A 144,179-nucleotide genomic window follows, 5' to 3' on the forward strand; every position below is an offset into this window, starting at 1 on the left:
GTGGCTCGGCTTCCAGGTAAGTGTTGAGTGGACATGTGTGTGTTTCTGATCTTAGAAGTAAAGCTTTCACCATTGAGTATGTTAGTATACTATAGGTTTTTTCATATGTAGTTTTTAATACGTTGAGATGTGTTTCCTCTAAACCTACTTTGAGAGAATGCATGTTGTACTTTGTCGTGTGCGTTTTCTGCATCCATTGAGACGATCATATCTTTTTATCTTTCATTAATGTGATATAGTACATTGATTTGCAAATTTTGAATCTCCATGGATTAAATCCTACTTGACTGGGGTAAATGATTTTTTTTAATGCATGATTTAGTGTGGTAATATTTTGTTGAATTTTGCATCTATATTCATCAGAGAGATTGGTGTGTCAACTTTTGCCTCGTAACTGAAGGAGCAGCCTTTTGGTCTGGTTGAGTGTACCATGATCACATGTATTTTACATCACAAATGTTCCAGCTATTGATTAAACCTCCACACTGTGGCCTGAGTATACATTCATTGCCTAAACCACTTTTTGCCAAAATTTAAGTGTACATGAAGACGTGCTGGACTTTGAGATACCTAAAAGAATTCCTTTAAATTGTAAGCCATGTGTACACAATAGATGGGAGGAGTGTATGTTAGTTTCCTATCAGTCCTGTAACCAAGCTGCCACGAATTTAGTGGCAGGGCTAACATCAGCTTTAAGGCAGAATCTATTTCTTGCTTTTCCAGCTTCTGGTGGCTGCCAGCATTCCCTGGTTTGTGGCCACGTCACTCTACTCTCTCCCTGTAGTCACATAATCTTCTGTCTGCAATTTCCCTCTTACAAACACACTTGGGATTACATTTGGGGTTTACTCAGATAATCCAGCATAATCCTCCCATGTCAAGATCATTAACAATCATATCTACCAAGTTCATTTTTGCTATATAAATTAACATTCACCGATTCCATGGATCAAGATGTGGGTATATTTTGGGGGACCATTATTCAGTCACAGTGTGTTAAGGCTTGAAAATAGATCAAGTTAAAGTTCTATCACTTTATTCACAAATCAGTTTTAAAGAGGACTGAGGTTAGGATTAATTACTCCCCCCCTCCTTGTATGTTATTTTCTTATATATACAAATAGCAGAGCCCAGTGTACCCAGAACAGGCTTAAGTAATTATTACTTTTATACTCAGAAGTTTCCTGGTTTGCTTAAATCATATGGTCCTCCTATTTATAAACAGCCTTGAGTTCCCAGAGATCTGAAAGTTCTACCAGAATTGTTTTAAAACCAAAGTTTTTACTGTTGTTTTGGGATGTATTCCTATTTATACCTCAGTTACTAGACAGATAACGTCAGGCATCCTTTCTGAAAGACTAGAGTGGTTGCAAACTGTGACCAAAACTTGGTGAAACCAGTTCGAAGATCATGTTAGACACAAGGCTCAGGTCTGGTTGGCAGACTTCTAGGCTGCCATGCAAGCATAGGTAAGGGCAGGTATAGGTAGGAATAAAGAAAGCTGGCTCTGGTAGCCCTTCTTAGAGCTTTGTTTCTCCAATAGGAAGGACAGATGTTCTCAGGAACCTCCACAATTCACACCAAAAATTTAATTTGCTTCATATACTAATGAGACCTATTTTCAGTTATTTTAAGCCCATAAGAGAATGATTATGGTTTTACTCAATACTATGATAAACGAATAAAGTACCTATCTTTTTATTTAAAGGACAGATAGAAAAGCTTGAATGTAATATTTATTTGGTGAATTTACATGTGAGGTCATTTACAAAAGAAAAGATACAGACAAATGCAGCTTTCAGTGCAGTTTCAAATTTTTCAGAACAAGCAATAGTCCATGAGGATTTGGAATGATAGTATTGAATGGCACATGCTTCAGTTTCCTTCGTGTCTTTTTCTACCCAACCCCAAAGGGTAGGAAGGGAGAAGAGTAGAAGAAAATACCAGTGTTAATATAAATATAGCCATGCAAATAAAAACTTTAAGTCCGAGGTTATTCAGATATGTAGAACATTTCTGTATTCAGGGATCATGATAATTGGTACATAGTTTAAGAACTAAAATGCACAGCTCTCAAACTTTCCATTATCCAGGCCATCTTCAATTATGTTAAACTGTCCCCACTAGAGGCCTCCTCAGTGTCTTCCAGACTGACTTTGGAAGGGGTCATTTCTCATAGTTTCTAAAAAAGTAGCACTTGTAGACAGAATCTTTTTGACTTCATTAGGATAAAGCACCCTCTTACAGAGGGATACAGTGCTCCTTTACTCCCAAAAATGTAAACTAATTAGAATTCATTTCCAGAGTGTAACCAAAGGCTTGCTTGCTTTTTTATTATACTCAGACTTAAATAAACCTCTCCCAACTCCGAATATCTCAAAACGAGACACTTTAAGAACACAACCTCTCTCCCACCAGGAAAATCCAGCATATAAACAAAAGGATGGTCTAGAAAAGTGACAATTGTAAAACAAAAACAAATTTTTTTTTTTTTTTTTTTTCAGTAAGAAGGTGAAGTAAAGATAAAACTGTCAGTGTCCCTAGTAAAGATCTAGGCATGGGCAGTCAGGCACTAGAGAGCAAGGTTAGCTCCAAACTAAAAAGCATTCCACATTTCTTCAGCACTTCTGAAAATACTGGCTTAAAATTCTTTAAGCACACATAGCCATAGTTAAAACACTAAACTTACCGAAGTACTATGCTTCTGACTCCAAAACATATCCTTTTGGAACCTTTAGCCACATTTCTGCACTACACATTTTAAGCTAATTAAACACTCCCATGTATAACACTTCATCTTTATACACACAACCAACCTGAATTTTCTTTCAAAAGTACACTATTAAATAGTGTGCCTAATATAAAAAATAGCCACAGGCAATTAAAACCCATTTCTATTTCATCTTACCTCTTGCCTGGTTCACTCACCCATTAATTTTCAGTCTTCCAGCATATATACCAGAATATTTGGTTCTGTGTGATTTACTGTATGAAAGCCAGTTGCTATAGACTTTAGGAACAATGTACATTATCCATTGGAGTTGAATGGGGTCAAAAGGCTTAAGTTGCCACTGAATCTAACAATTCTGCAGAATCAGAGGCATTGTGCATGCTGACAGTGGTTTAAAGGGTCTCAGTTTTGCTGCCTTCAAAACAAAATCCCCATTTAAGCTTTGTTTCCTTAAATAAACTAAAAGGGATTAACTGAATCAAAGAAACTTGTTTTACAGCACTTACTATATGAATTTAAAAACCAACATGCTGTAAAATATATTATGCGCGTGCACACGCGCGCACACACACACACACACACACACAAATCATCCAGAACATAACCATCGCCCCCCATCCCCCGCCTCAAAAAAAAAAAAAAAAAAAGCCAAATCAACAAATCAAAGTTTTTATTTGCATGGCTAATTATCATCTGTACTCTTTGCAGCTTTCATATCCCTTTAACAGGTTCTAAGCTTTTGTTGCACAGGGAATAAAAGCTGCAACACTGCAAACTTCCTTCAACAGCCACTCCCACAACACCTAGACATGAAACCTGTAATGAATGACAACAGCACAAACAGAAATACTAAGTTCCACCATTCAACACAGTTCATGACAGTGTCTTTAGGGTTCAGTTGAAAAGGGAGTAAACTTCTAAAAAGAGGGTCATTCTCTTTCCCCCTATTTTATAATGTTGGTGGTTTTAATCCGTATTTCTTTGCAACTTCTGTCTGGGCATGAGCAGCATCACACAGTGAGTACAGATGAGCCATCTCCATCTCCGATTTGGCCAGGTTAATAGCTTTGTTGAACATGTCAATGGCTTTCTCCATGTTTCCTCTAAAAGAACAAAATTTTAAATGTTTCACATCCTATAGGAATTTTAAAGAATACAGTGAAGTTTCTGACCACTAAGGTTCAACTATGATCCTAATAAATTCTTTGCTCCTTTATAAGAAACAAAATAGTGCCTAGCACAAAGAAAGCACTCAATGTTAGCTACTATTATAAATACTATGTGCTTACATTATACCTCTGTAGTCTCTGTTTACAGATAAGAACAGTGAGACTAGAGAAATTAAATGACTTACTCAAAATTATAATCCCGTCTGGCCCCTAAATTCATTGTGTTTCTGTACTAAATCATAAGGCTCCTTTAGAAAGCAGTGACATGGGGCGGTTGAGTGTCCAGCTTCAGCTCACATCATGATCTCGCAGTTCGTGAGTTCGAGCCCCACGTAGGGCTCGCTGCTGTCAGCCTGTCAGTGCTAAACCTGCTTCAGATCCTGTCCCCCTCACCCTGCCCTTCCCCTGTTTGCATTCTCCCCCCACCCCCCAAAGATAGATTAAAAAAAAAAAAAAAAACAGTGATGTAACCTCAGAGAACATTAATAGTATCCAGGGGCCTTACCTTCACATGTGTGTGAACTCACCTTTCCCCTCATCTCCTACCACCACACTCCCACCCCATGTCCCTCCCCTCCAACCACAGGTTCCCCCAAGTCCCTTGGCTGTGCTCCTACCTACACATAATGCTCAAATTTTCCTTTCTAACGCATATGCTTGACTTAAACAATTTCTTAAAGTGTGACTTTTAAATTGAAAAAGTAATGAAACAAGGCAAATCAAAGTTGTATACTTTTAAGGGAAGCTTGCTTCAAAAGGCATGACATATTAATAAGACTTAGTGGATATTGACAATAACATATCTGTAATGAGAAGAATGAAGATAAATATCTATGGCGCTGCCTTAAATTTTCTAACATACTGTAGGAGTTACCTTTGCACTTCAATAGTTCCCATGGTTTCATATGCAAAATCACATTTATTGTCAATTTCAATAGCCTTGCTGATGAGCTCCAAACCTCTATCCAGATCTTGCTTCCACTGAAGCTGAAGTAAACTGCAAATGCAACAAGGCAGTCAGATGGGACGATGGCACAGTATCATTAGGATAAGTACGTGACTCAATTTCCGACCTCAATGAATTTACAAGGAAAACCCAACTAAAACAGTACATAATCAGCATTAATTCCCCCCCCCCCTCAATTTTATATTGGTTTTATAGTCCAAATTCCTTATTATGAAAAAAGTGTCCAAAGGTCTAGGCTCTATTACGGACTTACCTTGCATGGCCTAATTTTTTATTTTGTATAATTTAAGGTTTTTTCTTAATGATAATTCAAGTACACAAGGACTGAAAAAACTTATTTTGATACAGGTAATATCTGACAGGATGTTCAGAACTGAAATCTTTATGCTAGTACATTTATTACTGTGTAAGAATGAAATGTAAGTGCAATTTCAAAAATTAATAAAGCATCCACAGCATTAGGAAATTTGTCAGTTAACTCACTGACACTCTCTATCACAGTCCCCCACTTCCTTTCTTAAGGACTAGAAGAAATCCATCTTATTACTATGCAGGAAATACAGTTTCTTACAGAAACAAAGAGAACCACAAATATACATACCCTTTATGAACATATGTTGTGGCATTATCTGGTTCCAAATCAATACATTTATCATACATATCATCAGCTTTACCAAACTGTTGTTGATCTGTTAATGCCTATATGAGGAGATACTTCAGTTATATTAAGGTAACTGTCAACCTAAACAATTAAAAGTATATTGTTTACTAATTATTAAAATTTACTTAATTTATCCATTCATTACCAAATTCTGTTTTGGGGATATAAACTTATTTAAAAATGTTACATCTTAGTATTTTTTTTTTTTTTTTTTTACAAAGCATTGTTATAAATATGAAATATTAACTTTTCTTTCTTTTTGGCAAGTGGTTAGTGATATTACAATAACAGATGATCTGGTACATCGTAGAGAAAATCCCACTCTTGGTGCCAGTTCTTTTTTTTTTTTTTTTTAATGTTCATTTATGTATTTTTAAAACAGAGAACAGGGGAGGAGCAGAGAGAGGGAAACAGAGAATCCCAAGCAGGCTCCATACTGTCAGCACAGACCCCGACACTGGGCTTGATCTCATGGACTCTGAGATCATGACCTGAGCCGAGATCAACAGCTGGGTACTCAACTAACCGAGCCACTCGTTTGGAAGAATAAATTCAATTAGGTGTTAACTGTTACCAAAGTGATTCCTTAAAAATGACTGATAAAAGAAAAAAAAAAAAAGCAGCTACAGTCAACTATTTTAGGGCAAATCCCATGGCAGAAATGGAAAGCTTGGTTACATGGATACCAGTTCACACTGAAACTATGGAGAGCTGGCTAGCATCTGAGCTCAAGCTTGAGAGTTAAAAAAGTTACACTATGTAACCACATCTATTTGTGTATAAAGTAACATATATATTATATGTGAAGTAAAAAGCAGAGGAGGGGTCAAAGGATACTTATTTTAGTGCAAACAGACTAGTAATGTTAGGGCTGATAAGAAGATAGCCCGAGTAAGCCACAGCTGTTCTGAAGATGGCATAGAGGAGACAGGGCAATGTGCAATTAGGAAAACTCTGAAGACCTGTACCTAGTATCTGTGCTAAAAAAATCCTTTTGAATTTCATTTCCGTGATGAGGACAGGGTGGTACTGTCGTCTTCTGGTTTGTTCCTAATCAAACCTAATCAAACCCAAGTGTACCTTTCAATAAAAATGTCATACAATTATAATGTGTGTTTGTCCTATTTTAACTTATATAATACATTTTATAAAATTTTATCTTGTACATGCTTTCACAATACTGTGCGTAATCAGCAATGTTTCATCATCCTGTCTAGAAATTCTAAGGAGAGATAAGATCATTTCAAACTCAATTCATTTTATTTAAAAAAAAAGGTTTTTAAATGTTATTTTTGAGAGAGAGACAATGAGCGAGTGCTAGTGGGGGAGGGGTAGAGAGACAAGGAGGGAGAGAATCCCAAGCAGGCTCCATGCTATCAGTGCAGAGCAGGATGCAGGGCTCAGACCCCATGAGATCATAAAGTGAGCTGAAACCATAAGTCGGTCACTCAACCAACTGAGCCACCAGGTGCTCCTACTCTTTTTTTTTTTTTAAATGTTTACTTTTCAGAGAGAGAGAGCACAAGCAAGCAGGGAAGGAGCAAAGAGAGGGGGAGACAGAGAATCTCAAGCAGGCTCTGCTCTGTCAGCACAGAACCCAATGTGGGGCTCAAACTCATAAACCTGTGAGATCATGACCTGGGCTGAGATCAAGAGTTTGACGCTTAACTGACTGAGCCACCCAGGCATTCCTCACACTCTATTTAAAGAATTTCTGGGTTGTACTTCATATCCTGAATCTCAATTCCTAACAATGCAGTGATATTAGGACTTTTAAAGAACAGAGCTAACACGAGTCCATCTTGTCATAATCCCACTCACAAAAAAAAAAAAAAAAAAAAAAAAAAAAAAAAGTTATGGCCTGTGGCACTTACAACTTGACTAAAGGTAGCATGAAAGACAATAAAAACAAAAACAACCTTCAGAAAGGTTTGGAGGTAGGAATCTACCATAGATGGTCATTAAAAAAAAAAAAAAAAAGTTTATTTTTGAGACAAAGATTGCACGAGCGAGCAGAGGAGGGACAGAGAGAGAGGGAGGGAGAGAGAATCCCAAGCAGATTCCACGCTCAGGGCATACCCTGACATGGGGCTCGATCTCACAACAGTGAGATCATGACATGAGCTGAAATCAAGAGTCAGACACACAACTGAATGAGCCACCCAGGCACCCCCACAGATGGTCATTTTTAAATGTTTCCTATTTCTGTGATGTTTGGGTCAGGGGGAAAACATTTATTTGGAATAAAAAAGAGTAAGAAGATATTATACAGCGTATTGAGATGTCTGGTTTATGAATATACCAAAAGCAAATTTCAACTTAAAGACTAAGAAAGAAAACAGCCATTCCAAGATCATTTAGGAAAAAGTCTAACTGTGGCTATAAGAAGCTAACCATTTTCATTTAAATGGATGACTGAAAATTGGTAAGTTCTCAGAGACTTCAGACTACAATTAAAAAGTGAAAAAAATTCAAATATACATCCCACTTTCCACACCTTCAATCCTAAAGCAAGGAAAGCTCAGGACTTGGCAAACCATAGAGAAATTAAAATAAGCTGTTACAGCCTATCTAACCATTTAAAAGAACAATGATCAAAGAGAAAGAAAAACCTTTCCTTGGACATTCTTCTCACCAATTGCACAGGGTAAATTTTCCTAAAGGAATTAATTTTGCGAACCCAATCCAAATGAACACTTGAGGGAAATGCTCTACTTCAGACTCCCCATGTTAGGAGTTTAGGGCCAGGGTTTTCAAACTGTATTAACATAAGAGCCACTCCTGAGGTGATTCAAGACCATTTTGGTGCCAGGAAAATCAAAACAGGAACAAAGCTATTTGTATTCATAGAAGCTGCAACCAGGGAAGCACAGTTTTCTGATTTCCATATGGAATTCAGCGTATGAATACAGTTCTTTAAAAGGACTGGTAATTGGGGGTACCTGGTTGGCTGGCTCAGTCAGTGGAGCATGTAACTCTCCATCTAGGGGTTCTGGGCACCTGGGTGGCTCAGTAGGCTAAGTGTCCGACTTCAGCTCAGGTCATTATCTCACAGTTCATGAGTTTAAGCCGTGTCGGGCTCTGGGCTGACTGCTCTGAGCTCAGAGTCTACAGCCTGCTTTGGATTATGTGTCTCCCTTTCTCTCTCTCTTTCTCTCAAAAAATAAACATACATACATAAAATCTTAAAAGAAAAAAGAAAAAAAAAAAAAAAAAAAGGACTGCCCACTAAAAAAATATGAAAAATCACATTTACCTGAGCATACAGTGCATAGCCTTCAGCACACCTTGGGAATTTCTTTATAACCTCTTCAAAACCTTTCATAGCTGCTTGGATTTGTGAAGAATTGTTTCCTGTATATGCCTGGCGATACTGTGGAAATAAAAGAGGCCTGTCAAATCAAGAACTCAAAAACTCATGGAATTTAACATATTACAAAAGTCACACAAAAATCACATAATTATTTCCAGAAAAGCAGGTGATTTGCTAACCTAATTTGCTGCATCTAAAAGGGTTGCAAGAAACTATCTCTGGATATATCTCCATTTGCTATGTACAACTATGACTTCATTGCCATTATACAATCTCAAGATGTTTAATAATCTAGAAGAAGGCATACTAACGTGTAAGTTACCATTGCATATAAATGAGGGCTTTTAGAAGTCCAGTATGCTCTCCATTTTGTAAATGGTGGCTTCTAAATATAATTTATTATCACCTTACTACAGGTGTTATAAAGCTTCATCTAGTAACATTTTTCATCCATAATATAAATGTGCTTGTGACCCAATTTCTTTAAGAAAAACTCTTTTAGGACTCAGACTATAAGGGCTAACTGGAAGTACCTCATTTCACTAGAAATGGACTTATTTTACCTGATTTTTAGCGTCATGTTTCTGAGTATTAACAGCTTTACAAAGGCGAGATGAGAAAGCAGTTATGTGGTATGACTGAAGAGTACTTCCTCAAAATGCTTTTGTTTTTTGTGCTAGTTTATGGTAGAAAAGTAAGAAGAACGGTGCTGTTTAGGGGAGGATGAAATCAGGGACAAACACCTATCAAGATAAACTCAAAACATCCAGAGAAATATAGGAGCAAAACCTCAATTAGCAACTATACTTCCATTTCCCTAAACCAACAGTTTTTCTCTTGTAGTCTTCCTTTGGCAGAAAAATAGGTGACGGTTTTGTAGACAATGAAACACTTATTTTTGTTAACAATGGGAAATAAAAATGATGTTTAGGAAAATACAAAAGAAAGTAGAACCCACCAATGCAAAACATTTCTGAGCTTGTGCCAGGGCTGACTCAGGTCTTAATCTAATACATTCATCGAAATCTGCCACTGCTTCCTCAACTTGATCAAGCAATATTTTCAGCTAAGGAAGAAAAAAAAAACAATTATCTATACAGTGTCTCTTACCACAATTTAGCATAATGCTAAGCATGTAGTATTCAATACAAAATTACTTTCTAGAAATCATGAACTAGAAAATCCTATCATTTAAAGGAAAGATTGTAAAAACTAGTGTCCAGTTTTTTCAAAAACACTAAATACTATTAAACCCACCATTTTTGTACTGCAGTTTTGGTCACTCTTAAGCAAGAAACCTGTTCTCCTAGAAGACTAAAACATCCCTACTTTCAAATTTCAAACATATCAGACAAGAGTAATTATCTTTCAAATTAATCTTAAGACACTAACAGTAAGGATCAAAATGTCAAGAATTTTAAGAGATTATCTTAACATCTCTTAACAGCCTTCAGATAGAAGTATTAGGTAAAATTTTCCTACACTAGAAAGAACTTCAGCTTTTCTGTTGTATGGAAATGTAGCCTATACATTCCACCCTAATGTAGTCCAAGAAGCCATCCATGTTAAACGGGTTATAAAGACCTGTTTTCCCCAGATAAGGCTGGAATTGGAAATGATTTCCTTCACTATGTATTTTTGCTAAAAAACAAATTTTTACTAAAAAACCAAATACTATAAAACTCCATTCAGAAGAGATTTTTTTTGTATAGTTTAGGACGCTATTTCCTTACAGCAAGCCCACAGAAATCATCCTGTTGATTCTAGCATTAACCTAAAATATTCAATAAATGCTTTTAATGTTTTACTCACTGAAAACCTAAAAGCCAGAAATACGTGAAAAACAAACTCGAACCAGCAAGCCAGTAATTGTAACCTTCTGTTTCTTTTTTTATAAAGGACAAATATTCAAGACAGGACTACATAAACGCCCACCCAGACTGTGAAATACTTTGATACTTTGTTCACGCTATCAGAAGTGACACAAGAAAACTTTTGACAACCTTCTCAAAACTAGTATCCTATTCCTTAATACAAAGGTCAGAACTCTTGATAAGAAAAGTACCTGTCCTCGGTGGTGATAAACGTCTGCATTCTGAGGATCAATGTCAGCAGCCATGTTAAAATCCTGAGTAGACAGCAAAGGCTGCTGTTGTTGCATGTACATGCTGCCTCTTTTGATGAGAGCATTTGCGCGAAGCTACATAACCAAAATGAGAAAAGAAAAGGTTCACTGTTACTGTTTATTCCAATTTAGTTTTTCTAAAGTAACAGCTTTATTCAAGTATAACTCATACACCATAAAGCTCATCCTTTAAAAGTATACAAGTCTTTTTTTTTTTCTTTTGAGAGCGAGAGAACACCACATTTTGACATTTTGAGTGAATTTTTGTACAGGGTGTATGATAAGCATTGTTACCACTTGCCATTACAACAAAAAGTTATGGTCATGAAGGAAGAAATAGGTTTCTTCTCCAAAAAAAAAATTTTTGAGGTAAAAGTACATGTAAATTTTCTTTCGATGAAGTAAGAACACCCCCACAATTTTAACAAAAACAGAACATATTTGTGATCACTAGGAAATAAAAATAAAGATCATATTATTAGTGTATCTTCAATTTGAAAACCTCATTTTAAAAGGAACTTTTTTTTTTTTAAATATAATTTATTGTCAAATTGGCTAACATACAGTGTGTAAAGCGTGCTCTTGGTTTTTGGGGTACATTCCCGTGGTTCATCGTTTATACACAACACCCAGTGCTCATCCCAACAAGTGTCCTCCTCAATGCCCATCACCCATTTTCCCCTCTCCCCCACCCTCCCATCCACCCTCAGTTTGTTCTCTGTATTTAAGAGTCTCTTATGGTTTGCCTCCTTCCCTCTCTGTAACTATTTTTTTCCCCTTCCCTTCCCCCATGGTCTTCTGTTAAGTTTCTCAAGATCCACATATGAGTGAAAACATAGTATCTTTTTCTGATTGACTTATTTCACTCAGCATAATACCTTCCAGTTCCATCCATGTTGCTGCAAATGGCATGATTTCATTCTTGCTCATTGCCAAGTAGTATTCCATTGTATATACAAACCACATCTTCTTTATCCATTCATCAGTTGATGGACATTTAGGCCCTTTCCATAATTTGGCTATTGTTCAAAGCACTGCTATAAACATTGGGGTACATGTGCCCCTATGAATCAGCACTCCTGTATTCCCTGGGTAAATTCCTAGTAGTGCTATTGCTGGGTCGTAGGGTAGTTCTAAAAGGAACTTTTAATAATACTTAGTTGTAATTATTTTTGTTTATAAGAAGTTAAGATAGTTTGTTAAAAATTCAGGCCTTGAAAATAACTTTTATATTACACAAAATACATGAATGAATTATCTGGAGGTGAAAAAAGACAGAATTCACTTAATTCACTGAGCAAACAGGCCGAACAAATGTAACAAACTAGTAAGAAATTTTAGTTAATTGGTAGCTAAGCTTTGTCTTGTTAACACTGAGTAGAAGACTCATATAATTCAACAGGTCCCCCTAAATCTTAATTATGAAAATAATTATGTACACATAAGAATACCTGGAAGATAAAAAGCTGTTCCAACTATGCAACTACAAAAACTTTTGGTATATTTCAATATATCTCTATATCATATTTTTAGAACCTATTTTTTAATTCATGTAACAAAAATCTTTCAGATTAAATGTGTTTATTTTATTGAATGCATTTTATAATCTTGTATTCCCTATTGTATTTTTATTTACAGTATTACCTATAGCACTGCTATATCACCCTTACCCCTATCCAAATATAGTCTAATACAGTAAGCAGTGGCTATCACGGGAAGCTCAAGTTACCAGATGCCATAGAAAAAAGAAAAAAAAAATCCTTTCCTAGCTAAAGATAAACATCACTCATATTTATGTTTCAGTTTCACCATACTGACCCAATCATCATTAGGGGTAGTTCCTTCCAAAATAAAAACAGCCTTTTGGAGAACAGAAACTAAAATTTGAAAATTTGGGAAAACCTGTCTCTTTTTTTAATCAAGTTTTACACACACACACACATTTTTAAATGTACCTTCACATTAGCTTCTTTCAAACTGATGACCTTATCTAAATCTGGTTTGGCCGCATTGGCATTGCCAATAAGCAGGTAGAAGGTGGCTCGTAGTAATAATGCTTCCGCCATGTATTTGCCTTGAGCATCTATTTCTTTTGAGCATTCACTTATGATTTTATCGTAATTTTCTTCTTCCATATACTGTTTGGCCCTTAGATATCCAGAACTGAAAATAAAAATGAACATAGGAAATTATTTACTAAGAAAGGATCAAATGCTGAAACTTGCAACATCTCGTATGCTAGAGTTAATCAACTATCTACTTCCCCTTAACATTCCAGTATGGGACTGGAATAGGGTGGTGTGGTGGTGGAGGAATAACTGATTAGGATTTCTGATTCGGACTGGGATTTTTCTCGATGTCTTGGAGACTAGGAAAAAAAGGTAAACAGCAGAGTCAACAGCAGAAACCGAGGGTTACTGCACAGGCTTTGACATTTATATATGTTAAAGGATGAGCTAATGACTGACTGATCTGCATCATTGATAAGGATCCAGTCTTATTCACCTTCACACCTGTGGCATACTGATGTCACTCAACAGTTATTTTATGCCTAACAGAAAGAACAGAGAATTAGGAGATAATTAAGTTTAGGTCACATAAGCCAAGGGAAGAGACGTGACCTGATCTCTGCTTGGTAGAGAACACTCTGGCTATGTTGTAGAAAATGCACTGTCAAGGAGCAATACTGGAGGCAGAGAATTATCTGAAGGACTCTCACCCAGAAGTTGTGTTGTTTACAAAACAGACCTAGAATGAATAGGTGGAAATACCAAAGAAGCAAATTTAAGGGAAGATTCTTCTATTAAGTAGGACTTTAAAAAAAAATCACCGTTCCCTAAATTTTTAAAATACAGCGACATCAGTATTCTTCTAAGATGACTAGCTGACCTTTAAGGGGTCTTACAAATATAATCTCTGTAAGTTAAAATACATTTCTCATTTCCTTCATTATATATCCTGAGTAGAGAAAACTGGCAAGTAACTTATCAGTCAAAATCTTACAACTCTGCTAACTTATCCTATAATTACATGGTAATATTCCCTGCACTCTAACTTCACTGCAATTTTTCTAGCAAGGAATTTTCCCTAACCCGTAGAGGAAATTATTGGCATGGTCTTCAACATTTACTTCTGTACTACAATTTTCTGAAAAGACTGTGTATCAACTACAATTATACATGGTATCCTCCCTTAAAAGGTGGCCAACATTGGTTGAAAAATTAGGGACATACAAATCAAAAGCAATGTTTCCTCAAACTTTCCAATATGCCATGGACACAAAATTATGCTCTGCTACTGGAACAAATATTCCCTTTTCTTCCCAACTCATTAAAAAATGTCATGTTGGTAATAATATTATACCTTCTCTTAGAAAGGAGTGCTAACCTTAACAGCAAAACACAATACTGATAAATATAAATGGATGAGCAGACTAGGTGACTTCTATACATACATGACTTGATCCTCAGTTGTAAACACAGCATCTTGTACTTTGGTTTCAGTTTTCTACAGAAACAGACACAAGAAGCCCAAAGAATGGCTAGGCAAGCAGGAAAAACTTGGAAGAAAGTCACTCTATGGGGCACTCCTAAGCATCTCACAGTTATAAATTATAAACTTCCCTGCACTAAAACATCTGTATGTTGAGCTACATGATAATTTTCAAGTTAGTACCCCTATTCAAATACAGTCAACTGTTCGACTCACTGGGAATCCTCTTGAGAGTATCATGTGGTACTACGTAGATACTACAGTTGATAAACTTACTTTTCTTTAACTTCTGAGGCCTCTCCTTCCTTGTCTTTATCTTCATCAGACTTCTCTCCTTTAAGCATGGGCTGAGAAATTATATCATCCGTGAAAGAACTGAAGTAAGATTTGATAAACTGTGGAGATGGCATCAGAGGTTCACGATTCTGAAATTCAATCACATTTAAATATTTCAAAATGAGAAAACACCGACCAAAGAAGCAGGTACATTTGTACAATACTGAGAATGACTGCTGTAAAAACTAGGATCTCATTCTCAAATAACTGAAGAATATCAGACTGCAAACCACAGGACAAGAGACAGTGGAACTGGTAAAGCTACTCATCCCAGTTGTTCAAAGGAGGTTTTAAATGACACCTCTCCTCTCCAAACATGTAAAATATCCAGACCTCCTAGGACTACATGTTAAAGTCCAAGAAAGTGAAATCCCAAACACAGGAGGCAAATAACTGCCGAGTTAAAAATTATTTCCTGGGGCACCTGGCTGGCTCAGCTGGCAGAGCATGCAACTCTTGGGGGTGGTAAGTTTGAGCCCCATCTTGGGTATAGACATTACTTAAAAATAAATTTTTTAAAAACGTAATAAAAAATAAAAATTATCTCCTTCTGGTCTCTGTTCTAGATCAGCATCTTAATTAATCACTCAAGACCACATCTTACACAGGTGCTATAATGTTTAAGTCCATTTACCATGGGCTCTCATCTGACCTCCAGCTGTACTGCATCTGAAGATCTCCATTACAGTAAATGCCACTGAAAGTCTGAATGAAATCACATTTCTTGTTTTAATTACTTTTTGGCATGGCAACGTGATTCATCATTATAGAATTATTTCCTTTTAGTCCAATTAGGATAAAATCTTCAAGAGGGTACAGGGAATAACATAACCGTAGGGCCCTTATATTTTGGATCCTTTATCTTACAAATCTAACCCAAAGATTTTTAAGTTGAAATACGGTATTTTAAATTGTATGCATAATAAATACCATTCCTGTTTTTTTGGTAGATTCAATGCCTTTGTATTTGAAGAAGGACAAAAAGGAATTTGGCTTTTTTCTTTATTAAGTTTATTTATTCTGAGAGAGCGAGTGAGAGAGAGAGAGAGAGAAGACAGAGCAAGCACAAGCAGGGGAGGGCAGAGAGAGGGAGAGAATCCTAAGCAGGCTCAATCCCACTAACTATGAGATCATGACCTGAACTGAAAGCAGGAGTTGGAGGCTTAACCTATGGAGCCACCCCAGCACCCCAAGGGAATTTGGCTTTGTAAGTAAATTATCTAATCTAGAATAGATAAGATTGGGAAAGAAGACAAAGGAAATCTTAGGGAAAGCCCTATTTTTATGGGAGAAATTCAATGTCTTCATTTAGGATTATACAGGTTAATACTGTAAATCAATTGGTCACCCATCAAATGACAAGTATGCTTAATTTCAGTATTTCACTAACGATTGTATAGGAATATATAGTGGCAATCATTTGCCACTTTAAATAGCAGTTGCTGAAGACAGACTAAATCATTACTGTCTTTTAGTTTACTATTTCAGCTTGGAAAAGGTATCTTCCTGCCTTCCACACAGAATTACACATTTAAAATAAATACAATGCAAGTGATGGACTTAAGTAACAAAGGAATAAGATACAAGTTCCAGCTGTGCCACTAATTAGCCATGTGACCCTGCACATGTCACTTTCAGTTTTCTTATCTGTAAAATGGCAACAAATATACTTGCCTTATTTTTCTCATAGGGCTGTTGTAGAAAGAAAAACAATAACATGAAAAGTATTTTGTGATTTACAAAGGTAGCATATGAACAGTGGAGAGGCTCCTGGCTGTCTCAGTCACAAGAGCATACGACTCTTGATCTCGGGGTTGTGAGTTCAAGCTCCATAATGGGTGTAAAGATTACTTAAATAAAAACTTCAAAGAAAATATAAGTGGAAACTAATTTGGAACCTACGTAAATGTGGGTTATCACGTATTTTCTGAGCACCCTGAAGACCAACCAATATAATCACTCCACAATAACATTATAAGTATACACAAGGAAATTAGGCTCCCTCAAGGTTGCGAGACTATTAAATGATATTTTACAGTGCTGTGAGGAATCCCAGTTCTAGGAAATGCTCAAGGAGAAAAACACAGTTTAAAGAGACCAAGAACAACTACAGCTATACTCCTCTCCAAGATTCACAACATATCCTAGCACATGAAAGTCCTGCAGTGAAGAAACCCATTTTAACTGTTTAACTCAGCTAATATTTAGGGGTGTAAAATTTAAAAAACACACAGCTTATTAAAATCAACTTAAGGGAAACATTATTCTTAAAGAAAAAAGGAACAATTGCCTTGATATTACTGAAGTTTAGCAGAAATTTTCCAGTGATAGATATTTCGTGATGCCTGTGGTAATCCCATGACACTACTTCTATCCCTCATGACACTTCCCCATATCATGCCTTTTATACTTATTAATGGTCTCTCTCACTAAACTGTAATTCTGTAAGGGCAAGGACCATTTATTTCTAAAATGGCCACCATGGAGTTTTGTTCAATAAGGCTTCTTGAATTAAATTATCTGTTACAGACTGCTTAAAACCAATGCCAATTTATACAGTATATGCTTAAAAATATACCTTTAATGATATAGACAGGGCCTGGCAAATTGTTTCTATAAAAGACCAGGTAGTAAGTATTTTAGGCTTTACAGGCCATACAGTCCCTGTCACAACCACCTCACTCTGCTGTTTTACCTTAAAAGCAGCCAAAAATGATGGCTGAGTGCTGTGTTCCAATAAAATTTTATAGAAACAGGTGGCAGACTGGATGCGGTCCATAGGCTTTGTTTGGCAACGTCTAATACAGATGAATTCTTTCAGTATTCTCCACATACAATATTGCATATAGCTTACATTCTTCTTTTAAAAAGATAAGCCACAAAAGCCCAATATTACAGGACAAGAAGTGTAACACAGATCTAATTTCAGTTGTTACCACTGCCATCATGCCCAAGTTCAAGCAGTGTAAATTAAAATGACTCTTCACAATGTATATCCCCTCTATTAACCAACTTAGATTTACCTTATATTTTTCTTTGGCTTTCTCTTTTCCAAGAAGTTTAAGAACTTTATCAGCTAACAGCATGCTTTGTTGATTTTGGAACCCTTCTAGTATACACACAGCAGTGACATCTAGAGATGATGGAAAAAACAAAAGTATAAAATTATTGCAAAGATGATTAGCATCAAATGGGCACCATGTACCACCGAAAGCCAAACCAAATTGATGGCCTGATGTAGCTATCAATTTCATTTCCAATAATTTGCTTCTCAACACTTTAGTTTTATATACTCTATAACTCAAACTCGAAACTCAGAAATTCATTCCACTTCTCTGGTTATTCACTTTTCTCACCTGTGAAATCCAAGGAACTATCCTGTATGGTTTGTGATGTTTCTTACCACCCTCACATTCTACATAGTAAATAAATGAAGAATCCAGGAAGATTCCCTTGTGCCCAGCACCTAAAGGCCTTATCAATGTAATGTGGCTTTCTCATGTCTGATTCTTTTTATAGCCCTCACAAGTTATTCCTTGTGTCCAAAGCCATCTTGCCAGGGAGCTCTCAATTAAATCTGCTTCAAAATACCATTTTCATCTGGTTATGCCACAGCTCAAGATAAAGTGGTTTGAAATTTAAAAGATCAGTGGTTCCTGAACCTCTCAACCTTTTAGAGTATTCAAGCATTGGCTGTTCCCACTCTTTCTGAATTCAATTTCTCAGAATTCCAAATCTTTGCTCCTCCAAACAAGTCAATCTGTTCATATGTTCCCCGGATAACCTGGCTAATGCCAAAGTCGATGTCTTTTTCCCATCTCAGTCTACCTATCTAAAATCCACTTAATCAGCTTTCTGCCAATTATTAACTGGTAATAACTTCAAGGGCTGGCTCAAAACTCAGAATTCTCTTTTTCCAAAGCAACAGTCCTTCTACCCATCACCAAAATACACACCACCACAAAACCTCAAATTTTTCTAAAATGTTCTCTAAACCACTTCACTTGGTAATCCAGACTTTTAAAAATAAAACGGATTTTTCCTTTTAAATAATGTTATTTTAAAAAGTAATTAAGGCTAAATCTGATTATTGATGCTTTTAAAGCAGATTTAGCTTGTAGAAATCACTTTGGTTTAGCTCCACATCACCCACAAAAATGTACTTTAAAATAAGCCAGTAGCCTATATTCTAATTGGAGTTTTAGAAGCAGATATGGCCAATTAGAGGCTGCAGAATATTTACTTACAGAATTTACTCAGAATGGCAAATTCACCTGATGCTTTGTACCAAATACATAATTTCCAATTGGGTATAAAATAATGTTTGAAAATACCAAGCACAAAAATACAAATGTTTTCTTTAATGACTCATCTTAAAATTATTTCATGTTTATATAGGACATTAACTGAAAATATGTAGAATCTTAGCAACACTATCACTTACTAAAACCTCTTTTCTGATTTCTTTATCATGGAATTACACTGATGCTCATTAATTGCCAAGTTAAAAATGTATGGTACATAAACTTCAAATCTTAATACTAATTTAGTCCCATAATTGAGAACAGAAACAATACTCAAGTATCAGAAATCTCAATTTAAATTAGAAAACAAATTCTCAGTTGGGGAAGAATCTAACTTTTAAATACAAGTGATTTCTCTACTTCATATAAACTTACCAATGACTACAAAGCCTTATATAATTTTCATATGTAAACACAAAAATACCCTCACCTTCTAAACATTCCTTCTTATTGTCTAGCTTCTCGTGGGCTTTTGCACGTCTAAAGAGAGCTTTCACATATTTGGGATTAAGTTCAACAGCCTTTGTACAATCTTGTGCCACCTCTTTCCATTTTTGCTGTAATTGAAAGTATTAAAAAAAGTCACACTAAAGGAATCGCTGTTCAACAGAAATTACTTTTCGAAACTTAACAGGCTGAGTGTTAAGTCTCACAACACACAAAAATATTCCCAGTACATAAAAAGAGTTAAGATCCACAATATATTACAACAGCTCTATAAATACCTGTAAATAAAGAAAAGCAACCTGATTTTCAAAAACAGGCAAAGGACATACTTAGGCCATCTTTCTACCACCAAATCTACAAACCTACCTGCATCTCTGTGCTCCTATCATCTCCTTCCCTCCTGTTAAAACTGAGGAAGCACCCCTCTTCATCAAAGGCCAATCCTCCACTTGTGAGCTGGATCCATACTCTCTCCACTTCAAAGACTTTACTTTGTTAGCTATTTCACCTCTATATCAATCTACATCTCTACTGAATCATTCCCATGAGCATATAAAAAAAAAGAAAACGAAAAAAAACCACTTACTCTAGTTATTTTCCATCTTTTAAAAACCCTCCTTTGAGTCCATAATTCCCTGCAGCTACTACCCCATTTCTTGGTTCCTCTTTATTGCCAAACCTCCAAAGAACTGCTGCTCTAATTGATTTCTACCTACTTCACTGGCTGCTCCTTCTCAATTTCCTTTGCTAAATTCTTCCCCTCCACCTGAGTCCTCAAGGTCTCATCTCTTCTCTCACCCTAGGTGACCACATCTAACATCCTGGCATTATATAAAATAGAAAATTAGATGACTCCCAAAAGAGACATTTCTCAATTCAACTTCTACGTAGCTGTCTCACTCCTTCCCCATTCCACTATTATTTACATTCCTGCTTTTCTTCACCCTTCATATCCAATATAACAGCAACTTGTTGGTCTCAGCTTACTTCATGTTTCACATAGGCTACCTCAGCAACATCCTTACTTGGTGTCCCCGTCTCCACTCTTGCCTCCCTACAATATATTCTTGACAGAACATTTAAAGCAATTTTAGAGGATGTCCCTGCCTTACTTAAAACCCTTAAATATTTGCCATTACACTCAGAATCAAATCCAAACTCCTTACTGCTGTAGACTTTGTCTCATCTGCCCTCTGCTGCCTCTCCAATTGCATCTCTCTATACTCCAGGATCCTTTATAATTCTTTAATCACACCAAACTCTTTCCTGCCTCAGAGCAATTATACACACCGTTTCCTCTATTTGTAACACTGTCTCCTCTACTGTTTTATGCACCAATCCCATCGCCAGTCATTTTTTTATTACTGAATCATGTTAATTATTTAAAGCATTTGTGAAAATGTCATTTAAATAGTTCATTGTTTAGCTATTCTTGAGTTCTATGCATAACGGTTTGCTTTTATAGACCCAGCTTGTACCATAGCAACCTTCCGTATAGGAAGATAGTCAATAATATTTGGTTGAACAAAAAAATGCGGAGACTACAAATGCCCAATAACCACAGAAAAGAATAGTGAACTTCAGCAACATTTCTAAAAGTGCAAATTAAAACAATGAGAGAAAAAAATGGCAAATAAGATTGATAATATAGTCAGCGAGAGTAATGGAAAACAAGCATGCTCATATTGTTGGGAGTAGGTGCTGATGCTATCTCTTTAGATTTCCATTTCTAGAATTTTATCCTCCCGAAAGTATGCAAAAAAATACTTAACGAAAATATTTACTCAAATACTGAATGCAATAGGTAAAACAGGAAACAACCCAAATGTTCATCACTAGATGTTCTCCAGTATACAAACATGTAACAGCTACTACATATACCATTTCAGAAAGAATAAAACAAATCTGCATGTGCTAAGAAAAGCTGCACAAGATATAGTGGCAATTAAAGAATGTCACAAACAATACTGTGTAATAAGTTTGGTCTCCCCGCACGCTACTATTAATATTTATGGAAACAAAAAATTGAAAAAAATAGCCTCAAACTGTTGAGAAGGATGGGGTTACCAGAAACTGTAGTTTCCTGTATTGTCTAATTTTATAGAACCTGATATATATAACTTTAGATTATATTTTTAACCAGCAAAACTCAAATCTGTTCTTAAAAAAGTTATGTAATTAAAAGATATGAAAACAAAAAGCCTGTAATTTCAAAACTTCAAAAAACTTATTAGGTTTGAGTGGTACTAACTGAAACATTATGCAAATAAAGAAAACAAAAAGAACAGGAAAAAAAAAAAAAAACAAAAACCCTAAGATACATACCAACTGTTCAAAGGCAGCAGCTCTGTTTTGATAAAATGTGGAAAGGTCAGCATTCTTCTCTATAGGGCACAAACTGATCGCCTCAGTATAGCACTGAATAGCTTGTTCATATTTTCCTGCTTTAAAATATTTGTTGCCTTTGTTCTTGGCTGCCTGCGCTCTATCAAGAGAGTTCTGAAATGAGAAGAAAGAACACTTATCAATACTCAGGAATAGATTAAGATCAGAGACTAAACAGTGATAAACTGACAGAAGAAAAATGGGTATGTAGAATAGCTGTTTACAATGTAAGTCACTTCATATAAATATCTTCATGGGATAAAGTCTTAGTAGTAGGATTGCTAAGCCAAAGGTTTATGTATTTTTAATTTCAAAAAAACTGCTGTAGTACTTTATATTTAAAATCCACTTTCCTGCCATTCCTGCCAGCAAGAGTTGTGATAGCTAATTTTTGCCAATCTAATGGGTTATCAGTCAGAAGTGACTACCAGTTAGGATGCATTTGACAATGTCTGGAGAAATTTCTGATTGTCACAACTGCAGGGGGTAGGTTTGGGTAGCTGCTACTGTTACCTAGTGGGTAGATATCAGGGATGCTGTTGACATTCTGCAATGCACAGGACAGCCCCCCAACACAAAGAATTATCAAATCCAAAATGTCAATAGTGCCAAGTTCATTGAAAAACCATGGTATAAAGTAATACTCCAATATTATTTTGATTTACATTTTCCTCTATTAATGAATCTGAAAATCTTCTCATGTTTATTGGCCACGAGGCTTTTTTATTCTGAAAACCACTTATTCATGTGTGTTGCTATTTTTCTATTGGGCTGTTTGTCAATAGTATAGAATAGATACTAGACACACTTTGTCATCTTCATTATAATTGTTATCCCAAATCTGTTGTTTGCTCATCAATAAATTTTCTGTACTCTTGTCTTAGTCTCAGAGTCTTCCTAGAGGACCCAACTTACATACTGTGTACAATAAGAAGAGTTCGTAGGTAGTACCCACTGAGGACAGTTGTGAATACTTCAGTCAACATTTGGGAAGCATTCTGGAGACAATTCCAGTTATCCGGGTTCTAGCTGCTAAGTCCAAGAGCTTTGTGGCATATCTTTACCCAAAACTTATTGTCAGCATCATCCAACTTTATTTTTTAATTTTTTTATGTTTATTTTTAAGAGAGAGAGACAGAGCGCAAGTGGGGGAGGGGCAGAGAGAGAGAGAGAGAGAGAGACAGAAAGAGGGAGGGAGGGAGGGAGGGAGGGAGGGAGACACAGAATCCGAAGCAGGCTCCAGGTTCTGAGCTGCCAGCACAGAGCCCGACATGGGGTTCGAACCCACAAACCGTAAGATCATGACTTGAACTGAAGTCGACACTCAACCGACTGAGCCACCAGGCACCCCAGCATCATCCAACTTTAACAAATATGTGATTATGAAAGAATACATAATGTCTGCAACAGGTAAGCACTGACAAAACAAAAGCAGAAGTAGTTGCCCTCACAAATAACTTACAGGAGTCGTGAAAGCCAAGTTGCTTATGGACCAGGGCATCTCACTCCTAAACAGAAAAGTGAAACACCAACCTTTTTTTGAACGTGCTCTTTTTCCCCCCTTACTCTTGCTTCATTTTTCTTTGCTGCTTTCCCCCCACTATTTACCTTTTGTTTCCCTTCTCCTTTAATCCAAGTACTACTCTAATTATTTTTTAAAAGTATAGTGTGCAAAGATTTGTCAGAAACTCCATTTATCTAAGTTCAGAATATTAAACAGCTAGTTTAAGCCAGCTAGTGTCAATAAGGAACGTATTTTAAAACTAGGATGTAGGAGACCCAAATAAACCACAAATAAATTAAAAGATGAATATAAAATCTTCCGTTTGTCAAAAGCCTCAATCATCTTCCAAACGCTTTGACAGTGAAAATCTTTAGCACAAAATATCCATCATAGACAATCAGGAATCTCGTATATAGCTATAGACTATAGGAGGGTAACTATCAAGTTATTGCTGGAAAAGTGCATTAGAAGCAGCCCCTACAGTCCTCCCACTCCATTGAGAGGAGAAGTGAGCCTGGACTAGGGCTGTCATCCAGAAGGAGCGAGGATCCCCTACACCCAAGAGGTAAGTGATAGGCATACCTTGGCTGTCTTACAAGAGACCAAACTGCTGAGAACTGCTACCATAGAAAAAAATTTAATACCCTAAGAGAGAGGCACCCAACTCAAATAGAAAAACTAGTATTTGAGAAAACAGGATAAACCAGGCAAACTGAAACTTTAACATCAGAGGAATAAGAGGCTATCACAGTCATTTTAAAAGGAGTCTGCTTTGAAAGAATACTAATTAGACATCTTGAAAATTAAAAAGGATTATTATAATCAACTCAACAGACGGTCTGGGATTGGGGCGCCTGGGTGGCTCAGTCGGTTAAGCATATGACGTTGGCTCAGGTCATGATCTCACATTTCATAGGTTTGAGCCCCACATTGGGCTCTGTGCTGACCGCTTGGACTCTGGAGCCTGCTTCAGATTCCGTGCCTTCCCTTCTCTGTGCCCCACCCCTGCTTGAGATATCTCTCCCTCTCCCTCTCTCTCCCTCCCTGTCTCTCTCTCAAAAATAAACATTAAAAGAAAAACTCAGTTTCTGCTGAGATCATCTTAATAGACAGTCTGGGACTATATATTAGAATGGGCATAACTGAGGAGCAAATTAACAAGTAGAAGATAGAGCCAAGGAAATCTGTCAGAATGCAATGAAAATAGAGGACAGGAAGATGAGACATTTGGAGGAAAACCTAAATGACATGGAATATAAATTCAGATGTTCCAACATCTACCTATCTGGAATTTAGAAGGAAAGGCACAGAATGGTGTGTTGAAGGAAATATTAGAAAAATTCCTGGAAGGGCCCCCGGCTGGCCCAGTCAGCAGAGCATGCAACTCTTGATCAGGGTTGTGAGTTCAAGCCCCACATTGAGTGTGAGCCCTAATTAAAAAAAAAGAAAAAAAGAAAAGAAAAGAAAAGAAAAATTCCTGGAGCTGAAATAACACACATTTTTAGACACATCATGGTGAAATTTGCCAACAAAAATCCTAAAAGTTTTTAGGTAGAAAAAACAGACTATCCACAAAGGAAAAAGAACCAAAGTGGTATTAGAATATCACCAACGTGGGGTACTAAAAAACAATGAAGTAACAACTTTAAAGTTCTGAAGAAAGATTATCTCCAATTTAGAATCTTATACCTAGCCAAACTAGTTTTTAAGGTTGACTGCAAGAACAGAAATAGAGGTAGTATAACTTCCTTATCACTAAAAATAGACCCAAAAGTAGGGCAAATTATCAATACAAGTAGAAAGGGGAGGATAAAGGAAAAAACAAAACAGGTTACATATGGCACGAATCATTAAACAGGTTAATAACAACATAGGTTAAATGTCAATAGGTTAAATCTCCATATTAAAAAATTTTCAAACTATGCTATCAGGCATAACCTAAAACAAAGTGACAGGTCAAAAAGACTATAAAAGTTAGAGAAGGCAAACACTAAGAAAAATAAGGCAGTATCAGACCAAAAAAGCATTAAAAAGCCTCAGATGGAACACAAAAGGACAGTTTTACTGATAAAAGGTTCAATTTGCCAAGAACACATCATAATCAGGAATCTTTATGGGCCAATAAAACTTCAAAATAAGGAAAGTTACTTTGATACTAAATATCAAGATAAACATTCTTCCAATTTTTGGCAAAACGTTTACAATGTTTCTAACTCATTTAGGACATGGCAAATACACATCCTTAAACACTAGGGACTGTTTATGTAGAAAATAATGTGGCATATTAAAAGCATGTGAGAATGAGAAGTATATTTGACTACAGACCTACTGAAGACTGTTTTTAAAAGTTTATTTATTTATTTTGAGAGAGAGAAAGGGGGGAGGGGCAGAGAGAGAGGGAGAGAGAGAATTCCAAGCAGACCCTGCACTATCAGTGCAAAGCCCAATGAGGGACTAGATCCCATGATCCCACCAACTGTGAGATCATGACCTGAGCTGAAATCAAGAGTCAGATGCTCAACCGACTGAGCCACCCAGGTGCCCCAGTATTTTTTTTTTTTTAACTTTTTTATTTTTTTAGAGAGAGAGAGAGAGCAAGCGAGAGCATGAGCTGGGGAGAGGGGCAGAGAGAGAGAGGGAGAATCTTACACAGGCGCATGGAGCCTGGTTCGACCCTGGGATCATGACCTGAGCTGAAATCAGAAGTCGGACACTCAACTGACTAAGCCACCCAGGTGCCCTTATTCAGTATTTTTAATAAAGATTTACAGATTAGATAAAAACATCTTCTGGACAGAGTAATGACCTTGTCTCCGCAGAAACAGGTAATGAACTCCTTCCTGTCTACTAGAAGTTTAAGGCCAAATAATATCATACAGAATACAAGAAGAGGCAGTTATAGCAAGGGCTGACAAGTTAAAAGAACAGACATATCTGGAGAGATGAGTACACAAGGCTTTCCTTTCTCTACTTAGAGGATGGATACTTATTTTTATCCAGCAAAGTCTAAATCAACTTAAAACCAACCAAGTGAATCTTTCAATTAGCTATTTTCCTCCATTAGTCGTTTTATATAATAGCTCCTTTTAAAAGTTATTAAAAATTCTTTAACTCCAGGGCACATGGCTGGCTCAGTTAGTAGAGCATGCGACTCTTGATCTTGGCGTTGTTGAGTTCAAGCCTCATGTTGGGCCTGAAAAGTCTTAAAAAAAAAAAAAAAAAAAGTCTTTTAACTCCTAAGGCCAAAATTAGAATCTGATTAACTTCTTTCTATTATACTGTAAAAAAAAACAATGGTTTGAATGACACTGTGTGGAAAAGGATCAAATTACATAGGCAAATCACCAAGTGCAAATTTTCTTCAGTTGCTTCCATTTCCACTCCAGAAAGCAAACCAAACCACATTTCTGGAGAGCACAACCTTGGTTAACATCCCTATCACCCCACGCCCACTGTCTGCCTCATTACTTTCTGTCCAACTATTTCCCTTCCTTAATAAAAATACAGACGGAGGGCGTGGGTGGGTTATACGTCTGACTTCAGCTCAGGTCATGATCTCGCAGCTTGAGTTCAAGCCCTGCACAGGGGCTCTGTACTGACAGCCCAGGGCCTGGAGCCTGCTTCAGATTCTTAGTCTCCCTCTCTCTCTCTGCTCCTCCCCCGCTTGTGCTCTCTTTCTCTCTCAAAAATAAACATTAAAATATTTTTTTAATAAAAAAAATAAAAATGCAGAGAAAGAATGGCATTACAGCAAGGACAGTACAGAAAAACTAATCATTTTGGCCCACTGATGAAATGTAGGACAAAAAGCTGGTTAACACAATGCCAGCCTTCCCCTACATCAGGAACTAGACCTTATTTTCACAAGCTTTGAGGCCAAAAGCAGGCAGAAATTAAAATAAATGCACTGGACAAAAAAGTTTGCATTAGAGAACACATGACTAACAATTCCTTATGAGGGATTTTAATTCCATCCTACAAGAATCCTTCACACTGCTTTTCAGTAATCCCCACCTGCCGCCACCAGTCTACATTCTTGAGTTATAATAAGAACTTTCATAATTAAAGATTGGAGTTAGAAAACAAGCTCAAAGACAATTTTGAAAGCATATTTGATAAATGAGATGCAGACATACTGATCTAAAACATAATGGGAACATCCTGAAATGCCAGTTTATTTCATACGGTTTGTTTGCATATCTATAAGTACTCAGGTGGATTAAAAGTCATTTAAAAACCATTTATGTTTAAAAGACATTTAAAAGCCATTTATGTTACTGGAAATCACTTTTGGTTTGGGTAGTCGTTTTCAGGTTCTGAACATTCCATAATATTTTACACTGAAGTTATGTGAAAATGCAGCTCTCTCTGCATTTATTACAACAAATTATTTTCTAATTGCTCTGAAAATTCTTTTTAACAAGTAAATTGTATCATTCCTTGCTCAAAACCTTCCAGTAACTTCCCACCACCAAGACCTACACACAAGACTCCAAACTTTCGTTACTCCACTTCAGCCACATACTCAATTTTCATACATGAGTGTGAATTCAAACTTCATCAATACTGGTTAGAATACAGAAGAACTATGAAAAAGATGTTGACATCTGCCTAGTATGTCACATAAAGTATGATTTAAAATGGTCTACTAGAAAACTTAGGTTTTTTCCCCCATGCATGATTTGGGTAAGTTCCATCTCTTTCATAATGAATAACTGTTCAGCAGAGTTAACTCCATGATTCCATGTGATTCTGCTAAATGAATTCAATAAATATTTGAAGCCAAATCTCACAAGGAATCCTGAAGTTAATGCATTAAGCAAAAAGGGCACCTGGGTGGCTCAGTCCCTTAAGCACTGGACTTGGCTCAGGTCACAATCTTGTGGTTCTTCGAGCCCCACATCGGGCTCTCTGCTGTCAGCACAGAGCCTGCTTCAGATCCTCTGTCTCCCTCTCTCTGCCCCTCCCCTGCTCACTGTGTCTCTCTGAAAAATAAATAAACATTTAAAAAAATCAACTGTCAAAATTACTTTTGACAAATCTTTAGCAGAGCACCACAATGGAGATGCATGGTAGGTGCTATTACTATCCTCATTTTACATAAAGAGCAACTGAAGGCCAGACAGTCAGAGTAACTTGCTCAAGGCAGGATTCAAACTCTAGCAATTCCACTCCAGGTTGCCTAAACTTTACTTCTGTACTGCATGGATTGTCATCCACATTTTATGAAGATTATTATTACAGTCACATCCAGATTCACACTCTGGAACTGAAACAAAACAGATTCAGATATCCTATCTTGCTAACTACTAACTTTAGGGCAAAAGGTCTTTAAATGAAAAGACAAAGAGAGTCATCAGCACAATCAGATCTTTTTCTTTCTTTATGCCAAGGAAATATAACTGAATTCATTTTAATAAAAAGCACATTTGATGTGACTCCACAATCAACAGGATAGTCTTTACCCTGAAGGAACACTAGAGGCAGGTCAAGAAACAAGTAGACTGGCAGCTTCTCTAAAGAATCACCACTGATTAAAAAATCGGAAACCCCTATTCACATCGGGAAAATGTGATTAGGTAATTAGTAAACTGTGTAACTAATAACTAGAAAATTATTAGAACCAAAGTAGCAACTACATATAAATATACACACATATATCCAAAAGTATTTGGGTAAGACACAAGAATTAAAAACAAGTAACTCAGGTAATAAATCTAAAAGGAAACAATGAAAAACACAGTAAATATGTAGGTCTCCTCTCCATAAGCACTGTGCTAGAACTTGTCAAACAAGAGGCAAAACCTACAAATCTACCCTGTACCTTTTGCAGAGGCTAATCTACTCTGGAAAAACAAACAAGTAACATTTAAAGACCAAAGGAACAGATATTAAGGTATAATGCCAGGAAATTTAGTAGAATACAAAGTTGAAAAAAAAGTAATGGAGATTTGATAGTCAGTGAAGGTTACTTACAGGAATGTGCTCTGGAACAAAAATGACTAATAAAGAACAGCCAGGAAAATACTCCAAGGAGGAAAAACCACACACACACACACACACACACACACACACACACACACACACAATTCAGACCAGAAAGGGTCCTTTAAAACAAGTCCTGCAATGGTAACATTGACTACATTATAGAAAGCTTTCAATGATAGACATTTGGCAATAAGGAGTCACTGTAAATGCTCAGCAAATATTTACAAAATATTATTCTGATAATCACGTATAGTTACTGTGAAAGGAAATGAACTGGAATCAGGTAATCTATGTGTAAGAAAATAAAATGGGTATCACCCTAATACACATTTACATATATCAAAATATAGACAAAGTGGTTTAACACTGTTTCTTTTCAATGGCTTCATTCTCTTAAATTTACCAAATTCCAAAAGCATATTTAAAAATTCGAATCCCAGCTTAACAGAAGTAGCAATCAACTGTGGAAAACTTATAGCATGAGAAAGTCTTTTAAAAATACTTTTATCAACCAAATATTACTTTTATATGAATAAAACCTATTATATGAATAATACCTGAGATAATAAGTCCTTTCCTGTATTGTATCCCAATATTTCAAAAATCTACAACCAACCCCACCCACTGAATCATAATACAGAACACTCTTTACCTAAGAATTCATTTGTAAGAATGCAGCTTCTGCAGGATTATGGTTGTAGTTCATACAAAATCAAGTGATTTATAAAAAGAATGTCTAAGTAAGGTTTAAGACTGTTATACCAAGTTCTAGGTTGATTGGTGGAATAAAAATGAAAAGCTGAATTCTGAAAAAATATTCAACTTGTGGAGATGTGGACATACACACACACACACACACACATACACACACACACGTCAAAGAATGAAGCTTCATTGGTACACTGACTCAACACCTGCTTTGTACAAGGCATTTATTAGGTTCTGAGAATAGTGAGATAGAGCCAGTCCCAGCCTTCACATAGTCAAGAGTATAGTAGGAAAGATATAAATAAGCAACTCTAGTACCATGTGGTAAGTGCTAAGGAAGGGAAAAGTTCAGTGTTATGTAATCACATAACCTATGCCCAGGTAAAGGGTTCAGAAAAGGTTAAATGATCTACATGTTGTGACTTGAAGGATGAGAAGGTAGAGTATTGGGCAGTGTTCACAGAATATCCAAAGCCAAGAAATAAGAGGAAATGTCAAGAGATAAAGTTGAAGAGGTAAACAGGATCAAGATCATGGAGGATCTTAAATGACGATGAGTTTGAACTTTATCTGTTGGGCAATGAACAGAACACCACTTAATGATTTTAAGCACATAACTGTCAGGATTTTATTCTGGTAGTGACAAATGGATTCAAGGAAGACAATGAGAGTAGCAGTTATTCAGTTGAGAAATAATGGCCGTGTGAATGTAGCAGTCAGGCTTAAAACTCTTCTGGATGTTTTTCTGGATTAGATGTGGAGAATATGCCAATAGTTAAAAGTTAAGGATGATATCCAAGTCTCTGGCTTAGGAAAGTAGTCTGATGAGGCACATTAGTTGGTATTCTCAAGAAAAACAGGAAGGAGTCTGGATGTGAAATACCTGTAAGGTAATGAAGTGAGAATTCCCCCTTAAATTTGGGCCTCTTGAGAGGTGTAGGCTATACACAAGAAATTAGGAAGCTATCAGTATACGTGATAAGTTCCTGCACAGCAAGCAAGTATCCAGTGAAGGTGTGGAAAGTAAGAGAATGCTTATGATAGAACCATGAAGGTCACCAAAAGGAAGAGGTAGAGAAAAGAGCCTGGAAAGGAGACCAAGAACAATCAGCAAGGGAGGTATCAGGAATTTTTTAAAAGGCAAAGGAAATCAGAATACAAGATGTCAGAAGCCACAGGAAAAGTTATGAAATTAAGAGAAGACAATGTAAAATACTGCCAAGGATCAAGTTAAGATAAAGACTGAAAGGTGTTCACTGTACTTGTTACATAGAAATGTCACTGGTGACCCTGATTTTTCTTTAAAGTTTATTTATTTTGAGAGTGAACAAGTGGGGGAGGAGCAGAGAGAGGGAGAGAGAGAATCCCAAGCAGACTCCGTGCTGTCAGCACAGAGCCTGATGTGGGGCTTGATCCCATAAACCATGAGATGACGACCTGAGCCAATACTAAGAGTCAGATGCTTAACTGAGCCACCCAGGTGACCCAGTGACCCTGATTTTTAAAAAAAAAATGACTAGAAACAAATCATTTGAGGGGAGAGAATTACTTCATTTCAAAGATGACTGAAAACACCAGGTCACTCAGTCTTTGCTCTCCTAATTAAAATGCTTAAGTACATTTCTCCTTTCCCATTCTAGAGGGCTGACTTAGATTAGTGGTTTCTAACCATTTCATGTGGGATAACTACTGTGCAACATTAAAAAAGCTTGAACACCAGAATAACTGTATTTTTTTTATCAGATTAAAAAACAACAGGATAGAACGCTACTATAGCCAATCAAAGTTTTAAATAAATGCACCTTTCAAAAAATCCTGTTTGAAAAAAAGAAATACCTAAGACATCTGTGCAGCCAGAATACCATACTTGGTATATATGTGGGTGTGGTAGTCCCTTGTGATACCTCAGACACTCAGAGATTGAGAAGCCATATGGATAAGATGATCTTCAAAGAATCTTTCCAACTTTGGAAATCTGTAATTCTTCAAGTCTTTTTAAAAACATTACTGAAGCAAAATAGCACCTTGTGGTAGGTTTTCCAGTGCCCCCAAATGGAACATGATTTAATACTTGAAGTATTTCAATGTCAGATGCTATCAACTGTAATTAGATGCCTTTCTTTAGTGAAATCCTAAAATCCCCATTAATTAAACAGAAATATGAATTTCTGCTTTTACTTTCCGGTGTTTATTCCAGAAAAAAAGATAACTGGATACAGTCTACATTGTACACAAAAATCTCAAGCCAGCCAGTTTTATTAGTTCATTTTACATTAAGGCAAACATAGGCCAACAGACAAAAAGCAATGATTTTCTGTTTTATTCACTGAACCTTGAACAGACAGTATTTGTCCATTCCTTCATTCCCTTAAAAATTATAGCTATTGCTCAGGTGGAGAAAGAACAGAGCATCAGGATTCTGCCAGTTTTTCCTCAGTTGAAACAAATGACTTCCTTATTTACAAAACCCACTAAGGTTGCCAACTGAAAGGTGCTATTCAAATATAAAGCAATTTCTCCAACCACAGATAATAAATAAATTATAACTAGTGGTCAGTTATATTTAGATAAATCTAATAATAATTCTAAGGACCAGACTATAAAAAAGACAAAAAATAGTCTTCCAGTATTTATTGGTCCATCAGTAAAAACACAAATTTCCTTTACAAAAATGGAAAAGACATTCCTACTGTTGCTTTAGTGAAGAATCATTTAGTAATTCAAAGCAAGAATATAAGCCCACAAATTCCACAAGGTGAACAACCATATGTGTGTTTTGCTCAGTTTTATTTAAGGTCAAAAATAATAAATCATTTTAGAGCAGTTCAAGTTACACAAAGAAGTCAATCTTAAAATCTAATTTTTAGCAGCAGTGAATTAATAAAAAATTATTCTGATAAAATGACAAAACACTCCAAAAATTTAAAAATCATCACCCTGTTATCCCAGGCAATGCTGGAAAACTAAAAATGGACTCAAGAAAATCTAAAATCTGTAAGACAATTTGCTAAATTCTATACCAATGGTGTACTAAATTCAAACACCAAATGAGTGAGACAGGGAAGTTTTGTTTTTTTTTTTTTTTTTTTTTTTCAACGTTTTTTATTTATTTTTGGCACAGAGAGAGACAGAGCATGAACGGGGGAGGGGCAGAGAGAGAGGGAGACACAGAATCGGAAACAGGCTCCAGGCTCTGAGCCATCAGCCCAGAGCCTGACGCGGGGCTCGAACTCACGGACCGCGAGATCGTGACCTGGCTGAAGTCGGACGCTTAGCTGACTGCGCCACCCAGGCGCCCCATGGGAAGTTTTTGAAACTACAAAAAAATGTCAAAAAGTTTCATGTGTAAGAATTATTTTTTTTTAGTGATTATAGAACTAAAAGCTTTTATATATTTCTCATTCATTCATTATTCTTCCGTGATTAAAGTTAAACTAACAAATGAAATAAAAATGACCAGAGAATTTCAGATTTGTCATTAGCATTCAGAATCACCAATTTTCAGGGCTGGAAAAAATGAGACTGAAAGAGAGTATTTTAATTCTCTTATTGTATGGGATGACACTAAGATCAGAGTGATCAAATGACTTTCCCAAGGTAACTATGCTGGAGAGCCCACCATAAAGTGCACATTTCCTAGTTCTCCAGTCCATAGGTTCTTCCAGCTTACTACACTGCATTTTTCTACATTAAAAAAAAAAAAAAAAAAAAAAAAAAAAAAGCTGGGGTGAGGGGGCAATGTTTTACTCTGCCATTGCAAAGACTGTCTCTGGCTCTCTTCATGGCCTAGCACAATGTCTGACATATATTAGGCATGAAGTTATGGTAGTTCACTCCCACATAAAACTTCCCTTAAAGCTTATTTGACTACTTAGCAAAACCATGTCTTTAACCTGAATAATGTAAGGTGGAAATGACTTGCAAATGTATTTAACTGGGAGTTTTTTGATCAAAGGTTTCAATGAACTCTGAGTTACTCTGGAATTACCACTGTACAATCCGAGAGGCAGATAAAATCCTCCACCCCACCCTATCCCAGTATTGTTAAATGTAGCCAGGTCAATTGCCCACAGCTGTCAGATACCAAAAGGATTTAACAGTCTGTTCAACAAAACCATACAAAGTAGTTCAGCAGATACTCTGATGCATGGCCTGACATCAAAGAACCTTTATCACGCAGCCCAGGCTTGGTCTGGTAATTTTTCAGGTAAAATTTAAAAACGAATTTAAGATGCTTCTACCCAGAAAGTTTAAAAACTCATTCCCATAGATAAAAAAGCAAATGCTACTCAACACCATTTCGCTTTGCCAACCAACAGTCACTGTATTTACCCATCCCATACCCTGAGACTTCAAATAACGGGGTGGCTCATTATTAAAGGTTATTATCTATCAAATTCTAGGCCTTGGAAATCACAATTCCTATCAACCACAATGTACTAATCGTTCAGGGAATTTGGCTTCCTTCACTAGTTAAACACAATCATCACATTTGCAAATATCCCCCGTACCCAAAACACCAGAGATAAATGCTGTGTCACTCAGAAAAACACAAAAAACAAAAAACCCCACATATGTATTTTTCTGAAACTAAAAGGAAACTGTCAAAGAAGGCCGCTAACCTGTGCCCTCGGGCTATTCCAATCCCTACAAAAGCATCCAGAAATGTGCGTCCCTAAACTCATGTGCTTCCAGGCAGCTTTCGTCTGACGGGAAGCCCCCTGACCTGCACAATTCGTCAAGAAAAGGCTGCACCCGCTGGGTTCCACCTCCACGGCCCAGGGCTACTTCTCACCATTTCCAGGTGAGCACCGGAGCCGTCGGGATGTCCGCTGCCCGGGGCCGGACTGGCCCTACCCTCCGGGGTCTTCCGCTCGCTGTTGCGCTTTAAGCCGCCGGCGTCTCCTCGGCCCCCAGCCTCCCGGCGCCGCCGCTGCCTGCTCCACAGGTACATGGCACCTGCACCTAGCAGCAGGGGAGCCCCGACTGCCAGCGCCAGCTGCCATCGCGGCAGGCCCCCAGTGCCGGGGCCTGCAGTCGCACCGCCGCCGCCCACCCCACTCCCGGAGCTGGGCGCAGCCGCTGCGACCACCGCCGCCTCCACAGGCTTAGAGGCGGCCATGACTGAGTGTCCTCCGCCACCGCCTCACTGCTCGTCGCGGGCGCCTCAGTCACCAGGTAGCGTGCGAAGGAAGACCAGAAGGAGGGAAGGGAGGCAATGAGCGAGCGAGCACGCTGGGAAGCAAGAGCGGACGACAGAAAAGGGCCAGAGGTCACCGGAAGCCCAGGGCATGCCGGGCCAGACCCTACCGTCCTTCTCCTCCCGTCTTAACCGTAGGCGGGAACGGAAATAGGGGAGAATTACTTCCGGGTTAGGGGGAACAGGGCGTCGTAAGTGGCTCCTTCTCTTTCTTTAAGCCCCCTCACTGTTTGTGACACTAGCTTCTGGAGTCTTCGGCCTCCAGTGGTAGCCAGTGTCGTCCTCTCCGTCTTCAGAGGGTCCTCTTATCTTGAGAAGCGGAGGAGGGGCGCATATAAGTCGGATCTACAGTGCGCAGGCGGTCAGTGGAGGATTTGCAGCAGCCCTACGAATGGGCGGGAGTGGCTGAAGAGTTGTGAATGTTATTGGCTGGCAGGAGCGGTGGGCGGGGCGTAGCCCAAATAGCCCAATTTATTGGTAGAATTTGGGCCTCGTTTTCCCGTTTCAGCCACGTAGGCGCTTCTTAGATTCTCAGGTCCTGTAGCTTGGTTTTCTGTCTTCATGTCTGTGAAGCCAGTGGATTAGAAGGACTTGTAAAGGTGTGTTAAAGAAGAGCTCAAAGCCATAGGTAGCCTGTTGTGTCACTGATTCTTTTATGTCTACTATGGCCAGATTTTAGTTTGGAGGCATTTAGATTGGGGGCAGATAGCAGAAATCAGACTTGGGGGAAACGGGTAAATCTAAATTTGCTTCGGCCAAAACGGTTTGAGTCCCTATGGTTCACCGTCTGCACCAGTACGAAAGCGATGATGATGTACGGGAACTGAGTGGGTAGAAATGCGAAGACCCAGAGTTCCCACCTACTAGCGGCTTTCCAGTACATATTTGTGCCTTTTGCTGGATTTCTCCTGACACACCAGCCCACATCGCGATCCCTGGAGCACCCGCGCCCTCTGCAGTGCTTTGATCCGCCCGCTGTCTTGGGTGTTTTGCACTAGCTGTCTCAGATTTCTTGCTTCATTCCTAAACCGAAATGTCAATCCATAGCTTTCATATATCGAATAGCTTTGTCAAGTCCTTTCCCCGTGCTCTGGACCAGACATCTTAAAATACAAGAATTTCCCTTGCAAGGAATTTTTCGGAATTCATAGTATTTTCAATTGGAAAAGGCAGGTATTACTAGAGAACCAATTCAGAGCTATGACTCCCTATTTCAAATACACTGGTCTGCAAACCCTTATATTAAAAATTTACAAATGATCATTTTGCTTTGGGGCACAACAGAATTTTCAATATCACAGTAGAGCTACATAAAGATTGAAATACAATGTATTTCAATCCAAAATATCCAAAATAGACGGATTAAATTAGAATGGGCTGATTTGAATGTTTCAGGATCATTGCTTTTCTCCCGCTTCATGTAGATTCCAGTTAGTAAATTGCTTTCAGGTAAAGGGATTCCTTAGTAACAGACTAAAAGATGAGCTAAAAATAATAGCAATTGGGGCGCCTGGGTGGCTCAGTCAGTTGGGTATCCGACTTCGGCTTAGGTCATGATCTCACAGTCCCTGAGTTGGAGCCCCGCGTGGGGCTCTGTGCTGACAGCTCAGAGCCTGGAGCCTGCTTTGAATTCTGTGTCTCCCTCTCTCTCTGACCCTCCCCATTCATGCTCTCTGTCACAAAATAAATAAACGTTAAAAAAAAATTTAAAAATAATAGCAATAGAATTGAGTTGATCAAATAGTGGTTGGGGTAGGTAGTCCTCTTCCTTCTTGATTCCCAAACCTCAAAGGAAAGTCTTCTGACCCTTAATGTAATTTCACCCTTGCCTCTTCAGAATAGAATTAGGATTTTTCTTTCTTGAAATTTCCATTTTTCAGCAGCCTCGGGGGATTGTAGAATGCTAGTAATTACTACTGGCAGGAACTAAGTCATTTGAAGGTTTTTATTTTTAGCTGTTACTTATTTATCAGAATAGGTAACATTGTTATGGTTGCAATACAAGTTATAAAAGTTTTACTGTGAAAAATCTCCCTGTCCCCAGCCACCCAGGTCCCCTTTCCAAAGACATCAGTGTTAGAGTTTCTTGAAACACTTTAATATTTATCTAAAGGGCTGCTTTTGTTGGTTTGATTTTTAAGGTTGTCATCAGTAAATGAATTTGTTCTTGTTTCTTTTGTGATTTGGTAAACATAACATTTTCATTCCCTAGCCTATTCATCTTTTTTCCCATTTTCTCTATCATTTCCTAATTGATTATAATATAGAACTGCATGTCACTAGTTCTATGACCTTATTGACCTGATGCATAAATTTCTAAGCTGTGAAATAGCGAAAACACACCTCTCACCCCTTTATATGAAAGATTTAACTAGATAATATATAAGGTCTTCTTCACATCTTGTTTGTTGCAAAATAGCAGACATTCACTGCTTAATTTTCTATTTCTAAAATTTGAAAGGAGAGAAGTAAAATTGTTTCTAAGAAAACTGAAGTTTTGTGTATGTGAACACAGACATTTTCTTTCTCTTGCTAGATTCATGGAACTCAATAGAAGATTTCTTTATCTCTTCTCTGGTCTGTATCTTAGGAGTCAGTTGAATGAGGTAGAACATCTAATGGACTGGAATGCAAAAGATCTGAGTTTTGTTTTGTTTTAGGTAGGGTCTATACCCAACATGGGGCTTGAACCCATGATTGTGACATCAAGAGTTGCATCCTCTACTGCCTGAGCCAGCCAGGTGTCGCAAGACCCGAGTTCTCATTCTAGATTTTAATACTACTGAGCTGTGTGTGTGTGTGTGTGTGTGTGTGTGTGTGTGTGAGAGAGAGAGAGAGAGAGAGAGAGAGACTGTGAGCACCAATGTGACCAGTGGATTCGATGATTTCTTTTTTTAAAATGTTTATTATTTTTGAGAGAGAAAGCATGAGTGGGGGAGGGGCAGAGAGAGAGGAAGAGAGAGAATCCTAAGCCGGTTCCACACTCAGCCCGTGGGGACCCCTATCTGGGGCTCTAAGCAGCTGGATCTCAAGACAGTGAGAGCACAACCTGAGCCATTATCAAGAGTCGGTCCCTTAACTGACTGAGCCACGCAGGTGCCCCAGATTAGATCATTTCTAAGGCTCCTCATAGCTTTAAAATTGTATAATTCTATGCCCTTAATTGTCATTGCTACCTGAAAGACTTTATTATTTGTAGAATTGGTAGATAGCTGCTTGATTGGTGTTCAAGCCTTCCAGTGAGTCCACAGACCCTCTTTTCTCTATTTTATCTTTTCTGAATGCTGTATTAGGTTCCCAGCTTCCAGAACCTCTCTTCTATGTGTTACTCTGCACCTAGAGACTAGATTACTCTTCCCAAAGCATAACTCCAATTTCATTCTTGAGCTCAGAAACTTTTAGACCTTCTCTACTTCCTATAAGGAAATGCCTGCCCACCCCCACCTCCTTCCATACACTTCATCTATTTTATAGATGAAGCTCATCTATGAGTGAAGCTCACTCATAGCACTTGGCAGTATTTGAAATTATTTATGTGACCCCTCAAAGGACATAAACTCTACAAAAAGTTTGTTCATCTTGTACTCCAGAGCCCAGAAGATAGTGTAAGGGTTAATTTTATCTGGTCAACTAGTCCACACGGTGCCCAGATATTTGGCCATATATTATTCTGGGTGTGTCTGTGAGGCTGTTTTTGGATGAGATTAACATTTAGGTAAAGCAGATTGCTCTTCCTAATGTGAGTGGCCCTAATCAGTTGAAGGCTTGAAAGGAATAAAAAAGCTAATCTTCCCTCAGTAAGAGGGAGGTTCCACTGCTTGACTGCCTGTAGCTGGGACATTGTTTGTTTTTTTTCTTTTTCTTTTTTTTTTTTTTTTCCTGCCTTTGGAATTAACTGAAGCATTGGCTCTTGGGTCTTGAATTTGCCAGCTTTCAGACTGCAATTTGTACCATCAGCTTTCTTGGGTGTCTCTCAACTACAGATCTTGAGACTTCTCAGCTTCCATAATTGCATGAGTCCCTTCCTTATAACAAATATCTTTATAAACATATATATCCAATAGATTGTTTCTCTGGAGCATGCTAAGTGATACAAATTTTGGTACTAGGAGTGGAGTGCTGCTGTGAGAAATATCTAAAAATGTGGATGTGGCTTTGGAGTTGTGATGGGTGGAGGCTGAGAGTTTTCAGTTATGTGCTAGAAAAAGCCAAGATTTCTGTGAAGGAACTATTGGTAGACAAAGACATTTAAGGCAATTCTGTTGAGGGCTCAGAAAGAAAAAAGTGAGAGATGGAGACCAAGCATCCATTTTCTTACTGAAATACATAAATAATCATGAACAGAATGTTGGTAGAAATATAGATGTTAAAGGCTCTTTCAGTGAGGTCTCAGAGTAAATGAGGAACAGGTTACTAGAAACTGGAGGAAAATGATCTTTGTTATAAAGTGCCAAAGAACTTGGCTGAATTGTGTCCTAGTGTTTTGTAGAAGGTAGGACTTATGAGTGATAAAATTGGATATGGAAGCTGTGGTCTGGGTCCTTCCTATTGCTTTCAGTAAAATGGAAGAGGAGAGAGATGTACCAAAGAAGAAACTGTTAAGTAAAAAGGAACTAAAAACTGGAGGTTGGAAAATTCTTAGCCTATCCATATTGCAAAATGAGAAAGCTTGTTCTCAAAGAAACACTAATGGTATGGCTGAACAACTGTTTGATAGATCTTGAGTACAACTCATGAGCTTCATCAGCCAGCTCAGCAGAGCCAGGAGTAATACCAGAAGAAACACTGCCAGCTGGGACTAAAGAGGACCAAAATGAAGGGGGAACAGCAGAATGAAGGAAGGCTATTGGACTTTTGTGATATATGAGACCATATGGGACCATAGAGCTACTCTGCTATAAGCATGCCTTATCTTTCAAAAGGAACAATGACCCCAGAGGCTGTTAAAAAATGAGGACTGCCATTCCCACTACAGAGTCAGAGGGCAGGGCTGGTTCCTCCTCTATTTCAAAGGGTGGGCCCACCAGGTGCCTCAGAGGCAGTCACCCTTGTAGAAAGCTGCATGGACTGGGCTGTTCCCCTCCCTCACTGAGGTGACCCTGCCATCCAATTGGGCCTGGAGGGCAGAGTATGGAAACAAAGAAAATTGTTCTTGAGCCTTAAGATCTAATGGGATTTGCCTTACTAAATTTTGAACTTTTTTGGGACCCCTCAACCCTTCTTTCATATTTCTCCTTTTTGGAATGGAAATGTCTATAATCTTTCTGTCACATCATTGTATTTCAGAAGGAAATAACGTGTGGTTTCACAGGTTCACAGCTGGACGGGAATTTTGCCTCAGGATAAATCATATCTTAAGTCTCACTCAATGTTTTTTTTGTCATCCATGTTTGATTTGGATGATGTTGAAACAAGACTTTGGACTTTAGCTTTTAGAGTATATGCTGGAATGAGTAGTTGGGGGATATTGGGATGAAATGAATGTATTTTACCTGTGAGGACATGAGTTTTGGGGGAATAGTGCCTCACTCACTGTGCCAAAATCTGTATTAGTCTCCTAGGGCTGCTATAACCAAATACCATAGACTGGGTGGCTTGGACAGCAGAAATTTATTTTTCACAGTTGTGGAAGCGGGGAAGTCCAAGATCAAGGTTCTGGCCAATTTGGTTTCTAGTGAGAGCTCTAGTCCTGGCATGTCCTCACATGACCTCTCTTTTTTTGTGTGGTAACTAAGGGAGAGAGAGAGAGAGTGTGTGTGAGAGTGAGTGCTTACGTGCACAAGTTCTTTAGTGCTTCTTCTTAGAAAGGCACTAATTGCATAGGACCAGGGCCCCAACCACCTTCATGATACCATTTAATTCAAATTACCTCCCAAAGGCTCCATCTCCAAATACCATCACATTAGGGTTAAGAATTCAACCTAAGAATTTGGTGTATGCAGGGGAGACACAAACATTCAGGCCAAAGCATATAGTCAGCACTCAATAGATACTGTTTTAAGGAAATGATATTTAAGGGTATCAAAAAAGGAAAAAAAAATGACATTTAGGATAGAATAAATAGAATTTTCATTTACTTAAAATAGTCTATTTTAATAGTATATATAGTATATCTACTATATATGAGCCTTCCTTTAACCTCCCAAAATACTTCTCTGGAACTTTCTTAAAACAGAACTCTTTTTACCTTGTTTTATAGAATTATACTTGTCCTGCCTCATCTATTAGACTATAATCATCCTAGATCAGAAGGTATATCTGATTCATCTTTTATCTTATACAGTGCATAACACAATGTCTCCTGTAATGCTATATGTCAGAGCAAAGGGATATGCTTTCTCTTCCTGCATTGGACCTGCACAACAATATATATTTCCCCCTCACAACTCCTACATTTCCATAATTATTTGTTCTCATGTGCTACCCATATTCAATTCTGAGTCCTTGAGGGGTGAAAATCATGTTCTGGTCATTTTGTGCTCCTACATCTATTACGTGGCTGAGCACATAATAATTGTTTGTTAACATACTTATTTTATCCACCCAACATGATACCTGAAACGTGGTCAGTGCTGAATAAAGAGTTGATGAAGGGTTTGTTGAACAATTCCCTGACTGCTGCTTCATTTCCATTACTGTTGCCAAAATTAATAATCTAATGCCACCATTGCTGTCCAACCACAGGTATCATCTAAGAGACCAGCTCATGCTGTCACTGCTGCCATCACCAGAAATAGTCTGCTTCCCCACCATCCACCATCATCCTGTCTACTGGTTTCCAGTCCAAGCATGCTGTAGTCATTGTTACCATCGGCACCACTGAAGCTGCTTCCATTGGGACCTGACTGGTTTGTCCTTCATACCCTACTTATGATATATCGAAGTCCATGTTTCCTCTGAGCCCTCATGCTGTTAATTTTTCTCTAATTTTTCTCCTGATGGATTCCGCCTTATTCAACTTCCATCAAAGCATCAGTTAAGTGGGTGGTACTTCTTTGTTCTCAGGGGGAATGTCACTTTATGATTCAATCAAGTAGCTGCTCTTTTTGCTGTCAGAAGGAACCTCTGCATTTTTCCTTAACCCTAGCTCCCTCTCCTTAGCTGTGACTGATCGTGCATGCATATACTTGATGCACGCATTTGCTACCTTTCTGCCCACTCACAGATTTGTTAATATCTTTCTATCCTCATCAATTTAGTTCATTACCACCCACAAGAATTTGTGTCATTTGCGCATGTGGAAATGTTGCCTTGCTTATACTTATAAAGATATTATATATAGGTTACATGAATTGTGCCCTACACAAGAAGGCTGGATCAAGTGGGGGCTAAGGTCCAGCCTGCATTCTGTTCCTCATAGTCTGGTATCAGGCTGTGTCTGCCTGGAGAAAGGTGCTCCTTTTTCTGAATTGCATGAAGATACTGTCCATCACTAAGTGATCAGCCTGCAGTGGAATATCCACCAAAAAAAGGGTACCATTTTCTAATTCATTCCTATTAGACTAGGAACCTTGGTTATGCAAACTTGATCTTAGCCTTGATCTAGCATTGAACCTGAGGACCTCTAGGCTATACGTCCCCTATCTTTACCTTTTGTTGTTTTTCCAAGCCAGTGGAAACTAGCTTCAAATCCAGCAATGAGGAGGAGACTCAATTTTGCTAAATTATGAAAAAATGTAAAGCCATAAAAGATAGTTTCTGTGTCTATGTTCTGGTTAACTATTGCCGCTTAACAACCTATCCCAAGTAGCAGTGGCTTAAAGCAACTTAGTGGCTTTGAACAACCATTTTATTATATCTTAAAGTTTTATTGCTCAGGAGTTTGGGCAAGGCTTGATTGACTCTTCTGTTGGTGTCAATGGTTTATACTCCTGGCAGTCGGCCTGATCTGGAGGGTTCCAGAAAGCTTCACTCAGTGCCTGACACCTTGGTGAAAATGGCTTGAAGACTGGATGCATTTCAGATTACTCAGGGGGACACCTTCTTGTGGCCTTTCCAGCATGGCAGTCGGGGCCATCTCAGGGTTCCTAGAGAGAATGTCCCAAGAGCCCTAGGAAGAAGCTGTATGGCTTTGTAAAGCCTTGTTGTGCCACATTTTATGGGTCAGACATGTTACTAGGGCCAGCACAGATTCATGGGGAGGTGAATTAGACTCCAACTTTCCATAGGAGAAGTAGCAAAAAAGTTGCAATTATTTTTACTCTACCACCATCTTCTATTAAGATTTAACCAATGTTACTATCTTGCCATAATTGCCCATGACACAATTATAAAAACATTTTTATTATAGAAGCTTTATAAAGATCATCTGGAAGTCTAAATAAATTATCATACCTAACAATGAAATGTTAGTACTTTTCTCTTTTTTAAGTCAAGAATCAGTCAGGGACTTCAGGTTCTATTACATAGTACTGAAGGTGTTAGACAAAATAATAAGACAAAAAAGAAAATAAAAGGAGATTGGAAAGGAAGAAGTAACTTTTCATTATCTACAGACAATCTGGTTGTCTCCATAGAACCCCCCCAAAAGTGTAATTTACTAGAAATAATAAAATAATTTAGCAATGCTGGTGGATGAAAGATTAGCACTGTTCTTAAACTGGTCCCTTATGTTTGCCAAACTATTGGCTGTTTTGTGGTTCTCCTGTTCTCAGGTCTGGCAGATGCCCTGTTGCTTCCTTCTTTTTCCTCCTGCTTGGACAACTGTCCCAGGTCTTAGCTTTTGGTGGTTTGACTCACACTGTCCACTTGGGGGCAGAGCCCATTTTGTCACCAATATTTGCTGTAGAGTTGTCTATGGATATGTTCCTCTACAATTGTTCTACTGGCTTTTTTATGTGGGGATTCAGAGAGATTGAAAACCTATGCTGTCTTCATTATTGTCATCCCCGAATACCTCTAGCTCAACAGCATTTTGATCTTGTAGCTACCCATTTAGAGAAGTTTCTTTTTCTTAGTAGTCATTTTTCTTTTTACTTTTATTATGAAATAATTATGGATTTGCAGAAAGTTGCAAATAAATGCACACGGAGGTCCCATGTACCCTTCATGCCACTTCTTCCAGTATTGACAACTTGCATAACTATAGGACAATATCAAACCAGGAAATTGACATTGATACAATCTACAAAATTTATTCAGATTTCATTAGTCATACATGCACTCGTATGTGTGTATTAAAATTCTGTGCAGTTTTCACACATGTTTCATGTAACTACCATTGCAATCAAAATACAGAACTGTTCCATCATCACAAAGTTTTTCTCATGCTAAACTTTTATAGCCACAACCCCCTGCTCCCAATCCTTAACCCTTGGCAATCACTAATCTGTTCTTCATCTCTATGATTGTGTTATTTCAAGAATGTTGTATAAATAAAATTATATAGTATGAATTCTTTTAAGACTTTTCACTCAGCATAATTCTCTTGAGGGCAGTCTAAATTGTGTATATCAAATCTGTACATTCATTCACGTGTAGGTTTTTGCATGAACATAGGTTTTAATTACTCAAGGGTAAATACCCAATAGTGCATTATACCCAATACTGATTTATTTTGAGAGAGAGAAAGAGAGAGAGCATGCATGTGCATGCCATGAGTCGGGGACGGGCAGAGATAGGGAGACAGAGAATCCCAAGCGAGCTCCTCACTGTCAGCACAGATTCCAGTTTGGGGCTCGATCTCACAAACTGTAAGATCATGACCTGAGCCGAAATCAAGAGTCAGACACTTAAACAACTGAGCCACCCAGGAGCCCCACACTTTTAGTTTTAAAATGAACTAGCAAACTGGTTTCCAAAGTGACTGTACCACTTTTAAGTCCTACCAGCAAGGCAAGAATGAGTTAGCTTCTCTGCTGCATCTCCAGCATTTGGTGTTTACACTAGTCTTAATAAATTTTATCCATTCTGATAGGTGTTTAGAGTGATAACTGATTTTGTCTTTAACTTGCATTTACCTGATGGGTAATGATGTCGACACCTTTCCTTGTGCTTATTTGCTATCTATATATCTTTTTCAATGAAGTGTCTTTCATGTCTTTTGCTCTTTTGTTCTTTTAATGTTGAATTTTGACAGTTATTTATATATTCTAGAAACTAGTCCTTGTTGGATACATTGTTTGCAAATATTTTCTCCCAGTTTTTAGCTTTTCTTTTCATTGATTTACAGAGCAAAATTCTTAATATGATGGGATCTAGCTAATCAGTTTTTCCTTTTATGAATTATATGTCTAGTGTCAAATCTAAGAACTCTTTGCTTTGTTATTTTTTTATTTTTTTAAATTTTATTTTTAAAGATTTTTTTAAAATTTATTTATTTATTTTGAGAGAGAGTGTGTGTGAATAGGAGAGAGGCAGAGAGAGAAGAGAGAATCCCAAGTAGACTCTGTACTGTCAGTGCAGAGCCTGATGTAGGGCTTGATCCCATGAACTGTGAGATCACAACCCTAGCCAAAATCAAGAGTTGGACACCCAACCCACTGATCTACCCAGGTGCCCCAAGACTTTATTTTTAAGTAATATCTACACCCAAACCTACAACCCTGAGATCAGGAGTTACACGTTCCACCAACTGAGCCAGCCAGGCACCCCTCTTTACCTAGTTCTTGATCTCAGATATTGTCTCCATTTTGTTCCCTAGAAGCTTTATAACTTCACAACTTATTTTTAATTCTGTGATCCATTGTGAGTTAATTTTGTATAAGGTGTGAGACATAGGTCGAGATTCATTTTTTACTTTGTTTTTACTTTTTTTTTTTTTTAAACAGGGCAAACACACATGTGTGTGCACTGCCAGATGGCTGCTGGAAGATTCAGTTTTTAAAATGTGAATGTCCAATTGTCTCAGCACCATTTGTTGAATAGATTGTTCCTTATTCCCCACCCCCACCCTGCCAAAAGTGCTTTTGCACTTTTGCAAAATCTAGTTTAAATATATATATTTATATCTGTTCCTGGATTCTCTGTTCTGTTCCATTGGTCCATGTGTGTCTTTCTCTATCAATAGAACATTCTTTATTATTGTAGCCATACAGTAAGCCTTCACATTGTATAGCATGATTTTTCTACTTTATTCTTCATTTTCAGAACTGTTTTTAACTATTTCATGTCCTTTGAATTTCTATAAATTTTAGAGTAAGCTTTTCTATGTCTACAAACACCTTGATAGGCATTTATATTAAACCTAGAGGTCAGTATGGGGAGAAATGACATCTTTACTCTGTTGACTCTTCTAATTCATGAGTAAGCCTTTCTATTTATTTCATCTTCTTTGATTTCTTTTTATCAGCTTTTTGTCCTTTTCAGCATACAGTGTCTGTACATGTTTTGTTAGATTTGTATCTAGGTATTTCACTCTCTTTGGAGCAATTGTAAATGGTATTATAATTTTAATTTTTATTTCTGTATGTTCATTTTCAGTATGTAGAAAATACAGTTAATTTTTTCTTTGTATTGAGTCTGTATCTGGTAACATTGCTGAAACTCACTTCTAGGTTCTAGGAGTATTTTTTGTATATCCCTTGGGATTTTATATAGAGACAATCATTATCACAAATAGAGACAATTTAATTTCTTTCTTTAAAATCTGTATGCCTTCGCTCACCCCACTTCCATTCTTCTTCCTTTATTGAACTGGATAGAACTTCTAGCACTGTGTTGAAAAAAGTGGTGAGAGTGGGCATTCTTGCCTTTTTCCTTATCTCAGGGGGGAAGCTTTTAGTCTTTCCCCATTAAGTATGACGTGCATGAGTCGTTTTAAAATAACATCTTTCAGGGCACCTGGGTGGCTCAGTTGGTCAAGCCTCTGACTTTGGCTCAGGTCATGATTTCACAGTTCGTGAGTTAGAGCCCTGCATCAGGCTCTGTGCTGACAGCTCAGAGCCTGGAGCCTGCTTCAGAGTCTGTGTCTCCCTCTCTCTGTGCCCCTCCCCTGCTTGTGCTCTCTCTCTCTCTCTCAAAAATAAATAAACATTAACAAATTTTAAAATAACATCTTTTCATGATTACAAAAGTGATGCATAATCACTTGAAGAGAATAGAAATAAGTATAAAGAACAAATAAAAATTATCTGAAATCCATGATTCATAGTTGATATTTGAGATCATACTAATGAATTGTATATATTAGTGTTCTCCAGAGAAACAAAACCAATAGGATGTGTAGGATGTGTGTGTGTGTGTGTGTGTGTGTGTGTGTGTGTGTGTTATGGAGAGAGAGAGAGAGATTGAGGGAGAGATTTAATTTAAAGAATTGGCTCACGTGATATGGAGGCTGGCAAGTCCAAAATTTGCAGAGTGGGCCAGCAGGCTAGAGACTCATGGGTAAGCAATATTGCAGTTGAAGTACAAAGGCAGTCTGTTGGTAGAATTCCCTATTTTGGGGGTAGGTCAACCTTATTTTCTATTTAGGCTTTTTTAATTAAATGAGGCTCACCTGCAGTATGGATGGCAATCTGCTTTACTCAAAGTCCACCAGCTGAAATATAAATCTCATCCAGAGATCTTGCCATTTGCAACAAACATGGATGGATCTAGGGGTCTTATGTTAAGTGAAATAAATCAGATTGAGAAAGACAATTAACATATGATTTCAATTATATGTGGAATCTACAAAATAAAACAAATGAATAAACAAACAAAAAAAAGAATTAGACCTATAAATAAAGAGACCAGAGTGATAGTTGCCAGAGGGATGGGCAAATGGATGAAGAGAAATGGGAGATACAGGCTTCTGGTTACGGAGTGAAGAAGGCATGGGAATAAAAGGCACAGCATAGGGAACATAGTCGATGATATTGTAATGATGTTGTATGGTAGCAGACATAGCTACACTTGTGGTGAGCATAATATAACATATGGAGATGTGGAATCACTATGTTGTACACCTGAAACTAACGTACCATTGTGTGTCAACTATATTCAAAATTTTTTTGAAATTTTATTTGCCATAAATAAATAAATAACAGTTTACACTTAAAAAATGTAAATCTCATCCAAAAACACCCTCACAAAAATATCCAGGATAATGTTTGACCAAACATCTGGGTAACATGGCCCAGTCAAGTTGACAAATATTTTGAGAAGTTTTCAGTGTCATTAAATCCCTTGCTTTTTTATGATTGCACAGAATTCTGTTATATGAATATATCATAATTTATTAGCATGGTCTTCAATTGTCATACGTTTAAGATGTTTCCATATTTTTTCTATTTTAAATAATGTTATGATGAACAAATATCTTTTGTTGTACCTGTTTATATACCTATAATACTAAGAAGAAAAATTTCTGGATCAAAGAATATAAATATTTTTTAAAAATCTTCTTAATACATCTTGCTATATTTCTTTCCAGAAAGACTATATTCATACTAACATTGTATGGCATTTGATCCTCAGAAAATATTGTTCTGAAGCTTCATTAAAATTTTTATTTATAATAGTCTGAGGACCACCCATTGTTTATTGACTCAAACTTTGCAATTTCTTTTCCTAAATGTCATATTTTGTCACAGTTTCCTTTAAATGTTTGGTGGTCTACACCATTATTGTACATTGCACAATTTTGCCCCTCTTAGAAGTGAGCTCAAAAGATTATCTAATTCCTTCAGTTCTTTTCTGAGGCATTTCTTATGGGGAGGCTTGTAGACTCAGATTAAAAGAAAGTGCTGAGACATCACCCTTAGTTTTGGTGAAATTGTAATTAATGACTTGGAGGAAGCCTTTTCTGAAGTATAACACACTGATGAACTAAACTGATAAAGTTTTTTTTTTTTCTTTTACATAATGGCAAATTTTAACAAATAGGATGTGCAATCTGTTTTAGAATAATAGCTGCTCAGGGATCAACAAGACCTTGATAGGCCATAAAATTAAGAATACTACTGGAGGCAAAGCTAGACAGGTTCCATCTCTGGCAGATGAGAATGAATGCCATGCTTAAAGTTCTCTGTGGAAGAGATGATGTATTGTCTTATAAAAACCTATTCCAGCATCTAATGACTTTGACTATTATGAAACCCACCAGTAGCCCAAATCCTGCAGAACTTAATGATGCTTAATGCCAAAGTAACTAGATATTTATCTAACCAATATTTTTGTAGGCAAACCTTTTCCACCCTCATATACATACATTTTTAAAATTTATTTATATTGAGAAAGAGAGAGTACGTGTGTTTGTGAGTGATGGAGAGGCAGAAAGAGAGGAAGAGAGAGACTTCTCCAAGCAGTCTCTATCCTGCCAGCCCGGAGCCCATTGTAGGGCTCAAACTCACCAACTGTTAGATCATGACCTGAGAGAATGAGAGAATTGGAGGCTTAATGGACTGAGCCACCCAGGCGCCCATCCTCCTCATATATTTTTTACATCAACAATAGTATATTTTAAAAATAGTTTTCATGATATAAGCTACATAACTTTTTAGAATAATAAATAATGATTATCTGCCCTCAAATAATACATACTTTCAGACCCTTGGTTAAACACCAAGCAGTGGTGCCTTTGATGATCACTTCAACAGTGTAACTTGATACACTGCAAACTTCACAGTGTAACTTGATAACAATCATGGAAATGGATGACTACATTATGACATGTTGCCTGCAAAAGAACATTCTAACAACCAGGACACTAAATATAACAGCACACAGTTTCAAATATTCAAGCACTGCTTTCTGGCAAGTAGAAACTGTATAAAAACCGCTGATGTATTTTGACTATACATAAATATATAAGGATGTAGCAGCTCAGTTCTCCCATACATAGCACCTCCTTTCTCGAATGAGACTGGCTCAGGAAAGCTTGAAAATAGTATGGGGAATAATTCTTCCCTTTAACTGCCAAGGAAGAAAATGAACCAAAAAAATAAATTACTATAACCATAGGGGCTATAGAGAATGAAATAAATAAAGGGAAGGCATTGCAGTATATAAAGGGAAATAAATAAACGAGAGAATGAAATAAAGAGAAAATCATTTTTTCATGATAGTAATCTCCTGAAGCAGTGAATGTGAGAGGGGGCATCGAAAAGCTGCTTCATTTTCACATAGCCCAAGGATTATTCTCACTGATTCCCTGGGCACCCATGATGTCTGACTGCTTTATGAGAACACACACACCACAAGCTTCCTACCCTCGAAGGGAAGGTAATTCCTTTCACATTAAGAATGATAAGAAAACACACATTTAAGCTTTCTAGAAAACTTCAGCTGTCTTGGCCCCTTTGACACTTTTGAGTACACACCGTGGGCCTGGCAAGGCAGAACATTAGAGCAGGGGCCAAAGGGCAGCTCCCTTTGGTCCAGTGCCCCTGGCACTGTCTCCTCAAGGCAGGTGTCCAGGGCTCCGCCAGGGGAAGCTGGTGGCCAGGCTCCCAGGTTGGGACATGGCCTCCTCTTGTGCGAGGGATTCTAAGACAGACTGGAAGAGCAGTTCTCCGCCAGCTGCCAAGACCTGACAACTGCTGCTGCTGTCCCCTTGCTGCTCCGGGTTTGTTATAAGGACCTTTGTTCAGGCAAATCAGGGAGCCATCTTTCTCATACCTTTAAGTAAATGAGCTAAAGTAGGAGAAAAAATGGAAGTGGACTGATTTTGTATAATGTAGACCAAATTCTTTTTCATTTGGGGGGTAACTTCATAGCTTATTTCTTTGGGAGAATTTTTGGCCAAAGTTGTGAAGGGTTCCTTTTCCTTCCTGTATTGGGGAGTCCTGGAGACCAGCCTTAGGTGCAGTGACTCACAGGACTCACAGGGCTCAGCATGCAGTTGATAAAATGATGCAAAGAAAAATCATCAAAGTAAAAAGACACATAAGTGAAGTCTGGAGGAAAACTGTCTCAAGCTTCCAAGAGCCCTTGGAATATAGAACATGCTTAATTCTTCCATTAATGAGAAGTGTTGTTTACCAGAGAAACTCACCAGGAACTCAGACCCCAGGCCTTTTATTGGATGATGGTCATGAGGCACACACTGTCTAGCATGTACAGAAATTCCAGACTTTCAGAAAAAAAAAAAAACTAGTTGTTCAGCATAAACCAAAGTTTGGATAAGCTATTTAGACTACTCATTAATTAGGGTAAATTTTATAATACTAGGGAAAGTTAACCAGCCAGGTTCCCAGATGCCAGTCAAGGGCCAACCTTGCAGGAAGGCTTTTCTAAGGATATGTAGTCTCAGGCTACTATGCTAACTCTTTTCCACATAGTCTACCCCATTTGGCCAAGACGTTTTTAGAGCAAAATTATCATCAGTAGAACCCCATGCGGCAGGGTGAAGGCAACTTGCTGTACTGACTCTCTTATGCCCTCCACAGTCCTGGATTTAGCCAATTAAAACAAATCCCACTAGGACGCCTGGGTAGCTCAGTTGGTTAAGATTTAGGCTCAGGTCATGATCCCAGGGTCACGGGATTGAGACCTGAGTTGGGTTCTGTGCTGAGCATGGGGCCTGCTTAAGGTTCTCTCTTTCTCTCTCTCCCTCTCTCTCTCTCTCTCCCTCTGTCTCTCTCTCTGTCTCCTCTTCTGCCCCTATCCTCTGCTCGTGCTTTCTCTCTAAAAATAAATTTAAAAAATTAAAATTAAACAAGTCCCATTAACAATAAAGGTCAGGGGCTCCTAAGTGGCTCAGGCAGTTAAGCGTCTGACTTTTGATTTCAGCTCAGGTCATGATCTCGCGGTTCATGACATGATCTTGTGCTGACATTGTGGAGCCTGCTTGGGATTCTCTCCCTTTCTAGCTCTGCCCCTCCCCCACCCATGGGCCCACAGGCACTCTCTCTCTCAAAATAAATAAGTAACCTTTTAAAAAATTAACAATTTCAATTTTAGTAAGTCAGGTGGCCCTCTCCTAAAGTTTTTGCATTAACTTTTTTTACTTGACCTAAGTCATCAGTTCAAGTGCAGTACAAGGCTAGTAAAGCTGAAGCTGTCCTGCATGTCTTCCAGGACTGAGGTGACTCATGAAAGTCAAGGTGCATGTATAAGATGTATAATCCCAGAGAGTACTCTTGGAAACAAAAAGTTTGCAATTGTTAGGTCACCCAATGAAGGCATACATTAGTTAGGCATTAGAGGTTAACAGGGCCCCCCAGTGTGGCTTCCCACTGTGGGTCCTTCTGCTCTAGGGTCTCTGTCCAGTCCAAGCAATGCAGTTGAGTCCCTAGTTTTCCAGAAGGACTTCCAGAAGGCAGTTTCAGCCAGTTTTGCTTGTTTTTGACATCAGTTCATTTGCCTCATGAGTGTGGACGACATCTAGAGGTGTTCTTCATGGGAACATAGGAGCTGCCCCACAGTCAGCACTGTCAGGTGTGATCATAGGTTCAGTAGTTGGTTTGAATTCAGGACCTCACAGCATCCTGGGAAGGCAACATTGGCATTCAGGAGTAGTTCTGAAAAACAGAGTAGTTATGAGAAATAGGGATCATTAATGTCCTCCTTCCGGCATTTCCCAGGTGCTGGGTGTGTGTGTGTGTGTGTGTGTGTGTGTGTGTGTGTGTGTTTTCTGTTATTACAAAATCAGTGTGTCTCATTTAATAATCATTACTTTATGTTTCTTCCCCAGTCATTTTTTATTCTCATTTTTCATCAACAAGGGTTGGGTGTAAAGAGGGTATTGAGAATTTAGCTGTTACTCCGTGGTATTGCTACCTTGACATCATTTTGTTTGACCAAGCAGGGACCTTAAACTGACACTAGACCCCTCATACAAGCACATGCCCTAGATAGCAGTCTGCAGAGTCACAGGCACATGTAAGTTCCTGCTATCACTTCCCCAACAGCCCTCGTGATCAACAATCTCCCCTGACCCCCACTGCCTTCCCCTTATGGAGCTCCTTAAATAAGACTACCGTGTGGCTTATCAGACCCTGCCCTTTTAGCTTGAGTTGACCAATGTAACCTTAGACCTGGGAATCCCAAAGCACTCCACCTGCAGACTTTAATAAAAACCTGTGTCCCAGCTTCTGCCTCACTCTGTCGGCACTCTGCCATGACCTCCCCACAATAGCCCTCAAGGTGTGCCAGGTACTTCCTCCAGGACCTGTAAATAAAAACCTTCTCTATTTTAATTCTGCTTGTGGTCTGTTGTTGAACCACAGTTCACCATCTGACATCCCATGCTCCACTTAATAAGTGATAATTTAACAAATTCGTAACAGAGGGATAGAAGAATTTACACAGAAAAACACTGTTAATATAACTTAACCAGAAAGACATATCATCTTCAGGAACTGGTTAGGACAAAATCCTGAATTTTCAAAAGTTTTCAGAACATGTTTACATAACCCTCACCCTTTTCATCCTGATCATTTATTCAGTAATCAGCCTGAAAAAGAACAATCTTTGTTTGGGAATTGCTGCATTTAATAATCAAATTGCCTAACTAAGGAGAAAGGTAAGTAAGGTAGAATCAGGCTATCAGTCTGTCGTTGCAAATTTCAAATAATCTTGAAAGTCAGACATAAGTCAACAGCAGTGAGACATTCCTGAGCAGCGGGTGAGAGGAGACCCCCCTCTGTCAGGAGTGGAGTGGAGAGGTCTACCCTACATTCTGTGTTGTCTTCCAACTTAACAGCTTTCAATGGGAATCACACATTAGGTTCCTTGTGATTATTCATCTCAAATGCAATTAGCCCCTGTGTTAGAAATATACAGCCACTAGCAGCTTGGTTTCAGATGGTCCCATCAGAGAATGAGCCCTTACTAGTGGGTATCTACAGGTGACCCATGTTTTCCAGCCAGCATCCACAATGTTTCTGGCCCCACAGAGGGGTGTCTTAAGTCTAAAGTCGTCTTAGAGTCTGTTTGATTCATTTAGCCTATGTCTACTTTCCAAGATTGGAACTGTCTGTTACAGATGTTGTTAGGTTTCAGCATACCATCGAGTCCAGGCAATTAGGATCTCTGAATTCAGGATTCCAAAAAGCCAACGACTTTTCTTTGACAGCAGCAAAGGTGAGAGACTACAGGTTAGACAGTGGTGTTCCAAGGCTTTTTAAGCCCCCTTTATCTTGTTGGACTTAGAGTTCAAATTGACCTACTCAAAAATATACACACTTAGTCTAGAAAATCACCAGCCTGTAAGAGTCAGACCTCTGATTTTACAGAAACTTATTATCAAGCTAAAAAACTACTTTTTAAACCTCAAAAACTATATTTTCCTCTGGAGAATATTTCTCTTTATGTTGTCTGCCTTTTCTCATAGGGTCCAACAGGCAAAAATCATAGCAAAAATAATTAGTTATGAAGATTTCAATATTCAGAAGTTCATAGAGTTTAAATTTTTAATCCATCCAAACAAGAAAGTTATGTTATATTAACACTTTTATTGGGAGACTTCACCAGATTAGAATAATCCTTCTAGCCTTTATGAAATTACAAGCATATATTTTTTACATCATTAAAAAAATTATATACCCAGATGCAATACCCATAAAACAAAAAATAAACACATTTTAGAAAGTCTCTTTCTTGCTCTTTCTTTCTTTCTTTTCTTTTTCTTTTCTTTCTTTTGTTGTTGTTGTTGTTGTTGTTGTTGTTGTTGTTGCAAGTTTACTCAAACCTTAGCAGTAAATTCAACACTTTTAGGATTAACATTACAACTACTGAGAAATCCCAGCTGGAATGCAACAGGCTGCTGCACCAGTGGGTAGATTGTTATTTTTCCCCTCTTCTTCTCCCGCCCCCCCCATCTCTGTCTTTTTTTCCTAATTTGTGTAAAGTTTTCTCCAGCCTTGGAACTGACTTAATCTTATTTCCTCCCACTTGGAGGAGTGAACAATACAAACATACAACATTTTGGCTCACACAAAATGTTTTAAAGGAATGTTTGAACCCTTTCTCCTCCCACCTGAAGGACAGAACAAAACCTAAAGGTGTCACCCAGCCTGCACTTTTTTATTCCTTCACCTTAGCTACCATGGCCGAAAGCAGCCAATAAACCCAATTCTCCTAGGGTTGGATCTATCATTTTTAATTCCATAGGTAACCTTCACCTTTCACAAGAGACATCATCTCAGCTGCTGTTTCATGCCACAGGTGACTAGGTAGCCATTGGGAGGTGAAGGTTCACAATTGTATCCCTTTCATACCTCCTTTCTCCAAACACTGTTTTAGCCATATTTCAGTGAGTCAGAGCTGTTTTTAATAAATCCCACTTCTGACACCAACTGGCACCGCAGTTTAAAGATTGCTAGAAAAATCCACAGCATATAGTTATACTTATGGATAAGATTTGTTACACTGAAAGGATACAAAGTAAAATCTAAAATGGTAAAGGGCATGTTGGGTGAAGTCTGAAGAAAGCCAGGCACAAGCTTCCAAAATATATATATTTTTTTTCCATTGAAGCCTTATTATAGGATGCATTTAATTTCTCCAGTAATGAGTTTTGGCAACACATGTGAAGTGTCTACATTCTCATTTGGGACTTAGTGCCCATGGTTTTTAATGGGTGCTGTTTATGTGGGGACCCTGCTATGGGCTGTATGTTGTAATCCTACAAAATTCATATGTTGAAGCCTAAATATAATATGATGGTTTGTAGATAACGGCTTTGGGAGATAAATGAGAGGGTGGAGCCCTCATGAATGGGATTAGTGCCTGTGATGGTTAATTTTATGTCAATTTTATGGGGTGCCCAGATTAAACACTATTTCTGGATGTGTCTGTAAGGGTGTTTTTAGATGAGATTAGCATTTGAATTGATGGGCTCAATAAAGTTGATTGTCCTCCCCAGTGTGGTGGGCCTCATCCAATCAGTTGAGGGTCTGATTAGAACAAAGGACAGAAGGAGGAATTTGCCCTTTTTTCCCGCCTCACTTCACAAATTGGGATATCTCATCTTCTCCTGCCCTTGGGCTTGGATTTACACCATTGGCTCCCCTGGTTATCAGGTCTTTAGACTTGGACTGAATTACACCACTGGCTTTTCTGGGTCTCTAGTTTGCAGATGGTAGATTGTGAGGCTTATCAACCTCTATAATTGCATAAGCCAATTCCACATAATAAATCTCCATATTTATAACTTTATCTGAACATTTCCGAATATAAGAAGGGTTCAGAACTCCAAGAGATAGATGTTACTCAAAGAGGTTTTTAAAATAATGTCCTATTTCTTTTCCTCAAAATACTTTTAAGCAATAATTAGGTATGATCTGTTCTGGGTTTTCAATCCACTGGTCATAGATTTATTATTTTGTTTCAAAAATTGGAAGAAAAGACATTCCTGTCTTAAGAGGAATAGAAAAGAAGAGGTTTATCCATAGTTAAGTTTTGTGGACATACCTATCCTGCTTCCCCAATGAAGTTACCATGTTTCTTTCTTTAATAATAGAGACAACCAATAGTGGTTGCATACATTTATAGTTATAACTTTTCTCATCTGGGCCATTGAGAAGCAGGCTTTCTGCATTCTGTAATAAAAATATACAAAGTTACAAGCCTGTATCTCTCACTATTTAAAACAAGAAGTAAAAATGTTGCAAGCTATTTTATGCTTTGGTTATTTTCCCTTAGCAACTTAGAAATTGTGGTACCATGCTCTAGAAACACTGGTCACAATTATTAAGCATGTCTTTTTGCAGCTCAAAGAGTTTTCATATGGGAAATGGCCAAGAATACCTCTGTTTACAAATGCAAGATTTCTCAAAGTTTTCTTGTAATACTGGTGGAATGGTGGAGTCTGGACTTCATTATTCTACACCTTGCTTCAAACTTGGCTATGCTGCTTAGTAGTAATTTAACCTTGAGCAAGTGATGATCTGTTTGAATCTCACTGTCCTTATCTATAAAATGTGATACAAATCTCCCAGGATACATTTAAAAATATGTACATTTACAAATATGTAAGATATTTGACTTCATACCTGGTACAAAGCAGGGGTTTAATAAATCCATTATTCCTGTTATCTCAAAAAAATGCCCACTAAAAGGCAAGGTTATAGTGTTCATAGAAGCTTTTTATAATAGCCCTACCTGAACACAACCCAAATGACAGCCCAAAATGACCATCAGTTAGTAGATTGAATTTTTTTAAATGTGGGATATTCATACAATGCAGTACTATATAGCATGAACTACCATTACTACAAAAGTATGGATAAATCTCACCAATATAACATTGAATGATATGAAATAATACATTCTGTATAATACCATTGAAACAAAGTTCAAAAACAGGCAAAATTATAGAGTCAGCAGGCAGAAGTCATAACCTTTTGGAGGGAGGTTGGATTGGAGGAAGGACAAAGGGAGCCAGCTGAGATGCTGGAAATGTTTTGTCTTCACCTGCATGGTGGTGATTATATATGGGTATATGCATGTAAAAAATTCATCAAACTGAACGCTTAATATTTGTACATTATATTCATACATGTATATTATTTACATTTATGCAGATATAAATGATACATCAGTAAAAAAAATGCTCCCTTAATCCCAGGATTTTGTATCAATAGCAGTTTTATTTACTAGGAGTGTATCTAGCAGACAATATAACATGCCAAAAGCTGGCCATCTAGCAGTCTGTAGTCAGTCTGTCCCTTGTAAGTGGCCCCATTTCAGAACTAGCCTGGAGCTGACAGGCATATTATAAGGTCATGCTCCATCATCATTGACAGCTGGAGATGCCATCACATGCCATCGGCAGCAAAGCACAGGGAAAACCAGGCAGTGGACTGTGCTTCCCACCCTTAGGCTTGGAGGCACAAGCCCCAGCAATGGAAGGATTAAAAAGCCTCAATTTAAAAAGACAGGGGGAGGGGAGGGAATGTGGGCTGCACAATTTATAAATAGACATTCCCTGAGGCTGCCTGATGGTGAAGTGGTTGTTTAGTAAATCTTTCTCCCTTAAGAATCCCATTATCGGAGAGAATTTGAAAATACCAGTTTCATTTTGTCTTTTGGGGGAGATCCTGGGTTTCATCAAGTCAGCCCTGTTGGATGATATTGCTCTCTGTCAGATCTAGGGACAGGCCTTCAGTACCTTGAATCACCTATACATGGAGCACAAAGATGATGATGATGATGATGATGATGTGTCTTTTGCCAAATGGATGAGCAGCTTCTGGGGTCACAGCTGGATAGAAGAGAATGAGCGAGGACTCCGAGACCGTCATGGATCACAAGCTGCCAGTTACAGGAAAACCTCCCTGCCCTGCCCAGTGAGTTATTATCAGAGAACCAGGGGAGAGTTGGACTAGGGGAGGGGGGTTTCTATTGGATAATTTTTGAAGAGGCCTTTGGTATAAAATTTTCTTTGGTTAAAAAGCAGTACTTCTAAACCTTTTTATATCCACAAAAATCCCTTTTATTACTTTATCTTGTTCTCCAGGGGAACTGATGTTCATCTATTAGGTAAAGATTTCTTCATTTTTAGTAGTCTAAGATATCTTTAACTACAATTCGGAGCTACTGATAAACCTGAGACAATCCTTCTGAGGGTTAATGTAATTCAAGCCAAAGGAAAGACACTTGATATTATAGTTTGTGCAGCATCGGCATGGGTCAATGTGTGATTTCCTATAGTCTTTTTAAAATACTGAAAATAAGCTCCACTATTTGATAACCTCTGAAGAATTGGTGATTCCTCATGATAAATCACCACCTTTGAATAAATTTGATATCCTTTTTCTTCTGGTTCCCCTTTGGTTTCCTGAGGGTAGAAGGAGCCACAATTGTCCTGCCCTCAGCAAGGCAAACACCCAATGTCTAGGGAACAAGATGCAAGCAGGAAAGCCCCTGATGGGGAGTGGGTGGGCCTGACCAGGTGAGGACTCCGCAGCAGGTGCAGACAGTGGTTCTCTTTGTTCAGCTGTGGTGCTGGAAGACTCCACTGCAGACACACATGTCCTCTGCTTCCCAGTTACACAACAATAATACAGCTTTTCTTTTTCATTGAGTCACTTAAAATTCCAGCTGTAGAGAATACATTCTCAACCTTCTGCCTCTGTCAACCCCAGAAACAAGTACGTTTTGGGGCAATGTTATTTTATTTCATTTTTATCCCTAGAGTTCTCAGATGCTTAATGCTTATAAGGGATATAAAAGTGTGTAAGGCAAAATCTCTTTTACTCCCACTGGCCAGCAAGTTTTGAGGAATGTCTTTGAGACACAAATATTTGAAAATAGGTTTCTTACCAAATGCATACTCAGGGACTAAGGGCAAGTTTCAACAGCTCTTTGAGCTTCAGGTACCTTAAGTAAAAAAGAAGAGAGGCTGGACTGGATGATCCCTGGGAACCCTTCTAGTGCTAACTGTCCATGATTCTGTTGTAAATGAACACCTGCATATCACACTCTCATTTTAATCTCTTATGTTCCACTTCGAGTGAGGTATTCACAATGTGTGAACCAGGAGTGTAATTAGTTTCCAGTTTCCAGATAGTGAGGACCAGGGAGAAACAAAGAGAAAAGTTCTGATTTGCTATTTATCTCAACAGCCCTTTGGAGCCACTGAAAATAGGAAAACAAAAGAAGAAACATGACTTTTAAAATACAGTTTTGTTGAATAAATTTTAGCATTTATTAGACTTTTAATACTGACATAATCCACCCTTTTTAGAGAATCAATTTTTAGGTTTCAGTGCTGTTTGCCTTAAACTATCAGGGTGGAATTTGTTATGTATGACATTTCTAAAAGATGTCCATATATCTTTTCCTGCCCATGCTAGCTTTGAGCATTTGCCTGAATTAACCTCTTCAGATTCTCTTAGTCAACAGTGACTTCCATAATTATCAGACTAACATGCAGAAAGCATGTGCTTATTTAAGGATGCAAAGCATGGAATAAAAATGACCACACTATTCAATAGAACAGCAAGAGCATAAGCACAGAACACAGAGCAGGGGACCCAGAGTGAGGTGAGCAGAGTCCTGGGAAATAGTCAGGGGTCTGAATCTCCACCTCTGGTCACATTATGCCACATATTTATGAAGAGAGCCTGTAGTTGGATACTTAACTGTTCGAATTCTAAAATGTACTCAGGTTTTTCTTACCTTAGAGATATGAGAACCATTAGGTTTTCATTTTGTGTGTCTGTGTTTTGCTTTGAGCTCAACGAATAACTTAAAAAGAAAAGCTTACTCTTAGCCTTATCTCTTTTCTTCTCTCCCCACTGCTCCAACCTAAGGCTCTTCCCTCTCACAACCTATTAGTAACCTGTATCCATAAATATTACATGCGTTGGAAGAGAAGAGTTTTCTCCTTCTTTCCCATTTGAATGTGGTTTCTAATATGGCTTTCAGCCTCTTGATTCCCGCAAAACCATAGCGATGGAGCCTTGATTCATTGGACATATTTATTGAATACCTATTATGTGCCAGACATTATGCAAGCCTCTATAGGCTTATAGGGCACAAGAAGACAAACAAAATCTCTGAGCTTGTGGAACTTCCAGTCTAGTGGAAAATACAATTTGTCAGAAAGAACAAGGTAGACAAGGGGTAGAGCGTGGTCCTTTTTAGAGAACACTATTTTTTAACAAGCCTCAGTTTAATGATCTATGATTGCTGATTTAAAGTGAAGTTAAAAATCTAACTTTACTGTCCTGATGTTCTTGGTGGAAAAAAATGAAGTGATATGAAGTCTCTTTCATTAACTGAACTGATGTGCCTTGTACCTCCAGCGCCACAAGTAAAAGTTTCTGTATTCCTTATTTATTCTGCTCTTTGAAAGCGGATTTTAAAGACTTTAGTCTATTCAGCTTTCTAGGCATCTTCTGTATCTTACCATGGTTCTCTTACCATCCTTTGGCACAGTTTGGGCCTATGGAAGGGGAGATTATGCTAAATGAAAGGAGTCTTCAAGGAAGAACCAAATTCCCTGGCCGAGGGCTTTGTTAATTCTATTTATTTATTTATTTTTTAATGTTTATTTACTTTTGAGAGATAGAGAAAGAGACAGAGTGTGAGTGGGGGAGAGGCAGAGAGAGAGAGGGAGACACAGAATCCCAATCAGGCCCCAGGCTCTGAGCTGTCAGCACAGAGCTGGTCAGTGGGGGGCTTGAACCCAGGAGCTATGAAATCATGACCCGAGCTCAAGTTGGGTGCATAATCAACTGAGCCACTCAGGCACCCCAAGCTTTGCTAATTCTAAATGCTTTCTCAGTGCTCCAAGGTAGGCACAGTATATGCTTGCCCACATGATATCATTTGAGGGGATATAAAAATAAGCCTCTACCTGTCTGCACCCAAGGGATTAAGATTTTTTTTTCATGTTTATTCATTTTTGAGAGAGAGAGAGAGAGAGAGAGAGAGACAGAGACAGAGACAGAGAGAGAGAGAGAGAGAGAGAGAGAGAGAACACAAGCAGGGGAGGGGCAGAAAGAAAGAAACTCCGAAGCTGGCTCCATGCTGTCAGCACAGAGTCCGAGGCAGGGCTTGAACCCATGAACCAAGAAATCATGACCTGAGCAGAGGCTGGATGCTCAACGGACTGAGCCACCTATGTGTCCCCATTTTTTTCTTTTTGAAAATAATCACCTTTGGGGCACCTGGGTGGCTCGGTTAAGCACCCGACTCTTGGTTTCAGCTCAGGTCATGCTCTCCCAGTTTCTGAGTTCAAAACCTGTGTGGGGCTCTGTGCTGACAGCCCAGAGCCTGCTTGGGATTCTCTCTGTCTGTCCCTCCCCCATGCACACTGTCTCCCTCAAAATAAATAAATAAATAAATAATCTCCTTTAACCATTTTTATATTCTCTCTTCGTGGTCTCAATTTAAAGCAATAGAAGACACTTACAATTTTCATTTTTATCCTGACTGACCTGAGTATGGCTACACACTGTCACCATTACAGTATCTCACCATAGGGGTGGTTTGCCCGCATTTGTTCACTACACGGAGCGGGCGGGGCATGGCCCCCTCAGAGGATTTTTCATAAACCTGAGGAGAAGGAGTGCCCTAAAGTTACGTGAGTAACAGTGGTTTCTTGTTTTTCAGGTTAAATTTATATTTAATTTCAACAGGAGACAATGCCTTAATCCCAAAGATGAAACTAGTGATAGAGTTTCAGGCAACAGTGACAACTCTACAGTAGCACTTTTAGCATAACGCTCTATGGATTTGTTTTCTATTTTCTATTGGATGTAGAGGAGTCGCTGGAAGGGCAGCAGAGTAGAGAAGGATGAAGGGAGGGCTCCAGAGGCAGCCACCCAGGGTCGGCCACTAGCAGCGTAACTGACTGAGTTACCTACGTCTCTCTGACCATATGTAAAGGTGACTGATGGGAACAGCATATGCCTCATAAGGGTGTAGGGAAGATTCAATAAGTAATTTATATAATGTAATTAGGACATTGCCTGGTACCTAACGAGCACCTATGCTTCTTATTATTATGTGCTGGAAGTGTTGAAAATTGGGAATTTTTTTCCAGATGATGCTTTAGTTAAGTACTGCAAAAAGTTCTAGAGTCTTTCATTTTGCCTTTCCCTCATTGTCTCTAATGTTTCTCTTTCTCTCTTATATCACAATGGGAAGACAGTAGGTAATTTTATACTGGTGGTTGGCATTTGGCATATGTTCTGTCATGGACCGATGTCGCCCCCTCCCCCTGCTAACCCTCCAAAATTCATATGCTGAAGTCCTAACCCTGAATGTGATGGTATTTGGAGATGAGGCCTTTGGAATTAATTAGGTGTAGATGAGCTCATGAGGTGAGATGGGATTACTACTCTTATAAGAAGAGACACCATAAAGCTTGCCCTTTCTCTTTCTCTCCACCTGCATGCATAAGTCTTAGGCGAGACATTTAGCTGACCTAAGATTCATTTTCCTCATCTGTAAAAGGGAAGGATGATTCCCTCCCAGGATTTGTTCTGAGGTCAGAGGTCAAGGACATGGTCCCCAGAGAGTGTGGTACTCTGGTACTGTGCACTACGACTTAACATGGGTCTTATTATCCCAGCACCTGGAACTTTCTCCTCATTGTTTCTCATTTTGGTGTTAATGGGTGTCTCAGGGGCTTGTATTTACACAGAGAGCAGGAGGGGTACAAGTGAAGGATGATTGCAATTAAAGCCAAGACAAAGAATATCAAGTAGTTAAGCTCTCCAGAGGAAAATTTTACATAACCAATGTCTTTTTATTTATTTATTATTACAATTTTTAAAGGTTTTATTTTTAAGTAATCTCTCCACCCAACGTGGGGCTCAAACTCACAATCCTGAGATCCAGAGTTACATGCTCCATGGACTGAGCCAGCCAGGTACCCCACCGATTTCTTATTAATTAATTAAAGTGAGAACCTATGCCTTGGGTCAGAACTGGGAACTGGACAGAGACTGGTCTGAAGGCAGTGTCTGTACACGCTTTGTCACTCTGTCATCTGGGACCCCAGTTGGTGAGCTCAAAATGAAGGATCCCATCCCGTGAGCAAGAGCCCACACTCACAGTGTGGGAGAGAAACCTCTAAGGCTAGTCCATGGCTGTGGAGGTGATATGTACGTACTTGGTAAAAATAAGCTACATAAAAATAAGCTAGGGCACTGTTTCATGTCTTTGCCAGGAAAATTACACTAGAAGGACATATAAAATTCCAAAAGCAGAGCTTGCATGGTAAGTAAACATATTTAAAAATGGGAACTTCTCCCTGTAATCGATTAGAGAGATCTTTTAAGCCTGTTTCCCACAAAGTCACACACAAAAACAAACAACTGGAAAAACCTATCTGATAGGAAATATTAAGTGTATAATATTAAGTATATAACTCTTGCCTTTTTTTTATGCCCTTTGTGCAAACATTCTCATTTCATATCCAACCTCAAATTTAAAAATTATATTTATTTATTTATTTTTAATTTTTTTTTTAAATGTTTATTTATTTCTGAGGCAGAGGGAGACGGAGCGTTAGTGAGGGGCGGGGAGGCAGAGAGAGAGGGAGACAGAATCCGAAGCAGGCTCGAGGCTCCGAGCTGTCCAGCACAGAGCCCCATGCGGGGCTCGAACTCACAGACCGCGGGATCATGACCTGAGCTGAAGTTGGACATTCAACCAACTGAGCCACCCAGGCGCCCCTAAAAATTTTATTTTTAAAATTTTATTGTGGGGGCGCCTGGGTGGCTCAGTCGGTTGAGCGTCCGACTTCGGCCCACGTCATGAGCTCGCGGACCATGGGTTCGAGCCCCGCATCGGGCTCTGTGCTGACAGCTCGGAGCCCGGAGTCTGTTTCGGATTCTGTGTCTCCCTCTCTCTGACCCTCCCCCGTTCATGCTCTGTCTCTCTCTGTCTCAAGAATAAATAAACGTTAAAAAAAATAAAAATAAAAAAATAAATAAAATTTTATTGTGGCAAGAACACTTAACACGAGATTTACCATCTTAGCAGATTTTTAAGTGTGCAATACAGTATTGTTGACTATAGGTCCAAGGCTGTACAATAGACCTTTAGAACTCATTCATCTTTGCATAACTGGAACTTTATACCCATTGATCAGCCACTTCCTGTTTCCCCCTTCTCTCAAGTCCTGGCGACCACCACTCTATTCCTCGCTTCTATGGGTTTGAGGAATTTAGAGACCTCATGCAAGTGGAGTCATTTAGTATGTGTTCTTCTGTGTCTCAGTCTCAAGTTTTTAAAGTACCATTTTTTTCTCGATAATATAATACATGATCACTGCAGAAAACTTAGAAAATACTAAAAAAAAAAAAAAAAAAAAAAAAAAAGTTCCATGGCACAAAGAAAACCTTTCAAAACATTCAGGTATGTTTTAAGGTTGTCCATCTTACAATGTTATCCTGCTTCAAGCCCTCCTCCCACCTCCCTCCTCCCGGGTGCTCCCGCTCAGCGAGCTTCTTTTCCTTACAGCCTGCAAGCTCTTCTGTGGCACATATGGGGCTCATCCTCAGGCAGAAGAGTGTTCCCTGTTCCCTAATTAACCCTGCTCATCCTTCAGACTGTATCTTAATCATCACACCTTCACAAAAGTCTCCCCGATCCTCTTAGCCACTCCAGCACCCACACAAACATACATTATTTTACCCTATTATATCCTCTCAAGGCACCTTGAACTTTTCCTTTACAGCATTTGGCCAAGGCTGTAGGCATATGCCCTTTTTGTTTAGTGTTCTTCTCCTATGCAGACATCATCTCTCTGCAGGACACTGTGCCTGTTTAGCTCCCCAGTTTATCCAAAGTGTTTAGCTCCCCAGTTTATCCAAAGTGTTTAGCTCCCCAGTTTATCCAAAGCACCAAGTACTCTGTATTACCTATAATAAATGGAATAATATATACAAATTTACCTCATGTCTTTTTAGTAGCTTTACAAATCTTTAACCACATTTTTGATTATTTTTTGAGAGAAAGTTTCTAGACATGTGTGTTAGTTTTTTTCAGGCTGCCATAACAAAATACCACAGACTGGGTGACTGAAGCAGCAGGAATTTATTTTCTCACAGTTCTGGAGGTTAGTGGTCTGAGATAAAGGTGTGAGCAGGTTTGGTTTCTTCCAAAGCCTCTCTTCTCAGCTTGCAGATGGCCACTTTCTTGCTGTGTCTTCACGTTCCTTCCTCTGTGTGAGCCTATCTCTGGCATCCCTCCGTGTGTGTCCAAATTTCTTTTTCTTATAATGGCACTTGTCAGACTGGAATGAGACCCACCATAATGGTCTTACCTTGACTTAATCTTTAAAGGCCCTGTCTCCAAATGTCATATTCTGAGCTACTCATATAAGGCTTCAACATACGAATTTGGGGCAGGGGGACACAACACAGCAAACAACAATGCGCAATGGATGGATCCAAGGAGGGGGATATTGTAAGCCCCCTGGCACATATCGCCAACAGCTTTCTGGGAAGGCTATCCACATTTGTGGTCCTACCAGCCTAGATCCCTGCACTCTTGCTGGTATTGGTACCATTAGTAACATTTTTGTTTTAAAACTGAAAGGTAAGATTGTGTATTATTTCATTTTCCATAATCTTTGTCTACTAATAAGCATAAACAATTTTTACCAGTTGGTATTTTGATATTTATTTTTCTTTCATTCTTTGTATATTTATTCATATATATATATAGAGAGAGAGAATGAAAGAATATATATGTGTATATATATGTATATGCATATACATATATATATTAAGGTTTTATTTTTAAAAGGCTTAAGATTTTTAAAAAGGTAATCTCTACACCCAATGTGGGGCTGAGACTCACAACCCCAAGATTGAGAGTCTCATGCTCTTCTAACTGAGCCAGCCAGGTGCCCCTCATCTAATATATATTTAATGAACTCATGCTGTGAATAAGGCAAAGTGCTGCATAGTGGGATTCTAGCAGAGGATGAAACATGGCTCTTGATGTGATGGAGCATATGGTCTAATGGAGAAGAGAGACGTGTAACAAAATTACCCCAAATTTTGAGTATAGTTGTGATGAGTATCATACAGGAGAAGTACAAGATCCCAGGAAGGCATCTAACTGGGACCGGAACCAACCAGGGCAGTAGGGAAGGGTTTCTGTGGAAATGCAGAATGACTGAGTATGATTCGCCATTACCTGAGGTAATGTGGTAGGGTGGTGAGTGGTCATGAGCACAGAGGACCATCTGTGAAGGTGCCTGTGCTGGGTAGGAGCATGGGAGTTGGAGGAAGTGACTAACCAGTGAGACTGACACCGAAAGGGCAGGTGATACAAGATGAGGTGCAAAACGAAAAGTGATCAGTTGTGACTTGGTAGTTGTCCTCCCCACTCTTTCTGCTGCAGGAACAACAAAATAAATGAGTGCATGGATATGGGAGATCCACTATGAAGAGGTTGCTTCTGTAACCTGGCTGAAAGATGATCTGGGTGCCTTGAATTGCAATAGTAACAGTGGTGCTTGAAAAGCATGGGTAGTTTTTAGAGACATTTGAGAGGTGGAATCTGCTGACGTGGCAATTGAATGTGAAGAGTGGCTCCTGAGTTACTGGTCTGAGTAACTGAGTGCATGGTGGTGCCATCTTCTAAGTTAGGGGACACAGGAGGAGCAGGTTTGGGGAGGAGAGGTCATGAGTTCAGATTTGCACAAGTCAAGTTGGGTGCCAGTGGGATACCATGAGGAAACTTGAGGGTGCAGAAACTCCAAGGAGATGTCTGCTCTAACAATACACATTAGGAAATCATAATATAGCTAGAAACTGAAGCCCGACGATGAGATATTTAGGGGGACAGTGTAGAGTGAGAAAGGAAAGGAAGGGAAGAAAGACTAGTTTAGAACCCAGAGGAACTCCAATAGTTGTAAGCTGCTAGAGGAACAAGGGAGTAGCAATGTCTAAAACACAGTGCAGAAAGATCACCCTTGAGCTGCAGTGGTAGAAGACAAGGAAAGATTGTTTCCAGGGGAGCCACGTGTGCTACTGGATTGAATGCTACAAAATGATTAAAGAGCAAAAGTGCACAGAGTTTGGCAACATTGAGACCAATATCCTGACCAAAATCAGCCTTGCGTGCGAAAGCTAAATTGGAGTCGGTTGGGAAGTGAGAAAAATTGAGAGAACAGTTCTTTTTTTTTTTTTTTTTTTTTTAATTTGTTAATGTTTATTTATTTTTGAGAGAGAGAGAGAGAGAGAGAGAGAGAACGAGAGCCGGGGAGGGGCAGAGAGAGAGGGAGACACAGAATCTGAAGCAGGCTTCAGGCTCCGAGCTGTCAGCACAGAGCCTGATGCGGGGCCCAAACCCACAAACTGTGAGATCATGACTTGAGCCGAAGCTGGACAACTGAGCCACCCAGGCGCCCCTCTTTTTTTTTTTTTTTTTTAATATTTATTTATTTTTAAGAGAGAGTGAGTGAGTGGGGGAGGAGCAAAGAGAGAGGGAGACAGAGGATCCAAAATGGGCCCTGTGCTGACAGTAGAGAGCCCAATGAGGGGCTAAAATTCACAAACTTCAAGATCATGACCTGAGCTAAGGTCAGACCCTTAGCTGACTGAACCACCCAGGCGACCTAAGAGAATAGTTCTTTCAAGATTGGCTTCCCTGAACTGTCTGTCTTTTGATTGTTTTCTGATTATGACTTTAACATTGATACTATTACATTATATGACTTGTATGTTTATATGTATGTGAGATAGTTCTTTTCAGGATATTATGATTAAACATTACTAAAATGTAGCAAAATATTTTTAAAGTTTTTAAATCTACCATGAATTTTGTTATGTTGCTTGTGCTGCACATTAGCTTTATTTTTATGCAGTTAAATTAGTTTTTTCCTTTTGGCTTTTTCCATTGCTTTTGCTTAGAAATTCTTTCTAAATATAGCAATCATATAACTATTCACCTTTGCATTATTTCTTAAACATTTATAGCTTCTTTAAAGTTTTTTTTTAAATTTTGGAATTTATTTTTACGTATCAATTTAGGGCTTGGAATGCTTCATTATATTGCCCTAATGGTGGAGGACGAACAAAGTTAGTCTTGGGATGTTCTACTTAATGTTTTAATCAATTGACTCTCCTTCATTGTAGAAGGAATGTCCTGCTAATCAAAAAGATAAAATTTCAGTTCAACATGAGATTTGTTTAGTTGGTAATTTATGGATAATCTGTCCCTGTGCTAATATTGTACAGTCTCTTTATATTATAAAAATTTTTATTCTGTATTTCCAGTTTCCTGTGCTTCCCAGAATCACATCATCTGATAGCCATCCCAGAAGGCATTCTCATGAGGACCAGGGATTTCGATGCCATACCCACATGCGGGATTATAGAAAATGTTCAGCAGATGAGTCATTCAAGGAGCCACTGGAATCAAAAGGAAGATCCCATTCCAAAATTCAAGCATTCTCAGAGTCCTTTGAACAACAACTGTGCTTTAGAACCAGACGCTCTGTCTCTTCGGTATGTAACAGAGTTATTGAATATTTAACCACTTTAGAAAAGGAAACCCAAAGGGGTTCATCCTCCCCAAGTTTGAGGAGAACAACTCTTACTTCTTCATTTACAGCTTAGTGATGAGGTCTATGAAAAATGACACTCAGTTTTAGATAGCCCAGATGCATATTCATCTTTTAAATTATTTTTATTGGGGATTCCAATAAGTGTAAGAAGATTTACTGGAGGACTATAGGTGGAATGTTTTTGTTACTGAGGTCCTCTGGTTCTTTGAGACTATTTTTGTCACTCTTATAAATAATCGTGACTTGTTCTTCTTTCACTATTTGAAGAAGGGAAAAACTACCCCAACTGTTCCTTTCGTATTTAATTCTGTAGCAGATAGTGTGTGACGGCAGTGTGTTCCCCTGCACTTGTAAAAAGCACACAGAAGGAGATCTCTGAACCCCGTCTAGTGAGTGTCCAGGAGTAGGAGCTGTCCAGGCATTCAGGGGGCCTTGTGGGAGTCTACGTAAAACACAAAGGAGAGACAGGCATGAAATGGGTGAAGAGTAGAAACTCCAAATGCCAAGCTTGATATATAAAGTAATAAACTAGAGACCTATTAATTTGGGGATAGTTTTTGAACTATGCAACATGTTTGCTGAGTGGCCTTGAGAAAAGTAACTTCTTTTTTCTGTTTTTTGTTTGTTTTATTTTGCAAAACAAGAATAGTAATATGCCTCTGCCATGCACCAGGCAGAAAAATAAGCAACTAGGCATATTGCCACCCGGTTTTTGAGCTATGTCCTATGAATGTACAGAGGAAGACTTGCGGGTGCTTCCTGCCTCATTGTCCATGTGAACACAATGTCTTCAGGTTAGCAGTGATGGCTGTTGGGACTGTCACCATGCATCTTTGCCTTGCAGCTGGCACCTCACTTTTACCAGAGAGTGACCCTGGGTGTGATTGTCCTTCAGTAGGCTGCTCTCTCCACCTGATCATAAGAGGAGTAAAGAAGGAAGAATAGTGAGCAACTGTCACTTACCATACCTAAATATTATTAAGAGTTCCTGTTTTGTCTTTTCTTTATATCATTTTTAAATTTTTTTTAATGTTTATTTATTATTGAGAGACAGAGACAGACAGAGCATGAGCATGGGAGGGACAGAGAGATGGGGAGACACAGAATCAGAAGCAGGCTCCAGGCTCTGAGATGAAAGCACAGAGCCCGACGTGGGGCCCGAACTCACAAACTGCGAGATCATGACCTGAGTCGAAGTTGGACAGTTAACCGACTGAGCCACCCAGGCGCCCCTCTTTATATCATTTTTCAAAACACTACAGTTTCAGACTTAGAACAGTGTTGCAAGAATAGTATAAAAAATATACTCTTCATTCAGATTCCCTCCAAATGTTATTATGTTATATTTACTTGTATCTTTCTCCCCTTCCTAAATCCCAAACAAGGGCAGAACATTCTCTTAGAAAGACACAGTATAATAGTTAAACTCAGGAAATTAACACCAACACAATACTTTTATATCTAATTTATTGACCTTGTTCATATTTCGTCAGTTGCCCCATTAATATTCTCTATAGTGAAATTCCAGATCATGTATTGCAACCAATTTTCACATCCCCCTAATTGATTTTATTCTGGAACAGTTCCTCAGTCTTTCCTTGTCTTTCATGACCCTGACATGTGAAGAATACAGGCTTCTTTTTTAGACACCTTTTTAGAATGATGCTTAATTTCGGTTTATCTGATATTTCCTCATGGTTAGATTTAGATTATGAGCTTTCGGCAGGAATAAAACAGAAATGAAAGAATTCTTGTTTTAAAATTACTTGTTAAAGTAATTCATTATATTAATTCAGGAGACATATCAGCCTCAATTTTTTTTTTTCCAGAGCAAGTCACGGTATATTTTGAAAAAAAAACAACAACAAAAACTTAATCTTAACAGTTCTTTGTTGATCTGATGTCCTCATGATCCACATCTTATATAACTGCTTATATGATATGATTTGCTAATATTATAAGTCCTAACAGTGTGCAAGCATGAAATCAGTTCTCCTATTTAAAAAGATACTCATCATATTCTCCCTAAAATATTTGCTAATATTTCATTTCCCAAGCTCTTCCTTTTGAGTGTTGAGGCAATCAAGACAGCATTTTCAATTTTTTGACTCAAGAACTCTTTTCACGGCTATGTATGATAGCTAGAAACCTCCTAGGGATTCACAAAATCAGTTATTTTTTCATATTATATATATATTATATATATATATATTATATATATATATATAAATGTATATAGGATAAATAATTTTATTGAATATTTTATTTTATATCAATTTTTAAAACTTTCTTTATTTATTTTAAGAGAGAGAGAGAGTGTGTGAGCAGGGGAGGGGCAGAGAGAGAGAGAGAGAGAGAGAGAGAGAGAGAGAGAGAATCCCAAGCAGGCTGTACACTTTCAGTGCAGAGTCTGATGCAGGGCTTGGACTCATGAACTGTGTAATCATGACCTGAGCCGAAACCAAGTGTCGGACGCTTAACCAACTGAGCCACCCAGATGCCTCTCTGTTATATCAATTTTTAAAGAGTATATACTTTAAAGTTTATCCTAATGTAAAATAAAAAATTTAGAACATACGTATACTTTAAAACTTGTTCCTACTTAACAATTGACATACTTTTCTAAAGCTAACTACACTAAAAAGTGTGGTTTTTTAGCAAATCTAAAAATGATATGTATTTTGGTTGGGAGCCAAATGTATAGTAACATGTAAATTAAAATTTTTTATCCTTCAGCATCAAAAAGAGCCACAAACTAATTTTGTAACCTGATCATGACCAACAAAATTAAATTCTTTCATTTTGATATTGAAAAACTCAACTGGCTTATTTCGAAAATTTTTACATTTTGTTTTTAAATGAAATAAGAAAACAGATTTCAGTTCATTTTTTTGTTTACATTTATTTATTTTTGAGAAACAGAGTGAGACAAAGCGTGAGTGGAGGAGGGGCAGGGAGAGAAGAAGACACAGAATCTGAAGCAAGCTCCAGGCTCTGAGCAAGTGGTCAGCACAGAGCCTGATGCGGGGCTTGAACCCACAATCTGTGAGATCATGACCTGAGCTGAATTAGGACGCTCAACCGACTGAGCCACCCAGGCACCCTGATTTCAGTTCATTATTAATGAGCGTTGCTCAGATAATCTTTATTCTCAATAAGGGAAAAGCCAGACTGAAAGTAATCATCACTGTATTTCCTCCTTTTTTGTACTGCTTTTATAAGTATTAGAGGCATTCATGACTGTTTAATATGAACTTTTATCAGCCTGATGGATCTAATACAGCTGCTGGGTCTGATGAACACAATCTGGAGGCACATTTACAGACCTGGTACAATTTTTAGGTTTCTCTTAAGCTGTATCTCAGCTTCATCGTTTGTTTGGCTTTGTGACTTTGACCCCTGGACCACTATAGTTAGAAATGAAGCAATGTAGGTATGAAAACAACTCAGCACTGAAGAGTAGCTGACACCACTGCAGGAACCGGACACCCTCATAACTCAGCCTGCAGGACTGAGTCACGATCTTGCTCATCTGACTGCCTCTCATCACACTGACAGACACTCAGGCGTTCCCCCGCGTTTCCAGTTCCTATGGAGGCGGGGGGACAGTAATGATGTTATTTGGTTTTTTTCTTAAAAATAGAAGTGTAAGTAGACACCATCAGCACATTTATCAGTGCCATTCTTTAGTCAGTAATTCCTTTGAAAGATGCTCCTTGACCATGGAAACTGAAGAAACATTCCCCTCCCCCCTCCACACTTCCCTATCATATCACCCTGTTTGCTCATCATCGTTGTACTTATCACTATCTGTTATATCGTTTGTTGCCTTTTAGGCTTATTGATTGCCTGTCACTGTCCACCTAGGTGTAATATTGAAGAAGTAGGGTTTCTTTAGTTAGTGCTGTATCTCCTGATCTTAGAGCAGTAGTGTGTGTTCAATGAATCAGTGAATGTGGACCCCTGGGCAACCTGTTGGGGAATGACAATGTGGTTGGATGTCATTCCTCAACACTCCATTCTTCACACATTAAAACTAATGCAAACCCTACTATTAATGTAATTTAAAAGAAGTGGGCCCTGGGAAGTTAGAATCAGTCCATGTATAATTCACTTGCCATATTCCTCTTCAGAAAAGCACCAGGAGGCTATTAATTATATCGTACTGTGAGAACACATCTCTCTACATGTCAGAGGCAGACACAGGGTTGTGTACAGGCTGAGTTTCCTCCACAGTCTCTCTGCTGACACCCAAGGCTCATTCCCTTTATTTATGACTAAAACCTTTAGCAACACACTTAGGCTTATGCTAACTTATTATGTGAAATTAAGATGGGCAAGTCTACTACATGAGCAGTGCTTTCTTCATCTCTGATAGGAGAAATGTTGCACGTTGTTAGCTGTTAGTACATTCCTACCCTTTTCTGACCTTTCTCTTTCAGGGACCTGAGAGCAGAAAGGAGAGAAATGAAAGAGAATGTCTGAGGATGGAGATAAAATCTCGAAAGAAAATGGAGGAAAGAAGGAAATCTAGGAAGGAAGAACACAGAGAAGAATACACGCCCTCCTTGTTTGAAAAAGAGCCCAAATAGTATTTTGTCTCCACATCATGACTACAGATGCCACTGTGTTTTTCGGGTCCCCGAATGCCAGGCCAGGTGGAGGTAGCTGTAAGAGAGTGTCTGCGGGTGCTGAGTGACTGCAGCCGGCAGTGGGTATGGCAGTCCCCCAAGGTGACTGGGCACCTGCTCCAGCTGCTTCTGGCCTCTTAGTTGAGAGTTGTTGTCCTTTTATGGGCACAAGGAGAATCAAAGGTATCTTAATAGAATAAGTAATTCTTAAAAATGTAAAGAGAGATATTTAAAGAACCACCCACCCATCTTCACAAACTCTTCTTCTTCCACATCAACCTTGCAAATAATTTCAAATAAAAGACATTGGTGTGACTCTAGGTTTACTTCTTTATTAGAAGTAATTATGTAAGTACGTCTAATGGCTACCATTTAATGAGAACTGGTAATTAACATGCCAACTACTGTGCCAGGTTCTTCAATGGCTCACCTAAAATAATCCTCACTACACTGGGATTGGAACTATTCTTTTCACTTGCTGGCTGAGGAAACTGAAGTTTAGACAAGTTCAGGAACTCATTGATGAGGTAGGTGGCAGGGTTAGGGCCAGAGACCAGTTCATTCTGACTCATGCTTCTAACCTGAGGCAGGACCTTAATTTCCTTTTTATTTAAAAAATTTTTTAATGTTTATTTTTGAGAGAGAGAGAGAGAGCGAGAGCAAGCAAGGGAGGAGCAGAGAGAGAGAGAGAGAGAGAGAGAGAGGGAGACACAGAATCCAAAGCAGGCTCCAGGTTCCGAGCTGTCAGCACAGAGCCTGACATGGGACTTGAACTCCCAGACCGCGAAATCATAACCTGAGCCAAAGTTAGACGTTTAACCAACTGAGCCACCCAGATGCCCCTTGCACCTTAATTTCCTTTTAGTACTGGCTCCTGACTTGGTGTGTGTGTGTGTGTGTGTGTGTGTGTGTGTGTGTGTGTGTGTGATGTGCATGGAAATGAGTGGATGTGAGAAAAGCAGGACCTGGCAATAGCTTATGATTTTGATCACATGGGTGGAGATTGATTTACTGAGGTTAGATTTATGCTCTGGGTTTTAACTTTATGAGACCATATTCTTATTTTTTTTTAAATTTTATATTGAGACATAACTGACATATAACATTAGTTTCAAGTCTACAATATGATTTGATATTTTTAACCTTTTGTGAAATTATCACCACAATAAGTCTAATTAACATCCATTATCACACAAAGTTACAAAATATTTTTTCTTGTGATAAGAACTTTTAAGATCTCCTTTCTTAGCAGCCTGCAAACATACATTATTATAAACTGTAGTCACCATACTTACATTATATCCCATGGCTTATTGAAAAGATATTGAACGCTCCATTAATTTACATGTCAGCCTTGTTCAGGGGCCATGCCATTCCAATTTTAGTATATGTGTTGCTGGAGTGAGAACTTATTTTTTTTTTCTTAATTTTCAGCTTTATTGACGTATGATTGACAAATAAAATTGTATATTTTATTTATTTATAATTTTTTAAAGTTTATTTATTTTCAGAAAGAGAGAGCATGAACAGGAGAGGGGCAGAGAGAGACAGAAAGGAAGAGAGAGAATCCCAAGCAGGCTCTGCGCTGTCAGTGCAGAGACCGACGTGGGGCTTGAACTCAGGAACCCTGAGATCATGAGCCAAACCCAAGAGTCAGACACTCAACCGACTGAGCCACCCAGGTGCCCCTAAAATTGTGTATTTTAAATAGTACAACATTATGATTTGACGTGTGTATGCTTTGTGAAGTGATTACAACAATTGGGTTAATTAACACATTGAGGCCATATGGTATCACAATTTTTCTTCTTTAGGAGAAAAGATACTAGAATTCTATTTAGTTTTTTTTTTATATTGAAGTATAACTGACATTTAATATTATATTAGTTGTAGGTGAACGACATAATGATTTTATTTTTGTGTACATTGTGAGATGATCACCACAATAATGCTCATTAACATCCATCACCACACATAGTTACAAAATCTTTTTTTTCCTACAAGAATATCTACTCCTTTAGCAACTTTCAAATATGAAACACAATATTATTGACTATAGTCACCATTCTTCACTTACATACCTATGACTTATTTATTTTATCATTGGGAGTTTGTACCTCTTTTTTTAAAAATGTTTATTTATTTTGGACAGAGAAAGAGAGACAGAGCATGAATGGGGGAGGCGCAGAGAGAGAGGGAGACAGAATCTGAAGCAGGCTCCAGGCTCTGAGCTGTCAGCACAGAGCCCGACATGGGGCTCGATCTCACGAACCTCAAGATCATGACCTGAGCTGAAGTCAGATGCTTAGCTGACTGGGCCACCCAGACGACCCAAGGAGTTTGTACCTCTTGATCCCACTTCCTTATCCCCCTCCTCTCAGGCAACGACCAGTCTGTTCCCTGTATCTATGAGTTTTGTTTTACTTGTTCCTTTGTTTTGTTTTTTAGATTTCACATATAAGTGAAATCATACAGTGTCTTTCTCTGTGTCACTTATTATTCACTTAGCATAATGTCCTCAGGGTCTGTTCATATTGTTGGAAATGAGAAGATTTCATTTTTTTCTTTTAATGGCTGAATAACATTCCATTGTATATATATATATACCACATCTTCTGTATCCATTTAGCCACTGATGGACACCTAGTTTGTTCTATATCTTGGCTATTGTAAATAGTGCCTCAGTGAACACAGGAGTGTATTTCTCTTGGAATTTGTGTTTTTCTTTTCTTCAGATAAATGCCAGCATTTCTGGATCATGTGGTAGTTCTATTTTTAATTTTTTGAGGTAACTGTATATGATCTTCTGTAGTGGCTGTATAATTTACATTCCCACCAACAGTGCACAATGGTTCTCTTTTTTCCACATCCTCACCAGTACTTGTTATTTCTTGTCCTTTTGATCATGGCTATTCTGACAGGTATGAGGTGATATCTGATTGTGATTTTGATTTCTATTTCCCTGGTGATTCTTGATGTTAAATATATTTTCATATGTCTGTTGTCTGTCTGTCTGTCTGTCTGTCTGTATGTATGTCTTCTTTGGAAAATGTCTCTTCAGGTCCTCTGCCCATTTCCCCTATTTGTTCTTTGTTTCTATCTTGGCTCTTCAAATGTCCAAGGGCAGCCAGAGTCTCCATTTTGTAAAGAATATCTCCAAAACTACTAGTTATAATCAATACTATAGTTGGTTCCTTATGTAAGATACACACTAACTTTGTCATGGATAGTAAAAAGAAGGAAAAAGAAAAAGAAAAAAAGGGGGAGCAAAACTGAGAGAAAAGTAAAATAGCAATCTATGGTTTGTATTTTTTTTTTAGTTTTCTTTTTAAAAATTTTATCTTAATTCCAGTATCATTAATATTCAGTGTTAAATTACTTTCAGGTATACAATATAGTGATTCAATAATTCTGTACATTACTCAGTGCTCATCATGATAAATGTACTCTTAATCTTCTCTATAGTATGTTACCCATCCCCCCACCCACCTTCCCTCTGGTAACCATTAGTTTGTTCTCTTTAGTTAAGAGTCTGTTTTTTGGTTTGTTTCTTTTTTTCCTTTGTTTGTTTTGTTTCTTAAATTCCACCTATGAGAGTGCCTGGGTGGCTCAGTCAGTTAATAATCTCACTCTTGATTCTAGCTCAGGTCACGATCTCAAGGTTCATGAGATCGAGTCCTGGGTCAGGCTCTGTGCTGGCAGTGTGGAACCTGCTTGAGATTCTCTCCCTCTCTCTCTGCCACTTCCTCACCTGTGCATGTGCTCTCCCTCTCTTAAAATAAATTTTAAAAATTCTGCATATAAGTGAAATCATATGGTATTTGACGTTCTCTGACTGGCTTATTTTGCTTAGCATTATACTCTCTAGCTCCATCCATGTTATTGCAAATGGCAAGATTTTGTTTGTTTGTTTTTTTGTTTATTGTTTATGGCTGAATAATATTCCATTGGATATATATACTACATCTTCTTCATCCATTCATCTATCGATGGACATTTGGGCTGCTTCCGTACTTTGGCTATTGTAAGTAATGCTGAAATGAACATGGGGTGCATATATCCTTTCAAATTAGTGTTTCCGTATTCTTTGGTAAATACCCAGTAGTGAGATTACTGGATCATATGATAGTTCTTTTTCTAATTTTTTGAGGAACATCCATACTGTTTTCTATGTTTTCTACATGGCTGCACCAGTTTGTATTCTCACCAACAGGGCATGAGGGTTCCTTTTTTTCCACATCCTTACTAACAATTGTTTCTTGTGTTTGCTTTTAGCCATTCTGACAGGTGTAAGGTGATACCTCATTGTGTTTTTTTTTAATTTCAAGTTTTTATTTAAATTCCAGTTAGTTAACATATAATGTAATATTAGTTTCAGGAGTACAATTTAGTGATTTATCACTTACATACAACACCCAGGGCTCATCACAAGTGCCCTCCTTAATATCCATAACCCATTTAACCTGACCCCCACTCACTTCCTTCCATCAAACCTGTTTGTTGTCTATAGTTAGGTGTCTTAATTTATGGTTTCCCTCACTCCTTTCCTCCACCCATGTTCATCTCTTTTGTTTCTTAAATTCCACATATAAGTGAAATCATATGGTATTTGTCTTTCTCTGAATGACTTACTTTGCTTAGCATAATACACTCTAGCTCCATCCACGTTGTTGCAAATGGCACGATTTCATTCTTGTTTACGGTTGAGTAATATTCCTCTGTGTGTGTGTGTGTGTGTGTGTGTGTGTGTGTGTGTGTGTGTGTATCTCACATCTTCTTTAGCCATTCATCAGTTGATGGACATGTAGATTCTTTCCATAATTTGGCTATTGTTGGTAATGGTGCTATAAACATTGGGGTGCATGTCTCCCTTTGAATCTGTATTTTTATATCCTTTGGTAAATAGCTAGTGCAATTGCTGGATTGTAGGGTAGCTCCATTTTTAACTTTTTGAGGAATCTCCATACTGTTCTCCAGAAGTGGCTGCAACAGTTTGCATTCTCACCAACAGTGTAAGAGGGTTCCCCTTTCTCCACATCCTTTGCCAATACCTGTTGTTTCCTGTGTTGTTAATTTGAGACGTTCTGAATGTGGAAGGTGATACCTCATTATGATTTTGATTTGTATTTCCCTGATGATGAGTGATGATGATCCTCTTTTCTTGTGTCTGTTGGCCACCTGGATGTCTTCTTTGGAAAATGTCTATTCATGTCTTCTGCCCATTTAGTAACTGGTTTATTTGTTTTGGGGGTTTTGAGTTTGATAAGTTCTTTTTAGATTTTGGATACTAACCCTTTATCAGATGTGTCATTTGCAAATATCTTCTCCCATTCTGTTGGTTGCCTTTTAGTTTTGTTGGTTGTTTCCTTCACTGTGCATAAGCTTTTTATCTTGATGGAGTCCTAATAGTTCATTTTTGCTTTAGTTTCTCTTGCCTCTGGAGACATGTCAGATAAGAAGGTACTGCAGCTGAGGTCAAAGAGGTTGCTGCCTATGTTATTCTCTAGGATTTTGATGGTTTCCTGTCTCACATTTAGGTCTTTCATCCATTTTGAATTTATTTATATGTATGGTGTAAGAAAGTGGACCACTTTCACAGTGGTTTTGATTTGTATTTCCCTGAAAGTGAGTGATGTTGAATTTTTTCAATTTTCATACAACTTATACCTTAATCCATTTTTTTTTTAATTTCAAGTTTTTATTTAAATTCTAGTTAACCTATATGGTAAAATTGGTTTCAGGTTTAGAATTTAGTGATTCATCACTTACATATAACACCTAGTGCATCACAACAAGTGCCCTCCTTAATACCCATCAACCTTTTAGCCCATACCCCACCCACCTCCCCCCATCAGCCCTCAGTTTGTTCTCTGTAGTTACGAGTCTCTTATGGTTTGCTTCTCTCTCTTTTTCTCCCCTTCACCTATGTTCATCTGTTTTGTTTCTTAAATTCCACATTTGAGTAAAATCATATGGTATTTGTCTTTCTCTGACTTATTTTGCTTAGTATAATACCCTCTAGTTCCATCCATGTCAGTGCAAATGGCAAAATTTCATTCTTTTTTGATGGTCGAGTAATATTCCATTGTATATGCATATACACCATATCTTCTTTATCCATTCATCAGTTGATAGACATTTTGGCTCTTTCCATACTTTGGCTATTGTTGATAATGCTGGTATAAATATCAGCGTGCATGTGTCCCTTTGAATCTGTATTTTTGTATCCTTTAGGTAAATACCTAGTAGTAAAATTGCTGGGTTGTAGGGTAGTACTATTTTTAACTGTTTGAGGAAACTTTATACTATTTTCCAGAGTGGCTGCACCAGTTTGCATTCATGCCAACAGTGTAAGAGGGTTCTGCTTTCTCTGCATCCTGACCAACATCTGTTTGTTTCCTGTGTTGTTAATTGTACTCATTCTGACAGGTATTAGGTGGTATCTCACTGTGGTTTTGATTTGTATTTTACTGATGATAAGTGATGTAGAGAATCTTGTTATATGTCTGTTAGCCATCTGGATGTCTTCTCTGGAAAGATGTCTTCATGTCTTCTGTCCATTTCTTAACTGGATTATTTATTTTTGGGGTGTTGAGTGTGAAAAGTTCTTTGTAGATACTTTCATCCATTTTGGATTGGCACTTTCATATGGTCTTAGACTGCAGTATGATGATTTTCACACATGAAAAGATGACTTCAAGCTATTACATGGTGAGTTTTGACTGTTATTTGCCACCAGTGAGGAGGAGGATGGAGCCTGGCCCACCATCGAGGTCCGCATTATGCTGTAGTTGTGAAGGAAACATTTGTTTCCCTATCCTTGCTTCACATACTTTTCAGTATTGCCAACCAAGTTTCAGATTTCGTGATGGTCTGCTTATAGAATACAGAAAGGTGTGGTGAGAGGTAGCCCACCCTCAGGATGAGAAGACCCTTGGATAGAGTGGTGGGCTGGCTGACACAGTAGCTGACTCCTACTTGAGCCAGGTTACCTGGGTTACCTTCGCCTCCCCAAACTCAAGGGTAGCCGTCCTTGTAAAAATCATGGTTAAGAATTTTACAATATATTTCATCAAACTGGAATGACGTCTGTCTTCAATATACTTTCAGGACCATAGCACATGGAGGAGAGAGTACTCTGAAAAGGAAGTTGCTAGCTTATTGCCTTTTAAAAAATATCACAAAACAATACTTCTCATAATAAAAATACAGATAAAGGAAAATAATAACAATTAAAATTTTTGTTCTACCTACTCAAGGATAAACATGGTTAATACTTTGCCATATGTCCTTCTAGAATACTGTCTGTGTGTATCCATACACACATACATAAAATTTTTTTTTGAGACATGAACTCATTTCATTTAGCAATATAACATTAACACCTTTTCAAATCAGTAAGTCTAGTGCATAATTTTAATGGTTCCTTTCCAATAGCTTTTATTTATTTAAAAAAAATGTTTAAGGTTTATTTATTGATTGTGAGAGAAAGAGAGAGCATGAGTGAGGGAGGGGCAGAGAGAGAAGGAGAGAGGGAATCCCAAGCAGGCTTCCTGCTGTCAGCGCAGAGCCTGACACGGGGCTCGATCTCATGAATTGTGAGATCATGACCTGAGCTGAAATCAAGAATGGGGCGGTTAACCAACTGAGCCACCCAGGGGCCCCTCCAATAGCTTTGAAACATGCTCAAGATCCTTCTATCTTAAAAACCTTCTCTCATAATATACCACTAGGTATCATCCATGATGTTTAATAGCTACCAATTTCAACTATCTTCCCTTTCAAAGAAAACTTGAAGAGATATCTACATTTCTTTCTCAGTTTTCAGTCTGTGGCAATCTTCAATCTGTGGCATAAGGTAGAGGTTGTCTACCCTCTATAGAAAATGTTTCCATGAAAGTCACCCTATTATCTCCTTACTGTCACATTCTATGAAAATACACTCTACTTACTTTCTGTCAGCATCTGCTACTGCTGTCCACTCTGCCCCTTTTGAAACTTTTTCTTTGGTTCTTGTGACCTACTATTCTTTTGGGTTACCTTGTACCTCTGATCACTCCTGGTTGGTCTTTGGTGAGGGATCCTTATCATTTGAATACTGCTTTTCTTCTGGGCTCTGCCTAGGCAATTGTCTCACTCCTCATTCTCTCTGGAGAATTGCAAACATTCCCATGGCATCAGCTACATACATGTGGAAGATCCCCAAATATATCCTGGGTTGCAGACCTCTGTCCAGAGCAGTGCATGCACACACACAACTGGCCCTTGGATGTACGACTAGCTGCAGATTTCACAAGCATTTCAAACTCATCTTTAAAACTTTTTTAATGTTTATTTAGTTTTGAGAGAGAGACACACACAGAGTACAAGCAGGGGAGGGGCAGAGAGAGAGCGAGAGAGAGAGAGAGAGAGAGAGAATCCAAAGCAGGCTCCAGGCTCTGAGCTGTCAGCACAGAGCCCGATGCTGGGCTCAAACCCACAAACTGTGAGATCATGACCTGAGCTGAAGTTGGCCACTTAACTGAGCTACTCAGGTGTCCCTCAAACTCATCTTTTAAAAGTAAACTACTGTCTCGTGTCCTGTCTGCCCTCAGTCTGCCCCTGCCCCTGTGGTCCCTATCTCAGTGAATGGTAGCATCATTTACCAGTCATCAAGTGGGAGCCTGGTTGGTTTGAAGCCATCCTGAGCTCCTCTTCATCTCTATTCAATTTTTTTAATGTTTGTTTTTGAGAGAGAAAGGGGGAGAGAGAGAGAGAGAGAGCCGGGGAGGGGCAGAGAGAGAGGAGACATAGAATCCAAAGCAGGCTTCGGGCTCTGAGCTGTCAGCACGGAGCCTGACGTGGGGCTTGAACCCACAGACCGCGAGATCATGACCTGAACCGAAGTCGGATGCCTATTTTAGTCAAGACACTGTCATGTACTACTCTCTTATAGCTAATATGTATCTCCTAAACTGGAAACTTTTAAACTTATAAAAGTAGTATCTGATGAACTTTCAAATAATGCAGGAGCATATAAAATGGAAAAATGGCAGTCCTCTGGAAAAGCCCAGGGTCAGAACTATGAACTTAATACAGTTCAGCAACACTGTCAGGACACTGGTTTACTCTGCTCTAGGGGGCAGACTTGAGCTGACATTTGGACAAGTAATGCTGGACATTGAGAAGCCTGTGTTTGATGGATGACAAAACCACTACCCTTACTTTCAAATAGAAAGAAATGTAGCATTTCTTATCAAAACTCTCAGAGGCTGGATTAAACAAAATAAATAGTGGGTAATTTTCATGATTTATAATACATTTAAAGGTAAATGTACCTGAAGGAAGGTGACAAACTGGTTATATCCATGGGGCACAAAAGGAAAAAGAGGGCCTAAAATACTGTACAGATGATTTGCATTTGGTACAATGGTAAATTTTAAACTAGGGAAGAGGTGGACTATAAATTCAATTTTTCTCCATCTTTGGAATTTTAAACGTCCTATTCTAACCTTGGATTATATATTTATGTTTTAGCCAAATTTCTGCTATAGTTTTGCACCCAGTTATCACATTAATTGGATGGGCACAGTTCTGCCCCATCTGCACATATGAGGAAAAAAACAATAGTGAATGGGAACACTTGTGCATTATTGGTGGGAATATAAATTGGTGTGGCCACTATGGAAAACAGTATGGAGATTACTCAAAAAATTAAAAATAAAACTACCATATGATCCAGCAGCTCCACTTCTGGGTATTTATCTAGAGGAAATAAAAACACTAACTGGAAAAGGTACCTGCACTCCTATGTTTATTGAAACATTCTTTATAATAGCCAAGATATAGAAGCAACTTGTGTCCATTAATGGATGAATGGATAAAAAAGATGTGGGGTGTGTGTGTGTGTGTGTGTGTGTGTGTGTGTGTGTATTATATAATGGAGTATTATTTAGCCATAACAAGAAGGATATCTTACCTTTGTGACAACATGAGTGGATCTTGAGGGGGTTATGCTACATGAAATAAATCAGAGAGAGGAAGACAAAAACCATATGATCTCATTTGTATATGGAATCTTAAAAAAACGAAAACAAAAAATATAAAGCCCCCAAACTAGTACATACAGAGACCAGGCTGGTGGTTGCCAGAGGTGTGGGATGGGGGGGTGGGCAAAATGGGTGAAGGTGGTCAAAAGGTACAAAGTTCCAGTTACAGAATATGTAAATCATGGAGACATATGCACAGCATGGTGACCATAGTCAGCAACATTGTATTGCATATTTGAAAGTGGCTAAAGAGTAGATCTTAAAAGTTCTCATCACAAGAAAAAAAATCGTAAGTATGTGTGGTGATGGATGTTAATTAAGAGGACTTACTATGGCGATCATTTACCAATATATACACATATTGAATAATTATGTCACACACTTGAATCTAACATAGTGTTATATGTCAATCTTATCTCAGTAAACAACCAAACAAACAAAAAACAACAGTAACTGTGAAACCCCTCCATCTTACCTGTTCTCTTTCCCCCAGCCTATGCAGCCTTGTGTGCCCAGCAGCTGTTGAGTGGCTTAGACTCCAGAACATACTCACACCTTGCCTTGGCTCCTGATCGCTCAGTCTCTCATTTGCCTACTAATTGCTAGGATTTATTTGTTCATTAAACAAAAATATTTTGACTGCCTGAGCTGTGCTGGGGCAGCACCAATGAACAAAACAGATAAAACACCTGTCTTTCAGGCGCTCATATCCCTATGAAGAAGACAGATAGTATACAAAAATCAACACATCACTTCCTCAGAGATAACTCTTAATAACATGATTGTGTCAGTCTCTAGCTTGAAGACCTGCCCCTCATTATTAAATCAAAACCTTCTAGCATGGCATCAAACACTCCATCTAGCTGCTTTCAGGGTTTAATGAAGAAGACATTGTCTCAAACTCTTCTTACCTCCTTCCCTCTCACTTCCTCCCTCCTCAGAGTTCTGTGAGTTATACATCCTTCTTCACAGTACATGGTTTCATTGCCAGTATATAAATTGCCTTCAAATGTTTTGGTGGAGAGATAAGTGCAACTGATGAAACCTTTGTAATGACTATTGTGTCTTTTTGTTTGGATATTCTGTCTGGGATGGGCACTGGTTAGTCATTCATTAAGGGGTAATAATAATGGTGTGCTGGTCATGAGCCATTTTAACATGATTATGGAGCCAGCCAAGTACTTTCTCAGGAATTTCTCTTCTCATCTCTGAAATACATCCATCGTCTGTGATTAGTTAATATGTGTTTAAAGGCTTCTCACTATGTTCTTATAAACAAGTGGCTTTATTTCTCACCCTTCAATTTGCAAACATAGTAAGATAATGACAAGTCACTATTCCCAGGGAAGTGTAGAAGCAAATAGAAAAAAAAATAGAGGAGGAGGAATGAGAAAAACAAAATCAGATGACTTTTAAACATCATGTGATAAATAAGTTCTAGGCATGTAATGCACAACATGATGATTATAGTTACCCCTGCTATGTGATATATATGAAAGCAGTTAAGGGAGTAAATCCTAATCTTGTATTAGGAAAAAAATTTTTCCCATTTCTTTTTATTGTATCTGTATTCTATTTACTGAGATGATGGATGTTAGCTAAACTTATTGTGGTAATCATTTCACAACATGTGTTAAGCCAGATCTTTATGCTGAAACTTATCCAGTGATGTATGCTACTTACATATCAATAAAAGGGGGGGGTTGATAAAGATCATCTGATTCAAGACTGTCTCATCCAAGTTCCTCCTTGAGTCAGGAACTCCCTTTGCAATGGGTCTGCCACATATGTTCCAGGCTTTTCTTAATGATTGCCAGGGCTGGGAAGGCAGCCTATTTCATTGTGTTAAGGCTCACAGTGTTGACACTGCTGTTATGGGTCACTCATCTTCTTACCACCAAAACAAAACAAAGCAAAACAAAATAAAACAAAACAAAACCAGATCCTTTCTCATCCTGACCTACAATCTCCCTTTGGTAAGAGCTCTGGCCACACAGAATCTGATCTTTTTCTTTCCCTCTAGTGCCCTATACCATAGGTCTAGTTCCTTCCCTGAAAGATAGCCCTACGGTTCCTAGAAGGGAGAGTTCAGGACTTTCTCTGCGTCCTTTGGGGCTTCCTCAGGCAAATATTCCTGTGCTATTCATCATCTCTCACAGAACCTGAGTTCCACAGCAATCTCACCCTAAATGCTTTCCCTTGAGCCTCTCAAGTTTGTAAATTTTCTGTTTAAAATATGGCTTCCATAGTAATAAAAATGTAAATAAAAATAAGAAGCCATTTAAAATCATCAAATTTGCAAATGTTTTAAAAAATTAGTTCTCAGAGGGGTGCTTGGGTGGTTCAGTCAGTTAAGCAGCAGACTTGGGCTCAGGTTCTGATCTCACAGTTGACAGGTTCGAGCCCCGTGACGGGCTTTGTGCAGACAGCTCAGAGCCTGGAGCCTGCTTCGGATTCTGTGTCTCCTTCTCTCTGTCCCATCCCTCCTTGCATTCAGTCTCTCTCTCTCTCTCAAAAATAAACATTTAAAAAAAAATAGTTCTCAGCTTGGGGAGGGTGAGATGTGATATTTAACAGTAACAATTTGTTCAACCTTGAAAGTAATTTGTGTCTCAAGAACATTAAAAATATCATTACTATTTGATCTAGTAAATTTACTTATAAAAATCTATTCTTTTTTGAAAATTTTTAAGTGTTTATTTATATTTGAGAGAGAGAGAGAGAGAGAGAGAGAGAGAGAGAGAGAGAGAATGTGAGCAGGGAGGGACAGAGAGAGAGGGAGACACATAATCTGAAGCAGGCTCCAGGCTCTGAGCTGTCAGTGCAGAACCCAACGCAGGGCTTGATCTCACAAGCTGTGAGATCATGACCTGAGCCTAAGTTGGACTTAACCAACTGAGCCACCCAGGTGTCCCTATAAGAATCTATTCTTAAAAAATAATTGTGGGAGGTGAGTTCGAGGCCCGCGTGTTGGGCTCTGTGCTGTCAGTTCAGAGCCGGAAGCCTGCTTCAGATTCTGTGTCTCCCTCACTCTCTGCCCCTCCCCCAATCGCGCTCTGTCTCTCTCTATCAAAAAATGAATAAGTGTTAAAAAAAAAAAAGAATCTGTGAATGGATTCTTTGGGAAAAAAATTGTGGGATAAAATACTTCTGCCATAATGATATTTTGGATAGCATTATTTTATTTAAAAACATCATTTTAAAACAGCTTTATAAAGTAAAACAGCTTTATAAAGTTTTAAAACAGCATAAAATAAACTGTACATATTTATATTTTACAATTTAATAATTGTTCTTTTTTATTATTAAATACACATAAAAGGTACCAATTTGATAAATATTGACACATGTATACACTTGTACCCTTTTGTAAGTTCTCCTTTTCTCTTTCCCATAACCCTCCTACCCTGTCCTGGATCTATTTACTTTCTGCCACTAAAGATTAATTTGTGTTTTTTTAAATAAATTTATATAAATGGAATCATACAGAAATTTTTGTCTGACTTATTTCACCCTGCCCAATTATTTTGAGATTCATCCACAGTGATTATTGCTGAGTAGTATTGCCTTATATGGAGGTACCACATCCAATTACTTACTGATGGACATTTGGGTTGTTTGTAAGTTTTGACTATTACAAACAAAGTAGTTATGCATCTATGTGCCAGTCTTTCTGTGGACCTAGGGTTTCATTTTTTTAGGGATGGGATTGCTGGGCCATAGGGTAAGTGTAGTTTAACTTTGGAAGAAACCATCAAACTGTTCTCCATAGCAATTATACTATTTTGTCCCCACTTGCTCTACATGGGAATTCTACTTGCTCCACAGCCTTACCACTTGATGGGGCCAATCTTTTAATTTTAGCCATTCTAATGTTACCGGACAGAGGACTGGTTCTGAACTCAGGTTCTGCTGCTTGCTGCTTGAAAGTCAACATGGGAGAGACAAATATTGGTGGAAAAGCGAAGGTTGCTTTATTCAGGAAGCTAAAATAAGATGGTGGACTGATGTCCCAAAGACCAGCTTCCCAGTCCGGGTGTAGCAGGAAGCTTTTCAAGGGGGAAGCAGGGGAAATGGTCAGGGGGCATGTGTAGGAGAAGCTGGGGCTCAACCGTTGATCATTTGTCCTCGTAGGGCTTTCAGATTCCTCGCCTCTGCCAGACTCCCAGGTGTTTCAGTAGAAGCTGCACCTGTAGTCCATCAAGCCATGTCCTGGCAAGGCAGTACGGACTCCTGCCCCTGGACCCAGAATCTCTTACTGAGGACACCATGGTCAGTGGTGTCTGTTTTCGAGTGTGCTCAGGCCTTACCTTCCAGAAAATCTGGTCCTTTGTTCCTCAAGTCCAGCAGTTTGCAGTATGTCAAGCAGAACCTGCTACAAACTCTGAAGTTTTGGTCAGCAAGCAGAGTGCCTAAGCTTGAAGCAGGTAAACCCTCAAGATCAGTCGGAGTGCTGTTAACGCTAACAGGTATGTAATGGTATCTCACTGTGGTTCTAATTTTCCATTTCTCAAATGACTAATGAATGATATTGAACATCTTTGCAGGTGCTTATTTGCTATCAGTATTTTTTTTTCTATAAAATATGGTTACATATTTTGTCCATTTAAAAATACTGGGTAGTTTTTTTTGAATTGCTTTGGTTTTTGAGGGTTTCTTATATGTTCTGGATACAAGTTCATATCAGGTATGTGATTTGCAAATATCTTCTTCCAATAGATAGCTTGTATTTTCATTCTTTTAATGGTGCTTTTCAAAGAGCAGAAGTTCTTAATTTTAATGAGGTTCAAATTCTCATTTCTTTTTTTTTTTTTTTTAATGGATTGTGCTTTTGGTTTATTTTAGAAATCTTTACCTAACCCAAGGTTATGAAAGGTTTTCTCCTATGTATTCTACAAGCTATATAGTTTTAATTTTACATTTAATCTATGATCAATTTTGAGCTAAATTTTGTGTATGTTGCAGAGTATGGGCAGACATAGGTTTTGGAAAGATATTTTATTTATTTTTTGTATGTGAATACCCAATTGTTTCAACAATTTGTTGAAAGCTCTATCCTTTCTCCATTGAATTTTTTTCACAAATTTGACAAACATCAATATACATGTGAATCGATTTGTGGACTTTTGTTCTGTTCCATTTTTTTATTTTAAAAGTATAATGTACTATATGTTGATTATTGAAAAAAGTGTAAAACAAACAAGTAGTAGATAAAAATGATTCAAAACCTAACTACCTAGACATAAGTGTGATTAATATTTTAGCAACATTTTCCAGTCTTTTCTAGACGTATTTTTCATATTTATTTTTGGAAGAAGTTTTAAGTCTTTTATGAAGTTATATAATAAGTGGTCATATTTCTTTCCTTCCTTCCTTCCTTCCTTCCTTCCTTCCTTCCTTCCCTCATCCTTCCTCTCTCTCCTTCTCTTCCTTTCTTTCTTTCCTCCCTCCCTGTCTTCCTTCTTTTCTTCCTTACTTTTTCTTCTCCTTCCATAAGGGGTAATTTAGTCAAAAGGCCATTTAGTAGTCTTTCTTCCTCCTCCTCTCCCCTTTCTCCTCCTTTTCTTTGTTCTTCTTCCTTTCTTCTTCTTTCTCCCTTCCTCAGGATTAAGGGTTAGACCTATAGTAGTTGGCTTATGTGCATGTATAGGTATGCATAGGTATGTTTATGTGTACTGGTTGGCATGTCTTAGGACTAAGGAATCTGCTGGTGAAGCTGGAAGGTTAGTTACATTCAGGGAGATTGAGTCTATAAGTAAATATATTGAGGTTCATGAAAGCCAACTATCTCACTGTCAGAGAAAGGAGGTTCAAATATGGAAAGTGCGAGAATGTGTTGAATAAGCCCTATGGTGTTGGGCTGAAACTGGGGGTTTTAAATATATACAAATAGGTATGTATGTCTCTGTGTGTGTATATATATGTGAATACATATGGATAAATGCATATATGTGCATATATATACATAAATTTCTCTCTTTTATTGTGATTATTTTCTGAACCATTTGAGAGGAAGTGGCAGACATGAAACCTTATTTTTTAAAAATAAATGTTGAATTTTTTAATATTTTAGTTTATGAATATATCCTATTACCTCTGGATAATTTAATGTGTACTTTTAAAAAATGACGACATTCTCCTGCATGATCATAGCATAATCATTAAGATCATGAAATTGACATTGATTAAATATTGCCATAAATATGATAATACAAAATATTACCATATATAATGATGATATTTTACACACACACACACACACACACACACACACACACACACTCCACTAAGAGGGCCTAGAAGCAATAACACAATAGCAGTGAGCACATCTAGCCCCTTTCTTGGTTTCTAAATACCATTGTCCACCCTAGGGAATCAGGGATACTTGGAGAAATAGTTGGCTCCAGGGTTGAGGCAGATAAAAAGACCAGTTGATCTGGGAACATCATATACCAGAAAGTAAAGAATAAACAAAGAATGCTGGCTACGTGTCAAAAGGATTCATGAGCTAAATTGAAGGGACTTCTACTTGCCAAGTCTGGGCCAATTTAAGACTCCAAATAAAAAATTTTACAACGTTACCCGTTATAAAGTAGGAATCCATTAATCCATACAGATTAAATTTTAAAAAAAGCAAATAAATGGGGAAGAAGGAAAGGCTTATTTTACAGTAGAATGCCGACTAATAAATGTAGACACAGCTTCAAAGTATTTTCCCACAAAGTAGTTCTTGCTTATGTAAGAAGTACAATATGTATATAATTAACTTCATAGTAGAAAACCTGGCAGACATCATCTTACCAAAGGATAAAATTAATATCACCAGTAATAAGACAAATCAATATCATGTGCCTCCTGGTCTTGATGGTATTGCTTCCAGAAATGCATAACTCATAAGAAGACATCTGGCAAATTCCAAATGAAGGAGGTCCTACAAAGTAACTGACCTGTACTCTTCAAAAGGAATCTAGGTCATGAAAGACAAGGAAACACTAAAAAACTGTTTAAGATTGAAGGAGAGTAGGGGCACCTGGGTGGCTCAGTTAAGCATCTGACCTGGCTCAGGTCATGATCTTGCAGTGCGGTTCATAGGTTTGAGCCTTGCATAGGGCTCTGTGCTGGCAGCTCAGAGCCTGGAGCCTGCTTTGGATTCTGTGTCTTTCTCTACCTCTGTCCCTCCCCCACTCACGCTCTGTCTCTCTCTCAAAAATAAATAAACAATCACATTTTTTAAAAAAGATTGAAGGAGAGCAAAGAAACGTGGCAAATGCACACATGGTCTTGGATCCTGATGTATAAAGTACATTATTGGAACAGTTATTGAAACTTGACTTTTTGGATTAAATGGTAACATTGTATTTGTGTTCAATACAAATATTTATATGAGACAGAGACAGAGTGAACTGAAATTTGGTAGGAAAGTATTAATAATTGGAGAATCTGCATAAAGGATGTACAGGAGTTCTTTGTACTGATCTTGATCTTTCTGTAATTTTGAAATTACTTAAAAATTATAAGTTGAAAATATATAATGTAAGTATAGTCATTGAAATAAATCTACATTCTAGTATATGCAGTGGAGAGTAAAAGTCATTCCTAGTACCAATCTCCTGAGATAACATTTTTATACATTTATAAACAGACTTAAAATACCTGATATTCTACTTTAAAAAAATATTTGGCAATATATTGTGAATATCTTTTCATATCATTATATATATATATATATATATATGCATTGTTAAAATAAAAAGCAGAGATGAGCCTTGAAAATTCCCTGAGCAGACAAAACCAGTTTAGTCGTACAAACAGAGCTTTATTTAGCTTACTTTGTAAGACTAACTTGACCTGATCCATTTCTTGCTTATGCCTCTGAAAACCATAAGCAAAACTTAAAATGTTTCTCAGGGTTGATATGAAGTAACCCTTGAACAATTCCCTATCAGTTAAGAAAATTGCAATGCTGTAACCAATCACTGTGAAGAATAAACAGTCACTGCTTTCCCCTGATAGAAGCTGCTTTATAGCAATATGTCCCTGAACCTCATTCCGTGTTTTGGTTTGAGTCTCCTTTTTTTGCAAACTGTTTTTTTTTTTTTTTTTTTTTTGGTGTGTGCCCAATAAACTTTTACTAATTACTACTTCAGTGATTCATCGCTTTTACTTTGGCTATATCTCAACTTTTGTCATTTATTTCATTTTTTAAAAAGTTTATTTATTTATTTTGAGGAGGGGGAGAGCAGAGACACAGAGGGAGAGAGAGAGAGAATTAAAAACAGGCTCCATATTGCCAGTGCAGAGTCTGATATGGGCTTGAACTCGTGAACCGTGAGATCATGACCTGAGCTGAATGAAATTAAGAGCTGGACGCTCAACTGACTGAGCCATACAGTCACCCCTTCATTTCAAAATGTATGTATTTCTGACTTTATTATTTTCCTTTTTCTATTTTCTTTGGGTTTAATTTGTTCTTTTACCATATTCTTGATGCTTCAATCATTGGTTTTCTAGCCATTCTTGTATTTTCTTTTTTTAATTTTTTTTAATGTTTATTTATTTTTAGAGAGAGTGAGAGACAGAGTGTGAACAGGGGAGGGGCAGAGAGAGAGGGAGACACAGAATCAGAAGCAGGCTCTAGGCTCCAAACTGTAAACACAGAGCCTGACGTGGGGCTTAAATTCACAAGCGGCCAGATCATGCCCTGAGCTGAAGTCGGATGCTTAACCGACTGAGCCACCCAGGCACTCCCTGGTATTTTCTAATATGTATTTAATACTATCAAGTTTCAACTTTCCCTACATTCCAAAAGTTCTGATATGCTGTCAGTCAGCTGAGACATTTTCTTGTTCCTATTGTGATTGCATTGTGATTGCATTTTTGACCCATGGGTTATGTTGAAGTATATTTTTCCAAATTTCTGAATCATGGATATATTATATTTAGTTTCAGTTACTGATTCTAGATTTATTTCATTGTAGTCAGAACACATATCTTGTATGACTTCAAAATCTTTGTAATTGTTGGTTTATATTTCATGGACTAGTTTATAATCAACTTGTGTAAATGTTCATGTGTGTTTGAAAAGAGTATTTATTATGCAGATGTTTGATATAGTTCTACGTACTCTATAAATGTCAAGTTGTTTGTTAATTGTGAGTTTAAAATTTTCTACACTTTTGGGGCGCCTGGGTGGCTCAGTCGGTTGGGCGTCCGACTTCAGCTCAGGTCATGATCTCACAGTCCGTGAGTTCGAGCCCCGCGTCGGGTTCTGTGCTGACAGCTCAGAGCCTGGAGCCTGCTTCATATTCTGTGTCTTTGCCTCTCTCTGCCCCTCCCCTGCTCATGCTCTGTCTCTCTCTGTCTCAAAAATAAATAAAAACATTAAAAATTTTTTAAAATTTTCTACACTTTTAGAATTTTGTCTTGTCTATTTGTTTATAAATCGCAGAGAGGGGTTGTTAAAATATGCCATATTGGGGCTCCCGGTGGCTCAGTTGGTTAAACATCAGACTTTGGTTCAGGTCATGATCTCATGGTTTGTGAGTTTGAGCCCCACATTGGGCTCTGTGCTGACAGCTTGGAGCCTGGAGCCTGATTGTGAATCTGTGTCTCCCTTTCTCTCTGCTTCTCCTCTGCTCATGCTCTCTCTCTCTCTCTCTCTCTCTCTCTCTCTCTCTGTCTCTCTTCTCTCTCTCAAGAATATATAAACATTAACAAAATAAAAAAAAATATCCTGTATGATTGTGGATTTGTCCCTCTATTCTTGTAGTTCGGCCAGTTTTCACTTTGTATAGTTTGCAGCTGTGTTACTGGGTGTATAAAATAGAATGGTTATATCTTCCTGGTGCATTGAATCTTTTATCATTATGAAATATCTATTATTATTAATTTTTTTTGCAGTAAAGGCTATTCTGTTTGGTTATTAATATGATTTTTTAAGCTTTCTTTTGGTTAGTGCTCATATTTATAGATGCTTTTTTTGATAAATAGCATACAGCTCTGTGTATGTGTGTGTGTGTGTGTGTGTGTGTGTGTTTGTCTACCCTGACAATACGTCTTTTGTTTGGTTTATTTATGTGTGATATAATTACTGATATATTGCTGCTTAAATCTACCATATTGCTAAGTGGTTTCTATTTGTCCCACCTGTTCTATGGTCCTCTTTTTTCTCCCTTATTGACTTTTAAAAAATTTAGTATTTTATACTCTTCCACTTCCCCCTTCTGTTTGCTTGGTAGATATAGCTGATGCCTCTGCTGCCTTGTGTCACATCCCTCGAGCCCACTTCAGATTTCTAATGCAGCTGTAGCAGATAATTCCCTGTGAGAAGTCTTACCTCAGGTGAACAGCATCTCACTTCAAACACTGAATGTGGATCTTTTCACTTTTGGCTTCAGACATCTAACCCTAACCCTAACCCTCAGATTGTTACTTTTCATGCCTTGGGATGAAGTATATATAAGTGGAAGAGGAAACACTAGACAATACCGCAGGGTCAGCACTTGAACTATATTAGAACAGATTTTATGAATTAGGGAGTTGTTAGGTTTTTGTTAATTGCCTCAAAAGCCTCAAAGAAGAGAATGGCAGGCTCAATTCAGGCAACTATAAACTTGACCTAGGCTATGAAAGCAGAGAAGCCTCAAAGGCAGTGTTTAAAGAGAACTCCATCACTGATAGGGATCAGCATATGGTGATGAAAATCAAGCCCAAGATTTAGTAGAAAACTTAGCAGACCTGCAAATAAAACTGAATAAGTAGCCTTGATATGTCTTCTATGCTACAACCAGAGCCCTGACCAAGCAGTGAGACTCTGACATCTGCAATAAAGATATTTGAATAGGTATTCTAGAATCTTGACCTCCTGATTTCCCTAAATCCTTGAGGTTGGCAAAAGAAGTTGCCTTTCTTTTGTTAGAGGACAGTGGTCTCACTTTGCCTGGTAGCCATGAAAGATCCCCTGAGGTGGCTGCTTCACAGGGCAGTGTTCCTTCTTCTTAGATTTGCCCCCTACACCTCACTGCCTCTAAACCAATAGCCTAAGTGAAGAAATACACTTCTGTCACCAAGATGAAATACACTGCTTCCCAAAAGAATTGTGGGACCCAGCTATAATGAACTAGCAGGAACCAGTAAAAAAATACGTGTGAACATTGGAGTACATAGGGTGAAATGCAAGACCAGATAGGAAGAAGTTTATAAACATGGTAGCACTCTCCTGTGCTTGGCATTTGATGACCTGGCAAGGACACTTGCAGTCTGTCCTAGTTGCCTGCTGGAATGACTCAATGAAGCTTGGGCATGATAAAGATTTATAATAAAACAGTTGGAAATTCCAGAACTGCCTTGGCAGAGTACTGAAAAAGGGATCAGGGGGCTCAGGAAGTTGGGAATATTAGAGTGGATTTATTATATGAGACAAGAGGACCCACCCTTGATCATGTTTTCTAAGAGGGTCCAGGGGACACTCCATTCATAAGGTAATAAGGAATGCTCTAATGACAAGGTGGGACACTTGGTGTCTTTGAGAAATTACCATGGGCTAGGGGTAATGATAGAAGATGCTGTCATGGTGCTGGGCTTTATTGCTGAAGGCAATGATGAGATTTCAGAATATGAGATTGCAGGTGAGACACCTAACCTCAGATACAAGGGTGGATTTAATGATTGAAGGCAAACAAGGTCAGAGTGACAACTACAGTGCCTTGACTGAGAGAGATCTGGGGTGATGGCTGATAGACCATGGTGCTTCTATCAAGGAATGTAAAGGTTATGAAGTTGTCCCCTACATGTAAGCTAACATGTTAGTCTGTCACGGTGTCATGAATGATGAAAAAGGACATGAGATTTATGGGTCAGAGTGGAAGGACAGTTTGCTATTCATAGTAATAACAGCAGCCAGAGTCAGCATTTGGGCTGGTTCTCAGAACCTCAAATCCTATAGAATGAGAGACAGTTGATGCCTGAACATATAATGGGTTCCTGAGCTTAGAAAACCCTAACATTTTATAATGGGTTGCAAGCGAACCATTTCAACCTCTGCCCTGGAAGGAGACATTTTCTTTATTATACCCTCTGCTCTGGAAGGAGACGTTCTCTATTTTCCAGGGCTGATATATTGCTTAAACATTGCTTAAACAAAATGCAAACATTCTTGAAAAGATAATCTGGAAGAAAGGCTGTCAGTACTTCTGCTCATAAGACAACCAGAAGTGTTGTCTTATGGAAAATTGTCTTCAAACAATATCCATCTCTTGTTTCTTTATCATCATTACTTGGAGCATATTTTCCCACAAGTATGCCACTCCTTCAGCCAATCTGATTAATCTTTTGATTTATCTTGGATACCATTTAATTAAGGACAATAATTGGACAGCAGTATTTACCATTAATGTTAAATCATTTACCAGTATTGGATAACAATAATTACCATTATTGATGGTAACTTCATTACCATCAATAGGACTCCAAGCAGTGGGATTGACCTCAAACCTCCCTCCTTCTCTGCCCAAGGTTCTGGATTCACCAGCTAAACAGATCCCATAAACCATCAGGGTCAACCTTAGAAAACCAAATGTCTTTCTCTTTAAATTTCTGTTGATCTTTTCATTTGGCCCAAGGCATAACTCTAAATTCAGCAGGATATATTTATGATTGCACAAATTCTGCCTTGGCCCATAAGGAGACAGTCTATCATCCTTAATAATCCTGACCTGAATGCCTTTGAGGAACAAGATCAACTATAGTAAGAGGTAAATTTTGCACCATTTTTTTCTAATTAGATGACTCCTGTTGTAGGGGGACATGAGAGTTCCACATGATTAATGAGTCATTTATCCTTCTGGCAAGCATCTCCAAGTAACTAAGCATAGTCTTAGTTTTGAAAGATCTTCTTCTTGGTCTGAGAGGTACGTGATCTGCTGGTGGTATTTGTTTAAACACTTGTAGGTCTCTTGTGACAATTCTGAAGGTGCAATTCACTGTGTTTTGGGGAGGGAGGCAAGTTAGTGCCTGGCTTTCACTTCAAGAAGTACATTCTTAGGAATGCACATGGTGTCCCTTGAAAGACTAAGGTTGTTGACAATTGTTGGAAAGTCTCTGCTCAGGGGGGTCAGCGGTGTGGGGGAGGGTGTATAGATTGACAGTGTCTCCTATGTAGCCCCCTGGTGAGTTGGTAAGCCTTAGAGTTCCTAGTTAAGTTAGAGTAATTGAAGCTAGTCTGTGTTTTTTTTAATTTATTTTATTTTATTTTTAAAGTTTATTATTTTTTTTGAGAGAGATAGAGAGAGAGACAGACAGAGTGTGAGTGGGGGAGGGGCAGAGATAAAGACACACAGAGAATCTGAAGCAGACTCCAGGCTCTGAGCTGTCAGCACAGAGCCTGACATGGGGCTTGAACTCATAGATCATGAGATCATGATATGAGCTGAAGTCAGACACTCAACTGACTGAGCCACCCAGGTGCCCCCCTAGTCTCTGTTTTTAGAAAGACTACCCCAGGGTAGTCAGTCCAACCTGTCCTGTTTGTCTATGCTACTAACTCATAGGATGACTGTGAATGGGAGTGAAGAAACCATTCAGAGGTGTTGACAGGTATTGTGTCAGAGCATTACAGAAACTGGAGTCATCCCTTGTTTCCAGACTCTTTGGGAAGGTTAAATTGTGGTCTGGGCTGTCTGAGGGCTGTCTGATAGGGTATGACATACCCGCAGTGTCATCTGAGATGCTTGCAACAGTTTGGGGGAAACTGGTATTTTCCTTGGGGAGAAAGCCCCTAGGGGCAGTTCTGAAACACAATTTATGATTAATATTCCCATCCACTCCTCCCTGTGTTCCAGGGGTTATGGTGTCCCCCCCTTAGGGCTGTTGCTCTCCCTGTGTCTCTACAAAATCAGTGTGTCCGTTCCAGTAACTATAACCTCCTCTTTCCTAATCACACCCGCTTCACACCCACATCTTTTGTTCAGAGGGTCAGGTGCAAGAAAGACAAACGCAGTTAAAGGAAACTTACAGAGATCCTTTATGTCCTCCAGTTGTGCCTGCATGGGCTTTTGTAGGAGGACTTAGCAGTGTACACAATCAAGTGTTTGTTCTCCTTATGATCTAGGACCATGTCAATCCAACAAGAGGATGGAGGTGGCTGAACCAGAATGAAATTTGAATCCTCTAGGCCCCCTTCTGGCCAGCCTGCACCTTATACCAACCTAGATGACCTAGTGTTGCCAGTAGGGGAAAGAATGAGACATCATGCCCAAGAATCACCGAGGCAGAATTCTGAATTCTCAAAATACCTCTGTATAACCCTCCACCCCTTCTACCCAAACAGTACCCAGGAAGCGGCCAAGAGGACAGTATCCCTTTCTGGAGACAGCCGCACTTTTGCTCAGTGACCAAACTGTTTTACTAAGTTGACCAGGAGGAGGTGAGGGAGATAAAGTAAAAAATATTTTTTAAATTACACTTCTTATTTTGTGATAATTGCAGATGCACATACAGTTGTAAGAAATAACACAGAGACAGCTCATGCACCATTTAAGCAGTTTTCCTCAATGGTAACATTTTGCAAAATTATAGTACAATATCCCAACAACATGCCATGGATACAGTCAAGCTACAGAACATGCTCCTCACCACAGGATCCTTCAGGTTGCCCTTTCATAGCCACGCTCATTTCCCTCCCGCTCTCACCTGCTTAACTGTTGGCAATCATGAATCCATTCTCTGTTTCTATAACTTTGTATTGTAAGGATGTTATATAAATATAGTCACAATGTATATATGAAAAAACCCCAGCCTTTTACATTAAGTGAATATTAACTGCAGTATTTTTGTAGGACAAATTGTGACATTCCCCTCTATTCCTCTTCTGAGCATTTTTACGATACTGATACTTGTCAAATGTTTGTTATGCATCGATTGATATGTTTGTGTGACTTTTTTCTCTTGACTATTAATATCACAGATTACACTGATTGATTTTTGAATATTAAAAAAATGTAATGTTTTCATTCATTTTTTGGGAGACAGAGTATGAGCGGGGGAGGGGCAGAGAGAGAGAGGGAGACAGAGAATCTGAAGCAGGGTCCAGACTCTGAGCTGTCAGCACAGAGCCTGATGCAAGGCTTGAACTCACAAACTGCGAGATCATGACCTGGGCAGAAGTCGGGTGCTTAAGCAACTGAGCTACCCAGGTGCCTCTGATTTTTGAATTTTAAGCAAGACTCCCATCCTTGGGGGAAAAAACCACTTGGTCATGGAGTATAATTATTTTTAGATATTACTGAATTCTATTTGGTAATATTTTGTCAAGGATTTTTGAATTTATATTCATGAGGGAAAATGGTTTGTAGTTTTCTTTTTTGTGTTGTGTTTGTTTGGTTTTGTGTCACAGCAATACAGTCTTCACAAAGTGACTGGAGAAATGTTATCTCCTCTTTTATTTTATGGAAGAGATTGTATAGAATTGGTGTTAATTCTTCCTGAAACACTTGGTAGACTTCTTCAGTGAAACCATCTGGGCTTGGAGATTTCTTTTTTTGAAAATATTTGAACTATGAATTCAATTTCCTTAATAGTTACAGGGCTATTCAAATGAGTTCATATTGGGTGAGTTGTGCTCATCTGTGTTTTTTAAGGAAACGGTCCATTATGTTTAAATCAAATTTGTATGTGTAGAGTTGTTTGTAGGATTCCTTTATCGTCTTTTTGATGCCTGTAAGGTCTGTAGTGAGATCCTCTGTTTTGTTTCTGACATTGGTTAATTGTATCTTCTCTCATTTTTTTACTTTGTCCATCATGCTAGCAGTTTGTCCATTACATGGACCCTTTCAAAGAACTAGCCCTTTGTTTTCACCTTAGTATAACTTGGTAAGGGCAGAGAGGTCTAGGATTCTATTTGGCCTTTGCTGGTGGTATTTTGTTTTCTGTGGTATTTGGCTAGATTATAGCTGTTATTGTCCAAACATTTTTTTTTCTGTTTTGTCTTTCTAGGCTTCCCCTTCCTGGTCCTTTGGCTAGAGAGAACAGGCTTTTGTTAGGCTCCAAGTCTGGGCCAGTGAGACAAAAAGAAAACCTGGGGAACTCACCATCATGTCATTCCTTGTGTCCCTAGATTATTAGCCTGTCTACCTTCTCCTTGCAACTTTTCAAAGTCTTTCTTTGTTTATTTATACAGACATACCTTGGAAATATTTCTGGCTTGGTTCCAGACCACTGCAATAAAGTGAATATTGCAATAAAGTGAGTCAAATGAATTTTTTGGTTTTCCAGTGCATATAAAAGTTATATTTACACTACACTATAGTCTATTAAGTGTGCAATGGCACTATGTCTAAAAGATGATGTACATACCTTAATTAAAAAGTTCTTTGTTGCTAAAAACTGCTATCATCTGAGCTTTCAGCAAGTCATAATCACTGATCACCGTAACAAATATAATAATAATGAAAAAGTTTGAAATATTATAAGAATTATCAAAATGTGACACAGAGAAACAAAGTGAGTAAGTGCTGTTGGAAAATGGTGCCACTAGACTTGCTCAACAGAGGGTTGCCAAGACTTCAATTTGAAAAAAATTCAATTATCTGAGAAGCACAGTAAAACAGGGTATGCCTGTGTATTAAGTCTGATTTCTAGTTGTACTAGCAGGGGAAATAGGGAAAATTATGTCTACTCCATCTTTTTGCAAGCAAAATTCCCCAGGAATGTTTGTTTGTTTATTTATTTTATTTAAAACAAATTTTTATGTTTATTTATTTTTGAGAGAGAGAGACAGAGATATATATATATAGAGAGAGAGAGAAAGAGCGTGTGCAAGTTGGAGAGGGGTGGAGAGAGAGGGAGATACAGAATCTGAAGCAGGCTCCAAGCTCTGAGCTGTCAGCAGACAGCGTGACGTGGGGCTCAAACCCAAGAATTGTGAGATCATGATCTGAGCTGAAGTCGGACGCTTAACCGACTGAGCCACCCAGATGCCCCAGGAATCTTTTTTTTTTTTAAGTAGTTTTTGAGGGAACTCTTCCAATGGTTAATAATATCAGCTGCCTGTCAGTGGTGATGAGTGTGGAAGATTGATCCTATATCTTGACTACACTGTTGTGTAGCTTTTTTGATAAAAGGTGCCCCATTGTCAGATCACGAATGTTTCAGAAAGCCAGACTCATGATTACTTTCAATAGCCATCTTTTCTTTGTGGGTTTCCTTGACTGACAGAGGGATTGGATATTGTTAATCCACTCACATATTTTTTACTTGGTGAACAAGGTCCTAAATTTTTGGAGCATATGTGGAGGTGTGATCACATTATAATCAGGGCTACCTAGACTAAGGTGTCTGATTAGTCCACTGTGTCAGACAGATTTTAAAGGCCCCCCATGATCTTGACCTCCTGGCTTTTAGGAACTGAAGAGACTAGACACTAAGAAGTAAGGGCAGCTGCTAGCTGACATCCAGAAAGAAACTGGGAACTCAGCCCTATAGTTGCAAAGAAATGAATGCTGCCAAGAACCTGAGGGAGCTCAGAAGCAGATTGTTTTCCGGTTGAGCCTACAGATGAGAATGCAGCCTGGAAGACACCTTGATTGCAACCTTGTGAGACTTACGCAGGAAATGCAATTAAGCCATGCCTCGGCTTCTGACCCTTAGAAACTGTGCAATAATAAATGCGTGGTGTTCCAGGCTACTAAATCTGTGGTAATCCATTACATAGCAATAGATAACAAATACAACAACCATGAGGACATCATCTGTGATGTAAAAGCTTTGGACATCAGAAGGTAGAGGCATGCACTCAACAAATTCTGACCTACCCACTCCCAGTAAATGGTAGGTAAGTCCATGATGGTAAGTGTCCATGATGTAGTACCACAAACATAACCTGGAGACCTTGGTGGCATACTAGAACAGACTTCTCTGAATCTTGGTAGCTTCATCTGAAAATGGAGATAATTATAGTATCTACTTCACAAGATGGTTGTATGAATTATATATGATAATGTGGGTAAAGCTGTTTAGTACAAGGCCTGGAACCTTTCACGGTGGGTGGCCCAAATGAGTGTTGCTCTCGGCATCTTAATATTTCAGTGAGGTCACATTTCTGTCATATCCTTACATTATAACAGCGATTGATTTTCAGACCACCCCTCCCCGCCCCAACTAATCAACGAACCAGTCAACGACCCTGCACGATTTCCCCAGGATCAAAGTATCATTTGGTACAGTTCTGGTTAAATTCTCACAGAATAAAGCAGTATTTCCCGTTTTTCTACGACTGCCACCACCCAACAAAAAACCCCACGGCAGCTAAGTCTTCCAAAGCACTCCCGTAACCCAATCACTGCTGTAAGTGGGCTTCTACGCAGAAACACTCACCTTTCTGGTTAATAAGGACTTCAATAAAGGATTCATTAACTCCACCCTCCCCTTCCCCCCTACACCCCCCCCCCCCCCAACAGAAGAATACTATCGCCAAGGAACAAGCTCTTGAATTTTATCATTCGCTCCCTGGAGAAAGCGGGGAGAACGAAGTCCTCAGGCCTGGCCTGAACGCCCTTTAGGGGCGTGGGCATCCCGGGGACCCAGTCCCTTCCACTCGGAAATGCAGGGGATTTAAGCCAACTTCGGCGCGCCTTAATTTCATCCCAAGAACAGACTGCAATCATTGTGTTTAAACAAACCAGCCTAAAGGCCTCAAAGCTTGAGCATAACGGGGGCCGGGGCCGGGGTAGGTCCTGGGTGCGCAGGACTCCCTGAGGACCCCAGCCCCTCCCGGGCCCCGCTGCCGCTGCTGAGTGCCACATCAGCGCCCGCGCTGCACTTCCAGGTTCCTCTCGAGGATGGAGCGAGCTAGCCCGGCGGGCGGGGGCGGGTCCAGGCCTGCGAGAGTGGCGGGCTGGCTGGCCAATAGGCAGCAAGCAGGGAGTCGCGACCACCAATGAGCTGGAGCTTCGGGGTAGTTGGGCAGCCGAGGTTTGTGCCCCGGGCGGGGGGTGGCGGTGGGGGTGGGGGGGGGGGGAGCCAGATGAGGCACATCTGGACAGCTGCGCCGAGGAACTGTGCGGCCCCTTCGCGGGCCCGACGTCAGCTGAGCACGTCCCCCACGTCCTCTCCTGCTAGTCACTTTTATTATTCATATTCCCAAAGAAGCAACCGAGGATCCAGGCTTAAAACTTTTTTTTCCGCTAATTGAGACGGGGCCAGATCTCATCCCGCGCACAGTTTAATTTTCATGGGGCTCTGGGATCAAAAGAACAGAAACAGCAACAACAAAAGCCCAGCCGCTGTCTGATTTAAAACTGGCAAAGTGAGAAAAATAGTGTTGAGTAAACAGACCGAGTTGGGTAAGTTTTGGAGACGTGCTGGGTATCTGTTTCTCCCTCTGTGATCTCTCTCCTGCGTCTTTTTGCTGTTCTCATTATCTTCTCTTCGTCAAAGAGATGAAAATACCCCTCGCTGCCACAAACTGCACAGACCGTCGGCTTCCTTTTCTTCTGCTTTGCTAATAATTTAATTTTTGGTTACTTGTGTGTTATTTTAAAATTTCCCAGGGACAGAAATTTAACTGGTGTCCTGTTGTAAGCCTCTCCAGACCTCAAAGTTGAATCTGATAGATGTATTTTTCTATTTTCTTTCTGTGAGAACAAAGTATGCGTTTGTAAAGCCGAAATCTTTATCCACCCCTCATTCCCCTGACTGTTTTGACAGAAGATTGAGAAAGTTATCAGACTTACTCTGAATTCACAAAACCTTTGCTTCTGTTCATTGGATGTTTAATATTAAGTAACTTAAATTCTGAATTATGTAGGTAATTGCTGTTTCACTTACATGTGAATGTAGTTGTAACCCAAAAATATCTTTTCTGTGTTCATCCATCCATAGTGGGAGGTCCAAATTCCTTCAATACATGACAAACAACTCTGTGCATCAGTAACTTTGTAATTGTATGTTAATCCCATAATTCTATCAAAATAATATTTAGAGCGATTGTTAGATGTGTATGCTTGCAGACAGTTGTGGTACATATTTCAGGATTTAGCAATGGAAATTATGGCAAATCTTGACCTAGGTGAATGACCTGAGGCCCATTCCATTCAAAACATCTATAATTTTGCTTAAGCAATGTTTTGGATTTGGGACTTTGTCATATGTTAGTTACTGTCATGGCAGATCTGACCAGAATTGATGTTTAATTTCTCGCTCAGAAAGCCTTTGGTGGGAATTTGGTGCCATAATTGCAAGTTGCAGAGTGTGTTTTTGAATCAGAGAGGCAGTGCATTCAGTGGGTGGAACAGTTGACGTGGTTTTCAGGGATGCAGAGTTAGAAGGGACAGTGAAACAGTATAAAGAGCCCATTGGCCTAGTTCAATTTGCAACCCCACTGTTCGAACCTTGGGCAAGTTACTCAGACTGTCTGTGCCTCAGTTTCCCCCTCTGTAATACGGAGATATTGATAGGCCCTACCTCACGGTGTTGTCTCTAGGACTAAGTGAGTTAACACAGGTGAAACAATAGTTCTGACACATAGTAAGTCTTTGCTCTTGTGCTCACTCTTCATTTCCATCCGTCTTAGCTTCCTCTGCTGCATGTCATTTTCCCAGCTACCATTCTTACCTCCATATTAGTGGCTAGCATTTACTGAGTCCTGACCTCTTGTTAGTGATACACTAATATTAGGCTGTGAAGGAAAGAGAGTCTTGAGAGGAGAGGAGAATTTATCAGGTGCCAGAGAAAGAGCTAGGAGTTTCTGGGAGTGCAGAAGATGGAAAGAGGACTTCTTACTGTGGGATAGCTTCATAGAAGGGTTGGCTTTCTGGGAAAGGATTTTGCCCAACGGTTTTGATGGAGAGGAAAAGGATCATGGAACAGCAGGTGGCAGGTATTGTAGGAGAAAAGAAAAGCAGGGGCAAAGCACTGAGGCTGGAAAATGTGTACCTATGCTTAGGGACAGTGGGTTGTGATGCAGGAAAATCTTTGAGAGGTTCGTGGGTGGAAAGGTTGGAAAGGTGGGAGAGGTAGGAGAGGACTGCATGGAGAGCCTGATGGGGAAGGGGAGGCTTGGGATGTAGATGGGCGGGGGACGGCAAGCTGAAATGGCAGCAGTTATATGGTGAAGGTGTTTCTAGAACTGTCTATCTCTGGGGTCCAGTCTCCACATCCTGCCCAGCACACACTCCCCATCTACTCCACTGCTTCCATGACGTCCCTTCAGGGCTTGCAGGCTGTGTGGTCAGGACTGAGCAGTGAGCCTTGGCCATATCTTTTTGACAGTTTGGTGTCTCTCTGGGAGCTCTGATGAAGTAGTCTGACATTCTGGGCTATTATCCCAGATACTTTGTAGAAACAAGCCTTGACTTGAAGTCTGACATGGATGCAATCGTTCCACCTCTCCCCTACCCTTGTACATACACAGTGTCTGCAGAGTAGCTCTTTCTCCCCCTGCTAACACCTATTCAGGTGTTAATACTTGTAACATTGTAATTTCCAATTATGGAGTTAGATGAGACCTACAATATATACCTAAGTGGAAAGCTAGTTTGGAGCTCTCCTCCTTTTTCTTCCTTGAGAGCATTGTGCTGTGGCAGAGAGAAGCTGAGCTCTGGTCCTGGCACTGCTGCTGACCAACTGTGTGACCTCAGGAAAGATGTTGAGCCATTATGCGTTTCTTTGTGCCATCATCTGTAAAATTATTAAATTACCTCTGAGATTCTGAGATGATTTTTTTTTTTCTTTTCTCTTCTTCGCTGGGACAGTCTGTTGCTTGCAGATGGCTCTTTGATATGTCTATGGCTGACATTTCGTGACTACTTAATACATGGTAAACATTATTCAGGGTGCTTAAACATGTCTTAACTCATGTAGTCCTCTCACCAAACCTATGAGGGTTGGTACCTATTGACTGAGGAGACAGAGGCATAGGCATATTAAGAGACTTGCCCAAGGTCACACAGTGAACAAATGGCAGATGCCCATCTGGTCTAACTCTAGACCCCAAGCCTTAACCACAAGCTACACTGCCTTAGGCATGTAAAGCTGGGCTATTCTTGTTTGCAGTTGTGTTGGTAATCAAGAAGTCCATTGGAGAAGGCTAATTGGAGGGGGAGAGCACATTTGAAGAACTGAGCTGGTAAAATTTCCTTGGAGGGGCTAGAATACCAACACGGGTCATGTCTATGGGATGTGTTGTGCCTGGAAACAGAAGACATTTTACATGTTTATAAGATGGGACTCATTGCAGGCAAGCACTCTGTCTTTTCATCCTGCTTGAACAAAACCCACGGTAGTACCTGGATATATAGTAGACATTCGATAAATGTCGCTAGATGATTATCCTTTTTGAAAAAATGAAACTGTATAAGTCAGATGCAATGGTTTCCCCTTTGTTTCCCTGCTTTCTTCTCAATCTGTTACTCTCCCCAGAGAGAAGCTTTGTTACTGGTTTAGTCTAAAACCTTTCAGCCCTTCTGTAAGGATTCACTCACAGGTATAGATCTAAACAATTTGAAGATATGAATGGGACCACAATATTTTTTTAAATTGAAATATAATTCACATACAGTGTTATTGTAGTTTTAGGTGTACATTAATTAATTAAACAATTCTATACATTACTCAGTGCTAATCATGTAAGTATACTCTTTATCTTCTTTCTCTATTTCATGCCTCCCCCTATCCACTTCCCCTCAGGCAACCGCCAATTTCTTCTCTATATGTAACAGTCTATTCTTTTGTTTGTCTCTTTTTATTTTGTTTGTTTTGTTGCTTAGATTCCATGTATGAGTGAAATTATATGGTATTTGTCTTTCTCAGTTTGACTTATTTCACTTAGCATTATATCCTTTATTTAGGTCCATCCATGTTGGTGCAAGTGGAAATATCTTTTTTTTTTTTTTTTACAGCTGAGTAATATTCCATTGTGTATATATACCACATCTTTATTTATCTGTCGAAGAATACTTGGGTTGCTTCCATAATTTGGCTATTGTAAATAATGCTGCAATAACATAGGGGTGCATATATCTTTTCTAATTAGTATTTTCATTTTGCTTTGGGTAAATACCCAGTAGTAAAATTACTGGATCATATGGTGATTCTATTTTTAATTTTTTGAGGAGTCTCCATACTGTGTTCCCCAGTGGCTGCACTAATTTGCATTCCCATCAATAGTGCAGAGGTCTCCTTTTTCTCCACATCCTCACCAACACTCACCATTTTTTTGATTTTAGCCATTCTGACAAATGGAGGCGATATCTCATTGTGGTTTCAATTTACATTTCCCTGATGATTAGTGATGTTGAACCATTCTTATGTGTCTGTTGGCCATCTGTACGTCTTCTTTGGAAAAATGTCTATTCGGGTCCTCTGCCCATTTTTTAATTGGATTATTTGGGGTTTTCGGGGTTCAGTTCTTTAAAATTCTTTATACATTTTGGATATTAAACCCCTATCAAACATGTCATTTGTAAACATCTTCTCCCATTCAGTAGGTTGCCTTTTCATTTTATTCATAGTTTCCTTTGCTGTGCAAAATCTATTTTGGTGTAGTCACAATAGTTTAATTTTGCTTTTGTTTCCCTTGCCTTAGGAGACAGATCCAGAAAAATGTTTCTATAGCCAATGTCAAAGAATTTACTCCCTATGTTTTCTTCTAAGAGTTTTATGTTTTCAGGTCTCACATTTAGGTCTTTATTCTGTTTTTAGTTTAATTTTGTGTATGGTGTAAGAAAGTGGTCCAGTTTCATTCTTTTGCATGTAGCTGGCCAGTTTTCCCAGCATCATTTATTGAAGTCTGTCTTTTTCCCATTTAATAATCTTGCCTCCTTTATCATAGATTAATTGATCATACAAGTGTGGATTTATTTCTGGGGTCTCTATTCTGTTATTTTGATCTGTATATCTATTTTTGTGTCAGTACCATACTGTTTGATTACTACAGCTTAGTAGTATAGTTTTAAAACTGGAATTGTGATACCTCCAGCTTTGTTTTTTTCAAGATTCTTTGGCTGTTCAAAATCCCATACAAATTTTAGGATTATTTGTTCTAGTTCTGTGAAAAATGCTGTTGGTATTTTGATAGAGATTGCATTAAATATGTAGATTACTTTGGGTAGAATGGACATTTTAACAATATTCATTCTTCCAATCCATGAACATGGAATATCTTTCCATTTGTTTGTGTCTTCTCCAATTTCTTTCACCAGTGTTTTATATTTTGGAGTATAGATCTTTCACCTCTTTGGTTAAGTTTATTCCTAGGTATTTTATTATTTTTGGTACAATGGTAAACAGGGTTGTTTTCTTAATTTCTCTCTGCTTCATTATTAGTATATATATATTATATATATATATATATTAATATATATATATAGTATATATATATATTAATGCTGCTTCATTATTAGTATATAGAAATTCAACAGACTTCTGTATTTTATTTTGTATCCTGCAAATTTACTGAATTCATTTATGAGTTCTAGTAGTTTTTTGGTGGAGTTTTTAGGGTTTTCTATATAGAGTATCATGTCATCTGCAAATAGTGAAAGTTTTACTTCTTCCCTACCAATTTGGATGCCTTTTATTTCTTTTTCTTGTCTGACTGGTATGGTTAGAACTTCCAGTACTATTTTGAGTAAAAGTAGCAAGGGTGGACAACCCTATCTTGTTCCTGAAAGTGGTGGAAAAGCTCTGTTTTTCATCATTGAAAATATTGTGGTTTGGAACAACAATATATTTATTTTTTTAAAAAATTGAGAAACTGAAATATTCCAAGGCTCGTGGAAAAATGAGGCAGGTGCCAGGTAAATATTCTACTTCTATTTCTTGGGCATCAAATTGTATTGTTTTATTTCTGGAGATGCTATGGTTTTGGGATAAGAACTTCTCATGATGAAGCTTGATGCAGGATTATTTCAGGTGTCCCATTATTAATTATACCCAGTCTGGATTTTAAATCTTTTTGAGACTTCATTCTTTAGGTCTTTTATATATTGAATAAACTTTAAAATAATATTTGAAAAATATTTTAATTTGCTTTTTACTTCATTGGTTTAATGTCGTCACTCTTAAATATAGCACTCTGACTAAGCAAACAGACTTTGGAGTCAGACTGTGAGGGTTTCAATCCCAGGTCTGCTTCTTACTAGTGTACCCTGAGTAAGTTATTTTCTCTAGGAGGCTTTATTATATTGTATTTATTATTATAAAGTGGGGATATCAGTAGGCATCAAATGAGAAAATCCATGTGAAGAATTTAGCATAGTATCTGGTTCATAGTAAAGCCTATACCTATAAGCAATTCATTTTTTATTATGGCAAACTAAACATAATATAAAATTTGCCATTTTAACCATTTCTAAGTGTGTAGTTCAGTAACATTAGGTGCACTGACATTGTTGTGCAGAGATCACAGCTGTCCATCTCCAGAGCCATTTCATCAAACTGAAACTCCATACTCATTAAACAATAACTCCCTGGCTCGCTGCTAGTAACCACATTCTGCTGTCTCTATCAATTGGATTACTCTATGTACCTCATATAAATGGAATTATACAATCTTTTTCCTCTTATGACTGGCTTATTTCACTTAGCATAATATCTTCAAGGTCCATCGATACGATATCATGTGTCAGAATTTCATACTTTTTTTTTTTTTTTTTTTTTTTTAATTTTTTTTTTTCAACGTTTTTTATTTATTTTTGGGACAGAGAGAGACAGAGCATGAACGGGGGAGGGGCAGAGAGAGAGGGAGACACAGAATCGGAAACAGGCTCCAGGCTCCGAGCCATCAGCCCAGAGCCTGACGCGGGGCTCGAACTCACGGACCGCGAGATCGTGACCTGGCTGAAGTCGGACGCTTAACCGACTGCGCCACCCAGGCGCCCCAATTTCATACTTTTTAAGGTTGAATAATATTCCATTGTATGTTTATACTGCATTTTGTTTATCCATTCATCTGTTGAGGAGCATTTAGGTTGTTTCCATCTGTGATGGCTAATTTTTTGTGTTAATTTTGCTAGACCACACTGACAAGATATTCAGTCAAAGCTTATTCTAGATGCTTCTGTGAAGGTATTTTTAACTTAATTTAATTTATTTAAAGTTTTTATTCATTTATTTTGAGGGGTGAGGAGGTGCAGAGAGAGAGAGGGAGGGTGGGAGGGAGGGAGAGAAGAGAGAGAGAATTCTAAGCTTTGCACTGACAGATGTGGGGCTCAAACTCATAAACCATGAGATCATGACCTGAGCCAAAACCAAGAGCTAGACACTTAACCAACTGAGCCACCCAGACGCCCCTGAAGGTATTTTTTAGATGAGATTAACATTTAGCTCAGTAGACTTGAGTAAAGCAGATAGCTCTCCGTTATTTGGATAGGCCTCATCTAATCAGTTGAAGACCTTTATAGAAAAATACCGACCAACAATGCAAAAGAGATCCTCTTTCTCTGCATCCTCCCCAACATCTGTTGTTGCCTGAGTTGTTAATGTTAGCCATTCGGACAGGTGTGAGGTGGTATCTCATTGTGGTTTTGATTTGTATTTCCCTGATGATGAGTGATGTTGAGCATTTTTTCATGTGTCAGTTGGCCTTCTGGATGTCTTCTTTGGAGAAGTGTCCATTCATGTCTTTTGCCCATTTCTTCACTGGATTATTTGTTTTTTGGGTGTTGAGTTTGAGAAGTTCTTTATAGATTTTGGATAATAACTCTTTATCTGATATGTCATTTACAAATACCTGCTCCCATTCTGCTGGTTGCCTTTTAGTTTTGCTGACTGTTTCCTTCGTTGTGCAGAAGCTTTTTATTTTGATGAGGTCCCAATAGTTCATTTTTGCTTTTGTTTCCCTTGTCTCCAGAGACGTTTTGAGTAAGAAATTGCTGCGGCCAAGATCAAAGAGGTTTTTGCCTGCTTTCTCCTCTGGGATTTTGATGGCTTCCTGTCTTACATGGAGGTCTTTCATCCATTTTGAGTTTATTTTTGTGTATGGTGTAAGAAAGTGGTCCAGGTTCATTCTTCTGCATGTCACTGTCCAGTTTTCCCAGCACCACTTGCTGAAGAGACTGTCTTTATTCCATTGGATATTCTTTCCTGCTTTGTCAAAGATTAGTTGGCCATACGTTTGTGGGTCCATTTCTGGGTTCTTTATTTTGTTGCATTGATCTGAATGTCTGTTCTTGTGCCAGTACCATACTGTCTTGATGGTTACAGCTTTGTAGTATAGCTTGAAGTCTGGGATTTTGATGCTTCCTGCTTTGGTTTTCTTTTTCAAGATTGCTTTGGCTATTTGGGGTCTTTTCTGGTTCCATACAAATTTTAGGATTATTTGTTGTAGCTCTGTGAAGAATGCTGGTGTTATTTTGATAGAGATTGCATTGAATATGTAGATTGCTTTGGGTAGTATCAACATTTTAACAATATGTGTTCTTCCTATCCAGGAGCATGGAATCTTTTTTTTTTCAATATATGAAATTTATTGTCAAATTGGTTTCCATACAACACCCAGTGCTCATCCCAAAAGATGCCCTCCTCAATACCCATCACCCACCCTCCATCAACCCTCAGTTTGTTCTCAGTTTTTAAGAGTTTCTTATGCTTTGGCTCTCTCCCACTCTAACCTCTTTTTTTTTCCTTCCCCTCCCCCATGGGAATGCAAGCTGGTGAAGCCACTCTGGAAAACAGTATGGAGCTTCCTCAAAAAACTAAAAATAGAACTACCCTATGACCCAGCAATTGCAGTACTAGGCATTTATCCACAGGATCCAGGTGTGCTGTTTCAAAGGGACACATGCACCCCCATGTTTATAGCAGCACTATCAACAATAGCCAAAGTATGGAAAGAGCCCAAATGTCCATCAATGGATGAATGGATAAAGAAGAAATGGTATATATATACAATGGAGTATTACTCGGCAATCAAAAAGAATGAAATTTTGCCATCTACAACTATGTGGATAGAACTGGAGGGTATTATACTAAGTGAAATTAGTCAGAGAAAGACAAAAATCATATGACTTCACTCATATGAGGACTTTAAGAGACAAAACAGATGAACAAAAGGGAAGGGAAACAAAAATAATATAAAAACAGGGAGGGGGACAAAACAGAAGAGACTCATAAATATAGAGAACAAACTGAGGGTTACTGGAGGGGTTGTGGGAGGGGGGATGGGCTAGGGCTAAATGAGTAAGGGGCACTAAGGAATCTAGTCCTGAAATCATTGTTGCATTATATGCTAATTTGGATGTAAATTAAAAAAAATAAAATTAAATTAAAAAATATAAAAATAAAAATAATAAAAAAGAAAAAAAAAAGCAAAATACCGACCTCTCTTGAACAAGAGAGAATTCTGCCAGCAAACTGCTTTTGGACTTAAACTGCAGTATCATCTCTTCCCTGAGTTTCGCCTGTTGGCTTACACTGAAGATTTTGGACATGTTAACCTCCACAATCATGTTAGCCAATTCCTAAAATAAGTCTTTCTCTCTCTATAATATATAGCTATAGATTTGGCTATGTATAGGTAGTAGATACAGACATGTAGATGTATAGATATAGATAGATATAGATATACATATAGGTAGATATACTATTGGTTCTATTTCTTTGGAGAATCCTAACTAATATGCCATCCCTTAATTACTGTAAATAATGCTGCTATGAACATTGGTGTACATTTATCTGTTGGAGTTCCTGCAACTCCAATTCTTTGGGGTAAATACCTAGAAGTGGAATTGTAGGATCAAAAAGTAATTCTTTTTTTAAGTTTATTCATTTATTTTGAGAGAGACACAGCACGAATAAGGAAGGGGCGGAGAGAAAAGGAAAGAGAGGGAATTCCAAGCAAGCTGTACTCTGTCAGTGCAAAGCCCAACTTGGGGCTTTATTTTATGAACTGTGAGATCATGACCTGAGCTGAGATCAAGAGTGAGATTCTTAACTGACTGAGCCACCCAGATGCTCCCAAAATAATTCTTATAGGAATAAAAAAATACCCAGTGCCCCAAAAGGTAAAATTCACAATGTCTGGCACTCAAAAATAATGAAGCAGTTGTGTTGAAAATGGAAATAAATACACTAACCCTGACTGTCCTGGAGGTGTACTTACATGCACATTTTTGTACTATTAGTCAAATAGTTGAGGTCTTCACTATAATAACATTTTGTACATAACAAGACAGAGTCTGCCAAACCATGGTCTGTGTTGATTTTACTTTGGCTTCTGAGATAGAAGTTCTTCTTCAATGTATTACTGTTTTTTAAGATTGTTTTTCTGTGTTCGATAACCCCAACCTCCCATTGGACTATGGTGAGGTAAACTCGCCTAAGGTTTATACTGGCCAAATGCATCATGCCTCCGATGGATTGGAGCTAAGACTAGGGCATGATGGGTGGGAGATGAGGCGAGGCTAATGAGCGACTGAGCATCGAAGGCCTTATAGAGAGCAGCAAGGGCCAAAGCAGCGCTGCCAAGATCTGCTGACAGGCCTAAGAGGTCTGGCTAAGCCAGAGTCCAGAACCAGAAGCCTTTTAAACCCAACAGAGGCACGTGGGGAGTGAATTCAGCCAAGTCCAGTTGGGACTATGACTGAAGCTGAAGAAGCAGGGCTTGATTTCATTACCAGACGTAGGAGGCTGGGTCAGAGAGGGATGCCCTGGAGTCAGGCAAGGGCTTAAAGCTCGGGAGCCTCATACCAGGGTCCCAGACTTTGAGCCAGAACTGTCTATTTTCCCTCTGAGAATTGGACAGTTTCTGTGTTTCTCTGCTCTGCTACTTCCCTGAAGTCCAGTCTGACCTGCTATCGTCTAGACATCTCTACATAGATGCTTTGTTGCCAGAACAATCAAGTTTTCCTTTTTTTTCCTTTTTCAATTTGAGTACAGTTGACATGCAGGGTCACATTAGTTTCAGGTGGACAAGTTAGTGATTTGACAAGTTTATAGAACAAATACGTTTTCTTCAGTTTGGCTGTGCTGAGCACCTTGGCATTTCTTCCCGCTCTGCCTGTGCAGAAATACTGCTTTTCTTCACACAACTAACACCTTTCTTGGATGCTGGAAAACTACTTCTTAAAATATTGTAGCCCAGATTAATTCTTGGGAAAGCTCCTACTTAAAATGACAACAAGATATTATTACTATCATTTGGTAGAGGTTTTACTTTTTTTGGTGGATAAGAACTAAATACTGAGTCTTTAGGAAAATTGGAAGTCATTTTTTCTTTTAAAGGAGAGGTACTACAGTCACTTTTTCACCTAGAAAGAAAGCTTCCATCAGAAGTCTTGGAAAACTTTACTTTTATGCCAGTGATCTCCCTACTATGGGTTGGGGTGTAGGAGTGGATGCTGCTCAGTATTCTCATGTCACTATGACAGTTCTCATAACAGAAATGATTCATTTGCAGAATTTAGTAATAATAACAGAAGTAAGAACAGCCACACTAGATGATAGAGTAAATTTATCACTTTAATTTCCTCCAAATCAGCATTGTTTGAAGGAGGTTTTGTTCCTCTTTGGTGTTTTCCACTGAGAGAGAGATAGATGCAGGAAAGATTAAGAGAGCATGAGTGAGAGCCTTTTGCCTCTTTCTGATGAGCTCAGGACTCCCTTCTGTACTCCTGCATGTTTCAGGGGCCATCAGCCTATCAGAAAAGTGCAATTAAGGACAAAATTTATGGTTTCTGGAGAGAAATGTGCACAAAAAATTTAATAATACCTACTTGTTGCCTTAGTGATTGTGGTAAGAGTTGTTGGTTTTGCTTTTGGAATTATTTTTAGTTATTTGTGTTTCGTGGTGGTAATGAATAAGAGACAGTGGGGTGAATGGATGAAACTGGTTCTGCACCCTGATAGTGGTTACATTCTAATTGGTTCTAGGATCAGAATTGGTTTTTCCATAAGAGAATCAGATTGACTATGTGAAACCATTAAAAGGGACAGGATCCTCTTATTTTGCCTCAGTCTCAGTCTCATTCCATTTCCCCACTTTCATCGCTGTCTTTTCCTCTCATTCCAGTTACCCCTAAACCCATGATTGCCCTGCTCTTAGCAACCTTTTCCAGGACCTCTTTTACAGGGAAATTGCCCAGGATTCAGAAGAGGCTATGGTGGGATGTTTCCCTCCTCTTGTCTGTGGCTCTTATTTTTTTGGATCGGAAGTAGAATTTATATGCCACTCCAGTGATCTTTTTTCAATTTTCCTGAAATGAAGAAAACCCATTCTCCCCACCCCCCCCCAATGTCTTGAAAGAAGAATTTTTGAAGATTTAGAAATAGGAAGAAGTCAACAGAGAGAATGTTTTGATTTTGATCTATCCTGACATTGGCATGAAATTGGTTCTTGTGAAAAAAGAGACTGGGGCTATCAAGAAAATGAATATAGGCACAAACAGAAAGCAGATTCAGAGCTGTAAATACAGAGAACAAACCATTTGTTGCCAAAGAAGAGAGGGTGGGAGGACAGGCAGAAGGGTTGAAAGGGAGTGGGCAATACAGGGTTCCAGTTATGGAATGAGTAAGTCACAGGAATAAAAGACATAGCATAGGGAATATGGTCAATGATATCGTAATTATGTTGCATGGTAACAGATTGTAGCTACACTTATATGGTGAGCCTAGCATAATGTATAAACTTGGCAAATAACTATGTTATACATCTGAAGCTAATATAACTTTGTATGTCAACTAAACTCAAATAAAAATATTTATTTATTTATTTATTCTCAAGTTAGCTAGCGTACTGTGTAGTCTTCGCTTTAGGAGTATATTCCCGTGATTCATCACTTACATACAACACACAGTGCTCATCCCAACAAGTGCCCTCCTCAATGCCTATCGCCTATTTTCCCCATTCCTCCCAACCCCCACCCCCATCAAACCTCAGTTGGGGCTATCACTGAAAAAGCACCCACTCCTACCTTCAGATAGCACAGTCCTACATTTTAGGGATGACAGCTTTGACTCTCACACTGAGCCCCCTTAAGCTTCTGAATTTTCCTTCTGATACATTATCAATCACCAATTGTGCTGAATCATAAAGCATATTGCCAGATTTGGAAATGGAGTATTGTTAATGAGGCAGTTGGTACGGCCTGAAAAAGTAAACTTTAAGGAAAAGCTGTGGGCTCAAAGGGTATCTTCTTTCCTTCATTGTTTGGCACATCATCACTTGACTTTTCCAAGTTTCAGTTAACAAGTGATGTTTAAAAATGTCCTCTCTTCTGCTCTCTCCTTATCCTTTTATCTTTTTCATTTGGTTATGATTTGAGAAGCAATTCATCAAGGGCAGTTCTGAGTTCATGTTGACTAAAAACACAGGACTAAAGGTGAGCAGATATTTACTCTGGTGTTCAAAGTCCGGTTGAAGAAATGATGAGTAAGTTAGCTTACATTAGCTGAGTCTCTTATTCTTATCGAAAGAACCATTATTCTAGTGATTGGAGAAGGCAGTGGTTTACATGGCATCCTTTGAGGAAAGACTCTGTTTTAAATGAGCTTCTCCACTGGCCTCCTTGTGGGCTCACCTCCACCACCAGACCATCCGTCATCATTAACCACGTTTCTAAATTTAATTTATTAGAGGAACCATTTGGTTCACAGGATGAGTGGATTTTGATTGGGTAGTGGTGGGTAGAAAGTGTAGGGCCTGCTGGTTATTTCACTGAAGCCCCAAATAGCATGAAGGAGGAAGGTCAGTTAAGAAGCAGAAAGAGAAAAGAAGAAACAACTGAGCAAATCTTCTCAAAAATTTTGTTGGAAATTGGCTTGAAGTCTAATTTGCTCTCTTAGCCATAGAGTTGAGTCTTATATATTTTGTAATCAGTTCTTATAAAATTCAGCCATTACTAAGCTGATGACCAAAGAGCACTCTTCCAACTTGATAGAATAGAGAAATGTCTTCTCCAGCCAAAATTATAGGAAATTTTCCGCCAGCAAGCATTCAGATTTCCTACTGGGTCCATTCCTGTAAGATTTATCTTTCCAGATAATCCAGTTGGTTAGGTTAATTGGGTCCAGTCAATCTTAAATAAATAAAAATACCAGTTACACAGTTAGAAAGCTTTTGAATCTTCCAGGGAACAGACATATTTATGGCGTCCAGTTCAGGATTATGTCTTAAGGGAGAAATTACTCTTTTTCTCTCCAAGCAATACCAGCATGAAATGACCCTTCATGAGATCCTTGAGCTTTCAAGGGCACTCTTCCCAGGATGAATGATGCCAGAGAGCATGTAATTCAGTCACAATTTCCCTCCAGTCCCTTCAGTCACTTAGAGGACAAATTCTCTGTCTGCAGGGCCTGTTCTGTGGGTGTGCAATCTGTAGAGTTGCACAGGGCTCCAGTCTTAGAGGGGTGGTGTGCTTATTTTAATGCTCTGCTGTCACTGTTTTGAAATTCTCACAATTTATAAACAAGGGACTCCACATTTTCAGTTTGCTCTGGGGCCGTGCCTCTATGCTTTCAGGGCTATTCAAGTGTAACAAGAGTGAGAAAGTAAAATCAAGGGCCTGTTTTCATCACTTTCCTCCAACTTTATGTGTCCAGATGAGCACCTAATGGAACTGCTACTCATTCGTTTGTCTTTATTGATCTCATGGTTAGTTTACCCTATTAACGGGTTTTCAGAGGATCTTGTCCATTTTTAGAACAATTTCTCTACTAATTTAGAGCCTGTAGTTAAAAAGGTGAATCAGGTCTTGGCAACATATGGTACTTCTGTCTTTTGAAAAGAAGTGTCTTCTAAATCTCCTTTGTTTACTTTGTGTTATGGCCTTGATGGCACAACCCCAATTTCATACGTGCACTCTACACACACTCCAGTAGGTCTCATTTTTATTTTTATTTATTTTGTTAAAAGTTTACTCATTTATTTTGACAGAGACAGAGAGAGTGCAAGGAGGGGTGTAGGGTGGAGAGAGAGGGAAAATCTCAAGCAGGTCCCACAGCAGTGCAGTCAATGCAGAGCCTGATGTGGGGTTCAAACTTAGGAAACTGAGACCATGATGTGAACCAAAATCAAGAGTCAGATGCTCAACTGAATGAACCACCCAGGTGCTCCAAGAGGTCTTATTTTTAAAGCAAGAACCAAGAAAGATTCTTTTTGGCTGGTGGGTCCAAATGCTGAAGCCCACAGCAATGACTGTGAATATTCATTCCCGAGTTTTCTTAGTCTTCCTAGGGGCCCCTGGGTAGAAGTGGGTATGAGATGGTTGGCTTGATAGGTTGGTTCAGGTAAGGGAAACAAAGTCAGGGGCAGGCCTGATCCGTGTGGGAGCCTTCTGCTTTAACTGTGCTTACACACTGAGCACCTGAGCTGGCTGGTTGAACAGTTTCATAGAAATGATTAATAAGGAGGCAAACATGGTGAGAGTGGGAATAAATGATTATAAATACCTTGCAGGACTTGGAGAAACACTTGCTGACAGTGAATCAGTTAGTATTTCCCTGAGTGCAAAGGACAGTATTTTCTGGTATGTGTGAACATGCCCAGTAGTTTGACAATCAGACCTGCATGTCTGATGATATTAATTGCAGGGTGTTATGGGCCAGGTTTCTGTAAGTTAAGTGGAGGTGGAGGCCACTGGCATGATATACATTGCTTGGGAAGAAACATGAGTGGGAGGAAGAAAAGAGGTTTCTCTGGGGCTGTTGCAAGGCTGATGCTGGTGAAATATGTTTGTCTTTCTTGAGTGGTAAGCAGCATCTGCAAGGATTGTTAGCTGCTGAGCAGCACATCTTCTGTACTTAAGACCCATGAGAGATTTGGGTGACGGTAGTAGTGAGGTAAGTTTCAATACTGTGTTTTCCTACTCCTTGTCTTTGGTGTGTACATGGGTGTGTGTATGTGTGTAAAACTGACAAAAAGGTGTCTGGTTTCAGCTTATTGATTTTTTTTTCATTCTGCTGGAAATCTTCATTAATTAGGACACAAAGGCTCAGTTTCCACTTCTTTCTTACTCTTTTTGCCCAATTCGAAGATGTTTGATATACTGAGACTAAGTATGATGAAGGACTGACTAGGAAGGGAGAATTGATCTGAAACTGTTGAAAGTTAGTTCACCATTTCTAGAGTAACCTTGGTATGTAAAAAGGAAGAACTTTTTTTTATGATCAAAAAATGCTTATTTATTTTTGAGAGAGAGAGAGAGAGAGAGAGAGAGAGAGAGAGAGCGCACACAGTGGTGGAGAGGCAGAGCCAGAGAAAGGGACAGAGGATCCTAAGCAAGTTCTGCACTGACAGCAGTGAGCCCCAGAGGGGCTTGACCTCATGAATCTTAAGATCATGACTCGAGCTGAAGTCGGACACTCAGCTGACTGAGCCACCCAAGTGCCCCATAAAGAGCAAGAACTTTTGATTCATATAGATCTAGTTTGAATCCTGACTCTTACTGTGTATTTGGGACATTGTGAAAATAACTTAACCTCTCTGAACTTCAGTTTCCTGATTTGTAAAATAGGGTAATAATACCAGCTTCTCAGTGTGGCAAGGATTTAATGAGATAATGTTGGCCAAGAGCCTGGTGTCTTATCTGTCATATGGTAGAAACTCCATAGAAAACTGGTACCTTTAGTTTATTAACTCTTTCTCTAGCCCCTTCCCAAGCATTGGAGTCATGGCCTGCCATTCTTGACTCCCGTAATCATCAGTGTTTCCCCAGCCACCTTATTGTGGGCTATGGCTGATGGAGACAAAACTAAGACTAGCCTAATCCTAATAGATACTTCATTTCATTTTTATGTTATGATCTAACATTGCAGTTACATGGGCAGAGTGGCTGTGGGGAGATCTGTGTCTTAAATGCTGAATTCTCCTTGATTTGTGACATTTTCCCCCTCTGGGATCTTTAGGAATCTGGCAGCTGAAACACAAGTCCTGCCATCTACTCTTTCCATCCACCAATCCACCCATCCATTTATTCATCCATTTACACATCCATTCATCCACACAACCCTTATGTACTGAGCCACATACTATATGCCAGGAACAGTTCTGAGAGTCAGAAATTAAGCAGTAAAGAAGAATAGAAACAAGTCCTACATGAACATAGTTTTCACTCTAATTGCAATAAACAAAGTAAGTCAGTAAATTATGTAGTGTGTTAGAAGGGGATCTTTTATGGGGAATATAAAACAGGACAAGAGGATGGGGTCTTGATGCAGTTTGAAGTTTTAAATAGAGTGATCAGGGAAAGCCTTATTAGAAGGGTAATAAGGGAAAGCCTTATTAGAAGGTATTTGAGCAAAGGCTTAGAGGAGGTAAGGGGGAAGAGTATTTCAAGCAGGAGGAGCAGCAAATACAAAGACCTGAAGGTGGAGCAGAGCCTGGTGTGTTTAACGAGAAGAAGGGAGGCCAGTGTGGCTGGTAGGGAGTAGACTGGAGAAGTGATGGGAACGAAATCATATGGAGCCATATAGGTCATTGTGAGGACCTCAGCCTAACTTACATTTCAACAGGATAATTCTGACTTCTGGGTTGAGAATAGTCTGAAAAGGGCAAAGGCAGAAGCAGAATCCAGTGAAGAAACCACTGTAATACCCCAGGCCTGTACCAGAGGGTCTTAGGGGAGGTGGTGAGAAGAGGTCAGATCCTGGGCATACTTTGGAGATAGAGTCAACAGGATTCTCCAACAGATTGGATGTGGCAAGTGAGAGAAAGAGAGGCATCAAGGATGATTGTAAACTTTTTGGTGAAATTGGGAGGATGAAGTTGTCATTGAGTAGGGAAGACTGTAGGTAGGTGGATCTGGTCCAGGTATCAGGAGACCTGTTCTGGACAGTTTTGAATTTGAGATGTATATTGGACAGCTGGATGGGCAGTTGGATGTAAGGAGCTTAGGGTTCTGAGGAGAAGTATGGGCTATGGATAAAAATCTGGGAGTCATTGGCATGTGGCTTACTACTGAAGGCTGTGAAAAGAGATTACTGAGAAGGTAGAAAAGAGTTCTAAAAACTGAGCCCTAGGACATTCTAAGTATTCTAATTAGGAGAAACTAGACCAGAAGGAAGGGCCAGTGAAGAAAAATAAGGGAAGAATATTTTCCAGGGAGCATGCTGTGATCAGCTCTGTGAAATTCTGCTAGTGGCTCAAGTAAGATGAAGACAGAATTGGCAGTTGAGTTTAGCAATGTGGGGTCTTTGGTGACCTTGACAAGAAAGCTAGAATCATACAAGACTGGTAAAGAAGGGACAGAATGAGGTGGGAACAGTGACGTTAGAGCTCATTCATTTGTAGCCAATCCTTTTTCACTCCCAATCCACTGAATCGAAGCCCCTCAACTTCCCATGTTTCTCTTTCATCTTTATTTTATGTTGCCAATTTTTGTAAGCAACCTTAAATTATTTTAGAGTGGGCTAGCAAACAAGCACCATGGGATACTCCCCCAGATCGGTTCTCTTCAGCCTCTGTTGGGGAAAAGGGCCGCCTGTTACTATTTCCCTTCACATCTGGTGGCAAAGATGGGGCTGCATGCTTGCTCCTGAGCGGGGGTTTCCCAGCATAGTTGTGCACGTTGCCTTTGCATGGAAACACAGGCCTTTATAGGAGGATGAATTTGGGGTATGATTGTGGGGAGCTGGTAAACCTTGTTTTTGTCTCCTCTTGGTGAGGCCCTCGCAGTTACTATGTTTCCACACTTGTTTTATTACAGGTGTAGAGCAGGTCAAATAGAACTTTTGAAATTGGGATAACCTAGAGGGATTTCAGAGGAGGGCAATAGATTGAGCAACACGATGGCAAAAGAGGAAAAAACTGAGGACAGGTGAAGAAGCTTCCCCAGCTGTGGCCATGGCCCTTTCAGGCTCTAATGATACTTAGAGGCCTGCAGAGGCTGACCTACATTTTGAAAGTGACTGTGGAGTTTGGCAGGTATTTCAGGGAGGCTTTTTCCTGGGCCAAGGCCAGAGGATGACTCAGCAGGTTGGGACATAGCTGGCTTCTGTTGAGGTACAGAGAGAGCTCCCCTGCAGTGTACTGGACACAATTTCCAGTCAGTAGGAGTGCGCGCAGACTCCTCCGCTCCCTCTTGTTGATGATCCACAGAGGCCTCACCAGCTTCAAGTCATGAAGACAAAAATTGTTGGGGAGGACAGAATGTGACTTCTGGCTTTTCCTTTGGGACTGGGTTAACAGGCTGGTGGATGGTAGATGCTGGTAGATGACAGATACAGAATACATTTGTGGGTTCTCCCTTTTTGCTGCCCTTGCTGGTTTCTGGAAAGTGATGCTGTTTGCTCCATTGTTCATGTGACCTCATACATTGGGCATCTGCCTGCAGTGCCTGTTTTGAAAAACAGGTTTATTTTTTAGAAGAGTTTTGCATTCACAGTAAAACTGAGCAGAAGTTAGAGAGTTGCCATATAACTCTGACCTCCACATGTGCACAGCCTTCGCCATCTGCATCTCTCAGCAGGGAGGTACATTCTGATGAACCTTCGTTGACACATTATTATCACTCAAAGTTCATAGTTTACATCATGGTTTACTTTTATTTATTTATTTATTTATTCATTTATTTATTTATTCATTCATTCATTCATTCATTCATCCACTCATTCATTCTAATGTCTATTTATTTTGAGATTGAGAGAGAGAGAGAGAGAGAGAGAGAGAGAGAGAGAGAAAGGAGGTAAAGGGCAGAGAAAGAGAGAGAGAGAGAATCTCAAACAGGCTTCACGCTGTCAGTGCAGAGCCTGATCTGGGGCTCGATCTTACGAACTGTGAGATCATGACCTGAGCTGAAATCAAGAGGTGGAAGCCTAACCAACTGACCCACCCAGTGCCCCTGTGGTTTACTTTTAGTGTTGCACATTCTATGGGTTAACAAATGTATAATGACATGTATCTACCATTATAATAGCACATAGAATAGTTTCATTGCCTTAAAAATCCTTGGTGCTTTGCCCATTCATCTCTCCCTTTTTCCTAACCTCTAGAAACCACTGATATTTGCCCTGTCTCCTTGGTTTTGACTTTTCTAGAATGTTATGTCATTGGAGTCATATAGTATTGTATCCTTTTCAGAGTGGCTTCTTTCACTTAGTAGTAAGCATTTAAGTTTCTTCCATGTCTACTGATTAATATTTCATTTTATGGATGTATTACATTTTATTTATCCATTCATCTACTGAAGGACATCTTGATTGCTACCAAGTTTTGGCAATTGTAAATAAAGTTGCTATGAACATCTGTATGCAGGTTTTTGTGTGCATATATGTTTTTAGCTTTGGGTAAATATCAAAGAATTTGATTGCTCAATCATACGGTAAGAATATGTGAGAAGCTTTGTGAGAAGCTGCCAAACTGTCTTCCAAAGTTGCTACACCATATTTCAATCAGCAATGAATGAGAGTTCCTGTTGCTCCACATTGCCACCAGCATTTAGTTCTGTCAGTGTTCTGGATTTTTGCCATTCTATATGTGTGTAATAGTATCTCATTGTTGTTTCAATTTACAACTCCCTAATGATAGCTGATACTTGGCATCTTTTCATATGCTTATTCGCAATATGTTTATCTTCTTTGGTGAGGTGTCTCTTCAGGCCTTTGGTCCACTTTTTAATTGGGCCAGTTGGTTGGTTGTTTTCTTTTCTACTGAGATATAATTGACATATATGTCATTTGACATTGTATTAATTTTAGGTATACAATATAATGATTTGATATGTGTATATATCACATAATTATTACCACAGTAAGTCTAGTTAACATCCATCACTACATACAATTACAATCTTTTGTGTGTGTGATGAGAATGTTGAAGAACTACTTTCTTAGCAATTTTCGAATATACAATACAGTATTACTAGTTATAGTTAACATGTTGAACATTACATCCTCAGGTGTTATTTATCTTATAACTGGAAGTTTGTAACTTTTGAACACTTGCTCCCATTTTATCCCTCCTCCTTCCCCCACCTCTGACAACCACTAGTCTGTTCTCTGTATCCATGAGTTTGGTTGTTGTTTTTTGTTTGTTTGTTTTTTAGATTCCACGTATAAGTGAGATCATACACTACTTGTCTTTCTCTGTCTGACTTATTTTGCTTAACATAATACCCTCAGGATCCATCCATATTGTTCCAAATGACAGAATTTCTTTCATACACACACACACACACACACACACACACTACATTTTCTTTATCCATTCATCTGTTGATAGACATTTAGGTTATTTCCATGTCTTGGCTTGTAAATAATGCTGCAATAAACATGAGGGTGCAGATATCTTTTTGAGATAGTGATTTTGTTTCCTTTAGAAAAATACCCAATAATGCAATTGTTGGATCATATGGTATGGTATTTCTATTTTCGATTTCTTGAGGAAACTTCATACTTTTTTCATAGTTTTCCATAGTGGCGGCACCAATTTCCATTCCCACCAACAATGTATGAGGGTTCACTTTTCTCTGTATCCTTGGCAGTACTTGTTATTTCTTATCTTTTTGTTAATAGCCATTTTAACAGGTATGAGGTGATATATCATTGTGGTTTTGACTTACATTTCCCTGAGGATTACTGATGTTGAAAATTTTTTATGTACCCATTGACTATCTGTATGTCTTTCTGGAAAAATGTCTATTCAATTTCTCTGCCCTTTTTAAAATTGGATTCTTAATTTTTTTGTTATTGAGTTGTATGAGTTATTTGTACATATTTTTTGGATGTTAACTCCTTATCAGATACATGATTTGCCAATATTTTCTCCGATTCTATAGGTTACCTTTTCATTCTGCTGATGGTTTCTTTGTCTTACAGAAACAGTCCCACTTACTTTTGTACATTAATATTATATCTCAAAGTTTTGCTGCAATTGCTTATTAGTTCTAGTTTCTTGTCAGTTCTTTTAGATTTTCTGTATATATAGGTGAACAGGTCATCTGTGAACAAAGACAGTTTTATTTCTTCTTTCTTAATGTATACCTTTTATTTCACTTTCTTGTCTTATTGCATTTGCTAAAACTTCTAGTACAGTGGTGTCTATTCCTGATTTTAGAAGAAAGCTTCTGGTTTCTCACATTGAGTATGATATTAGCCGTAGATTTTTATAGATATTCTTTATTATTTCTTTTATAGATATTCTTTATTAAGTTGAAGAAGTTCCCCTTTACTCCTAGTTTGCTGAAAGGTTTTTAAAGAAATTAAGTAATCATGAATGGGTGCTGGATTTTGCTTTTTCTGCACCAATTGGTATGATAATGTGATTTTTATTCTTTAGTCTATTGTTACAATAGATTAATTTACTTGATTTTTGAATGTTTAACCAACTTTGCACACTGGGATAAGTCTCCTTGCTTAAAATGTGTAATTATTTTTATGCATCATTGGATTTTATTTGCTAATGTTTTGCTGAGGAGTTTTGCATGTATGTTGATGATATATTGGCCTATAGTTTTGTTTTCCTGTAATGTTTTTGTCTGGTTTCAGTGTTAGGGTAATACTGGCCTCTTAGAATAAGTTAAGAAGTACTCCCTTTGCTTCTGTCTTCTGGAAGAGATTATACAGAATTGAAATAACTTCTTCCTTAAATGTTTGGTAGAATTCACCAGTGAACCCATCTGAATCTGTTTCTTTATGATTTGGAAAGTCATTAATTACTTATTCAATTTCTTTAATAGATATAGGCCTATTCAGATTGTTTATATCTTTTCTTGTGTGTGTTTGGTAAATTGTATCTTTCAAGGAATTGGTCCATTTCATCTAGGTTATCCAATTTGTATAACTTTGTTTATAGTATATAAAGTTGTTTATAGTATTCTTTTATTATCCTTATTATGTTCGTGGGATCTGTAGTGATACCCCTTTTTCATTTCTGATGTTAGTAATTTGTGTCTCTCTCTCTTTTTTTTTAATCTTAGCCTGGCTAGAGGTTTATAAATTTTATTGATCTTTTCAAAGAACCAGCTTTTGGTTTTGTTGATATTCTCCATTGATTTCATGTTTTCAATTTTATTAATTTCTGTCCTAATTGTTATTATTTTTTCCTTCTCTTGTTTTGGTATTAATTTGCTCTTCTTCTAGTTTCCTAAGGTAGAAGCTTGGATTATTCATTTTAGATCTTTTCTGTTTCTTTTTTTAAAATTTATTTTAGAGGGGGAGACAACATGCATGTGAATGGGAGAGAGGGGCAGGGGAGACAGAAAGAGATTGAGAATCTGAAGCAGGGCCCATGATCAGCATGGAGCCCAATGTAGGGCTTGATCCCACAACCCTGGGATCATGGCCTGACCCAAAATCAAGAGTCAGACACTCAACTGACTGAGCCACCCAGGAGCCCCTCTTTTCTTCTTTTTTAATATATGCAATCAATATATTATAAACTTATTGAATTTAACATATGCATTCAATAAATTATAAATTTCCCACTAAATACTACTTTTGCTGCATCCCATAAATTTTGATAAGTTGTTTTTTTTCATTTTTATTTAACTCAAAATATTTAAAAATTCCTCTTGAGATTTTTTTCTTTTCTTGTGTGTTGTTTAATCTCCATGTATTTTGGGATTTCCTAGCTATCTTTCTGTTATTGATTTCTAGTTAAATTTCAGTGTTGTCTAAGAGGATATATTGTATTGTTTCTATTATTTTAAATATGTTAAGGTGTGTTTTATGGCCCAGAAAGTGATCTACCTTAGTTACTATTTTTTTTGAGCTTGAGAAGAATGTGTATTCTGCTGTTGTTAGATCAAGTAGTTTATTTTTTTTTTTTATTTTTTTATTTTTTTTTTATTTTTTATTTTTTTTTTAAATTTTTTTTTTTTCAACGTTTTTTATTTATTTTTGGGACAGAGAGAGACAGAGCATGAACGGGGGAGGGGCAGAGAGAGAGGGAGACACAGAATCGGAAACAGGCTCCAGGCTCCGAGCCATCAGTCCAGAGCCTGACGCGGGGCTCGAACTCACAGACCGCGAGATCGTGACCTGGCTGAAGTCGGACGCTTAACCGACTGCGCCACCCAGGCGCCCCTCAAGTAGTTTATTGATGTCAATTGTATCCATTTGATTAATGGTGCTTTTGAGTTCATCTAGGTCCTTACTGATTTTCTACCTGCTGTATCTATCCATTTCTGATAGAGAGTGTTAAAGCCTCCAACTAGAATAATGGATTTATGTATTTCTCCTTGCCATTCTATCAGTTTTTGCCCCATATGTTTTGATGCTCTGCCGTTAGGCCCATACACATGAACAATTTTTATGTCTTCTTGGGGAATTGACCCCTTTATCATTATGCAATGCCCATCTTTATATTCCTGATAACTTTCCTTGCTCTGAAGTCTGCTCTGTCTGAAATTAATATATCTACTCTTGCTCTCTTTTGATTAGTGTTAGTATAATGTAAATTCTCCATTTCTTTACTTTTAATCTATATGTGCCTTGATATTTAAAGTGAGTTTCTTATAGACAACATACTGTTGGGTCTTTTTAAAATTTTTTTTTTAATGTTTATTTATTTTTGAGAGAGAGAGACAGAGACAGAGCATGAGTATGAGTGGGGGAGGGGCAGAGAGAGAAGGAGACACAGAATCTGAAACAGGCTCCGGGCTTTGAGACAGAGCACAGGGCTTGAACTCATGAACTGGGAGATCATGACTTGAACCAAAGTTGGACGCTTAACTGACTGAGCCACCTAGGCGTCCCCCCACCATTTTTTCTTTTTGATCTACTCTGATAATCTTATCTTTTAATTGGTGCAGGTACACCACTGATGTTTAAAGTAATTATTAATTAGTTTAATATCCACCATATTGGTTACTGTTTTCTATTCACTGTCCTTGTTCTCTGTTCCTATTTTTGTCTTCTGCTCTTTTTTGTTTTTGTGTGTGTATGTGTGCAATGCCTTTTTAGGTAACTCTTTTCACTCGCCCCGACCCTGCCCCCAAGACACACTCACTTACATGAACCTCCAACTCTGTGCAGCTTGATGTGAACCATGGTGGGGCTGGGCTTCTGGTTCCAGTATTCTTTTCTTGCATCTCATGGAGAAGCAAGCAGACAGTCTACCAACTTGGCTTCAACCCTTTGGACAACAACAGCCTCTGCCTTCATCATTTCCTGTCTCTAAGGGAGCAAGAGTATCTGATCACTAAGAAAGACATCTCATTTTTCCTGTCTTGGTCTAGGAAGTGGTAGAGTAAGAGGACGTAAAAAAATTGAGATTATTATGGTGTCATTGCCAGGCTGGGACCTGGATGCTACTTTGAAGTGACAGAATGAGATTCACATCAAGAAGACTTCCTAATGCTTCTTTGGCTCATGGTGGATAAGTGAGTGAACATTTTATTAGCCTTCAAGAAGGAAGATGCTTGCTTTCTTGTCATTTCCAAATGTTGAATAACCCCTTTAGAAGCTGGAGCAAAATTCAGAGAGTGGAGCTTTGTAAAGGTCTTGGATGCCTTTTAATTTGGGATTTAGTAGAGACTAAATTCTTCTGGCATGTGCTCAGCTCCCCACTGGCAGTGTTGAACAGATGGAGTACAGGTGACATTTGCATTTCTGGTGGAGGTTGGGTGTGGTGGGGATTAATTTTAGTTTTGTCTCTTGGTGTCTGCCCCACCTTGGCAAGGCTTATTTAGATCTCAGATGTTAGCTTTTCCTTGGCTAGGGCTGTGAGGTGCCTCACTAGCTTCAGCACGTACACACATACCCTTGGGCTGTTTACTCCATATTACTTTGTGCCAGATGGGTCTGGTCTTCTCTAGCCCACTCAGATCCACAGGTGGGTGATGTCAGTCAGAGCCATGCTGAGAGGTGGGTCTGGTGTGCCACCTGTTCAGAGTGAGAAGGGCCTCCTTGCCACATTCGGCTCTTGCCTTCCTCCTGTATCCTGGTCTTATTACAGCTCTAGGCCCATTTGCTGTGACTTGAAGTATATTTCTGACCAGCTTAGTAGTGTGGTGAGAGTTCAGAAGAAGCCATGGTTTCCCAATACCTTTAATTGTCTTTTAGCTATTATTGTGGTCCTCTGGTTATGTGACTGCCCAGCTGTATCCAACTCTGGGTTCAGATCTGTGCTTGAAAAGACAAGCAAACACTGGCAGGAGGCTAAATGTGGGGCATGGGGGTAATAAGCCCAGCTCCATTGACAATCACATCCTCTTCCCCCTCACTTTTCAGTTTGTTTATGAGGCTGTAATGATGGCATGCAAGATAAATTCCATGAGCATTTCTAATTTCTAAGGACTAATTTCTCCCTGGCTATACTCTGCCAGGAGGAGAGGTGGGGAGATGCCAGGCAGTGGTTGTAGGGCTGACTCTGGCCACTGTCCTTCCCCTCTCAATTAGGAAATATGGGCTACTGGGGGGGGGGGGGGGATGAAGTGTCACTCACCTTGATATGTTGGTTTTTTAGAGTGTGCCTTTATTGAGGACCTGGGCCTTATTCTTGTGGGTTACTGTTATTAGTTTACTTTCAGTGGTGCCACGAGCTAGTCTTCCAGCTTCCACCTGAATTCTCAGGAGCACCCACTGGTTTTGGTCTGTACTTGCAGTTGAGAGCTCACAATCCTGCAAGACTATTGGGCCAGATCCTGGCTACTGCATATCTAGTACACTCTACTCACTTGGCCCTGTCAAAATGAAATACTTTTTAAAATTCCTAAGTCTCTGAAGCTTGCTCATTTACCTCCTATAGTCTAACTCTATACTTTCCAACATTTTTTCATGACAGAGTTTACATAGAACATGATACCATGCAGATGAGAGGGCTCATTCCTAGGCAATGGTCCAGCACTGGGGAGTAGGTTCTGGCTTCCATAAGCCTTGTTCCTACCTTACATTCACCTGGCTGTTCCGGGGACTGTGGGAATTAGTATTTTCCTCTGGCACAACTGTATCCCGTACACAAGTGTGCTGCATCAGAGTTTAACATTTATTTATTTTTGAGACAGAGAGAGACAGAGCATGAACGGGGGAGGGTCAGAGAGAGAGGGAGACACAGAATCTGAAACGGGCTCCAGGCTCTGAGCAGTCAGCACAGAGCCCGATGCGGGGCTCGAACTCACATACTGCGAGATAGTGACCTGAGCCGAAGTCAGACGCTTAACCGACTGAGCCACCCAGGCGCCCCTGCATCAGAGTTTAGAAGCTCTGGCCCAACACCTACTACAGACCACAATCTCAGGTGCAGCCAAAAGTTCCATCTACAAACATCTTTCAAGGTATCCCCAGGGGTAAAAATATTTGCCCAAGGTGTTGTGAGTTAGGAAGAACTAAGTTCCTACAGTTTGGCACTTTTCTCAGTGCAGTCTGCCACCATTTTCCCTTCTGAGGGATAGATGGATACCAACACTGCATGTCCCCTCCAGGTTAGCATGCCTAGGCTCTTTGGCTCTCTGGCCACATTTTGATGCTTAGGATGCTTCTTCCTACCCACTACATCCCTAACTATTTCCCGACTTCCACATATCTCTAACCTCCTAGGAGCCAACAGTGGGGTAAGTCCCAATTTTGCTACATCTTCTGCATAGCTTAAAACATTGTTTCTTACGATATGGTTGAAGGCATCACTGGGTGCTCATCTGATGCCATCTGCTCTTGTTACTGTGACCCAGACCTTGACGACTGGCCGAGTGCAATGCAGGTATTGCAAGAGCACTCTAGTCCTCTTTAACTCTTTGGACTGTGTGGTACCAGATATTGCTTCTTGTACTTAAACAGGGCTATGAGCATGCTCATCGATCCATCCATTTCTTTATCTACTTGTTTAACAACCTATTCAACAAATGCTGGCCAATGGGGATATAAAGATAAAAGACATAGTTCTTGCTTTCTAGAAGTTCAGTCTAGTGAGGGAGACCTTAGAAGTATAATGATGGTTTGCATGAAAAATTCCACGTGAGTGCTTTGTGAACACAGAAACGGGGGACCTCACACTTGGAGAGTGGGCCATGGAGATTCCTTGCCTGAGATGAGATGACTGAAAAAATTGAGTCTTTTCCTTTTCTTCTTTCTGTTTTTCTTGAACTGAGTCATGTAGGATGCATGTTAACTGCGTGAAGGAGAAAGGTTCTAGGTAGCAGGAAAACTATGTAGAGCTAGGAAGCATGTTAGAGAGCTTGGCATATTTGGGGTATTGCAAATGCCACAATTTTGTTTGGTCATAGTAGTGTTCTAATGGAGAGCAGAAAATAGGATAAAGATTTCTCTAAAACATTTCTGGAGGAGAAAAAGGGAGACTGCCATGTTAGCCTGCCATGATCAGAGCACACTTTTGAAATGAGAGTGTCTGTAAGATTCAAAACAATATATAGGAGTGCTGGGATGTTTTATCTGGATGAAAGAGATTTAGATAATAGTCTGGGCCTGACTAAACTTGTTATGTACGACTTCTGTGAGTGCAGGCATCACAATTGGGAAAGGAAGATTGCATTCTGAATCTTGGTTCTTTCACTCAAAAGACAGCGTAATCCTGGGCAAGTTACATGACATTTATAAACTGGTGTCCCATTAATAAAGATGGTTTTCATAATGTCTACCTCACCAGGGTTGATGTTAGAAATAAGTCATATAATTTATTGATGTATGAAAGAACCTAACGTAAAACACCTGACAAATGTTAGTTTCTCTGTCTTTTTTCCTCTCCCCATTTTTTTCCTTCTTTTTTCCCTTTCCACCTTCCCTTGCTCATGAATCTTACTTATTAAGTAAGAAATACAGGTCAAACACCTTGCAAGGATCTGTGTTATCCATTATGGTTGCCATTAGCCATACATGACTATGGAACACTTGATGTGTGTCTAGTCCCCATTGAGATGTGCTATGAGTGTAAAATACAGAAAGTAAAGACTTAGTACAAAGAAAAAAAAAAAGGAATGTGAACTATCCCATCAATTTTTCAATAAATCACACATACTTAAATGATAACACTTTGGATATATTTGGTTAAGTAAAACAGTCTTAAGATTAATTTCATCTGTTTCTTCTTACTGTAAAAGATGTGGCTGCTGGAAATTTAAAATTACATATATGGCTTGCATTTTATCTCTATGGGACAGTGCTGTACTGGTTGTTGGGGACTCAGTGGTGAAAAGAAATGCTGATCTTGCAGAGCTTTTAGTGTAGTGGGGGAAGTTGGGAAACTACCACCGATGACAAAAACAACAAAAATAAATAAATGAAAAAACAACAAATATAAAATTCCACATTGTAATAAGTACCGTGAAGAAAGGTTTTCTATGGGCAGGAAAACTGGAGGACCTAATTTAGGCTGACTGGTCATGGGATCCTCTCTGAAGAAGAAACATTTTCGCTGGGCCTTCGGGAAGGCCTTCCTACATGAAGTTTCCAGGAAAAAGTGGAAACAGAGATCCAGACAGAGGAAACAGACTGCCAGTTGATATTTGTTAAGTCTACCAAACACCTGGCCTGTGGTATGGAGCTACCAGGAACAAGAAAGGTCCCTGTGTCTTCGGAGCTTGTGGTCTGGTGAGGAGACAGAAAAGGCAGGTTCCTGAGTGTGCAGGGCTGAGGCAACTACCAGCTGGTAGTGTTTCTCCTTCTCTCTTCACACTGCCTCAGACCATCACAGACCATAGCCTTGGCTGTGAAGCTCCTCTGGGCCAGTCAGTTCTTGCATCATGGGTAACACTTACATTTGTCCCTTTTCCTCTGTTCTCACTGCTCTGTTCCAACTCAGACTCGTCATCTCAGAAACAAGCGTCTGCAATAGCCTCTTAACCAGTTTCCTTGCCTCCAGCCTCTTGTTCCCTTTAATACCTTCTGTGCGTGGCTGTCAGATTAATCTTCCTGAAATACCATTTACACCACGTAACTTCTTTTCTTCAAAGCTTTTACTAGCTTCCTGATACTGGCAGGGGAGCCGTATGTCAGGTGCTCTGCACTTGTCTCAATTTTCACCCTTTCCTTTTCCTATCATGGATAATGACAGTTCCCAGCGAAGCTCAGGCTACAGCCGGAATGGCAGCTTCTTTGGCTGACATTGAGCAGCCTTTGAAGCCTCATCTCTAGCCATCTTCCCGTATTTCCAATTCGGCCCTACATTGCCTTCTGGGCCAGGCATGCTGGAGTCCTCATTGTCCTTGAAGCACACAGGGAGGGGCAAGGGCAGATTAGTAAGAGCATGAGTTCCAGAGTCACCCACACCAGCTTCAAATCCCAGCTCTGCTGTTTAACTAGAACCCTTTCAGTAAGTTACTTATCTTTTCTAAGCCTTGGTTTCCTCCTTTGTTAATACCAGGAGGCTAGCAGTAATTTGTATCCTTTGAGAATAGGTGGGAGGATAAGATAAGACACTGTAAGTAGAGTATTTTGCAGGTACTTCCTCCATATTAAGCCCTAATCTATGCACACTGTTTAAGTAAATAGTAAACTATATATGTGCTGACTAACAATGCTGCCTCCAGAAATCTCTGGCCTTGCTTTTTTATTTTTTTTGCAACCTCCTTATATCTGGTGATGGATTGTGATGTGACTTCTGTGTAGCTGCGATGCCGACCAGACACTGAATAGTGGTGTCAGGGAGCTAGATGGGGCCTCAAGAGACCATCCAGTGTAGGACCCTGAGGCCCCTCACTGTGTTCGAGTAGATTCTAAGGAGTTACTTGAAAAATCTTTTTAGCCCTTGTGGGGCTTATTATTTTTCTCGCACGGCAGTCTCTGGTTGGCTTTCCCTCCCCAAAGTCCTGTTATTGCTGGTTTATCACATGTTTTTGTCCGCTTTTAATTAGATGTCTTTTTTGACTTCTGTCAATGAGCAACAGTGAAAAAAAGGTTTGAAGCTGGGAATAGAGGAGACTGGCGGTTTAGTTACCACCTCAGTTATGAATCTTCAGGTGAGTCGTCTTCTTCCCGCATTCCTGATCATACTTCATAAGGTCCTTCATGGAATTAACCAGATCATGGGCTTGGAAGTGTTAAAAGCCTCACACAGATTTAAGGTGCTGTCTTTCCTCACCTATTTTGTTTTTGTTGGACTTGGTATAAGACTCATCGTTAAAAGGAGGAGGCAATGTGAGGTCTTCTCATAGGAAACATGTAGATAGTGCTATAGGTAGGCTTAAGGAAAACTAGTCATAAGGAATTTTTGTTATTTTATTTTATTTTACTTTTGTTTTATTTTAAGGTTTATTTATTTTGAGAGAGAGAGAGAGAGAGAGAGAGAGTGCGCACATGTGAGGGAAAGCGGGGGAGGGGCAGAGAGAGAGGGAGAGAGAATTCCAAGCAGGCTTTATGCTCAGTGCAGAGCCTGATGCGGCACTCGATCTCACCAACCGTGAGATCATGACTTGAGCCAATATCAAGAGTTAGATGCTTAACCCACTGAGCGAACTAGGCAACCTGCATTTTAAATAAATAATGAAAAATATAATCACCAAAACAGTTCTAATTTTTTTTCTCCTGTCAGTTTTGGATTACAACAGGATAGGTTACAATTCAAACAAATTAAGTTACAAAGAACACATTGTGCTTCAGAGTCCTCTGAGTAATTAGGAGTCTTTTTTAAGGTAGGAAGCTCTAAGTGGAAGGAAATCTTTGGGTCAAGATTGACTTTTATATTTGCAGTCAAAGGCAGAAAGTGAGTAAATGTGGCTACAGTCATGTTTCTCAATTTTTTTTTAGACCAAGACATAAAAATCTCACATCATCTATTAGTATTTTAAAATAGGTATTTAAAATACATAAATATAATTTATGATATATATGATTTTGAGAGCATCATCTTCATCAGGAAACACTGAACAAGGGACTTCATCTTTCTTTGCATTTATCTCTTTGTAAAATGTAGTATGTAGTAGTTTGTCATCAAGAGCAGAATATAATACCTGGTTTAGGGTTAGTGCATCATAAATACTTTTGAAGTAAGAATAAGTGAAAATTAACAAAAAAGTAAATTTTGGGGGTGCCTGGGTGGCTCAGTCGGTTAAGCGTCCGACTTTGGCTCAAGTCATGATCTCGTGGTTTGTGAGTTCGAGCCTCGCATTGGGCTCTGTGCTGACAGCTCAGAGCCTGGAGCCTGTTTCAGATTCTGTGTCTCCCTCTCTCTCTGACCCTCCCCCCATTCATGCTCTGTCTCTCTCTCTCAAAAATAAATAAACATTAAAAAAAATTTAAAAATAAAGCAAATTTTTAACATTTTGGTCTCATTTATGGAGACCAAAATGTCTATAAATTACCCCATCTAAATTACTTTGGTATGTGACTATAGGAAAAGAAATAAAGTACCAACAGGAATTCAGAAGATATATTGTATTTGTTAAATCCATTGAAGGGAACAGCAAGATTAATATAGTGCCCATCATACTTGACCACCTTTATGTCCAGTCCTTCTTTTTTTTCCTTCCAAATTTTTAATTAAATTCTATTTAGTTGACATATAGTGTAATATACGTTTCAGGAGTAGAACTTACTGGTTCATTACTTAGATATAACATCCAGTGCTCATCATAATAAGTACCCTCCTTAATACACATCACCCATTTAGCCCATCCCTCCTCCCACCTCTCCTCCATCAGCCCTCAGTTTGTTCTCTGTTGTTAAGAGTCTCTTATGGTTTGCTTCCCTCTCTCTCTCTCTTTTTCCCTTCCCATATGTTCATCTGTTTTGTTTCCTAAATTCCACATATGAGTGAAATCATATGATACTAGTCTTTCTCTCACTGACTTATTTCACTTAGCATAATACATTCTAGTTCCATCCACACTGTCACAAATGGCAAAATTTAATTCTTTTTGATGGTTGAGTGATATTCCATTGTGTGTGTGTGTGTGTGTGTGTGTGTGTGTGTATGCCACATTTTCTTTATTCGTTCCTCTGTCAATGGACATTTGGCCTCTCTCCATAGTTTGGCTATTGTTGATAATGCTGCCATAACATTGGGGTGCATGTACCTCTTCCAATCTGTATTTTTGTATAAATGCATAGTAATGCAATTGCTGGGTCATAGGGTAGTTCTATTTTTAACTTTTGGAGGAACCTCCACACTGTTCTCCAGAGTGGCTGCATGGTTTGAATTCCTACCAACACTGTAACAGCGTTCCCCTTTTTTTCATCATTACCAACATCTGTTGTTTATGATCAGTCCTTCTAACTTTGAGCCCCACGACTCTTATTCTACTTGTTCAGAACTGATTTTCAGAAGAACCAGCAAAGAACCAATTATTTGGTGGCTCTGATGCTAGGAATCATGAAGAGATTGGAAGAAACATTGAAAATCATCATTGATCAATACTTCCAACCTTAGCAAATAAGAGATTAACCCATTTTTTTGTATTAAATTTTTTTTTAACGTTTATTTATTTTTGAGACAGGGAGAGACAGAGCATGAATAGGGGAGGGTCAGAGAGAGGGAGACACAGAATCTGAAACAGGCTCCAGGCTCCGAGCTGTCAGCACAGAGCCCGATGCAGGGCTCGAACTCACGGACCGTGAGATCATGACCTGGGCCGAAGTTGGCCGCTTAACTGACTGAGCCACCCAGGCGCCCAAAAGATTGACCCATTTTTAATATCGGAGGACTTTTGGGATCCCTCCCTACCCCATCCAACAATTGGATTGTGGCTATACTTTTAATATCTATTGACTGAGAAAAAAAAAAGACATACTCATACCAGTTCAGGTGGCCTCTTACAATGGCATCTTGATGCAGGGGTCTGTAGCTTACCTGATGATACCACTGTTTTAGATCAAATTTCTCATTTCACAAATGAGGCAATGGGACAGTTTTGATTAAGAAATAGCCAGGATAGGGATGCCTGGGTGGCACAGTTGGTTGAGTGTCTGAGTCTTGATTTTGGCTCAGGGCATGATCCAAGGGTTCTGGGATTGAGCCCTGTGTCAGGCTCCATGCTTAGTATGGATTCTCTCTCTTTCTCTCCTTCTACCCCTGTCCCTTACTAACTCTGTCTCTCTCTAAAAAGAAAAGAAAAAGAAATAGCCAGGGTATAATTCAGAAAAGTACAGGATGTTTATTTATTTATTTATTTATTTATTTATAATTTTTTTTAATATTTATTTTTTGAGAGAGAGATTGACATAGTGTGAGCATGGGAGGGCAGAGAGAGAGAGGAAGACAAAGAATCTGAAGCAGGCCCCAGGCTCTGAGCTGTCAGCACAGAGACTGACGCGGGGCTCGAACCCACAAACAGTGAGATCATGACCCTAGCCGAAGTCGGACACTTAACCGATTGAGCCAACCAGGCGCCCCCAGAAAAGTACAGGATGTTTAAATATAGATCTGGAAATATTCAAAAGTCATGGCCTGTGACTTTGTGCTGCAACGGTAGTGTGTCTGACTCTACAAGTCACAGCTAAATCAACTTGAGATCTCTTACTCAGAGAAACATGTCAGTCTCTTCTAATGAATTTCATGCTTGGAGAAACAGAAATATTATCTTTTTCCCCCAGTTTATTTATTTATTTTGAGAGAGAGAGAGCAAGTGAGCACACAAACAGGGGAGGGGCAGAGAGAGGAGAGAAATATTTCTTTTTCAAGTTTATTTATTTTGAGAGAGAGAGAGAAAGAGAAAGGGAGAGAGAGAGGGTGAAAAAGCAGGGGAGGGGCAGAAAGAAAGACAGAATCCCAAGGAGGCTCCACACCATCACCATCAGCACAGAGCCTGATGCAGGGCTGGAACCTGTGAACGGTGAGATCGTGACCTGAGCTGAGATGGAGAATCAGATGCTTAACTGACTGAGCCACTCAGGTACCCTGAAACAGACATATTCTTGAATTCTTTCCTCTTATGTTCATGTGGCACTTCAGTGTCAAATTCTTCCCCAGCTTCATGGGTATGGCTTGAGAAATCTCTACCCTGAACTGTTGCAATGTTCTTTACCCAATGGAAATCCTTTCATGGGATGCCAGATAAAACACAGGGCACCCAGTGAAATTTGAATTTCAAATAACACATGAAACATATAGGACATATTTATGCTAAAAAAATTTGTTGCTTATCTAGAATTCAGATGTCACTGAGTATCCTATACTTTTGTTGTTGTTGTTGCTGCTGCTGAATTTGGTCTACACCACATTGTCCAAAGTGGTACCAAGTGTTGAAGGGCAGGAACTGGAAATGTGGGTGACATTCTTGCATAGTTGTCAACACTGGTTATTGACATATTTTCTGGAGACCTTTAAGATCTCTGTCAAAGGCTATGAGGCTTGTGTATAGTTTTCTCACGAAGCCTTGCTGTTTTTCATGGACATGTAACTCAACTCAGACACTGGAAGCCCAGCCTAGAAAAATTTACTCTTTCTTCTTTATTCCCTATGTTCATTCTCATTTACCTTGAGGTTTGTCATGACCTTGTGCCCTGCCCTTCTGTAAGGTGGAGGCAGAAACAAAGGTGGATATTTCTTTGGGCTGAAGTAATGACTTTAAGGGTGAATCAAGGGACAGGGGATAGGGTAGGAGGGAAGGAGTCTTCAACTCACTCTGACCCCTCATTTTCTTGTATAGGAGTCAGAGCATTTTCCATGGAGTATAGCGAACTACAAAACTCTCCACTTTTTGTTGTCTGAATGTGAATTTAGAGGAGGCCAGAGTTTTTTTTGTTTTTAATTTTTTTTTAACATTTTATTTATTTATTTTTGAGAGAGAGAAATAGAGAGAGACAGAGAATGAGCAGGGGAGGGTCAGAGAGAGAGGGAGACACAGAATCCTAAGCAGGTTCCGGGCTCCAGGCTCTGAGCTATCAGCACAGAGTCCAAAGTAGGGCTTGAACCTCGAGATCATGACCTTAGTCAAAGTTGGCGCTTAACTGACTGAGGCACCCAAGCGCCCCTAGAGGAGGCTAGAGTTTAGATGCCTATCAGAGATGCCTATTTCTGTCTCTTCTTTTTTTTTTTTTTTTCTTTTTTCTTTTCTTAGTTTCTCTCTCCTGTACACATTTGATTCAAAATAAAATCTGGCATTGGGCCAATTTTTTTTCGCTTATTTAATTTGTAAAATGGGATATTCTAGGATTTTCTTAACTCCAATTGTGAAATCAATGATTTTATTCCCAAACCATGCAGAATACAATGACAAAGCCAAAGAAACAGCCCATTTGAATGAATATTCACATTGAAATTATACCACCTCAGGGGCAAAGCTGGGTAAAAGAATGGCTTTCATAACATATCCTATGAGTTAGAGAGCTTTTGCTTTGTAAGAAGTTGGAAAAAAAGCACTGCAAATTAGGCTACTTGTTGCATGGGATTTTGTTTCTTGCCCAGGAAATGGGATTTTGAAGGTTAATTTCACAAAATTCTATGATGACGAATGCCAAAATTCACTCCCTTTGGTGGTGAGGGTGGACTGTTTAGAATCAGAGCATGTGCAGAAATTAGAAATAGAGCACTTAGTGGTAGGCTCTAACAATTAGAAGAAAATAAGAGCTAGAAAGCAGTAGCATGAGTTGGCTTAAGAGTAGGAATTGCTTAGGGGCGCCTGGGTGGCTCAGTTGGTTAAGCATCCTGATCTCATGGTTTGTGAACTTGGTTCCCACATCAGGCTCTGTGCTGACAGCTCAGAGCCTGGAGCCTGCTTCGGATTCTGCATCTCCCTCTTTCTCTGCTTCTCCGCCTCTCATGCTCTTTCTCTCTGTGTGTCTCTCTCTCTCAAAAATAAACTTAAAAAAATTTTTTAAAAAAAGCATAGGCATTGCTTAGATTTATTGATCTAACATTTTTTAATGCAAGCTTGGTGCTTGAATGAGTAAGGAACTCCTGGTTAGTGAGAAGAGATTGAGAGTAAAAGTGCAAGAAAGTGCTGTGGTAAAGGGATGTGCAGGTACTGAGGGCCAGAGGAGGTGCAGTGTAAATTAGACTGGAAGTTCATGATCAAGAGAAGAGTCACCTCCAAGGCCAAGCCCTTCCAGCTTTCATTTCTCCTTTGTGAGTCTTGCAGTCATGGCCTTGGATTTAAATCAGGACAGCCTTGATTTCTAACATGCTGCTCTGTTGTCAGGCTCAGTGACAGAAAAACTGGGTCTCTGCTTGACTTTTCCATTTATTTTCATCTTTCCCAAGTTTTCAAATGGAAAATTTCAAGAAGGTCCCAAAGTAGAAGAAATAGTATAACATACTTGTTACCTAGTTTCAACAATCACTAACTCATAGCCAATTTTCTTTATCTATTTCCTAACCCATACTTTTCCTCCCCCAAATCATTATTTTTGTGTTAGAATTCTCCAGAGAACAGAACCAGAAGGATGTATGTATATGTATATGTATATACAAATACATGGGGTTGGAGAAAGAGAGAGAGAGAGAGAGAGAGAGAGAGAGAGAGAGAGAGAGATATTAGAGGAATTGACTCTTGCAATTATGGGGGCTGGCAAGTCTGAAATCTGAAGTCCTAAACCAGTAGGCTGGAGACCCAAGGAAGAGTTGATGTTGCAGTTTCCATTGGGAAAACAGTCTGGAGGCCAGATTACTTCCTTTCTCTTAAGGCCTTCAAATGATTAGATGAGATCTCCACTGCCCACCCCCCACCCCCCCCCCCCCCCCCAGTGTGGAGGGTAATCTGCTTTATTCAATGTCTAAATGTTGAATATTGATTCTGTCTAAAAAATACCTTCACAGCAACATCTAGATGGTGTTTGACTAAAAATTGGGTATCATGAGCTTAGCAAGTTTAACACAAAATCAACCATTACAATTTTGAAACTAATTCAAGTCATATTGTTTGGTCCATAATATTTCAGTGTGTATCTCTAAAAAATAAAGATTCTTTAAAAAACTTAAACACAATGCTATTATTACCCCTATGAAATTTAAAATCCTGAATTATTTTTATTTGAATTAAGATCTAAATATTGTCCATACATCGCAATTGTAGATACCACTCAGAACTCTCTATTGGTATATGTGTTCTCCTTTTACCTCTGTTTTTCTTAAATTTATCTGTTGAAGAAACTAGTTTGTTCTGTATAATTTTGCATCATCTGGATTTTACTGTTGTATCCCTAAGATATCATTTGACATGCTCCTCTGCTCCTGAATGTCCTATCAATTGGTAATTATATAGAGAGGCTGAATCACACCGAAGCTAATTTTTTTTTTTTTTTTTTTGCAAGAATACTTCAGGCACACCTTGTCAGGTTATCTCTCTGGGATGTCAACCATTTTTTTAAAAATTTAAATCCAAGTTAGTTAACATAGTGTAATAATGATTTCAGGAATAGAATTTAGTGATTCATCACTTATATACAACACCCAGTGCTCATCACATCAAGTGCCCTCCTTAATGCCCATCACCCATTTAACCCATGCCCTCACCCAACACCCCACCACAACCTCAGTTTGTTCTCTGTATTTAAGAGTCTGTAATGGTTTGTCTCCTTCTCTGTTTTTATCTTATTTTTCCTTCCCTTCCCCAATGTTCATCTGTTTTCTTTCTTAAATTCCACATATGAGTGAAATCATATATTTGTCTTTCTCTGACTGACTTATTTTGCTTAACACAATACACTCTAGTTCCATCCACGTTGTTGCAAATGGCAAAATTTCATTCTTTTTGATCGCCGAGTAATATTCCATTGTGTGTATATACCACATCTTCTTTATCCATTCATCAGTCGATGGGCATTTGATCTCTTTCCATACTTTGGTTATTGTTCATAGTGTTGCTGTAAACATTGGGGTGCATGTGCCCCTCCGAATCAGCATTTTTGTATCCTTTGGATAAATACCTAGTACTGCAATTTCTGATTTATAGGGTAGTTCTATTTTTAATTTTTTGAGGAACCTCCATACTGTTTTCCAGAGTGGCTGCACCGGTTTGCATTCCCACCAGCAGTGCAAAAGGGTTCTTTCTCTGCGTCCTTGCCAATATCTGTTGTTGCCCGAGTTGTTAATTGTAGCCATTCTGACAGGTGTGAGGTGGTATCTCATTGTGGTTTTGATTTGTATTTAGCCATCTTTGTTTATTAGTGGCTGAGTTTATTAATTCATTAGGGCTTGTGAATTCTAAATTCTATCACTTCTTCTGCATTTACTAGCTGAAATATTTATATAAAGAGGAATTTCCCCCCATTAACTATTGAGGTATAGTTCTTCCTAATTCTTTAAAAAAATTTTTTTAATGTTTATTTTTGAGAGAGAGAGAGAGAGAGAGAGCACAAGGGGGAGAGGGGCAGAGAGAGAGAGGGAGACACAAAATCAGAAGCAGGTTCCAGGTTCTAAGCTGTCAGCACAGAGTCCAACACTAGGCTTGAACCCGTGAACGGGGAGATCATGACCTGAGCCGAAGTCGGACTCTTAACCAACTGAGCCACCCAGGCACCCAGTTCTTCCTAATTCTTCATTCCAGCATTTCCCAAATTGGAGTTGATAGTTCCTAGGCATCTGCCGACATGTTCTTGTGGGCAGAGAAAGAGGTCTGTAAACTTTCTATTATAATAATCTAACTCTGCACTTTCATTTCAACAAGAACTGAGAAATATTATTAGCATCTCCTAGATCACCTGCATACACATCTTATATCGGAGTTCAACCAATGATATCAGTGCTGCAGCTTACATTTCTATTTAGGATTGTGACAGGCAAGAAGCACTGCTTTAATTATCAAGGGTTGATGCATAAAGAATATGGACTTAACATGCCAAACAGCCTTTCAGTGGAATTTAATTTGAATAGAAAATTGAGTCAACTGGGGGACAAAATAATATACATGTTCTGAACCAAAAAGAATATACCCTGGAGCTGTCAGTGTGATAGTCATGCCGTGAAAGTCCATTTATTTTAGCAGAAGTAATTATTATATTTTATTTGTTTATTTGGTTGTGTTGGTTTTGTAGTTTTTCTTATATTTAATTTGTAAATTGGTTTATTTTTATAATTGTCCAAATATATATTTTTACTATGTAAGAAAGTTTATAATAAAAACAATTTAAGGCAACATAGTGGCTCTGGAAAGAATTTTTTTTTTTTTTTTACTTTTAAAATGTCTGCATATTACTCGAGTTTGAGAAACACTGCTTTGTCCCATTGTGGCTTTCATAAGCTATTAGTGAATCTCACTTTCAGTGTAATTTGTCTTGTTAAGGAGTGACTCTCTTGCTGAGGGTATTTGGAATCCAACAGTGTGCATCTAGAGACCGACACCCTGGGAGACTCCAAGGAAAGACTTGTACTGGGGAAAGGGTGTTTTGGGGCCCTCTGCCCTTCCTGACAGCATTGTAAACCACCAAATGCAGGCAGCTGCTTCCTTGTGTATTGTTCACTGGAGCCTTGTAAGGTCTGGTAAATGGAGAATCTTAGGCCGTGCCTACACATCACCAAAACAACTCTTTGGAAAGATAAAAAGAAAATAATAAAAACCACCTAAAGCAGTCTTCTGCAACTTAAAAAAAATTTTTTTAAGCGTTTATTTATTTTTGAGAGACAGAGCGTGAATGGGGGAAAGGCAGAGAGGGAGGGAGACACAGAGTTCCAAGCAGACTCCAGGCTCTGAGCTGTCAGCACAGAGCCTGACCCGGCCCAAACCCACGAACTGTGAAGTCATGAGCTGAGGTCAGATGTTTAAGGGACTGAGCCACCCAGTCATCCCAGTCTTTTCCAACTTTAATGTGATGATGAATTCCCTGGGGGATTTTTTTTAAAATGCAGATTCTGGCTTAGGTTGGGGGTGGGACCAGAGAAGCTGCATTTCTAACCCTTCCAAGTGGTGCTACCCCTTACCCTGTGTATTAACTATTTTGTTGATATGTCCCAGTCATTTTACTTGATTTTCCTTGGAGAATACATGTCAAGTTCTCAGTACAGTGTTTGAGACAGCCAGCATTCAGTGAACGATTCTTGTTATGGTTGTAACAATTAGCTTTTGAGGTGTGGAGGGCAGAAATGATGGAAGAGAGGGTGAGGATTAGAGGTGGACAGACTTGAGTCAAGATTCCGGTTTTTCCACTTACAAGCTTATGGACTTGGGAAGTGAGTTAACTTTTCAAGTCTCTGTCTGGTTAAATGATTCCTCTCATGGAATCGAGAGGACTTTATTTTGGTTCCTAGAGTGGTGGGTTCTCTAAGGGGTCATTTTTCTTCCATTGTCCCTTTTGGACATAGACTTGGGGTTGAGTCTTGGGTTCAGTCATGACCCTATAATCACATTACAGTTCTTATGAAAGGCACCTCTTTGCTATTATCTCTAACACAGTGATAATAATTATGGGATTAAATTCATTGGTGCGTGTCAGGTGTGTTGGCATAGAATAGGAACCCTGTCACCATGAGCCTTTCTCTCCACTTCACTTCACGTTGTGGTTGGTGAGGCTGACTAACCTTAGATGGCAGGTTTATGAGAAGGGCCCAATGCTTTCAACTCTGGCTAACTAGAATCATCTGGAAAGCTTACAAAATGAAAAAAGAAAGAAAGAAAGAAAGAAAGAAAGAAAGAAAGAAAGAAAGAAA

At 38.8% G+C, this 144,179-nt stretch overlaps 3 protein-coding genes and 1 long non-coding RNA gene across 7 annotated transcripts in view; 2 read left to right on the forward strand and 2 right to left on the reverse strand.

Moving 5' to 3' along the window:
* Positions 1 to 1,718: 1,718 nt before the first annotated feature.
* On the reverse strand, positions 1,719 to 35,522 carry TOMM70 (translocase of outer mitochondrial membrane 70). Its single transcript, XM_060640839.3, has 12 exons — positions 34,926 to 35,522; positions 21,871 to 22,044; positions 19,529 to 19,655; positions 17,818 to 17,927; positions 14,735 to 14,883; positions 12,922 to 13,129; positions 10,907 to 11,041; positions 9,800 to 9,907; positions 8,785 to 8,901; positions 5,469 to 5,566; positions 4,775 to 4,897; positions 1,719 to 3,834 (listed from the first exon to the last, which is right to left on the reverse strand). Exons 1-12 carry the CDS (start codon positions 35,250 to 35,252, stop codon positions 3,681 to 3,683), a joined length of 1,830 nt encoding a protein of 609 aa, XP_060496822.1. The 5' UTR covers positions 35,253 to 35,522; the 3' UTR covers positions 1,719 to 3,680.
* LNP1 (leukemia NUP98 fusion partner 1) lies at positions 35,500 to 74,132 on the forward strand. Of its 4 annotated transcripts, none has more exons than XM_060640847.2 (5): positions 35,500 to 35,521; positions 42,015 to 42,178; positions 58,286 to 58,486; positions 68,897 to 69,127; positions 73,629 to 74,132. In XM_060640847.2, exons 3-5 carry the CDS (start codon positions 58,325 to 58,327, stop codon positions 73,776 to 73,778), a joined length of 543 nt encoding a protein of 180 aa, XP_060496830.2. In that variant the 5' UTR covers positions 35,500 to 35,521; positions 42,015 to 42,178; positions 58,286 to 58,324; the 3' UTR covers positions 73,779 to 74,132. The 4 variants fall into 4 exon arrangements, with proteins under 4 accessions (XP_060496830.2, XP_060496829.2, XP_060496827.2 ...); XM_060640846.2 differs by lacking the exon at positions 35,500 to 35,521 and adding an exon at positions 35,537 to 35,691; XM_060640844.2 differs by lacking the exon at positions 35,500 to 35,521 and adding an exon at positions 35,790 to 35,958.
* Positions 42,986 to 49,868, reverse strand: LOC132684189 (uncharacterized). Its single transcript, XR_009612610.2, has 3 exons — positions 49,794 to 49,868; positions 47,767 to 47,871; positions 42,986 to 43,357 (listed from the first exon to the last, which is right to left on the reverse strand). It is a non-coding gene; the product is annotated as an uncharacterized LOC132684189 (long non-coding RNA).
* A 28,724-nt stretch (positions 74,133 to 102,856) lies between the features above and the next one.
* Positions 102,857 to 144,179, forward strand: part of TMEM45A (transmembrane protein 45A) — a 75,381-nt gene continuing 34,058 nt past the window's right edge. Inside the window, exon 1 of the mRNA XM_078452934.2 lies at positions 102,857 to 103,182. The gene's annotated coding sequence lies outside the window, so the exon portion shown is untranslated. The remainder of the gene's footprint in view (positions 103,183 to 144,179) is intronic.

Source organism: Panthera onca, chromosome C2 (genome assembly GCF_046562875.1).
Source record: "Panthera onca isolate mPanOnc1 chromosome C2, mPanOnc1 haplotype 2, whole genome shotgun sequence".
Taxonomy (NCBI): Eukaryota; Metazoa; Chordata; class Mammalia; order Carnivora; family Felidae; genus Panthera; species Panthera onca.

Excerpts from the sequence above, each read along its gene's own strand:
- LNP1 (XM_060640847.2), top strand. The coding sequence starts at position 58,325 with ATGGAGCACAAAGATGATGATGATGATGATGATGATGTGTCTTTTGCC. Across the intron at positions 58,487-68,896 it reads AAACCTCCCTGCCCTGCCCA|TTTCCTGTGCTTCCCAGAAT; the intron begins GTGAGTTATTAT and ends CTGTATTTCCAG. Across the intron at positions 69,128-73,628 it reads CCAGACGCTCTGTCTCTTCG|GGACCTGAGAGCAGAAAGGA; the intron begins GTATGTAACAGA and ends TTTCTCTTTCAG.
- TOMM70 (XM_060640839.3), bottom strand. The coding sequence starts at position 35,252 with ATGGCCGCCTCTAAGCCTGTGGAGGCGGCGGTGGTCGCAGCGGCTGCG. Across the intron at positions 19,656-21,870 it reads CTGCTGCCTTTGAACAGTTG|CAAAAATGGAAAGAGGTGGC; the intron begins GTATGTATCTTA and ends TTTCAATTACAG. Across the intron at positions 9,908-10,906 it reads TTTATCACCACCGAGGACAG|CTGAAAATATTGCTTGATCA; the intron begins GTACTTTTCTTA and ends TTTCTTCCTTAG.